At 44.3% G+C, this 144,179-nt stretch overlaps 4 protein-coding genes across 4 annotated transcripts; 1 reads left to right on the forward strand and 3 right to left on the reverse strand.

Moving 5' to 3' along the window:
* Positions 1–8,182: 8,182 nt before the first annotated feature.
* Positions 8,183–41,305, reverse strand: rpa1 (replication protein A1). The gene is made up of 17 exons (XM_080525375.1): positions 41,169–41,305; positions 40,753–40,800; positions 40,405–40,483; positions 38,053–38,161; positions 36,929–37,017; positions 36,754–36,825; positions 35,260–35,380; positions 34,738–34,840; positions 32,445–32,513; positions 31,704–31,896; positions 30,284–30,420; positions 29,517–29,665; positions 20,533–20,665; positions 16,418–16,594; positions 15,206–15,313; positions 14,763–14,849; positions 8,183–9,105 (listed from the first exon to the last, which is right to left on the reverse strand). The coding sequence occupies exons 1-17, from the start codon at positions 41,199–41,201 to the stop codon at positions 8,998–9,000; spliced, it is 1,815 nt and encodes a 604-aa protein (XP_080381501.1). The 5' UTR covers positions 41,202–41,305; the 3' UTR covers positions 8,183–8,997.
* Positions 41,306–42,180: 875 nt separating this feature from the next.
* Positions 42,181–45,691, reverse strand: serpinf2b (serpin peptidase inhibitor, clade F (alpha-2 antiplasmin, pigment epithelium derived factor), member 2b). The gene is made up of 8 exons (XM_080525532.1): positions 45,593–45,691; positions 45,012–45,083; positions 44,581–44,893; positions 44,182–44,325; positions 43,820–44,008; positions 43,327–43,469; positions 43,003–43,207; positions 42,181–42,855 (listed from the first exon to the last, which is right to left on the reverse strand). Exons 2-8 carry the CDS (start codon positions 45,066–45,068, stop codon positions 42,506–42,508), a joined length of 1,401 nt encoding a protein of 466 aa, XP_080381658.1. The 5' UTR covers positions 45,069–45,083; positions 45,593–45,691; the 3' UTR covers positions 42,181–42,505.
* A 1,947-nt stretch (positions 45,692–47,638) lies between these two features.
* Positions 47,639–59,383, reverse strand: wdr81 (WD repeat domain 81; the record flags this gene model as incomplete). Its single annotated transcript, XM_080525361.1, has 11 exons — positions 47,639–48,809; positions 49,663–49,845; positions 50,146–50,291; positions 50,577–51,440; positions 51,700–51,865; positions 52,195–52,360; positions 52,482–52,663; positions 53,244–53,443; positions 53,682–53,789; positions 55,263–58,840; positions 59,025–59,383. The coding sequence occupies 11 exons, from the start codon at positions 59,381–59,383 to the stop codon at positions 48,483–48,485; spliced, it is 6,279 nt and encodes a 2,092-aa protein (XP_080381487.1). The 3' UTR covers positions 47,639–48,482.
* Positions 59,384–63,902: 4,519 nt separating this feature from the next.
* slc13a5b (solute carrier family 13 member 5b) lies at positions 63,903–70,818 on the forward strand (the record flags this gene model as incomplete). The annotated part of the gene is made up of 12 exons (XM_080527715.1): positions 63,903–64,001; positions 64,894–65,022; positions 65,142–65,278; positions 65,498–65,727; positions 66,089–66,263; positions 66,824–66,946; positions 67,092–67,304; positions 67,577–67,683; positions 67,804–67,928; positions 68,504–68,665; positions 70,382–70,519; positions 70,693–70,818. 12 exons carry the CDS (start codon positions 63,903–63,905, stop codon positions 70,816–70,818), a joined length of 1,764 nt encoding a protein of 587 aa, XP_080383841.1.
* Between the last annotated feature and the right edge of the window lie 73,361 nt (positions 70,819–144,179).

The raw sequence follows: 144,179 nt of genomic DNA on the forward strand, positions 1-144,179 counted from the left end.
CTTTGATGTTCTCCCCTTTGTTTTTTTACTTTACGATGGATTGTGCATCTCAAAGATCTCCCCCTACTACACTATACAAAATTGCTCTCTGCCCCTGCTCCTGTACACTCTCTGTCGGAGATACAAACACAAACACACACACACACACACACACACACACACACACACGGGCACACACGCACACAGGTAAGAATGGCCAAACATGACCATCTAGTATGGGCCACACAAGACTGGAAGTGAACAACAGACAGCTGTTGGTTAGAGTTCTGGGTAAACATTTACCTCCAGTGCACAGAATTCCCACGAGTGCATTCCGTTCTGCACAGCAGCAGCACATGCAGACTCCCTTTCATACAATTGACTTCCATTTCAGGTGCACAACATTTGTTTGTTTTCTGACCCAGTTTAGAACAATCATGTTGAAAGCAACCATTTTTGATGGCTGACATCAATAACAACATCAGCAAACATTCCTCAACTTGATATGCGGAGACTATCAAGGCCATCTGGTCATTTTGTGGAAATTGCTGTGAGTCACATTATAATTGGGTGAAGAAGACATTGCCACTGCACTCTTGATGAATCATGATGAATATCTCGCCTTAAGTCTATCTGGCTTTATCTATCTGTTATGTGCCAACCGGTCATAGAGGAGGGGGGAAAAAAAGAGAGAGAGACAGACTGAGGAAGATTCATAGTGATTGGATCCGCAAAGAAAGTATGCCGCAAAGAAAATACCACTGTCTTAAAATGACAGACAGAGATGCAGCAAAGAAAATAACAACACAAACTCTCATGGCTGCCCAGATGTGTTCACTGGCATACAGAAAAGACAAGGCCTTATAATGTGGTGCCTGAGAGCAAACAAATACCCCCTATCTATAACCAAATCCAATTAAACTGGAAACAGGATAGAAGCCAGAGACACATTTGTATCTACAGAGACAATACTTCTACACCGCTTCTGATACAATGGATGATTACTTTATTTAATCACAAGAATTATTACGACTATCGGCTTTCCCATCTGCCAGATATTTGATTGTCAGAGCAATTTACTTTACTCAATTGAGAAGGCGTGCGGCAGAGATACTGCTGACAAACCATTTCTCCCTCTAAAAAACAAAGCCTTTGTCTTGACCAGTGGTTATGGTGCTTTATTTAGAAAGCTTGCATACGCAAAAAAAGCGGATTTTGGGATAAAAAATAAATTTAAAAAACTTGCCGTGAAAATGTGCGCTCCTCCACACACACTGGGACCCATGCGTACGTACAGAAACTGGAAAAATTAGCAACTGCGATGAAACTTGAGAAATGCTTTGAAATGGATACCATTGTGTAAAATACATTTAAATATTACCTCTCACATAATATTATATATGCGTCTCCACTCCCTGAGCGCACACAAAAAATATGTGCACACTGCACATATCTTAACTGTACACATAGTCGCCCTTGTCCTGTACATATCACACTGTACATATATTTTTACTGTACATATCATATTGATATTCATGCAAATATATACACTTTTTACATTCATATTCATTGCACGTAGCGCAAGGCTGGACATGAACAATTTGGGAATCATCCGCATTCACACTTCACAGTAATGAACTTCTTCATAAGGATAAAGTCCAATGATTGCAATGTTCATGACTTTCGCACAATGCATCTGGTTAGATGACGAACTGCGCAAAATTTAGAGTTGATTATGATTTATAAAGGGAAACCGGTGTGGGACTTGCGTGCGCACTGTTATAAATCTGAATGTTGGTGTACGTAAACGTTCTTGCTTGTACACAAGCTTTTTACGCCAGTTCTACACAAAGCTTTATAAATTAGGCCCCTGGTCCTTGAACTGGGCCTGAGTGATGCACTGCAGAGTCAGTCTCACACACACACACACGCACACACACACACACACACACACACACACACACACTCCCATGAATCATGAGAGATACACACACACAAGTCTCCCCATCCATTATAATTACAGCTGCCCCTACCCAGAGGGCCTCCTGCCCACCCGTCTCCTTGGTGTCAGGGCCGTAGACATTGATTGATTGATTGAAAACTTTATTAGAAGATTTGCAGAAGTAGGTACATGAAAGTACATATTACATACAAGGTCAACTAACAGGATAAAAACCCAAGAAAGCCACTGGCTTATTTCAATTGGGGTCCTTGATTTGAGGAGTCCACATGAGCCTGCTCGCTCTGCTCCCACAGCACAGCATGCAGGGCCAGTGGCGCAGGAGGTAGAGCTGGCGTCTAATGATCGCAAGGTCAGCAGATCGGCGGTTCGAACCCCGGCAGGCCACGTATCGCGGTGTCCTTGGGCAAGACACTGAAGCCCAAATTGCTCCCAACGAGCAGGCCGGTGCCTTGCATGGTAGCTTGTTGCCATTGGTGTGCGAATGTGTGTGTGAATGGGTGAATGAGAGGCCATTGTAAAGCACTTTGGAATAAGGCGCTATATAAGTCAGTCCATTTACCATTTACCAGGCCAAACTCAACAGGGCTTCATGGCCACAAGCTGAATCAGAGGAAAGGCTTCAGTAGGCTGAAGCAGAACTAATACAAACCACAAACTGATGTTTTACAAAGACACAAGGCCAAACCACTGCTAGCTTGCAGCTGACTCAGAATCACTCACAATCGTATGGTCTAAATGTCCTTGCAGTCCATTATTACATTTCTGCATTCAAGGGCCAAAATGATGTTGGACCCATTGCGCTATCATGTTTAAAATTGGTCTGAAAATTAGATTATTTTGATTGGGGGACTTCAGTGATCAAATTCCATATTATGTTGTATGCTGTAAGGACAGTCATGGCACATATTGTATTTCTCTAATGGACCAGTGTAATTGGCTCCGTAGAGAGTTAACTGTTTCTTACCCAGAATGTTCATCTCAGATAAACCATCCATCCCTAGAGTACTTTCAAATAACTGGGGTGAATTTGTCCGTCTTCCTGCGAATGGATCTCGTGCTATATCACACTGTATATCAGACACACATACATACACAGGCAGATGGAGAAAAATAAATACACCTACACTCTTGCTTCTACGATAAACAGTATCAAAAGGATATGGTCATTGAAAACCAGTTCTAAATAGACTGAGAGCAAAACTATGTTGTGAATTGCACATCACATTAGATTGTTTACAGATTATGAAAGTGTAGATTGTAAGCTTTCAAATGATGTGTCATACATTGAAACCTGAAAATAGTTGAAGATCTGTGAAAAAACTCTGTGAAGACTTTGAGCCTGATTAATGTTGGTACACCTCAAACCAAACACAGGAGAAAATCACTCAATCAAAACAGACGACCATTGCGATAGAACATCAGCATGCTAAAAACATATAAGTACACATAATTACACAGTTCTTGCTTTTGAATACGTCCTAAAATGTAAGTTTGTTTACAAGCTTCACAAAGTTCACTAACCCGGTAGCCTAGAAACAGGACAGCAGACAATACAGTGAATCCAATTAATAAATTCTAAGTATTTAGTGATCCTAAAACTGTTGTTTGTTATATTGAGTGGGCTCTTCAACATTTAAACTTTCATAATATGAAAAAAAAATACTTTTTTGGTAATTTGCACAAGTTGAGAATTGCCAGCATGCGGACCTTTTCACCAGACCGTGTCACATTTGCAGGCTTCAATTAACATGTAATTGCTTTGATCATGAAGCAGAGCATTTCGCACCTTTGGGAGAGGTATTCATAATTAAATTAAGTTAAATTAAAGATGTCAGAAAAAGGTGTGGTTGTTATGAAAATGCTTCCAGATTTTTTTCTGTGTGATTTTGAAACTGTAACAATGATATTATGTTAAAAACAGACAAGAAAAGTCAGGGAAGGAGGGAGTCATTGGGTTTCACAACAGTAGTTTTTCTATTATATAGTGTCAACCGCCCGTGGATCATCCATTGGGATTATTTTAACAAGTGTTAAGACTATTTTTCAGGAGAATCGTATGAAGGGAGATGTTGAATATTTGCCTCTTTCCCTCAATATAATGTTGCAGTGTGGCATGCTGTATGTGTAAAAACATTTGAGCTGTCAACCCTCAGCTACTTCTACACATGGACCCCCTCAGTGTGTGTAGCCATAAATGACCATGATGCTCTCTTCCAAGTGTTTGTACAATTTCTACATCTTTCTATGGACTACATCAAGAGAGTAAGGCCATGGCAGATTTTCTTTTCAAATTGCCAACATCTCAATTGCTAGAAACATTTTGTAGTTGATTTTAAAACAACTCTATTGTTATCATGCGTTAGATATGTCAGAGATCAAAGACGTACATGGTCCTACAATGTCATCTACAGATGTACACATACTTCAATGCATCTCACAGATTAAACAACACCGTGAGAAACAGAGAAACATCAAATGCATCATCAACATCTGATAGAAACAGAACAGCTTCAATATCTGTCTCATCAACATCAAAACAAACAGACGAGCGCCACCAACATGGCAGTCAAAGATTCCTCCAGAACATCAGTGCAGCACAGCCTGCGATACGCCCATCATACTGTTCTTAGCATGGCTGGGAGCTCTGTGCAAGTTATCTATAAAACTCAGCCTTGTCACAGTTAGGAGGGCAGAACGGTACATGCCTTCTAGATAATTGGAGCGGTTTCCCATAGCGGAGGCTTAAATAATCAGGTTAAAACTCTTCTGTACCAGAGTGATATATTAGAAGAGTGGTGCCGTAGAGTTCCATATAGCTTCCTCGTTAACTTCCAGATTTACCCAATATCAATTTTTTTATTGGACTAACAACCGGTCGCATCATGGCAACATGCTTCGTTGGTATAATATAAAGGAACTATTTGGCACTAATCCCACTAACTAATCCCATTCCTCATGCAACAATAACATCCTGCTCTATACTCTATCAGTCCTGCGACTGGTGTACATGTAGGCATGCTCCAGCTACCCAGCCAGGCATGGGCAGCCATGTTGTTGTCACAGAGGATGTCACTCCAGGATAGCGTCTTATCTTTCCTATTGAGACCTGCCGCTTCAACGGAACGACTAGTGTTGGCGTAGATGCAGCAGATGATACTGCTTACTGTTCAACCTATTATCTTCCTGTGATGAGGTTTGGGGGGAAAAAAAGAGATTGGTCACACACTTTGGTGTTTCTCCAGGTGCTCCAAAAAACAACAACTCAATACTACGAGAGAATAAACTGCAACATACTCTACAGGTTCTCTGTGGTTGTGGGTTTGTGTCCCACTGGAACCATATATAATACATAATGTTACTCACTGTAAGTCATATTGGATAAAAGCATATATACAGTATATATATATTTGACTCACATTTGCAAACCCAACTGATGACTTTGTCCATCTTACACAACTGTTCTGCTGTGTAGTGGCATCAGGGGGGTATTCCATCAACGTCGCTAAAGGAAAATCCAGGCTTATTTTTGATAAATCTCACAAGACTTGGATTTTTCGATAAATCCTGTGAGACTTCTTTTAATAAGACTGTTTTTTCCTTTAGAGATATTGATGGAGTACCCCCCAGATGTGGGTATAGCCTCTAGCCTTTTGCAAGCATGCCAGTGTGCTCTGATGTTTTGGTCCGACTGATTACTCCACCTACTGTAAATACTGCAATGCTAAAACTCTATTGTTAATGTAACAATGAGCAGGAGGATGATTAATACTCAGAGAGGTTTAATCCAAGGTGAGCCAGCCTATATGTTAACACGTGTCAAATCTATTCTAGGACTGCATACAGATCTCATTCTAAATCTAATTGGAACCGTGAGTGGCATACTGTATAATGAAAATTGGAAGGATAGATGGAGAAGGATTGAGAATAGGTGTGTGAGACCTGAGACTTGCTTTCACACCAAGATTAAAGATGTGTTAAATGATTACACACAGGATGCCAAGTATTAACAGGAAATGCAAATGCCAAAATAACGTGCTAGAGCTGACCCCCTCAAGATGGAATGGAAAACAGTGTTTTGTGCTTTTTTAATAGGAATTGTCCATGCCTTGTTCGATTCCACTACATCAGCAAGTTGAGCAGACTGGTATATATATATAGTTTTAAAATGAAGGTGCAGAATGTAGTTTTGTAGTTTTTATTGCTGTGCTCTTTGGTGACACTGGATTTTGGAAAACATATGCTATGTTTTCTAACAGTGGTAAACGTGTGCATAACCATAGAAACAAACACAATGTACAAATGGTATGTAAAGGCCAGTGCTCAACCCTGACACCAATAATTTCGAAAGTGCTTTGTTTGAAGCAAAACAACACTCACTGCTTAATTTATTATGGCCATTTATCCTTTTAATGCACACATCCACATACTAGACCTTTAATGCTAGAGTAATAGTCCCACCCTCTACCCTTGCTCCTGTATCACTGCATTAATTGTTTGGAGCTCAGCAACAATCACAGTCTCACCCTGTGTGCAGCCCAGAGGGCATTGTCATGGTTACACATGTGTGAGTGACAGGTTCAGACTCAGGGGGGTGGGGGGTGGGTCATGGGTAGGGCAGATCTGCTCACCTTTGACACTACTTACTTTAAAATCAATATGACAGGAGTGGTCTTAAAAACTTGGAGTATTGGGGGGAAAACCTACATAAAATAGGTAGAGGATGTCCCTTTGAGGTGTGGGGGGGAACAAAAACGTATCCATATAATGAATTGCAGTTAAAAAAAAAATACAAAGAAAAATGTAAGCCATACTATGAGCACACACAATTGGCCAGAGATGCAGTGTACAGTGGAAACACGATGGTTATCAGAAAGATGGGGAGGGCCAGCTTTACTGATGTTTTGCATTGGGGTCAAGACTGCAGAAGGGAATCTGTGATCTATCTGAGCGGGACCTCTGGAGATAGGGAGCATTGCTACTGCCAGCCAGCTCCTGAATAAATCCACTAAATATTCTGCAACAAAAGATATCCTGGCTTCAGGATATCCCACCTCTCTCTGGGATCTTCCACCTTTTTTACATTTAATAATTTATTGTATTTATAAAGCATTCACATGGTATGGGGGAGAACTCACCTCATCACTACCAATATCTTGCACCGACCCAGGTCATGCAGTGGCAGCCATAATGCACCAGAAAGCTCACCACAGCTGGGGTGATTAGGTGGCCATGAAGGAAAGGGAATTTCGCTAGGACAAAACATTAATGTAGAGCATTTTATTATAATATCTAACATGCCTACTCCTGTGATAAGTGCCATGAGATTTTAATCGACTGTCAGGACCTCCGTTTTAAAGCAATGTTCCACCATATTTATATCTTATACTTGTTTTGTATTTAGGATATTATGTAGTCAATCACCTCACATAGTTTTTATGTGCATATTTTTCTTCATTCATTATTTTTATGCTACCTTTAGCCAGTTTGTTTTGGACATTAAAAGCCCATGTATTTCTTAACATAACAGACTCAAAACACTTAAATCAAGGACATATTATTTGCACATTTGTCAGGAAAAAAGTAATGTAATGAGTATGGTTAAAACATGAGCATTTTATTTTGAAACTAAAATGGACTGAGGGCATTGGTGCATAGAGAGGCTAAGTGGTTGTCAAAATGGGGTCTGAACTTTCTTCCAGTTCAAGCCAAACATTTTTTTCAAATAGTTTATGTAAGTGTTTTGTAACATTTTCTGTAGGCTTACATTTTCTTGTAAAGTGTTTGGTCCATGCAAGCTTCTCAATTGTTTTGTCTCCATGTCAAACCTTTGAATAATGTATAAATTAACTTAGACAAGAGATGGCAAACGTGAAGACTAAACGAACACTAGCTAATCGGACAATAAACTTTAGATCTTGGACCAACTTGGACTGTAAGTTCAACAAACTCAAAATAACTACATTCTGACTGAAACTCTGGAGCTCTATTGATAGACCAAAGGGAAAAGCGCCACCTACTGGTCATTAGTTAGGTCCTGGTTGTCCAAACCTTTTCTGTAGTTGATTCTCCCAGAGGCCTGGTTAAGGTTGCTGCTGTATAGAGAGGCTACGCCTCAACAGTGCAATCAAACTTGTCAAACAATTACAATTGTACCACTTTATTCATCTCTGTGAACACCGAGCAGAACAATTTAATATTCACTGAAAACACACAACGCCATTGCTTTTCATCACAAACATCTTTATTTGTTTTTCAAAGTAGATGTAAAGAAAACATAGCATGTGCTGTCCCAAAATATTCAAAAGGTATAGAAAATAATGACAAAACCACATATCTACATAAATACAGAGCACTGCACATCATGTACCTCTGCCTGTGTGTGTGTGTGTGTGTGTGTGTGTGTGTGCGTGTGTGTCTGTCTAAGCAAGCGAGAGAGTGGGGGGAATAAATGGTCTTATCTGGGATGTGCAGGTCCAACCCAGGCATTCTAACGGTGCGTCAGAGAGTGAAAGAGGGAACGCTAGCTAGCTACCGTACAAGCCCTCTGTACAGCCAAGACCCCCCCCCCCCCCCACACACACACACACACACACACTCCCATTCGCAACACATGCATTAACAGCTGGCCAACTTTAAACAGACACAGTGATGATTTCCGTGGTTTAACTGACCCCGTGTTCCTGCCTCCATCCCGCTTCCAAAAGTCCCCTAGCCCCTGCACTCCGAGGCTAACGATTACTTTGTTGTAAGACACAACTAGAATACATTTAGCACAGGAAAGTTAAACCGATTAGGAGATCGGCATCTTATCTGAGGTAACAAGGACAAGACACACAACAAGGAAAAACATACAACTGATCAGAGTGACCGGTTGGGGTGTCTGGTGCACGGCTGGGGAAGGTAGTGAAGTGCTGAGAGGGATGAGCTGCACTCCTAGAAATGTACACTCCTAGAAATGTACACTCCTAGAAATGTACACTCCTATAAGGGAAAAATAAGGGCTCTTTCTGCTTGTTTCTTTTCTAAGTGTGGGCAAGGGATCAAGGCGGGCGTTCTTATTGGACAGTCTGCAGCTTCCTGATGTTCATGATGAGCCTCTTGCTGTACTCCTTGTGGTCCACAGGTTTGACCTCCATCACTGTCGCTTTGATCCGAGACTCGTCCTGTGAGGAGGGGGGACAGAGAACATATCAGATGCCACTTTCCAATCATTAACAATGCGGTCCTTTAATGCATGTTGTACAAGCCTGAGCCAGTCTAAAGAAGAAAAGAAGACCCAGGCGGGGTTGAAACCTTGTCCTTGAAACAGTGGCATTTTAAGAGCAGAAACCAGTGTGCATTTTTCTACGGCCATCTCAAGCCTAGCACCGGTGCTAGGTCTTTTTGGATCTGTGCATACCTTTTCACTAAGCTTTTAGAGAGACCTATATGAACAATACAACTACAAACCATACAGTATGTTGTTTTTGCACAATAAAAACAAATATGTCATACTGATAAATAGTTGTTCGCATCCCCTCAAAAATTAGCTTGAATCTGTATCGCAAGGAGAATACATCAATATTTTTTGGAGGACTAGAGAATTTCCAACCTTAGAAGGGGAAGTTCATCTGAAATCCATTTCCATGTGTATTTCTGGTCAACCCATAATGCATACAGTCTCAAACTGTCATTTTGCATGCAGCTTCATAATAGCTATTGAAATGCGAGGTCAAAGAATCCTAAAGAAATCTCATACCCTGTTGAAATAGTGCTCCTGCACTGTTCAACAAAAGGACCTCACTGAGGGCATTCAAAGCAAGATATCTTTTAGGTTTTAAAACACGATTTGTTTTGGTGAATATGTCTATTATTGAACAATGAAAACAACGAATCCAAATAAAATTCCACTTTAATATCTTCCGTAGCGGTATGAAAAGGCCATGGTTAATACAATGCATTTGAAAAACGGCAACAAAAGCCCGCTGGCATTTAAATGGATGCTAGCTACCTCCCGGCACAGCCGCTGCAGCTTTTAATGGCATCAACTCCTCCGCACCCGGTCTAGACGGGAGAAGGTCATTCAACGGGTCCATCATTCTCTCTAAACAGAGGTTACAGCCGCTTTGTCTCTATTAATCACTCAAGAACCAATGTAAGTGAGGATGTAAATCATGTTAACTTTTCTATAGACTCACACTTTTACAGCCTGTGACAATCACGCTCCCTCCCTCCCCTCCCTCCCTCCCACCCCTCCTCCTCTCGTCTCGTCTCGTCTCTCACTAAGAGGGAGTAAAAATCCTTCCAGCAGGCCTTATGTAACATGGGAGATTGAGGTTAGAATCAACAGCGTCATCATCAGACTCGATTGAAAATCCTCCGGCATGGGTCATAATGCTATGCTCAACATTCAAATTAACACAGATGTGGGGGGAAAAAACACTACTAAATATCTGAGGAGGAAAAGGGTGAATGAGTTGTGCATAGCCTATTTCCTGGGAGCAGCCTGCATGGATGTGATAATGGACTGATTCCTAGTCAGATGTGAAAGGGAGACAGAGGAGACGGTGGGGGGCGGAGCTGCAAATACACAAAACAATAATGCACTATATACAAGATTCTGTTTCATGATAGAGGGAGTGGGGGGGGGGGAGAGAGGAGGGCTGGGTTCACTCCTGGAGCCTATTCATAGCTTTCAGTCACGTGGTTTCTTCCCTAGCAACCACCAACCTGACGGGCAAAAAGTATCATAGCAACATCGCTCAAAATGGCGAGTGGACGCAATTTACCGGCTGCCTACTATTTAGACCACCTCACCCATGAAGAACTATCAAGATACACGACGGTGATAGGAGAGTAGGATTGACACCATTCAAATGGTTTTGAATTCCCTGGCTTCTCCTCTATCCGGACACGTTGGAATTATTTTCCTAACCCCCGGAGAATCAAAGTTATTAACCCGCAAAAGGTGCTTCCTTGACCGGCTTTGTCCGTGAATAACACCGGTTATGGAGGTGGTACAAACAGAAGACTATTATTGCTAAATTCACCATCAGTATACGGTAATTTTGAGCCCTTAACCACCTCGCTGACACCCCGAGAAGATATACTTTTAATATGAAACTCGATCAACCGGGAGTTCTACCGCTGCTGGACGAAACTCCCAACTCCCGCTGTTAGCGGGGCGAGGGAATATTTATATCCGGGAATTCGCTCCTTGCTGTGTCCACGGTGATAGGAGTGGAGGATCGACTCCATTCAAAAACTTTTGGATTCCCTGGCTTCTCCTCTTTCCGGACACGTTGGAATTATTTTCCTAACCCACGGGAAATCAAAGTTATTAACCCGCAAAAAGTGGGTTTTGCCCGTGGGGTTTGCCCGCAAAAAGTGCCTTTTGCCCGTCAGGTGGGCGTTTCCACTATGCTGTGACGTCACATGAAAGCTATGAATTGAGGTGAGGCCTGAGCTGCAGTGGTACGCCACCAAGAGATTTGGAGTCTCGCCTATTTTTTCCGTGCGACAATGATCTGTTGATAGTCATATTGACATCATACAAGCAACACTACAGTTTCAATGTCTATATCTGTAAATATGTAAAAACATTATTTTATTTAAATCAACACTTCTGCTATCTGTTTCAAATTAAAAGCTGCATTAAAATATCGTAGTCATAGCAGAAACCCCACCTACGCTATAATCATATTATATTAATAAGTTAAAAGAATATCAGGTGAAGGGCAGTATTTTTTACGTCTCGCTCTCTCTCTGCCAGTGTGGCCCAGGCGCAAGGGAAACAAACCAAACACACACCACAGGCGGAGTGCTGCTACAGCTGTGCTGCTGCGGCTGATCTGGTGCAACCCAGAGGAGTCGCCGCTCCAGGCTTTGCTCGGTACACTACCACAAGAGGTGGTGGTAGGCTGTAGCTAGGACTCCTCTCTCTCATGGTTTGGGGGAGAAATATATTAAAAAATGAATATATATATATTTTATTTAAATTTTTCCCTTTTACTACTAACTCTATTATCTTCACAGCTAAAAAGCTACTGATACAGTTGGGAGTTAGTGTGTACACACATCCCCCACCCACCCCTTCATCGTCATTCTCTAAACACAGGCAGATGGAACACTTGCAAACGCTTAGAACATGCTTCATTGGGTTGCTAAGGCATCCGCAGCCAGGGGTAGAATTACACCTACGGTATTATCACTAGGCTACAGCTGATATATTCCCCACCTTCAAGTCTCAGATGGTCAGTGTGGATGGGTAAGAACGGGAAGACCAGCCCCTTAATAAGACTGTACCCTCACATCACTCCACAGATGCTGATAGCAGGCGTTCTGGAGATCAGATGGGTTTTACCAGCCTGCGAGGGTGGATTGAAGATGTGACAAGGCTTTGAGGGTGGGAGGTGTGAGTGAGTGTGTGATCTTCTCATAGGCGTCATACTGCTTATCCCCGGTTTGTTCCACCCTTGCACGACCTGCCAAGCTTTTTTACAAAGAGCGCAGGTGAGCGAGCGAGCGCACACACGCGCACGCACACACACACACACGCGCGCGCGCGCCTGTTCCGCTCTGACCTTTCTTTAATAGTCTTGACCGTGTCAGCATCCCAAGCAGGGATAGTCAGAGCAGGATCCTGACTGGCCAAATCACAGATGAAAAGGGCAGAGGCCTTTTCATCCTTTATGTAGCGTCTCACAACCAGAGAGAGCAGCGGAGACGAAGGGTGGTCCGGAAACTGTCGCTCCTCATTCTCTACTGTCTAATGAGTGACTCGCACGCCAAAAACAACCTCCCTAGTTGCTTTGCTTTAGTCCCCAACCCCCTCCCTCTTAACCCCCATGCATGCACTCATATGCACACACAAACACATATAAGCGCACACTCACGCACACTACAGATACACACACACACACACACACAGCAGACCCACAACCGACTGTGACAGAGTTCATCAAGCGATTAGTGTTGGTCACATCTTGCCAGAAAGGCAGGATTTATGTGGGCAAAGCGAGGAGAATTGGGCTGCCGTTTGCTATGCAAATCCACAGCACATCTCTGCTTCTTCGTACTGGGCCGGGGATGGGGACGAAGGGCAGACTCGCATTTGAAAGCCTGAAATGGTTTTATGTTCAATGTGCCCTCTTCCCCAGTGTCAACCACTTGAGACGCACAAAACCAGGGACTACACAGGGGGCCAAAGGCTAGGAGGAGTGACTGTCACGATGAACACCAGTGATGTTGGACTGTAAGGTTAAACTGCCTAGTAAATGCATTCATTCGACTAATGAGTACGTTTGAGCATGATTCTCTTGGCCTCCGAAATTCTCAATAAGTGCAAATGTAACATCAGCAGGGAGCATATCACCGAGCACCATACCACTAGCTAACAACAATGTAACACTACAGTAGTCTACAAAGCTGGATGTTGTCTTTATCGCATCAGGCACAAGGTCACCCCCCACCAGATCTGCCGACAGTGACTTGGTTTCCCCAATTGCATTACGTGGGATAATTGCATTAAACAATATCCTATGAATGATGCAAGTGCTTCAGTGAATTAAAAATCCACGCTATCATTTCCGCAAACAAAATAAACATGAAACAGATGCTGTCAAACACTGCTCTGCCTCTCTTTGATGCCATAGAACTGGCTGTCATCATGAACTGTGGAAAAACACATCAGGCAGGGATGTAGTGGTAATAACAAATGAACAGTGGGTAAATGCTGGACAACGAACAAAATGACAAGCATAAACGCTAATGTTTAAATCAGCAAATGTTTTATATAACATGGGTCAATTCACCATGAAAATAAAATAAAAGTGTTATGTGTTTACCCTCCACTACAACTCTGATCAGGTAAAAAAAATAGGACTGAATTAGTTTCTTTTTGGAGTAAACTGGGCATGCACCAGAATGTACAGGTGACGTCTCTGGGTATGAGAGACAGTATCCAGGGAAATGCTTCCATCATGCTTCCATCAGGTGATGAGCTGCATGTCTTCTCTCTACAGTGACTGTGGGCGACTAGCAAGGCGTGCAGCAACCAATGGTTGTGTGCCATTGTCATGGGACTACGCAGCTGGATATCAGTTTGCCACATTCTGTAATGTGGGTTAAGCCGATACATTGAATACTTATCCAGGTGACAATTTGTCACGCATCTGCAAAGTAGTCGACGTGGAAAGCGCAGAGGAACCGCAGGCTACTCTCTACTGTGTGTTCAAGACGGATACAGCTCTGGCTGGGCGCCAGCTCTCCCGCTCACAGTCCCAGCCCAATCAATTATTTTATGCTGTGCCCTGAAAAACAAGGCTCTGTCTGTGTACTGTAGCCTCCAAGAGAGGTTGAGAGCGGCCACAACTAATCTATGTGGGCACCTTTCGCCCCTGAAAACAAGCAGTCCTCAAAAAGAAAACACGCTGGCTTCTCTGTGGTCTCGCTTTAGTCCCAGGAAGGTCCCAGGCTAAAACAAAAAATCAATTGACAGGACAGGACAACTCCAATATGAAGAGTAGATGTCAATGTAAAAGAACCTGTTTACATTGTCTGGAGTCTCACTCCAGAGCCCTTGAGGCACTTCTCTCCCTGAGGGCCAGATTCTCAAAGGGTGTCTTATCTGCACTATGGAGCAAACTGCACCTGGCAGGGAAGGGGGGTTTCTAAAGGAAATTAATCTATAGAATCATAGAAGAATCATTGAAATAAAGCTCATATGAAAACGTGTTCATGTTAAACACCAGTGCAGTTTACACCCTGTGTACATTGCTTAGTGAATATGGCCTTGAATGTTCCACCCCATGTTCAGATCAAAGATCTGTCCTATACTTACATTGTAGGTCTCAAGCTTGACTCTGCTGCGGAAGATAAACGTCTGGAAGTTAGCCTTCTGAAAGATTTCCTCAAAGGCAGTCTCGTTCTGTAAAAAATGAGGAAAATGGGATTCATTTAACTTAATGACAATGAACTTGGACATTCTCATTAATCGACTATTGTTTTAATCACGCTTTTCAGAGTACACATTTAGCCCAGTTTCCTCTAAACATTAATTTGGAGCTGAATAAATCATGCTTGTGATTATTCCTAAAAGTCCTTGGGGTTATAGAGATTTTTGTGGAGGAAGGACCACACAATAGCTGTATTTAATCCAAGCTCAGCTAGCATTGTACCCGCCAGGGCTTGGCACTGGTAGTGCCTGGGGTTCATCTCTTCCCCAGGCCCTTCCCCGAGGCCAAGCTTTGATCCGGTCAGGAAGGGAGGTGTTTGTGTGTTTACCGAGTCCTTGAGCTGCCCCAGGTAGGCGGCGTTCTGGCCCAGAATGGCCTCTGCGCTCTCCTGGAAACACGTTACCCACTGGTTGTCCCCGTGGTCTGCGATGTTGGCCTGCCAGAGGTAGCAGAGGGGCAGCACATGGCATGAGTCGGTGGGTAAAAGTCAAGGGCAGAGATCATGGTAAAGGACAGAGGAATAATTTGTTCACTGTTTTTATAGGCATGTATGCTGCCTAATCATTTATTAATATAATATATTAGGTTATATTGATCTATAAGACATTTATTTTCAGCAACAGAAAATGAGTGACAATGTCTCAGGATCATTAGAACATGATGCAAGACATTATAATGCAGTCATTCATACTCATAACACATCTTACAATGCATTATAAGTGTATGTTATAAGTGTTATGATTGTAGTGCTATTAGTATGCTTGTTCATGGGTTCGGTTTATAAAGTTTGAAGTGGCATTACAGCTGTAACGTTCAAATATATTGGTGAATGCATAGGTTTAGCCGACTCATTGTAAAAACCATTACATTCCTTTATATTTGGCAGGCAGAGAGCAATCCAATATGCGCACAGCCAAGGTGCACTTGCAATGCACACTGTGGTTGCGTTTTAACAGCTTATGTTACAGCTCTGTGAAGAATAGGCAATATGCTGACTGGTGAGAGGTGCAAAACAAAAGGAAAGCGGCTTATTTCAGATGTCTGGGTACAAGAGCTTGTTCACTTGGATTGCCGCTGACTAAATGAGTTTCAGTATTTTAATGCTGCTATTTTCAACAACAATCATAAATTGGCCGTTGAGAAGCCAAGACGTTTTGTTTTGCGCCTGCGTTTGTTCTTGGCACATGTCTGTAAGACAAGCAACAACATAAACAAGGTGGGGAAACAGAGTAATTAACTCAACATCATTCCAGTTCAAACACAACAAGACACATATAGAATCCATTTAGAAAGGGAACTAGACGTATTCATTGCTAGCGGACAGGCGTAAATAATGTTCCTCAAACATGGCTGTAGAGAGAGATGACAGAGAAGAGTTAAGGACTATGGACTACGGGGTGGGGGGGGGGGGTACCCAGGGGGTTAGGGGGTACCCAGTGACAGTGACTGAGGGAGGACTGTGTGTGTGTGCGAGTGTGTATGTGTGCGTGCGCATGTTGAAACACAGCCAGATCGGGGGGTTCAGACAGGCGCCACTCACAGAGACGATGAGGCGGTACTTGAAGTTGGGGAACTCCTTGTCACACTTCTCACAGCGGAACATGCCGTTCTGTTGGTCCACCACCTTCTTGTTGCAGTCCTGGGTGGGGCAGGCCTGGTACAGGCAGTTCTCCTTTTTGATGTACACTATAGTGGCGAGGCAACTGAAGTAGTCCGCCTACAAGAAGAAGAAAAAGTTGGTCTGTAAAAACAATATTATACAGCCCACGTCTAGTGTTCGCTCTGGTTTATAAATGCATACATTTGCTAAGATGTTTTTGCGAAACACCATACGGAATACGATACATTTGTGCAGTAGACAATGACAACATAAGTGTGATGGCATCGTGGGAAGGAGAATACCATCATATTAACATGCGGAAAAGATCACAAAGGGCATAAAATCGAATGGCTGCAGTGGATGCAAAGCATGCCAACTGGAATCTGCATATCTCTAACAAGAAATGAAAAGTAGCAAGGCTAAAGCAGCGGGGGGCCTCATCCTTTTTATGGGGGAATATGCTAAGTTTATAACCCCATGTTCATAAACAGCCTTTTTAGAATCATTCCTAACATTCGCGCTAAGCACCTGGTGAGAGATTCTCAGCGCATGTGAAATAAACAAATGCAGAAGAGCTTTGGGAGCAACATGAAGCGATGCGGTGTCAACCACACAAACAGAATTCATAGACCAGACAACCCGTCAGACCTTGGCATTTGGATGGGAATGTCCGTTCATTGAATTCTAATGACATGGTCTCCCCCTAAGGCAGAGTAGTCTCTCTGTACCCTCACTACCTCCGAGGCTTTGCTGCACGCAGTGGAAAGGTGTCACACCTGATTGTTTGGGACAGTCTCTGACTAGCCCCACCCTCCCTCCCTCCCTCTCCCCCTCTTTCCACTCTTTCTCCATTAGTCAGCTTCTACTCATCCCAGGTGCTACACGAGGCCGTGGTGACACTACCACAGAGCTGAGGATGAACACGAGTGGGAGCAACAAATTATCAAAAACAAGGGGTGCCCCATGACAGGCCACATAAAAGGCTAGTTTTTTTATCTCTCTCTTTAAAGGTTACAGAGTGAGAGCCTGTGGTGAGAGGCAGGTCCCAGGCTCCAGTTGAGTGTGAGTAGGGCAGCGACCTCAGAACCTGGGCAATGAAGCACGAACCTCCACGCCTCATCGCCACACGGAAAATCTAATTATGTAAACACAGGAGACACTCAAAGGCCAAAAGCGTCAGCAATTTGAATTTATCCAGGACAAAGCAAGCCAGACATGACTTTCTTATTCATAATACATCCTAACACAATTAAGACCTACAGTTGGATAAAAAAAGAGGATTTTAATAATCAGAATGTTCCCGATTCATATTCATGAGCTAAAACTGCCTCACTTACTAAAAACAGAGGACGGGAAGCAGAATGTTTTTTTGCCTGGGTGGTTCATTGAGAATTCCACATTAGGTGTTTTCTTCCCACTACAGTCCACCATCTAGACAGAAAAATTTGGCAAAACCATAACCTTTCAAAGGAAAATATATATATATTAATATTATTAATAAATAATAATAATAATAATAAACGTTTAGCGCTTTGCCGCAAAACCAGAAATGTATTGTTTTCTCTTCCCATATACTAACTGCTGACCACTCTGTTAGCAGGCTTACAGAATTAGACCCTAATTATTATGTTTCTGGATTTTAAGAGCCTTTGGGGAGTCATAAATGACAAACAGGAGAGAAAACGATCATCTTTTCCAGTGCATGGAGTATCCCTTTAAATGACTGTTTACTTGGTTAAATAAATACTTCCCACGCCGCAGCTTTTCCCAAATAGCACTAATGAATCAAGTTAATACCTCGACAATAGCATGTCAGTCACCGGGACGCCCTAACAGAGAGAGAAGACGGTTGATGGTGTTTTCTCTTTGTCTCTGTCCAAGGCCTTTACACGCAGGCGAGTGTCAAAACCAACAGGGGACCGGGTGGCCGTTTGCTGTCAAGAGGGCAGGCTGGCACGGTGGACATTTTTTAGATTGTGACACAGAGGCCGTGTGACAGGGACAATTAATTGCAGCCGACTTGCAAGAGGGACCTTGAGAGGGCTGACCCCTGTGACACTGTGTCTGGGAGCCTCTACAGGCAGGACAGGAGCAGGAGGACAGTCAGAGCTCAGCTGCCCTGTCAGCAGCAGCAGCAGCAGCAGCAGCCCTCGGCCCACTACAGGCTGCATCAGAGTACAGGCCTTTACAGCCCGGGGTCAAACCTCTACACCTCTACAGGCTGCATCAGAGTACAGGCCTTTACAGCCCGGGGTCAAACCTCTACACCTCTACAGGCTGCATCAGAGTACAGGCCTTTACAGCCCGGGGTCAAACCTCTACACCTCTACAGGCTGCATCAGAGTACAGGCCTTTACAGCCCGGGGTCAAACCTCTACACCTCTACAGGCTGCATCAGACTACAGGCCTTTACAGCCCGGGTCAAACCTCTACACCTCTACAGGCTGCATCAGAGTACAGGCCTTTACAGCCCGGGTCAAACCTCTACACCTCTACAGGCTGCATCAGAGTACAGGCCTTTACAGCCCGGGGTCAAACCTCTACACCTCTACAGGCTGCATCAGAGTACAGGCCTTTACAGCCCGGGTCAAACCTCTACACCTCTACGGGAACTAACGGCAGGAGAAGACTCCTTCAGCAGCATGGCCCCTAATAGATAGAGTCAAGGAGGACTCTTAGCCCGAGCATGGGAGCTAGTGAGACAGACATGGAAATGCTGGTGACATAGTGCAGAGTGCACATCAAGAGGAGTACGGAGAAGAAGAGGAGGAAGACACAGCTATGGTGATGTGACTCTAGCCCCCCTGCAGCAGTGCAGTCAGGGGGAGAGAGAGTGATTAGTGCAGCAGAACCAGGACGTGTGTGTGTGTGTGTGTGTGTGTGTGTGTGTGTGTGTAACGTGTGTGTGTGCGCACTTACACGCTCATTCAACGGAATGCAGACCCAGGGCTGGGCCAGTCACAGCTAAGCCACTGAGCCAATCACTACTGCAATTCCTCAACAGCCTCAAGTCCACACAAACAGCCAGGTGAGGGTTTAGGCACACTTGGGGAGGCTTCCTAGTCGAGGGTTGCGCTATTGTATTATTCATGTGAGCTGTATTTGGACCATGCGCCGTTTTCCATTTGTTACCTAAGGTATGGTATTTCATTCTGTGTGCTCTCCCCAGGCATGTCTGTCTGTACCCTGAAACCTCTCCGACTACCCTTCGCTTGTGTCCCATCCTCCTTCTCTCCCAATGCCTCTAGCAACCAAGACGTTCCCACCCTCCGTTATCGCTGTCATCTAATCTCCGTCAAGTCAATACTAAAGATTAGCCTAATATGAAAAAGTTATGGGATAAAATAGAATCATATTACACACAGGAGGAAATACAGAGATGATTTATAATGCCTTTCCATCCGGCAGTTCCATAAAAAGGTAAATAAAGCAGCTGAATTTACAAGAGCACATAATACTTTACTTATCTGGGTGTAATAATCACTTAATTATGAAGAGTCGGTATGAACGAGTCCCTCTTATCGCCATGATCGATATGAAAGATAAATGTGACTTCACCAGAAGCATATAAGCTAGGCAAGGAGAAGACACCCACAAGGCTGCTGATTAATGACCAGGAGCACATCGGGAGAGGAGGATTCAGCTTAAAAAAAACGGGGGGGGAAAAAACTCTGGGTTCCAGTCGCACACTCATTTAATATGAGTCAAACTGATTAGATAGATTCATCACCATTACTGTCAGTCCAGAGGATCCTTGGAAAGCAGGGCTGAAGTGACAAGGTTATGTTGCTGAGATTCTAGATGCTGCCATTGCTATAATATAGCCTACTGTGCTTTTTGATGCGTAGATTTGCTTACTTCAGCTTTCAAAGTGATTGCTTGCATTCAAGATTGTCTTTGGGGTTGTCCTTGAATTTCTTGCTTTGAATGAATCAAAGTGAACAATGTGCACTTAGCTATCGAAACAGGCCTGGGATGTTTGATGTGGGTTCGAGTGTACATAAAAGTGTGCGTGTGTCTGTGCATGCATATATGTACGTGGGTGTGTCTCAAACCTTTTCTCCGTGTCCCAAGTGCTCAGTTTTGATGTCAGCCAGATTCTTCCAGTTGGTGTTTGCTCCTCCTCCACCAGCTCCTCTCACTTCTGTCAGAGACTGCCCGTCCAGAGCATGGCCCTCCTTGTCATACCTACACACAGAGACACAGACACAGAACTGTCACTGCAGATTCCCATCAATCTCAATATACAGAATTGTTGGCTTTTATCATTCATTACAATAAAGCTGAGAAGAGAAAAACAATGTAAGACACAAATGATTAGACATTCCCTTTGAACCTCCTGCCTGTAGAAACATACTGTTAAAATCTCTATCCTGGACAACGTCGCCATCTGTGTTTGTCTGACAAAAGCAAGGCATTCTCAGCTGAGAAGAGAGGAGCCTGAGTGATGGCTGGAATGAATCTACAACAGAGGGACAGTTGAGATGGATAGGGTCAGCGTGGGATGGTGGAAACAGAAACCTATTTCCACTCAAGGAGAGAGGGAGGAAGAAGCAGGGAGAGGTGGTGAGAGCGAGACAGGGAGAGGGGGGGTGTAAGAACAAGAAAAACAAAAACCACTCAGGTTAGAATAGTGTGCGAGAGATCAATAGAGCTTACTAATCTATTGGCTTGAGGCACTGGGTGTGCGGTGTGAGTGTGTATGGAGTGAGGAGGGGGGTCGGGTGGAGTGGGTGTGTACAGGGAGCGAAGCCTTGCTCCTGGAGGCGTGACTAATTGAAAATATCCCCATTAACGGGCGAGTGTGTGGCCCGGGCAGTGTGGCCGCTGCCAATTTCCCCTCCCACTGAAAAATGTGTGCAATTCTTTCCTGTGTCACCTATTCCCTCATCTCATCCCACCAGGCCTCTGCTTTGGTGTTCTGCCTGGATGTACGCATGTCACCTGGACGCATGTACGCAGGTCGCCTGGACGCATGTACGCATGTCACCTGGACGCATGTACGCATGTCACCTGGACGCATGTACGCATGTCACCTGGACGCATGTACGCATGTCACCTGGACGCATGTACGCATGTCACCTGGACGCAGGTCACCTGGACGCATGTACGCAGGTCACCTGGACGCAGGTCGCCTGTACGCATGTCACCTGGACGCATGTACACAGGTCGCCTGGACACATGTCACCTGGACGCATGTACGCATGTCACCTGGACGCATGTACGCATGTCACCTGGACACATGTACGCATGTCACCTGGACACATGTACGCATGTCACCTGGACACATGTACGCATGTCACCTGGACACATGTACGCAGGTCGCCTGGACACATGTACGCAGGTCGCCTGGACGCATGTCACCTGGACACATGTACGCATGTCACCTGGACACATGTACGCAGGTCACCTGGACGCATGTACGCATGTCACCTGGACACATGTACGCATGTCACCTGGACACATGTACGCATGTCACCTGGACACATGTACGCAGGTCGCCTGGACACATGTACGCATGTCACCTGGACACATGTACGCAGGTCGCCTGGACACATGTACGCATGTCACCTGGACACATGTACGCAGGTCGCCTGGACGCATGTACGCATGTCGCCTGGACGCATGTACGCAGGGAGCCAGAAGAATGACAAACCTAATTATGAAATCAACAGAAATTACCTCTTTCTTTTGGTTTCTCTGATTAACATTTCATGAGGCTGATGTTTTTGCCAAGAAAAATAGGCCAGAGAGAGAGAGAGGGGGGGGGGGGAGAGAGAGAGAGAGATAGAGGAGGGAGAAATGGTATGCTTTCTTTCAGAGACTGTATACTTGTAGATAGCAAACAATCATTAATATAGGAGGAATTCTCAACACATTTGATTTGACTTGAGTTACAAATGACACACACAATGGAAAACAAGATGCTGATAGGTGCTCTACTGTCGCACAAAGTTACAAGAGAAAGGGAATTAATATAAGACACTTATTCAAACCTATATTTATATGGGCAACATTTGGGGCGGGGGGGGATTCAGTCAGAAAGGAGAGTAGGAACAAGCAATGGAATGGAGGGGATTTCAGTCAACTTGAAATAGGCTTGATGAAGAAGACAAAAGGTGGACAAATTGGAGCTGGCAGGAGATATGTAACAGTGGACTGACAGGCAGTGCAGGCTGAAGTGAAGTGAGGTTAACAGACTGTAAGAGAGGACTGGACCAGTGGGGGTAAGGGGAGGCAGATGTATGTGCATGGTATAGACTGTCGAGAGAGAGAGAGAGAGAGAGAGAGAGAGAGAGAGAGAGAGAGAGAGAGAGAGAGAGAGGCCATGGACAGGAGCAGAGACAAGAGGCATGTGACGGGAAGGGAAGAAGGAAAAAGTAAAAGAGCATCTAAGCATGACAGGAAACACTGTAAACAGTGTTCCCAGCCTTCAGCTAGTTTAAGGCTCTCATGCTGGGTGTCTGAGTGGCAGACACAGACAACATTCAACAAACATGATTAGCAGGGCATGATGAGTGTGGATTCACTCGCTTTGGAACTCAAGATAGGCCTCCATGATCGGTCACTTTGAATTGAAAGATTTGCTTGAAAATGGTACTGTATTTCAATATCCTAACAGTTGGTGAAATCACAAAATAAAAGGCTTTTCTTCTAACAAAGGGCAGATTAAGCAAGGAGGGGGACTAAGCTGGAAAACCACTACTGGCATAAGAGCAAGGCGCCTCAGCAGCATACAGTTATACCGTTAAGCTACTTTTCCAAAAACAATGATAATTTAAAGATGAATTGTTATGGAGGAGTACTGAGACTCCGTTGGAGTGGATTAGTGGGAATGGGAAAAGTGGACGTGGAGTGTAGAACAACGGAGCAGCAAACCCCGTTCCTGCATGGTGGGTAGAAGTGTGAAGTGTGAGGGAGTCAAGACCAGCGGAGGAGTGCAGTGAGAGGATGACTCACTGAGAAGGACTCAAGAAGAAGGCAGGAGAGAGCGGCAGTTGCCAAGTATGACTTAAGTGAGCAATGGCAGATGACTGAGGACGACAATGGGAGGAGCGGAGCGGAGGGGAGGGGAGGGTGTCACTGACAAGATGTGTGACTGACAAGAGAAGTGAGGGTCCAGTCAACGGTGTTAGAGTAGCAGGAAGATGGAAAAGTTCAATTCTTCCAAATAGCACCTGAGAGTATTGTTAGATAGAGGAAAAAAGCAGGAGAAGGCCTACAATAATGATTTATCCTCTTCATAGATATTATGGTATTGGCTTCTTAATTAGAGTATTTAAATAGTTACCGTGGCCTTTTTCCTCAACTGTTAGAGGAAAAAAGCAAGGTACAGTAGCCATGTAGATTCTCTAATTAAAGCCAATACAGATACATTATTATTGTAGGCCTTCTCCTGCGTTTTTTCCTGTATGTATTCAAGTCACAGAAAGCCCAAAAACACATGAGTGAGGAAACACTAATAATCTAGGAAAATTAAGCATTTCAATTATGCAGAAGTGAGGCTAAGACAGTGCTGAAAATGACTGCAGTGCCACAGGAATGACATTTGATGCTACTCAAAGACAAATCCATGTTTCTTTTTTCATGTACATTTCATCTCCCTATTATTATTTTTTCTTTTAATAAGGAACACAGATTTCATGGCAATCTGAGCAGACTATTTCAAAGACAGGAAAAAGAAAAGGAATCATAGAAAATCGTATAGCACGGCGGAGCCCAGAAACAGGTCTCAAGATAATTGGAGAGTGAGACATTCTTGTTTGAGGAAATTAAACCGTTTTTTTTTTCCCTCCATAAGATTAATTAGCCTGACATTAAAGGGAGAGCACACTCCTCTCAGCAGAGCTCACTGGGATCGACAGGAGTGGCACAAGACGCTCAGCATGGATTTGAGTCAACAGCTCACAGAGGATTCTTACTTATAGAAATTGTCAATTGTCATTGCGGGGGAAAGAAAAAGAGATCAAATTAAGACACCTACGCTTGGAAAAGAATCACTCCAAAGCCTGGCTTTCATAAGACTCACAGACATGCCTTGTTTAGTCCTAAAAGCTTTGGGGTTTTGCGTGACATAAAAGGCTCCATCCTGAGTCTAATTGATTGGCTTCTTCTTAATGTTTTACACAAGTCTGTCTATCAGAGTAGGACTACACATAGAAAAATAAGAGTCGGAATGCAGTGGAGGGTAAATGTACGTAAACATAAATTGGCCTTTTGTGAAAATGTGTAATTTCAGCATTGGCAATTAGGTAGTTTTCTACCACTATGTTCCGGTTCAATAGACAAGAGTGTGATGCTAAACTAAACTAAGCAGTAACGTCCCTTCAAATAAACATTGCACCACAGTATTTCAGTCCACACAACAGGCAAACATAATGGTGCTGCCTGCATGGGTTATAATGGCCACATGCAGAAGAAGAAGAAGTGTTGCATAGTGGGAGTTTCTCCACCATGAGCCTAACTCAGGCCGAGAGACTAATAAGCACAGGTCAGGCCTCATAGCATCTGTAACCTCTGAACTGTTAGGCTAATTGATGGCTGTCGGTGAACCTGTAGGCGCCCGCTGGCCCTTATGGACCTGCGTGGGCCAGCCCTGCTCCAGAAAACAGACCCAACACTTTAAAAGGGCTCGTTATCTCTGGCTGTCCATGTGAAAAGTGACTGGAGAGAATGTAGGAGTGTGTGTGGGGGGAGGGGGAGGGTGGGGGGGGAGTCTGACGGTTCAGCTCTCCCATCGCTAAGAAGAGGTATGGAGGGCAGTGAGTGGAACACCTGCACTGAAGCACGGAGCCAAAAACAGCAGAGGTTCACGACTCTCCCACTACAGCCCTGTCATTATTTTAAGTCATCTAGGTAATAAAGCGGTACAATATTCATACACAATATTTAAATACAAAATAACATGATTAGCCAACCTTTATCTGAGACTAGGTTACAAGAGCTAATGTTTATACAGTGCAGGGATAGAATGTATTCTGACAGGGCAGAACGCATGGGAGAGGCAGTGTTCTAATGTGTGTGAAGAATGCGATTAAGTGTGAGAAAATGTTGCTTAGAAGTGTCAAACCATACCACACAATGTTTGGGTAATAATGACTTCTTTGTAAGGACTAAAAGCTCATTCAAATGGCTCCAAGAATCCCCTGTTGTTCAGTCCATTAACATTACGAGGGCCAATGCATGTTTTCACATGGTGTGACTTTTTATAATTGAAACCGCTGCGAAAGCCACATATGGCAATTTCATATCCTTTCAGCTTAGTTGTACCGTGTTCAATCTACAAATAAAATGGATTAAAATGTAGGTTTATTGGTGGGTTTCTTTTACAAAAGAATATGTAAATGTGGTATTAATGATTATATCCTGACTAAACACAGATTTTTTTTTGTCTACTGCGGCCAAAGAAAACGCAATCTCTGGTAAGAACATTTCCAAGGAGCGGCAGCAAGATCCTACAGTATGACCGAACAATATTTCAAAGAGCATAGCTGGAGATAAAAGCTGTGATCAGAAATCACCACGGCCCAGACATCCACTGGAGCAGAAGATAGGAGCATACTTTGTTGACTTGCCACCCATGTCTCCCACCTGCTGAGTAGTCACATTTCAACGCTCCCATTATGCAGATCAAGTTCTTCTGATCCGCTCAAAATAATTACAAGCAAATTCTTCAGCGAGGAGCTGAGAAAGTGGATTCGGAGCACATATCCAAACGCAAAGAGACGTGCCAGAAAATAAATTGGAATTGTTATTTGGGCCTGTTTCCTTGTTCTCTGATATCGTATTTCCCCTAAAGAGTCGGGTTGATGCAAGGGTGTAAATAAATGAAGCGCCTTGGATACAAATCAATTGAATCGATCCCCTCCACTTCTGAAAGAGAGACATTTGCCTTCATGTCAGACTGGGGAGAGGAGCCCAGCCCATCCCAGCCCAGCGCAGACCTGTTGGCCAGTTGGGAGCATAGGAGACGTGGATCTATAAGACGGAGCGACATATCCATCATTGTGCCAGAGAAGCTGAGGTGAAGGTTAAGTAGGAGCAATGGCTGTCCCCCTTGGTCTGTGTGAACACTGACTCATCCATCCATCAAACCCCCCCCGTCCCATGTCCCCGCCCTCCCCCCACCCACAATCTATCTGATGGCGTTTCCTACCCTGCACTGACAGGGGGCTCGGCTTTGTTACAAACCGAAAAACTAAGGGCAGGGGGGCCCCCCCCAAAAAATCGAGCTTCATCACTAGATATGGGATGTGGGAAAAAAGTCGTAAGAGAGGCGTGTTTATTTTTGGACAGGGTACACACTGAAAAACATCATTTTCGATAATGAATAAAAAGGAATTGGCAAGAGAACGGACGCAAAGAAAAGATGAAAGCATGAGTCATAACTGTTTCTCTATTCCTTTGCAGATGCAGCCAATAGCGGGGTCTTGAAGGAATAGGAGAGGCCCTGTTCCACTGTGATAATCTGCCATCTTAGAACCTCTACATGAGGTTGTGCTACCATTACCAACACCACATTTCTCTTCCCTAGGTCCTCTTACAGCAACACTCGTTTGGCCTTTATGCCATGTCCGTGTTCCATAAAAACCTCCTTTGATACAGCCACCCCTTATGCATCTGTACATACCATACTGTACATAGCTACCATAACTGTACATAGCTTGTAACTGTATATACCTCTAACTGCCGTATTTGCCATACTGTATCTATCTTCATCATGTCTTTTTTTAATATCATGTTTTATATCACTATTTGCACTTCTGGTTAGATGCTGAACTGCATTTCGTTGCCTGGTACTTGTACTCTGCAATGGTAATAAAGTTGAACCTAATCTAAAATACAGTAAGGCCTCACTCACAAATATTCCAAGGTTGGTTCATATTGTAAATCACCATGAAAGAAAAAAAGATATAAATGTATGACCACAACTGCCACAATCAAACGTGCTCCCATCAACATAATTAAAGAGAATTAAGTGCAAGTCATTTTTCCTGGACAGAGCACACTGTAATTTATAGATCCTTTGAAAAGGAGGATTAGAGGGGGAAAAAACACATTTGCCGCAGATTAAGAATTCATATTTAATGCTTCATTGAAGTGCCCTCCCTAATTCCATCACAAATGGAGGTAGGCTAATCTTGATAATAAAAGCCAGAGCATGCACCCTCAGAGTTTGGGGATCGGATTTAACATTCAAATTCCTAAATCCTTTTGACTTGTCTTTTCTCAAATCTCATTGGTAGAACAGACAGAGGATGCAGTAGGTTCCCTTCAGGTCACAAAACCAAAGGTTTATAGTCGCTTAATGAAATCATATTTCTCAAAAATACCTTGTTCTTGTATTCCATACAATACCTGGGTTCAAATAGTATTTGAAAAACATTTTAAATATTCAGCTCTGATAAGCAACAACAACGAGTCGGCATACAGGGAGGAGGTTCAGCACCTGGCGGGGTGGTGCGCCGCCAACAACCTAGCCCTCAACACCAAGAGGTCCAAGGAACTCCTTGTGGATTACAGGAAGACCAGACACTGCAAACACACCCCCATCTACATCAATAGGATGTTCCTGGGTGTCCACATGTGGTCAAAAAGGCACAGCAGCCTTCTATACTTCCTGAGACTGAAGAAATCCCAGCTGTACCCTAGGGTTCTGGTCAATTTCAACTGGTGCAGCATTAAGAGCATCCTGACCAACTGCATAACAGTGCAGCAGTTCTGTCTCTGACCGGAAGGCCCTGTAACAGGCGGTGAAAACCGCCCAGTACATCACCGGTGCCCAACTCCATGCCATCAACGGCCGCAGCGTCTGCGGAGGTCACGAGGCATCATTTTAGACACCTCTCACCACAGTCACGGACTGTTTGCCCTCCTCCGGCATGGGAGGCTGTAGAGGAGTCTAGGATCCTGCACCAGCAGGCTTGCGAACAGCTTCTTTCCTGCAGCTGTCAAGCTGAACTCAAAATCCCGGCGGAAGCCTTACCAAAACAGCAGTGGTGCAAAACATCTAAGTTGAAGACCTGAGTGGGGGGCCCTATACCTATACCTCCCCCACCCTGCCCCCTCCATCTCCCAACAGGAGGAACATTGCACACACACATACAAACACACCTATACCACTCAGGACTTCAACTTAGCTTTTTCACCCCTGCTGTTTTGCACACTGTACATATATCCTAATTGTACATATTGTATTGATATCCATTGCCCTTGTTCTGTACATATCATACTGCACATATCTTAACTATACATATCTTTGCCCATGTCATATCACACTGTACATCTGTCCATACATTTATGGCTTTTGCTGGTTAGATTCCGAACTGCATTTTGTTGTCTTTCGTTGCTTCTCGGCCTTTTGACAGTGATCGCTCCTTTTGTAGGTGAAATTCTGCCTCTCAGTGGAGTTATTTCTACCTGCTGTTTAGGAGTATATTGTTCAGGGGGCGGCAGTAGCCTAGAGGTTAGAGGCCGTCTATCAATAGGAAGGTCGCTGGTTCAATCCCTGCCTCAGGAGGGAGCTGCATGTGAGCTGGTGACTGAAAGGTTGCTGGCATCATATCCAAGGTGCTACCACTGCCGTTGTGCCCTTGAGCAAGGCACTTAACGCTTAATTGCTCCAGGGGCGCTGACTATAGCTGACCCTGTGCCTAGAGCAAAACACATTTCCTTAAAATTAAAAAGTTAATTAAAAAGTGCAAACCCCCGCACACCAGGCAGGCTTAAGTAAAATACTTTTTGACCCAGGTCTGATACGTCTGGACGTACAGATAAAATAAAAAAACACAAAAAATTATAATAATCCAGAATTCAAGAGCAACATACTGTATAAAGGTGAGAAAACAGTGGAGGTTTGTGTGTTCAGGAGAGACTTGAAATCAACGTTCCAAATCTAAGTTTCTATTGGGGGTCAGTTAGGTGGGCCAACACCGCTGATGGAACAGGGTAGCAATCGCCCCTGGGTGACCTCAACCACCCCTGGGTGATGTCAGAACATGCAATGATGTCAAGACGATGTGAACAGGTCTTTACTTACCAGCCCCGGAGCTTGTAGGCCTCAGGGATGTCAGGGTTGATCATGATGGTGCTGCTGAACGAGGCGGAAAGGGACCGGCCTCCATAGTCAGACAGCTTGGCACCTTTGATGGCCAGTATAGGCTGGCCAGAGCCGTCAAACTTCTCTGCCTACAAACAGGAGGAACAAACCACTTAAAAAAACTAAAAAAGCTTTCTACCTGTAGGTGAACATTTCGAATGACCCTTTCTGGTTCCACGTAGAACCCTTCCCATAGAGGAGGAACATTCTGCAGGGCACCAAAAAGTGTTTTCGATTCGAGGTAGAACCGTTTTTTTAAGACCGTGTCTACAAAGGACATACTTTGTGAGCAAAATAGCTTTCAGAGGAAGGGAAAAATGGCTCATGCACTTTGTGTTTTGGAAATTGTTCTTTATAAATCTACAGTTGTACCTCTGCAAGTCCCCCAGGGTAAAGGGTATATCTGCCAAGCAAACAGAGAGGGAACACTGTGCTGCCTGTCAGAATGAAAAGAATGGTGGCAAACTAAGCACAGTCCCTCTGAGCCACGTGAAAAACCAACCTCAGGAGCGCAGTTCCTTCATCACTCCATGACAGGCTATTTACTCAGTGACTTCAACCACATCAGTTTCTATTAAACCACTGAGCCCACTCTTAAATCTCTACCCTCCTCAAACTGCAGTAATTTCCCAAACATAGGCGCACGTGCACACACACTCTTCTTCTTCTCCTCCTCCTCCTCCCCCCTTCTCTGCTCCAGTCCTCACCTCCTCTCCCCAAAGTGTGACGGAGACCAGTTTCCCGGACATGTCCATCAGGTTAAGCGTTCTCTTGGCCACCTCTCGGTTGGTCTTGGTGGTGAGACGCGTCACCTCGTCCACGTTCTTGCACACTCCGATCACATCTGGACAGGGAGAGACACATCATCAGCACAGCGGAGTACGGGGTGTATTCAGAGGACTAGGGGGGTGGAAGAGAGACGTGAAAACGTCCAGAATGTTGCAGATGGAAATGTAATTGCTAGAGCTGAACATGACTCCCATGGCTACTTAGACAGGATTCTTGTGCCCGTTTAACACAGCACATGTCTATCCGAACCAGCTAAACAGGCCTTAGGCCTTTCCATCCTGTCTCTCCCAGGTTGACAGGTTTATTGTTTACTGTGAAAAAGTTGTCTATACTGGGACGAACTAGTCCTTGAGGAGACCTTGTCCAACTACTAAATAAAGTCACAGATTTATACATATTCCCACATATACATGTTATTAATATTGATTATGTGCCTGGTAGCCATGGGTCACACACTCAAGGTCCCTTGGGTTTTCCACAGCAAATTGACTCTGGAAATTCAGTCCCTTATTACTCACGTCAAGTCAGGTGTGGGATCACTGCCCTGCGTCACACGCAAGTCACATGCATTAGTAATGTTTACGACGGCACCTCGGCAGGAGTGCCAAAAATACAAAACGGCAAACAATAAATGATGTTGTGAAAAACGTCATTTATCTTCAGTCAGTCCACATTCTTGGGAACCTGCCTCCATCAACATGGAATGATGCAGCACAGCCACTTATCCCTGGAGGGGGATGGGTGCTAATGAGTCGTATCAGTGACATTACTGTTATATCCCAGCTCCTTGCCACATTGATTCCTCCTATCCCGGCTTTGTTATAACTCATTTAACAGTGATTAAGAATACTTAAGCATCACGGATGACACCTGCTGGTCCCCAAGAAGAATGACTCGTACGGTCCCTTCAAGCTGTAGTCTCCATCACCATAATTACAACTAGAGCTCCTTATTATTAAAACATCCTGCTCCTTTTACCGGTGACAATGCTTTCTCTCTCTCTCTCTCCTCTGCTCAGCGGCTCCGCCATAGGGCCCAAAGTCAGTCTGCGCCACAGGCCATTATTACTGTCACCACCGTTATTAATACCACTTTTATCTCTGCTTTTATAATTACCTCAACCTCCCGAGCGAGCGCACACCGCCTGCATCCATCTCCACCACACTCCACCCTACCCCTCTAATCCACTCCAATGATATGTTATTATTACCCTAAGTCGGTTATTAATGATGGTTATCATCAGAACCTCCCCCAGTACCGCCCTGCATGCCTGACCGCTCCACCAACCACCACCCCCCTACCCGCCGCCTCTCCCACACCCCCCAACCCCTCCCTCACCGACGATGGCGTCCTTCTCTCTGGCCTCCAAGTCGCTGATGGAGATAAAGTCACACTGCAACATGGGTACATCTTGGCTGTCCTCGCAGGGGATGATGGAGGATTCTCCGTTGAGCGTCATCTCATAGTCGTTCTTCAGGGCGGAGTACTGCTTGTTGGCGATCTTAAGGGAGCCCTTGGAGATGTAGTAGACCTAGGGAGGCATAGCAACAGTGTTTTGTTTGTTTTGCTTTTGCTTCATTTTGTGCGTAGGCAAACAGAAAGTAACACAGAATTAATAGAAAATGAAACATTTTCTTAGATGAGGACAAAAAACCCTGTAGGGATGGTGAAAGAAAAGAGATAGGTTACAAAAGATATTGGGAGCATTTCAAATAACTGCTGATAACACACAAAGAGACTTTTTATACTTGATCAAACACACACCACATACCACACAACCACACACACACACACACACACCACACGCACACACTCACACACTCACACACTCGCACACACGCGCACACACGCGCACACACGCGCAGTATGCTCAACAAAGCCTGGCAGATGATCATAAGCAGCTTATATTGTCACAGTTTTGGGATGACTCGTACAAAATCTTTGTGATTTTCATTACAGTTATACAGTATTAAATTCAAAACCTTCTGCAAAGTAGTATGAGGAACAGTCAGTGGCTCAAAACAACCAAAGAGACAGACATTCGGTCAATGGGGGTCATTGATAGGAGGCATGTCTCACCTTGCCACTCTCAATAAGGTCGTAGAACTTGTCCACCTCCTGGTTAAAGCCTGTCACTCGGATCTCTCCCTGCATCAACGCAGAAAACACAGATTAGAGGATTACGGTGCAGACAAGCTCCACGGAATCAAATACAACGCTGGTCAAATACACCTTTTAATCTGAGGTGTGCACTTGTTCACAACCCAACGTGCACTTAAAACCTTTTCACTACCGCTGAAACATCTAAAAGGAGATGAGTGGAGGAGAAGAGTTGAGGAGAAAATGGCTGAGGAGTAGTAGGTGAGACTTGGGACACCCTACCCGTATCACATATTGGAATGACAATTACTGATGACTACGAACCTACCACAGACCTTTCAATCAGGCAATGTTGATTGAGGAGTGGGACAACGGCAGCATTTAGGAAGAACTTATTCATTTGAATACTGTCAGCATTCAAAAACTGAAATGCGTAAATTGGCAGTGTTGGACAAAACATTATTTTCTACTGATTAAGAAATTGAGGAATGAACATTTTTCATTAGCTGACCATTAATTCCACTGGCCACTCATCTAGCATCTGACCTATGGCCGATTATTATTAAGCCTACATACATTAGGCAGTTATCTTATTATTTTTCATTTCCGCCTACAGTCTGTAATAAAACATTATACTTACTACATTAAGCCATGGATTTGACACAATGTACTTAATTTAGAAGTGTGGAGGGTAACTCCACAGTACCTCTTTAACCTGAACCTCAGTCTGGAAAAGGTCCCATCAATGTGGAAAACATATTGCCTGGTACCGGTACCAAAGTAAAGGAACCCCAGTGTTCTGAATGACCATAGACCAGTAGCCTTGACATTCCAGAGGCCAGGAGCCCAAATACAGAGGACTAGTGGACAGTTTTGTTGAGGTTGAGTGTGAGCAGAACCATCTGCTACTCAACATCAGCAAGACAAAGGAGATGGTGGTGGACTTTAGGAGGACTAGGGCCCCCCTGGTTCCTGTTTCCATCCAGGGAGAGGAAGTGGAGGTGGTCGAGTACCTGGGGGTGCATGTAGACAACAAACTGAACTGGACTGGACTGGTAACACAGACGTCCTGTACAAGAGGGGCAAGTCCTTTGGCATGTGCAGGACTGATGAACACGTTTTACCAATCAGTGGTGGACAGTCAGTGCTGTATGCAGTGGTATGCTGAGGGGGCAGGATCAAGGAAGGTGACACCAAGAGGCTAAAAAAGCCTATTAGGAAAGCTGGTTCTGTCCTCGGTGTCACCCTGGACACAGTGGAGGAGATGGCCAATAGGAGGATGAGGACCAAATTCCTGGCCATCATGGACAATCCCTCCCATCCCCTACATGACACTGGCAGAGCAGAAAAGCTCCTTTAGTAACAGATTACTATTACAACCACATTGCACTAAGGAACGGCATAGGAGATTTTCTGATTTTCTGCCTGCTGCAATAAGACTGTACAACTCCTCCTCCGGCTAGCTCGATCGGGGTGATCAGAGTCAGGCTGGGGGATATTAAATCATACTGGACTGGTTGTTATTGGATATTATGTTTCAGATGTGTATTTATGTCTATTTTTATTTTTACTTCATTCTATTATTAAATAGTCACTTTATGTTGTTGTTGTTGTTGTTTGTTTGTGGTGTGAGCTGCTGTAATTACTTAATTTCCCCTCAGGGATCAATAAAGTACCTACCAACCTAGAAGAAAAAAGCTCTAGATAGCGTGCAATGGAGCGCAGAGTGGGGCACATTATCAGTGCTCGCAAATGTTCTCATTGTCTTTCTACTCAGGCTTCATAGACCGTACACATAACAACCCATACATCATCGATAAAGTAGATACATTATGGCCTTAGCCTTAAGGCCTAAACTATTGGGACACCATTCAAAATGGCAACACGACAATTGGTTTCTGGGTCAGGAAGAGAAAGTGGGAGTGGAAAGGAGATCTTTTTTTGCCGAACGGGATCCACATATCGTGCTGGGATCCACCCAGATGATTTTTTTTACTCCAGGTAGGGGAGTGCATTAGCAGGGCTTGAAGTGAGAAAAAATCCTGTGCCTGAAAGTATTTTTAAGGGGGGGGGGGGGGGGGGGGGGGCGCTCGGATGTCCGAAGGCATGCCCCCCATAGAAAATGTTGAACAAATCTAAATGCAGTAATCTTTACTGACAGTAAAATAGAATCAAGCCATGCATTAGTGTAGACTTCAGGGAAAGAGGAGGAGAATTGGGATGGGCATGTCCCTCAATTTCCTAGTAGAAGAGAACAGGAAAAGGTCCTCACACTCTCATCCACAATCTCCATGGAGAAGAGCTTGCCGTCCCCACGAGAGTTGCTCCAGGTTCGGATGCTGGCCTTGTTGGTGACACGGGCTCGGATGGTCCACCTGATGGAGAAGGAGCCATGTTTGTCAGCGATAATATATAGCCAATCTAATTAAGCATATTGAGATAGTGTGAGCTACACTGTATATTGTTCAGGCCTAACACACTGTTGTAATAACTGTTTTTTGCATGGGGCAGGGTCTCTCACTGGCTAATCAATTGGTGTGCAGTGTCACCAAAGGTTTGATAGGTTTGAAGAAGTGGTGTTCCAACCAGCATAAAGGCAGGTAAAGCACAGTCCCTTCATTACATATCATACAGACAGACTACTTCAAAAGACAGATCCTAGACTTTTAGTCATGTCGCTAGCTAGCAATGGCTAAATAGTATGACTTATTACACAAGCTAATACCTAATACCCAAAAGAAGCAACATGACTAATTGCCCAAGGTGATAGATAGAGGACAGAGCGAACACTTACTTAGACTGGTAGGGGTTGAGGCTAGCGATGGGGACCACTTTAGAGGAGCCCCCAGGTGTACTGGGCATGGAAGGCGCGGCCTTCTTCCCAAAGTCTCTGCTGGGACCTTTGTTCATCAACCCTGATCAAGGGAATGAAGAGAGAACTCGTTGATGCATGTATATAGAGCAGTGATAGAGTGGCTAATTCAAATGAAGACATGCATTATTCATCAGCGGATGGATTGCAAAAAAAACAATTTCTTTGGATTGCAACTCTTTGATTGCTGTAATTACCTAGCTTCATGAGGGTAGTTGGTTTCACATCACAAAAAAACTGGGATTTACTGCAGTGGATTTGGAGAAATAGAGGAGACAAGGCACCCTGACAAACTAAGTTGGAGATGTTTGAGATGGCTTTTCAGAGGGAGAGAAGATCCACATTTCACAGGCTCAAAGCCGGAGTGTAAAAATCACAAACTAAAGCAGCGCTGCTTCCCACAGGAGAGTGAGTGCAGGGTGCAGCCTGACGTTGAGCTTTTTCTGTTTGGACAAGCGCTGCACATTTGATTTGTGTGCCGTCGGTCTCAGACTACGGATTACAGTTCAAAGTGTCCACTTAAGTCCTCACACTTTACCAACCACTGCATTTCTAGTCATTAAGCCCCCTGATCGAGCAGCAGCACATGTACACTCAGAAATGAACAATAATTGTGCTGATGAGGAGGATGCTTACCACAACTTCAATTACCAGATTAGTGGGATGAATCACCTGGTATGACCCAGACTAGTAATGGCTGTACAAGCTTTCAAACCACTTCAGATTCTTTAATCATCTCTCAAGGTTCATACAATTACCTATAATAGTTTGGCAGCACCTCCCTTTAGTGGTTTTGAAACATTGAATATTTATAATCAAAAGTAAAATAGTCATAAAATTGTGAGACGAGGCAATTTAGCATTGGGTGCCAATTTCAGCACCAGCATAATATCCCCCCCCCCTCCCCCGCCCAAAGCCATTTGTTCATTTAAAAACTTGAATGTATAAATATACTTTTATTGTGTTAAAGATATCTGTAATATTACCAACTTAGTCTATGCATCCATAAACAAGTACGACAACCAGCACATCTTGACTATGGAAGACTTCAAAAGACTGAGATTTCGGTTCAGATTTTTTTGTCCTCCAAACATTTGGAAAAATAATGGAGAAAACATGTGCCAATGAGCACTATGGAAGATACACAAAATATCTGTAGCAGTGTCATGTTTTCAGCCTCTGAATATCTGAGTTTTCCCCATTGAAAACTACATGGTAGCCTACAAACCAACAGTGACATGTCAGCTTTGTTAAAATGCTGCCATCTACTGGAAACGGAATTGCATAAGCCCCACTGCATTGTTTTGTAAGCTTCCAAATCGCTGTCAACATTTGTAATCCAACTTCCATTATGTGAATTCAACTCATGTTAGCAAACAGTCTATTCAAAGGCTTAGAGGTGAGGAAGTTCTTTACCATCATTTCCGTGCTGGGGCTGCAGGGTGCGGGCGGAGGGAATGGGAGCTGACTGTGGGGCTTTACTTTGACCTGCAAGTGATGGTATAATGGTGTAGTAAGTAAGCAGTGTATCTCTCTCTCTCTCTCTCTCTCTCTCTCTCTCTCTCTCTCTCGCACTGAGTTGAAGCGTTACCTTCCGTGTAGGGAGTGGGTTCTCCAATCTTCCCATCCACTTCATCAGCAGTCTTCACCACCTCCATGTCCAGTATGACCACCACACGCCTGGACACATCAACATACTCTATCAATTCCATACCAAGACAAACATTTGAGTTTGATTTGAGTTCATTGTACCCTGAAATAGCAGAGTGTGTGTGTGTGTGTCTGTGTGTCTGTGTGTGTGCGTGTGTGTGTGTGTGTGTGTGCGCAGTAATAGCCCATATGTGACGGCATCTGGTGAAAGGGGGAACAAGTGGTCAACCAATCCAAATGTTCTGACTTTTATTCTGAAATGTTTAAATAAATTCTCACACTCGCTAGTCAAACCAAAATATTGCAATGCAATGGATTCGGTGAGTAATCCCCACTCCTATCTAGTTAGTGTAGAGTAGTGGGGATTACTCACCAAATCCATTGCATTGCAATATAAAATAACTAGGGATACCCCTATCGATCGGCGAGCAATCGGAATCGGCTGATATTCAGTAAAAATATGAGATCGGGAAAATCTGATAATGCTTTCTAGTCGCCGATCACGACAACCGTTCAAAGACGCAAACAACGTGAGCCAATTCATTCTTAGAATTCTCGCAGCCTTGTTGTTCTGGATTTTTTTTCCATTATCAACCTATCATTGCGCTTTAGAGTAAAACAAAGCACGCAACTGTCGCGTCTATCTTTTCATGGCAACTCTACATTGTGATTTACAAGGGATATTAACTAATATTAAGTAATATTATTACTTGGTTACATTTTGCAATTGATCCGCGGTACACATGCGTGCCGAACCGTGGGGGGCGATCCGTTACACCCCTAGACTATACCAGATGTTAATTAATAACACAAATCTTCATTAAAAATATTATTTTTTTTAAAGATCGGTATCGGCAGTGTATCGGCATATATTGCTCATAGATGATTGGTGAACGGTATCTGTGGCAAAAGACGGTATCGGGGAATCCCTAAAAATAACATTTGGTGGCTTGCCGACTTGTTCCCCATTTCACCAGCTGCCGTCACATATGACTTTCTGTTTTTTCTTTTTTCTTTTTACAGTGCCAGGGACTCTGCAGCAGAGAAAGTGAAAGGGCAGCGTACCGGCCATCCTTCAGGACATTGGTCACATTCCTCTTAAGCCGACAGACACAATTGGTGGCCAGCCGGTTGTCCTCAGCCATAGGGTTGAGCTGGGTGGAGAGCATGAAAGCTGCAGGGGGGACAGGAGGGATATCAGAAATGTAGCAATTTATTTTCTAATTAAAAACACATGTACCTACACCAGGGGAGGAAAAAAACAGAGGACAGGCTCATTGTAATGTATGTAATGGATTGAGGAATGGAATCAAATACACACATTTGATACCATTCTTAATTCCATTTCATAAATGCCTCCAACAGCGTCAACAAGTAAGCCATAGAGAAGAGCACTGCAGTTTTGTCTGGGTTAAGATTTAAAACCCCCCAAAAGTTTAACTTAATACATCTTTAAACGCACATTATTTATGGATGGTTTCACAACATTTCGCAACTTCCACCAAATTAAAAGGAAGAAATTGATACATGGGTTCTTTTCCCTTTTGATGATTTCCAAACTCTTCCTTTCACTGAATCCTGACTACCTCCTGCTGGTCTGCCCAAGGCAATTCAGAACATTAAACAACACATGGCTTACACCAAATTCCCAGATGATTGGGGTAGATATTAACCCACATACAGTATTTTCTGTGTGAGTAAACCTGAAAAACGTTCTTCCTTTGCCCTGTCTGCTTTGAAGTGCTTTGTATTCCTTTTCTTTTTACAGTGATGCATCAAAAGAACCCTGATGCTGAGTTTCTCATATAGCCTAGTTGCCTACTTTGCAATGTTTAGTGTCTGATTCCTGTACAGTGTTTCCCCTAGGTTTGCTGCCTTGGGGGGGGTGGCATTGGACCGTGGCATGGTCCCCCCCCAGGGGGTAAGACCCTGCGACATACCAGCGTCATGTCCAGGGGTGTACTTGTACATTAAGCCGCCTCACACTACGGAAACAGGAGATAGGCTCCTGCCCTATGGGCCATTAAGCTCCAGAACCATCGGTTCTCAAGGCTACTTACTTATGTGGTCTTGACTACCTGTCCACTTTATCCTCTCTCTCTCTCTCTCTCTCTCTCTCTCTCTCTCTCTCTCTCTCTCTCTCTCTCTCTCTTTCTCTCTTTCTCTCTTTCTCTTTCTCTTTCTCTTTCTCTCTCTTTCTCTCTCTCTCTCTCTCTCTCTCTCTCTCTCTCTCTCTCTCTCTCTCTCTCTCTCTCTCTCTCTCTCTCTCTCTCTCTCTCTCTCTCTCTCTCTCTCTCTCTCTCTCTCTCTCTCTCCCAAAAGGCAAACATAACAACCAGAGTATTTATAATCTAATAAGAGGTATACATTGCCTACTTTGCAATGTTTAGTGTCTGATTCCTTATATAAATTATAATTATAACATAATTATAATTTGATATTGGATTGCTGTGGGCAATGCAGTCAGATAATGTCATTTTGACTTTACTCTCACCTGAAAAAAAAATCGTATGTCCAACTATAACAAACAGACATTTCCAATGCTTCAATCCACTGTCCATGTACTGTAAATATGCCATTATGGTATTACCATGAAGCCCAATTCTACCAGAATAAGAAAGATTGTATGTTTACTTTAAGTAAAATAATAAAGTGCATCCAGTTAGCTCTTTAGCTGGCAAGTGTGCAAGGAGACTAGCTCATCTCATCACCTCTGAGCTAGCTAGCTAGCTTGCTAGGTCTTTTACACCATGGAACTATAATCAGACACTTTGTAGTCACAATAATAACGACCAATTTTAACCAACTTTCTCTGTCAGAACACTCAGCAATTATATTTGCTAACGTTTCAACTTGCTTACTTTCCATCTGCAGACATCCCACCTGGCAAAAATTCTCGCGTCGCGCGCACACACTCGTCTCGCACACACTTGCGCAAAAGCTTGTATTATTCTCCAGCACGGCACAGTGCGAAGCGAAGTGTGGAGAGATAGATCTGGCTATGTGAAGTGTGGAGAGATAGATCTGGCTATGTGAAGTGTGGAGAGATAGATCTGGCTATGTGAAGTGTGGAGAGATAGATCTGGCTATGTGAAGTGTGGAGAGATAGATCTGGCTATGTGAAGTGTGGAGAGATAGATCTGGCTATGCGAGACTACTGGCGGACTAACGTTACCAACGAGCCCATGGGCTTGCCACTCGCCAGATTCGGGTTGGGTGCTTGGGATATTTTAGCCTGCTTGTCAGATGTTTGGTGTCTATGTCCATAATAATTCCTCTTTCTTGGGGGGGCGGGGGGTTCCGTTGGCAATTGTAGGGGAAACACTGCTGTATTCTGTGGTACATTTGTGGGTACTTTCAATAGCCTATCATGTTTTTCAGAACCATTTACTGTATTTGAATATGCTGACTACTCACATGACATTGAGTGCAATCCATCACTCATCATCAAGCGAAAGCGGACTGGTCCATTTCCTCCATCAATCTTACGGATGTTCTGGGGGGAAAAAGATAAAATAATAAAGTTTAAGTAAATACAGAAGCTTTCCTTCCTAGCTGACAAATCTATGTTGTGGTCTTACACTGTATGACCATCCAAACTACATGTAGACATAGTTACTCATGGTTAAGTTCATTTTTTATATATTGGCTCCTAGTGTGTACCCAAACATGAACCAAACAATTCGTGTTGTACCATCCTTCAATTTACATAGCCAGCTGTTAGTATAACAACATTATTCTCCAGAAGCTATGCGCAATACTCACCACTAATTGAAGCACTGGGTTGTTTACATCAGTCCCTTTAGTTAGAGCCTGTGGACAGAAAAGTAGTAAGCTACATAAAGGATATATTTCTTCTGTATAAGAGTAGGTAGGCTAATTGTCATGAAATGTGTCAGTAGTATTCCACTAGCTTAGCTAGCATAAGCCAGGTTCAACAATCAGAGTTTTTACAATAAAAACATCTATAATGCAGACTGACTGCATTATGAAAGCTTTCAGCAAATAAACAATTCGGACAAATGTCTAAAGGAAAACGGTGAAAGAAATGCTTGGCTAGCAAGAAACCAGAAAAGGTTGAAACGCACGTTCACAAACATGGCAAACTACTGCTTCCTCTGATACACTTTAGCTGTATTCAGCTGGCGACCTAGCTAATGTTATTTTAAAAAAACACCTACCTCTATCGCTCCTTCTGACAGCTTGACAGTCATGTCTGTGTTGAATTGATATTTCGAGTGAAATTTGACGTTTTTAGGGAGGCAGCAGCGGACAACTTCACTTCTTTATGTCAGTGACAGCGTTTCCAGTGTTGTCTGTGGCGCCAACTGCAGCAGGAACCGCGCAAAGAGTTTGCCGCATTCCATTTCGGCTTCTATGCCCTACCGCATTCGACTCCTGTAGACACGAACTGAATAGGTGCAAGTAGATCTATAGTAATTCGCTGAAAATGTTCTTCTCATACGCTAGGAGGAAATGTACTTATATTGACTATTCAAAGTCAGGGCCGTGAATATGGATCTGTTTGTATGCAATCATTTCGATTTCAGATCGAGTGGCTAGGTTGTAGTGACCAATTTGGAATACATAACGTCAACGACGTCATTGTGTCACGTGCTACTGAGGCTTCCGGTTCCTTTTACAGATCGAGGAGGGGGGCGGGACTAAAATCGTGTTTGTGTGTGCAAGACATGTGACATGTATTTGACCTGTAACAGGTGAAAGAGTGTAAAAGTGAAAGAGGATAACACATGTCTTTTAAAAAAGCTGCTCTTTTCATTTAGTTGGCTAAATCCTAGTCTCACCATTCAAAAGGTGAGTCTGACTTCGCACCAACTGGGCTTGCTTGGCATTAAAATTGTATCCGACTACATTTTATTTATTTATGTACTATACTCAACTGAAAGTACACTGATTAGCCTTAGGCTGATGCAATTTAAATACTGGATTCATGTCAAATGTTATCGTTTTTACACTTTTCAGTAAATGTTGGGGCTAAAATGTATGTATAGGCTATGACTACTATAGGGCGCAATACATCCTATTCGCTTCAGTTCCTCTTTAATCTTGAGTTCTCTTGACAAAACATTGTAAATTGGCTACTGCAGTAACACATTATATATTCCCATTATTTCTCGCAGTCTAAAGATGCAATATTCTCAGAATACTTCTCAAGCAATGAAGGGGGAAAAAACATTTTGATATCACATTTCTTTAATCAAAAACTTTAGAAATATTTGTTTTTATTATTTGGAATAGACTTCAGGGGGTAAGTATAAGGAACCTCAGTTGGTTTACAAAATTAAACACAAATGCATTCATATTTTTAGGAAACCATATAGAGAAAATATAGCATGTTTTGGTCTTATCCATGTGAGCATTTTGGCTCAACATTACTCTGTTCAATTGGGCTGTTGTACATGTTGAGTTGCTTGTCTGGATGTCCTTGTCTCCCCATCAGACAGCAGTACAGTTCAAGGTCAGATCTCACTCTCCCCCAAAGTGACTGGGGTTCAGCTTACTTGGGAGGACCGCCAAAAGAGCTGTCATAAGACTTGTCAATGGCGAACCCTACTTTATCTGGGTTGTCAGACCCTCCACTCTGCAAGACAGGAGCTCCAGGGTTGGGGTTGGTTATGACACCGAGAAAGATTGGCACTTGTGTCTTATCATCCATAAGGACAAAGAAGAAGGGCTGGTTGAGACTAAAAGAGGGGTTGGACCGTGAGACGGACACACTGGAGGCTGCTGCGGCCTCGGCTCCCTCCTCGTTGATCTCCATGCTGGACTTGTGTTGCACACTAGACACCACCAGGGGGCCCTTTGCTATGCCAGCAAGGTTAGGACCAGCAAAAAGCTCCCCTAGACCTGCATGGGAGAGACAATGTCTTAAAAACATCTCAGGCTACTATACAATATTGAACATTGACTCTTGTGGATGCCTAACATAGGTCCTTTTGGAACCTTTTGGGGCCTAAAATGATATTTCCACACTTTGAACCCTGTCCCTCTTACCCATGTTGGTGAGAGCCTCCTGCAGCTCCTGACTATACTCCAGCTTGAATTTGGGTAGTTTGACTGACATAGCTCTCTCTCTGGGCAGGCGATTATAAAGATCTGAGATCTTCAGCTTGGCTGCCAGGGCTGATACATCCACCTTGCCGGACGTAGGCATCACCACCAGGAGGCTCATCCGCTTCTTGAATGGGAAACGAGCCACCTGCATAGGGAAGGAGGAGGAGGAGGCAAGATGAGAAGGTGAGGTGAGGTGATTGTGTCGTGTGTCTGTGTGTGTGGAGGGGGGGGAGAATACTTCCAAGGGGAGATGGAGAGATTCACCTGAGCCTCCAGGTCATTATCGATGAGGAGACTCAAGGGGTGTTTAGCCCCCTGCATCATGTCAACATTCACCATCTGATGGTCATCAATGTAAAAGACATCTCTGGAGGTGAAGCGTGGGTCGAAGCGAGCCTTCCACTCTCCTGTTGGGTACAAGGAAGGGTGATTATAGACTATTGTCTTGGGAAAATTTGCATTTAAACACAGACATCCATTATGCAGGACATAACCTTCTCCACAGGCTGGGCGGAAGTGTCTGGAAAAGAGATTATGTAGGACATGACAGAAAATAATGACTTGTACAAGTCTGGAAAGAGTGACTACACCTGACATAAGCAAAATATGTTTTTCAAATATTTGCTTGATTAACTTGCGGGGCGCAACCGAATAGTCAAAAAATTGCTAATTCTGTAGGTAAGGCAAACTAACAAATAGCAAAAAACAATTAAATGCATATTCCGGCCACGTTTGGACAACACTACAGTATACACACCTTTGAAGTGAACTGCATTGATGAGCATGAGGAGCAGATTGGGTGGTAGGCTTGATAGGAAATCCGTAATCTTTCCATTTGTGGCGTTTTCTACCCACGTGTTAACCTCTTTCAGCCCTTCCAAGATCACTGGCTCTGAGTCATATAATCGCTTAGATTCTTTAACAAACTCTGAATTTGGCTTAAACCCTGAAACAAACAACCAAACAGCTCTCAGGCACAAAATTCCAAAACACATTCCTTCCTGTATTAAATTGTAGTTTATTTTTCCATTTCCTTTATGTTCTATGAACTTCCTAATCCTCTCTTTCCACAACCAAGCTGAAAAACTCATTTTTTGTTTGTCATATGGTAGCACTGACCTTGGCGCAAGAAAATGCGTGTAGCCATTTCCAGGTCTTTGTTACGGAGCTGTGCTAGGAGGTTGTGCAGGGACTGGTGGTAGCAGGGCATTGTGTTAGCATGCAGATGATGCATCAGCAGCTCCTCCGTCGTATTCGCCGCTCCTGCGATAGTGACACATGCAACATGCTCACTCTCAATATCAACAACATACACTCTTAGAAAAAAGGCTTCCAGAAGGGTTCTTCAACTGTCCCTTTGTGGTAAGGATTCTTCATGGAACCCAAAAGAGCTCTTCAAAAGGGTTCTTCCCAAAGGGGCAGCAGAAGAACCACTTTTTCTAACTCTATTACTTTTCCTGCCCAGACCTTTTATATCATCACTCACAAAACTCAAACAAAGATGGAGATGTTCCCTACCCAGAGCCAGCTGGGAGAGAGCCAGGGATATGCTGAGGGGGGAGATGATCACATTGGGCTGCTCAGGTCCTGTCTTCAGGTTCTCTAAGAGCTGCATGCCCAACCTCAGGATGGAGCTGGCTAAGACTTCCCTGGACTTGCGGCCCAGACGCTGACAATCCCCCTCCTGCTCCTCCTCGGACGAACCACCATCTGCGGCAGCAGTGGCCGTGATGGACGGAGCGGCAGTTGCATTTGTGGTTTGGGGTTCTTGTGTGAGACTTGTGTTTGTAGGCTGCTGTGTACTTGGGGCACTAGTTGGACCATCTTCCTGCTAGGGTTGGAAAAACACAACTCTGCAGTTAAGCCAGTGTGATGACAATGTGACATTAGTTTACAACATTCAGTAAAAAAATAAATAATATGATTTATAATAAATGTTGTTTCTTTACAGTGAGTCCTTGTCTGCAGAGACAGATCAATAGGAGTGCAAGTAGATGAAGGTCCATGTTCTAACAGAAAGCCTGAAACAGAAAGGAATAAACTATGACCTACTGTATGTGGCAAACTCAGTCTTTCCCCAAGGAACAAGCAACAATATAAAAGACAACAGCAGCATTGTAACATAGTTAACAAAACATTCTCACCTCTGTACATTGGTCTATATAGTGTATGTTTTCTATTGAAGTCTATGGACTTGTCTCTCTTTAGTCTCCCTCTCTGTATGGCACCAAGATCGTTAATGTTGATTGAGAACACCTACAGGATTGCCTACTTTTATGCCTCACCATCAAAATCCTAACCCCAAGTTCCCCAAAGTAACAATTAAAATGGTCTGTCCAAACAAACTACTCTTAAATGTGCCTTGACATTTTAGGCTCTCAAGTGATACCTAATCAATTCAAATGTATGTGCTTCGAAAGGTTAGGAATTAGCTGTAGATATAGTGCATTGTGTCAAAGCTACACACACAGATCCCTATCTTGACATTTCACTTAATTATATCACGTCTAAAAGATATTCCAGTACTTACCGTGTCAAAATTAAGATGGGAGACCTGTTATCCTGCCTAAAAAAGAGAGAGACCACTGAATGTGCAATGGCCAAATTCTCCTTTGCAAACAATTGGCAGTTGCTCAGTGAGCAGTTAAATTTCAACTTTCATTGATCTGTGCTTCATATAAGCTTAGTCACTACTTAGTTTGTCAATGTAAATATTGAGTCTGATGCAGGGGTCAAATATGGAGCCTAACAGGCTGTTGAAAATCAGAATGGACTTGTGAAGCAGCAGTATCATGTTACTGAGTGATTGCATTAGATAATGTGTGTTCTATCAGTTTTTGTGTGGGTAAATAAATAAAATCACATGATTAATCACAGGAAGTAATGTGGGTGAAATCACAAGCTTCTCTGCCGTTTGGAGGCAATGTAAAAGTGTGTACTGCATAACAAAAAGGGAAAAGGAGAGCACAATTGATTCAACCCGTTGTTACTTTTCACTACTCAGCAGAAACGGTAGGCGGTATCTCTAAGTTCACATGACAGAAGCTTACAGGCATTTTTTCTACAAACATCAGAGAATTTTTCCAATAAGAACCGTGAGTGTTCCTCTCTTGTACCAGAGTCGATTCTGTCAGAAAGAAGCAGCTTCTGTTAAGGCTTAGGGCACTGGACAAATCAATCTAATTAATGTTGAAAGCTGACACAAACAACAAACGTTGTGTAGGTAATATTTTATTAAACCTGTTAATAAATAAAATAAGCACTTTTATTTGTGTGTCTCTCATTCATTGTTCCAATGGACAAAATGGATTGACTACTTCTGAAATCAAGGTGTTTCTTCATTCCTTTAGAAAACAAAGTCATTTTTGATCATTTAAAGCACATATACAAAAGTCACAAGAAACGTTCAAAATGTTGAATGAGACTATGAGAACATCAGTTTGTTACACAACAGGATGAATGAGTCAGGGGTTGACATTTCTCAACAAAAGCTACTTTTGGGACTGTGTTGAGGACATGATCATCGTCATGAAATGTTGTTGACTGTTAAGAAGATAAACAAAAAACAGCAGTGAAAACAGGGGGTATTCCATCAACGGCGCTAAAGGAAAATCTAGGCTTATTTTGATCTTGCGAAACTTATCAAAAATAAGCCTGGATTTTCCTTTAGCAACGTTGATGGAATACCCCCCAGGTGTCGATGTGAGAATCGTATTCAGGATAAACGTACATGTACTACTGCTATATAAACTGTTGGTTAACAGTAACAAATTCCTCTCAATGTGTGGCTGACATTATTAGGAGTTAGTTCAATCACAAAATCTATGATTAATGTATTTCTCTTGCATTTCTTTCTCGGCAACATAAACTGCCTGCCCAATGTGTGATTACATATAAGACATACTTATATTATACAAAGATAAATTGAGATTGACTGTTACTAAGCTACTGTGTTTTGAGGCCATGGTAATTTGAGTCCATAGTCCAACAAATGTATTTTCTGACTATTGGGTTTCATTTATTCTATTTCATTTATTTATTCTTATGTTTCTACAACCATGATTGTTTTGGAAACTATTCAAGAGGTATCTAAAAGAAAATATTATACTACTTATTCATTGTAAAACTATAGTCTTAAAGAGTTAAACTTCTGGGGTAAGCCCATTGTTGTGCTAGGGGATGCCCAACCCCCTCCTGGGGAGCTACTATCCTTCAGGTTTTCCCCACAACCCTAACCCCCAGCTAAGCTGTCTTGATGAGAAGCTAATTAGTAGAATCTCAGGCGTGCTAGTAAGGTAAGGGTTGGAGTAAAAACCAGCAGGATGGTGGCTCTCCAGGAGGGGAATTGGGGGCCCACCTGTGCTAAAGGAATTCACCTCTGTTTGACCTTGGCACTCAGAAGCAACAGGTCGACTAATCACTTCCATAACTTCACCCCCTCGTCATACCATATCCGGGTCTGCACTGAGAGGGTGTACTAACACTGGCAAATGAAAAGGTCTCTAGTAGTTTTATTGTTCATGATTAATAAACAATTTAAGCTGAGAAAACATTGTAATTGTTGAGAAAGACATAATATGGCAAATACATATATTTTAAAAAAAAAATGTTTACATCTACGAAAAACTGCATAGTTATTCAGTGCATCTGATGCATTGTGTGATCTAATGTCAGGGAAATAATGATAGGTTCGGAGGTGGGGTCGATTCTTTTTAAATTCAGTCAATTCAGGAAGTAAATTATAATTAAATATTTATTTGAAATTATTTCTCAATCAATGACTTCTCTCTGAATATTAGAGCCTTCTTATATATTTGTTTTTAAATCACTTCCTGAATTGACTGAATTCAAATACCGAACTGAACCCAACCCTGATAGGGTGTGACAATCTCAGAATGTCTTTTTTGGTGTTGGTATGCATCTACCGGTATTTGTGAAGTGTAAACACTACATCAGAACCTTGTTTGGGTTCCACCTTCCTGAGCAGTTCTTCTGATCCATTCTTTTAAAAAGAACAATTGACCTAGTCAAGGATAAGAATTTTCATCATATAGTATCTATAGATACATAAATGCAAAACAAATAAAAGATAATCAAGTTTTTGTTCGATTCTGGATTGAGTGATATAACAATCACAAACCCCCTTTATCTTCTATTTTGGTCATTGACTACAGCCAGAGGAGCAAAGTCCTCTCAGTTCACTGCTTGAATAACTACTGTGGTAGAGCTCAGCCCTCATTATAAAAAGGGAAGAACTTGCCTCTTAGCCTCATCAGCTGATCGAGCATCGATCCCATACAGGGAGGAGCTGAGGCAGGCAACAAGCACCACGGGCACCAGCCTGTAGGAATAGGACACTGTAAATAGTCAATAGCGAGGTGTATAGCTACGCCAATGGGTTAGCCTATTGGCGTTAGCCCTTATGCTAAAAGCCTGATGGCACCGTTCTCCGAGCCCAGGAGCAGGAGCCTCTTGGTGGGCAGCACGGCCAGGCTGGTGAGGGTCCCGCGGAAGTTCTCCGAGCTGAGCTTGGTGCTGCTGGCAGGGCTGTGTGAGATGTCCATCATGGAGTACACCCCTATCTTGTTAGCTACGGTGCCAGCTACTATCTCTGGCCCGTAAAGATCGAAGGCATGGATGGGGTCGGAGGGAGACTTGTATTGGTGGAGAGGCTTGTGTTCTAGATCCTTCCACACGGTCAGTGTGTGGTCAGTGGAGGAGCTGATGACCAGGTTGCCCTCAGCAGCCTGAAAAAACAGACATGAGACACATTCAGAGACCATAGCACTGGGGTGTAAAGTGCACACTCACAAACAGACACCCACGCCTATCACAGGTTACTGGTTGACAGAGGGCACTCTTCAGCCTTTCATATTCTCAACCTCAACATCTTTTGGTAAGAGTTTCCCGCCAAGAGAGCATGTCAGCCATATCGGTGTACTGACGAAGAAATCAATAGATATGAGTCTGGGTCATACCCGTATTGGAACGGCCGTGACCTTAGCAGTGTTCTAAAAGCAGATGCCAAGTGAGTCGACTCTATCTGGTTGGAGGACTCGCTTTGTGAGTGGGAGACGCGGTTCGATCCCCGCTAAAGGCTCCACCCCCCGTTCGCTACAATATGTATGGGCCAGTGGGAATCGATGACGTCTTTCTAATAAGTAACTCCTGTCCATATTTACCTGAACTTGTGCCTCTGGAGCCAGAGACACAATCCTTGACCCTGCCAATCGGGGGTTAAATAAAGTTTACTCAGCTCTAGTGCTTTGTTGACTGCTTCTGAACAAACCTACTGGGTACTGGCTATCTTTCATCCTTCCCTACTAAGGCTACATTCTGCTCTCTACCAATAATATGGAGTGAGTGTCAAAATAAAAGCACTTGGCTGTAAACACCTGCCTCAACAGTTGTTTACCACCTGACTGCTGAACAATTCCAAAACCCCACTCCTCCTGAAAACGAGTGCAGGACCGGCTAGAGTATGTTTGTTGTAAGTCGCTTTGGATAAAGGCGTCTGCGAATGCCAAAAATGTATGTGTATGTGTATGTGTAAATGTAACACACACACACACACAGACACACACACACACACACACACACCTTCATTTGCAGGATATCCCCCTCGTGAGCAGGCCAGCCCCTCAGGACCAGGCCAGTGCGTGCGTCGAGCAGCACGATGAACCCAGAGGAGAAGCCTGCGGCCACAGTGCGGCCTCCAGGGCTCACGGCCAGGTAGCGGATCAGCCCAGCGCTCACATTGTTATACGCCAGACGGAACTCATGCTGGGGACACAAGGGAAGAGTTGTCTAGGTCTCACTCTTCTCAAAATTGTGTCTCAAAACTCATGACAATTATCCAGGTAGGTTACGGAGAACACAACGTTGTCACCTCACACACAGAGCAAAATCAATTAGAGAGGAATTGAGAATAAAGCAATGGTAATCCCATCATTCTGATGAATAATAATACGACTGAAGAAAAAAAGAGAATGAAATAGTCACTGAAAAACACAGATGAATATGATATTAATGAGGTCTAGAATTAAGTGTATGGGATTGGTGTTTCCTGGGTGCCTTCTGTACCTGCAGGCCTGGTTTGCGTGGGTCTATAAAGCGGAGAACAGAGTCTGCACTGCCAAAGACCACACTGCAATGTGGGGCAGGCATGGTGGTCACAGCGGTGATGGGGTTCTTCCCATCCAGAGCCTCGTAGGACCTGATCTGCTTGCCTAGGTAGAGGGAGGAAGAGAGAGAGAGAGAGAGAGAGAGAGGTATTAACACATACCATTCATGATGAGATGCTTTTAATTTCACTGATGAGGCTTTAAACTGCATAATTCACTCACTCAACTTCACATCAGCCCTGATATGCTATTACGGCAGCTTTTCCCGCACACCTGCGGCACTAATCTTACTGGTCTAAAGTCTCTGGCTTTTGAGGCTCAAGTTAGTCAAGGCTCAGCTATGTCTGAATGGACCCTAATGGGTCATCTCCTACTGTCTTTCTCTCTCACCTGTGAACTGGTCCCATAGGTGCACCGTGCCGTCGCAGCTGACTACCTCCTGGAGCGCTTCCAGTTGGCCGACGTAGAACACCGACTTGCGGTGGTCCGTGTACGTCAGCCTAGGCTCCACCTCCTTGGTCCCGTCGCCGTGGTTATAGAGTGGCCACAGCTTCACCGTCTTGTCTTTGCTCCCGGACAGGAAGTAGTCCTCCCCGGCCAGTGGTGCCAGGCACTTGGCCGTGCCCGAGTGGCCCAGGAAGCTCTGCAGGCGGATCTGGTGGAAGTGGAAGTGGGGGTCCTGCTGGTTGATGCCGATCTCGTGCTGCCAGTAGGCCAGCCAGTTCCCCTGGAGCGAGCGCCCGCTGCGGGGCAGATCCTGCTTCAGAGCGCTGTCCTCCGGGGTGGGGCCCATCACCCAAGAGGAGGAGGAGAAGGAGGAGAAGGAGGGACCTGCGGAGGGAGTGGTGAAGGTGGACGCGGCCGCGATGACAGGGGGAGCGTGGCTAGGGTGAGCGCATCCCCAGGTGTCTAAAGAGGCCAAGTTGGGGCTGCCGCTGCCTGGCTCAGAGTCCCGGGCCACCTGGATGCGGTTTCCCACCAGATGACTGCCGAAGGTGCCAGACTCGGGCAGGGTGTCTGAGCCACCTAGGGGGGTGGAGGTGGTGGAGGGGGCAGGGAAGGGGCTTCTGCCCACATGTCGGCCCAGGCCTGGGGAGAGGCCCATGGAGGAGGAGGGTGGGGGCAGCTCTGCCCTGGGCACAACTGTGGTGGGGTTGGCATCCGGGCTGCCAGGGCTGATCCTCTCATGGTATGACTGGGCCAACCGCCACACCAGCTCATGGTTGGGAACCAGCTTACGGATCGCTGCATCACCTGGGAGAGGCCAAGAACACAACACACTGCTTTGGGAACCAATGAGGGCACCTATGAGCTGTTAACTTTAATAAAGTACCTATCTATCTATCTATCTAACACGCCAGTACAGCACAGCTCAGTTCAGCTCTATAGTGTGATTCAGGTAATACAGTGTAAATCTGTCTTATTTTTCAAGGCTGACTTCTGTGTGAGTGTGTGTGTGTGTGTGTGTGTGTGTGTGTGTGTGTGTGTATGTGTATATGTGAGTGTGTCTCACCTATGAGGCAATAGAAGGGGATGTATGAGGCGTGGGCCATCTCAGGGTTAAACACAGCCTGCAGCTCCTCCAGCACCCCCAACTCACACGTGATCTCTGTCCCCTCTGGTGTGCACACGTCCAGCAGGGTGTATTCTCCCACCTCCCTGCGGGGGGCACTCTCCACCTACACCAGAGGAAGACCGGTCAGTGGAGCTGTAGGGAGATTCAGGGTCGGGAGAGTGAGGACATCAACTAGGCATTTACATCAGTCTGGAAGGTTGCTCGGATTCCAGTTTCCAGTGGGTAAACAACGGACACCACCGAAAATGAGGAACGTGCAGCTGAATTCCTCTCATTTTCATAAAGAGTGGGTAAAAGCTATTCTTCCCCCCAAAAAAGGTGTGTAAACTCTGTTTTCGGTCCTTTTACCCTCAACTACATTGCTGAGTATAACCCCACCAAAAAAGTGACCGTGTCAAAGTTCATGTCTTTGTGTGTGTTTCAGTAGTTTACCTGTGTCTTTAGGCTGTGCAGTAGGGAGAAGACAGTGAAAAACCGGCGCAGGGTGTCAGTCATGTGCTGCTGCACCATTTCCCTGCCGATACGAAGGCAGATCAGCGCCATCAGGCTGAGCGTCTTCAGACACACGGCCGAGCGCGTCTGCACTCCACTGGGGAACCTGAACGAGGAGAGAGATACTTTTCGACCCACGTCTGACATACATACATATATTGTATATTGAAAAATCTAATGCTAATTCAAATACTGTGATGTGTGTGTGTGTGTGTGTCACCACCTACCCCATTCTGGGAGAGGTAAGCAGGTCCAGCAAGGGTAGCAGCACATCCTGGTTGATCTTCATCAGCATGTCCATGAGGGTGGTGTCTGACAGGAACACGATGATCTTCTGAGTGAGCACCACAGCCCCCAGCAGCCCTGCCTCCTTACGTGTGTTCAGACGACATGATGATGGCGGAGACACCTGGATCGGAAAACAGGGTACAGGATTGTAACACTGGGTAGAGGATTGTAACACTGGGTAGAGGATCGGAACACAGGGTAGAGGATTGGAACACAGGGTAGAGGATTGGAACAGAGGGTAGAGGATTGGAACACAGGGTAGAGGATTGGAACAGAGGGTAGAGGATTGGAACACAGGGTACAAGATTGGAACACAGGGTAGAAGATTGGAACAGAGGGTAGAAGATTGGAACAGAGGGTAGAGGATTGGAACACAGGGTAGAGGATTGGAACACAGGGTACAGGATTGGAACTCAAAAGCAAAACAGAACAGGAACGTAACATTTTCAAAAGGGATAGTTCTTGGTGTATCGACTGGACAGAAGATATGTGGTTCATCAAAGAAAACTGATTGAGGGAACTCGATTATTACTATCCCTATAAACATTCCTAACAAGTCAACTCCAGCAATCAATGTTACCTGTGAAATGTACTGAGAACGAAGACCTAGAGAAGACAACTAAAGCAAATACTGGATTAGTTCTTAAAGTCAGTGTTAGTAAATGAGATTGGAGCAGAGCAAATCTAAAGTACAATTTTACCAAGTAACCGATGTAGGGCAGGTATTGGTAGGTCAGCACTGGCTCTCCATAGAGGTGGGCAATGTAGATGAGACAGTCTAGAACTGGTCCTGCTGTCTGGTCTCCTACAACAGGCTTCTTCTCATACACACTCCCCATCCCCACACTCTCTAGACTGCTCTCCTCTGATGCAGGGGCCACAAACTGGTGCTTCTCAGGGCCTACGGGTAGGAGGGAGGGACAAAATACACACACACAGTGGGAGAAAACATTTAAAAATATAGGCACACTGAAATGAAATTGTAAGTGTGAATTGCTATGGCTGATATGTCCATATTTCCACCCCAATGATAATGGTGCTTGTGTGTTATGAACAATAACACAATTCTAAAAAGATTCCCCTCTGTGTAGGAATGTGTTGTTGTGACTCCTGTCTTGCTGGATCATTTAGGCACTCACCTATGTAGCAAGTGGTGAGCAGCCGGAGCAGATTTCTGGCCACATATCGAGACGTCACCGTGGGTCCCAGTTTTGCAGACAGCCATCTAACTGTCTTACAGACTGTGTCTATGTGGGAACATCCGTGGCAATATTATACAGCAGACAACATGGGATGGGACTGCAGATAGAAATTAGCTATGTAGATTTAAATGTATGTCGCTAAATACAGTCAGGTCCATATATATTTGGACTCTGACAGAATGTTTGTTATTTTAGCTGTTTACCAATACATATTCAAGTTACAGTTATGAATATGGGCTTAAAGTGCAGACTCTCAGCTTTAATTTGAGTGTTTAATATGTGGCCCCCTTTTTTTTCAAGGGTCCAAAAGTAATTGGACAATTGAATCGACAGCTGTTTCATGGACAGATCTGGGTTATTCCTTTGTTATTTCTTCATCAGTTAAGAAGGTAAAAGGTCTGAGTGGCATTTGAGTGGCAAAAGTGTGGCATTTGCATTTGGAAACTGTTGCTGTGAGTCACAACATACGGTCAAAGGATCTCTCAATGCAAGTGAAACAGGCCATCCTTTGGTTGCAAAAACAAACAAATAGCAAGAACATTAGAGGTGGCCAAATCAACAGTTCTCAGTACTGAAAAAAAGACCACAAAAAGGTCTGGACATCCACGGAAAACTACCGTGGTGGATGATCGCAGGATACGTGGTAAAGAAAAAACCCTTCACAACATCCAGCCATATGAATAGCAGTCTCCAGGGGTTAGGCATATCATTATCCAATTCTACCTAAGTCTCAAGAATAGAAACCAGATTAGACATCTTTTTGCCAAAAAACATCTAAACTAGCCAGCCAAGTTCTGGAACAGCATTCTTTCGACAGATGAAACTAAGGTCAACCTGTACCAGAATGATGGGGAGAAAAAAGCATGGAGAAGGCTTTGAACGGCTCATGAGCCGAAGCATACCACATCATCTGTAAAACACGGTGGAGGCAGTGTGATGACATGGGCATGCATGGCTTCCAATGCCACTGGGTCACTCATGTTTATTGATGATGTGACAGAAAACAGAAGCAGACGGATGAATTGACCCAAAACATACTGCGAAAGTAACCCAGGAGGTTTTTAAGGCAAAGAAATGTAATATTCTGCAATGGCCGAGTCAATCACCTGATCTCAACCCAAGAATGCATTCCTCTTGCTGAAGACAAAACTTAAGGCAATTCATTTACTTTAATTTATGATTATGTTAATTTGTCCGATTACATTTGAGCCCCTGAAAATTGGGGACTGTGTATACAAATGGTTCCAATTCCTAAACGTTTCATACAATATTTTTGTTCAACCCCTTGAATTAAAGCTGAAAGTCTGCTCTTCAATTGCATCTCGATTGTTTCATTTCAAATCCATTGTGGTAGCGTACACAGCCAAAATTATGGAAATTGTGTCACTGTCCAAATATTTCCGGACCTAACTGTACTTGTTGTGCATTGTTGGTCCCTGACAAATAAACACATAAAAAAGGGGGAAAAAGAAAGAGGATTGACATGAATGAGATATGTTGTTGAACTGTGAGTCTCACCTAGAAGAATCTTATGCTCTTTCTCCTCAGAGTCCTCCAAAGGGTCATGCTCCTCCTCCTCCTCCTCCTCCTCCTCCTCATCTCCCATCATTCTTTTCTCTGCCTCCCCCAGCGCCATCCCGTTCACAAACTCTCCCTCCAGGGTGGCCACTGTGGCCCCAGACTCTTCTGTGCACCCAGAGAGGGTGAGTTCTAGGCTGTGCGCCCCAACCCACCCCACCTCAGTCTCAGTTTCCTCTTCCTCTAGCTCCCCTCCCTCCTCTCCCTCACTGGCCTGTTTCAGGTCCTGACTACTGTCGGCTGACTTCAGACTGGCTCTGTCCCGTGACGAATCAGCGTCTCCGAGTGAGACTTCGCTAGTGCTGCTCTTGTCACTCAGCTTCCCCACACTGAGAGACTCCTGATCCTGCTCTTTGACTGCAGAGTTGTGGCTCTGGGGTTTCCCAGGCAGACCGCCCGTTGCTGCCCCTGCTCCATTGTTGCCGTAGAACCCGTTCTGGAAGTCCTCCCCTTCAGACAGAAAGACCTGATCATTGAGGCTGATGCCTGAGGAGTAGTCCACTAGACCTGGGTCTCCAGCCACCCCGACTCCGCCGCCCGCTCCACTACCCCCTCCCACCTTCCCACTCACAGACCCAGAGGACGGCCCCCCATCCCCGCACTGGTAGTCTTCCTCCTCCTCCTCCTCCTCTCCCAGGTCACATGCCCTGCCCCTCAGGGCTTTGCCGACCTCCCCTGCGCCTGAGCTACAGCCCTCAAATCCAGTGATGACCTGGAGCACATGGGGCAGGAGACTGGACAGGAAGGCCTGTAGGCCCAGTCTCACGATCAGTTGAAGAACAAAGCAGTCTGTGTAGAGGTAGAAGCGGCCTCGGAGGCAGCGAGGGTTCTCATACACACTGACCAGGGGCTTCAGGAGGTATTTGGCGGCGTTCCTCGGACCCAGCACCCTGGAGATGGGCTCAAACAGGTACCAGACGGCGTACACAGAGGTGGACTCCTCTAGCATGAGTGCTAGCACGAAGGGAAGGAGGATCTCCAGACCCTCGGCTGTGATGTGACCTTGTAACAGTGTCTCCAGCTGCTGCCACAGGTGGAACACCACATCACGGCCTTGCAGGCTGCAGGTGGTGTCCATCTTGTTATGGTAGGAGTAGATAAAACGGTGAAGAGCAGGAAAATAGGTGGGGAAGGGGAAGGGGGAGAGGACAGGGTTTAGTAACTGAAAGGGGTTTGGGGGAGGGAGACCTTCATAGATGGGGTCGTATTTAAAAATCAATGGACTAGGAGGAAAACATGATTTCTCTAAATTGGCTTTCGATGAGGAGTGTTGACGCAAATGTAGCAGCGTCTCCAGAGCGTGATGCAATGACAGGGGCACGTCACGGAAGCTAGAAGACCATAGCTTTATCACCGCCTGGAAACGCTCTCTCAGTGGAGTGCCAGGTTTCACACCTCGTAGTTTAGTCAAGTAGAATATCTCGGCGATTAGGACGCCTAGTGCCTGCATGTCCCTCTGGTAGAGCTCTGTGAGGGAGGGGAGTGACTCTACAGCAACGCTCGCTTCTCTACTCTCCTTCCTGGACTCTGAGGAGTGCCAGACTTGTGCATGCAGACTCTTCACAAGGAAGTTGTTCAGTTTCTCTAACTCCTCGAGGGGTTGTAAGGGGCTGAACCCTTCCGGCAGGGTGATCTTGAAGTCCTCTGTGTTGGTAGTACTTACACTCCCCTCCCCTCCCCTCCCTGTGTTTCTGACTCCTCTCTGTAACATGGCACTGCGTATGCCAGAACCCAGGGTACTGGTGGCATTACCTGCCCCCTCACTGGGAGACTGGGATACCACCATGGCTGGGTGCTCCCCTCCTGTCTTCCCTCCTGCTGTGCTGATGAGTGGTAGTGGGGCAGAGGAGGTGGTAGAGGTGGAGGCACCAGTGGATAGTGAGTCCAGAGCCTCCATGCCTTGTTCAAGCTCTTCATCTCTGTCCACCATGGTCCAGCCGAGAGTCTCGCACCCCGTCGCTTCAGGGACCAACCCATCCACAGCGTCTCTCATGGAGCTGAGCGGGGGGATTTGCAGAGAAGGCACGTTAAGAGACGCAGGGCCCAGGATAGGGGGTTCAGGCGGGGAGTACTGGTAAGGCGCAAGGCGGGGCGGGTGGGGCTGGTCAAAGAGTTGCACTACGCCATAGCTGGTGAGATGGGTGTGGTTGTCCACCAGGTGCAGGCACACATTTTTGGCCTTGACGGCTTCTTTACCTGACAGCTTGTAGCCGAACGTGAGGTCTATCCAGTGATGCAGCTGCTGGGACACCTCTCTACTCTCCAGCAGGCGTCTGTGCACCTCTACAAACTCCTTGCAGGAGGTGCACCACGGCGGAACGTCCAGGTCCGGCATGTCTGGGTGGATGGAGCGGAATATAGAAGGGTCTGTGAAGAACTCCGGAATGCACTCGTCCGGGGTCCAGCTCTGGATGCGTTCCATACTGGCGGGGTATTCGTTAGGTTCCCATTGGGACCTCACGTGGCTGCACAGCACTGACTTGGGAGTCTGGCGAGCCTTGTAGACGTAGTAGGTGATGTCCGACAACACGTCTGAGATGTGGTGGGGCACGTGGAGGTGGTCAGACTGCCCAGAACCACCAGGCCCGACAGACCCGCCCAGGTCTCCAACGACACCGCCTGCCCCGCCTCCGTTAGCCACTGCGGCTGCCAGTGCTTCTTTGGTCATCTCATAAGTAAAATCCAGCTGCTTGTCCCCTTTGTTCAACCTGAACTTGGACCTCCGGAGGTCTCTGAATTTCCCGAATGGTACAGTGAAATCCACTACCCAGGGTAGGACTGGATGGTAGTTTGGGTCCCCCTCCCGCCTTCCAGCTAGCCTGTTCAGCTCCATCAGGTAGCGAAAGTTGCTGACTCGGCCGTGGACCCAGTCAAGGACCAGGGCTTTAAGCTCCACAAAGCAATCCCTGCACAGCCTCTTACTGTCACCACTCATACCTGGACTCTCCCTCACCTGGATACCTCTTGGCACTTGCTCCCCAGTGACATAGTTCTCTCTGTCCCTGTCCTCCCCCAGGTCTTCATAATGGGCCAGGCTAAGTCTGAGACGGCTGCAGAGCCTCTCGTCCACAGCTATATCCTGGAGCGAGAGTTCTCCGCAAGACAGACCTGCGGCCTGACAGGCCTGTAACGCTATCATTAACTGGTAGAGGATGAACAGCACTTTGGCGTGGCTGTTGGCCAGCTTGGCTGGGCTGTAAGAGACAATGTCATGAAGTGAGTACTGGTTGTAGGGTAGAATGACATACAGCGTCTGTGCTGACTCCAGCAGGCACTCAGCGGGGAGTATGTTAGGACACAGATGGTCTGAGTGGTGTTTGGAGGAGGAGAATGGGATCTCTTTCTCCTTCTCTCTGGCAGGGGAGAGGGATGGTGACACGCGGTCTGTTGAGATGAACGTCGAGCAGAAGAGCCTCTGCAGCGCTTGGCGCACCGAGTCTATGGCTGCCACATGCACTTGCTCGGTGACCCCTGCATACGGCTGCACATGACTGTGATGAGCCTCACGCCACAGGTTCCTGTCAAATAACAAAACAAAACAACTATGAGCAACGTACTACTGAATGGTTTTATTGTAAGGTGACTAGAGAAAATATCAAAAATAATTATGATATTACTATACACTTACGGTACATTATGTTATGAATCCTCAGTCACCGTAAAAAAAGGTTCTACGCTAAAGTAACAAAGACTGTATAATACCTCATATTACGTTGCGATACCCCTTGCATTGCTTTCATGAAGGAGTCTTGGGAACCCCCCTCTCCTGGCCAGCCTGGGTCTCTGGCCAGCCTGTAGCTTAGCTTGCTTTTCCTCACGCCAAGGATACACACTCGGGTCCAACCAGGAGGCAGCTTCGCCAAGGACCGCTGGAGGTAAGTGCGAATCTCTGCTTCACTGATGCTCTCAGCGCGGGCACACCGGGTGACTCTCCTCTCCCTAAGGCCGATCACCCAGCGGGTCGGGACAAGAGCCACCAGCTCCTGAGGACGAGGCCCTGGACCCAGCTGTCGACGGTCCACCCCGAGGTCCCTCTCCACAGCGGACACTAGCCACTCCATAGTGACTCTGCAGGGCCTGGCAGGATCGACACACTGTCCAACTTCCTCCTCAAAACCAGACAAATAATTACGCCTCACTCACGCCTCCATGGAATAAGGAAGTGCTGACATCAGGTGTGTATTTGGTGTCTGTCTGTGAAGACATTGGAAACAGGATAAAAATAAAAAAAGGATGAGGTTTTAACATCCAGGTAATAGGATTGCAAGTGTACACAGTATTGTATTTAGGACAGCAATATCCGCCGCTCTTTTCAAAATGTATTGAATGAAAGCTGAGAGGTTGTAAAGTTATTGAATGCACATGACTAGGCTACTGTTTAGTTCACGAGCTTGACTTTTTTTTTCCAATGTTACTGTGTCTTGTTAGGCTAAACTCTGCTCACATGACATTACTGCCCCGCTCCAGTGACCTTCCAAGGAAATATAACTGCTTACTAATCAACTGTGAGTGTTGCCAAATAGTTCTCTTCCTCTTTAGTGCTGCAGAGGACTCATACTCTGGTTAGGCTGTGTAGAAAAAGTTAAGAGAAGGAAGTGGATTGTTTCCCCTCTTTCTATCCCTGAAACTAATCTGATGAAAAACGTTGCATGCCTGACAGCATGCATAAACGAACGTGTAATGAATTAAAGCATGCATGAAATGAAAATAGACAAACAAGACATAGCCTATCACATATGACAGACTGATAGATAGCTAGCTGCCTGAATACAGCTTCTGCGAGCTACAGTTTATCTAGTTAGTTGATTAGGTTTGGAAGCTATAGCTCCGCAATACAGATCATTTGGTTCGATAGTTACCATTCCCAAACCTCCTGAGATATGACAGAAACTGCAGGAATAATATAGCTAGAATCAGTGTTTTCTTGACAGCTAGCTAACAAAGCTAGTCCATCTAAATCGCTCTGTTTGAGCTCGACCTCACGTACCTGTGTGTGACAGCCTACACAATGTCAGGATCCATGCTGAATCCTCAATAAATGATTACATTTGAGTATAAGCACAGGAATGTGTACTGTTTATTATACAATATTCTGAAACTGAGTAAGAATCAGCCGCTTGTGTGTTGTTCTCTGCTAGAATCCATGTTGTTGAATCGGAAACTCACGTGACTCAACTATCCAGTCAGGGTTGCCAGATGGGGTGGGTTACCGCCAAATGGGCTACTTTTGATCACACTGGGCCCGAAAAAAGCATTTGGGCGTTTGGGCTGGATAAATAGCATTTAGGCGGTATAGTATCAAAATGTCAGTGCCTGAAAGTTACAAAATGCGTGAAGTTAAAACACACACCATAGTAGCTACATACAATGTGCAGGTTTTTATTATATTAAAAACATAATTGGCAACAGACAGACATACAGTTTAGGGGCCTGCCCAATAGTAAGTAGCGGTTTTCTGACAATAGGTTTTGGGCTGAATTTTGGTGAATTTAGCGGTTTTTAGACTGTTGTTAGGCTGGAAATTGCCAATCTCATCTGGCAACCCTGTACCCCGCACGCGCGCGCTCATGTGATTCCTCCAGGCGTCAGGACCACCGCACACGTCTGTCTAGTAATGTCTATGCTCTGCTTATAATAGGACTGTACTATTCTTTTCATTTTGCCTAATGCTTTTAATATAGGCCTACTTCACAAATCGGTCTGACGTGTAAAGCGTTATAGTTCTAGGAGAGGTCAATGTTCTGAACCGTTTGCTTCCTGAATAAAGATATCATCACTTTACAAATAGGTTATTTCCTTACTTCCAGTGACTTTCTAAGATTTTTTTGTTAAAAGATAGGCTTACAACAATTTAGCTGTGGCTCGGAAGTCCACAAGGTGGCAGTGTAATGCCCTTTATATTCACAGTTACATCAATTGCTGTGTTGGAGTTTTTCACAGGGTGCTTCAATTTAATTAATGTCATTTTTGACATCAAGTTTTATGAGGCTTCATGCATTTGCATGCGTTTTTTCCGACTGTAACTTTGTAACGTTATCATTTTTAATAACCACAATACTTAGCCTAATGTCTCAGACATTTAAGTTTTTTAGGATTCATTCTTCAACGGGTCCTTCTACAATAACAGCCAAACAACCCTTTTTTTCTAGTGTAAGAGTATCAGAATAATCACTTTAACAACCCTTGACTAAGCACAAACCGTTTAAAGTTATGACATTCAGGATCGGTTTCACAGACGAGGCTTAAACCTAGTCCTGGACTAAATCACACTTTCAATGTAAAATCTCCATTGAAGATGCTTTTTAGTCTACAATTAGGCTTGTCTGTGAAACCGGCCCTCAGTGTAATAACATGACTCGCTTGCCTTCAAAAGAAGGAGAAATGTGACGGCATGAAAGTTGTAACCGAGATGTCTGAAAACGGACAATTACCGACACAAATGAAGAGTTGGTCAGCCACCACCAGCAGCAAAGTATACTCATTACTGTCAACACACGCAATGAAAAGAACCAGCATCCGCACAGTCAAAACTGTACAAAAATCTATGTGTAATTGTGAGATGTGGGTTTTTCATAGACCTTCTATGAAAAGATGAAGGACTATGAAAGACCGAAAGCTCGCAATAAAACATAGATTTTTGCAGTTCATTCCATTTGATACTCTTCAGCCTCCGGCACCTCAGCGAAGTCTGATTATGATGAGCGGTGGTATTTTCACTGTCACACACGCACAATTTGGCTCATCATAGCCTACACATGTTCATTTATGCTGGTTCAGCTGCCATTCATCCCAACGACTCTCTGGCAAGAAGAGTAAAGAAAGTATAATAACACTATCTCATGATTAAGACTTTGAAACTGTAGCCTCCTCTGATTACACGAAACATGTGTTATGACTATGTTGCACTGCATTATGTTTAAATAAAGTGCATGTTTGTTGTCTTGTATGTTTCTGTCAATGGACACGATGTACAGTATAAGCAAATAAGTGGACTTACAGTAATAGTGGAATAGTGGAAATTATGCTGACCTGCTTGACACTGTTCTCTCTCTCTCTCTCTCTCTCTCTCTCTCTCTCTCTCTCTCTCTCTCTCTCTCTCTCTCTCTCTCTCTCTCTCTCTCTCTCTCTCTCTCTCTCTCTGGATCAGCATTACAGTGAGCGCTTGAGTCACTGTGGCTTTCTTACAGGTGTGTATGCAGTACCTGAAGGACACAAACATTAATTGATATATTCATTAACACTATGCACTATTCATAGTCATTGACCAGGAGTATACCTTTACATTTTTGTCATTAGCAGACACCTTTATCCAAAGCGACTTACAACAAAGTATACATGTAGCCAAATCAGTTCAACCCTAAATAAAAGGGAGAAAACAAATCAATAATAACATCAAAGTATACAGTATGTCAGGAGTTGTTTCTCAATTTCAATCAAATAAAGAGAGACGTTTCATTCCTTTGACTTTACAATCAAGTGTTGATTTCAATTTCCCTCCTGAAGCTTCATATAGCTCCATTAATACTTCCGTTAGCTCCGTGGCTTCAAAATAAAAGCGTTAAAACATGAATGAAATTGATGGGATCACAATATTTTCTGCTGAAATGAGCACAAATTACACAACAGAAAGTATATACAATTTTGAACTTTAAAATTGGCATACACAAACAGTGCAGATTTGGTACTTTGAGGTGTGTGGCTGCCGGACTAAATAGACAGAAACATTTGCAATGACATCGCTTCAAACTAACCTGATACTAGAAGTGCTCCAAAGTAGAGTGATGTATTGAAAGACCAGAGATGTATTGAAATCGTTGGGAAAAAAGTTTTGTACAGTCTAGTTTATAAATACAAACTCAAAGTACCAAATCTGCACTGTGTAGAGCACATAATGTACTATGAACTATTTTTCAAAGATGTCTATACATCTCTGTGTACATACATCTACTGATGCCTCTGGACACATCTTCAGTGATGTTCCTCTATCATCACTCTACATTTTTTTAACAATCAACAATGACCCATCGTCTACGAACTGTGACATGAAGATGAAATCATTTCAAATCAATCATTACACATAACACCTGACGCTTGAGTTGTTCCATTATCATAATATAGTAGCCTACTGTTTATAAATGAACGCGCTTGACTTCCCCAGAAGAACCAACATTCGTTATTATTATGTTTTAAGATACACATTAAAACTTTAAGCTATGCTTAACTGGACATGACCGGGTCATGGTCTGTCAAGTGTCTCTCTCTCTCTCTCTCTCTCTCTCTCTCTCTCTCTCTCTCTCTCTCTCTCTCTCCCTCTCCCTCTCCCTCTCTCCCTCTCTCTCTCTCCCTCTCCCTCTCTCTCTCTCTCTCTCTCTCTCTCTCTCTCTCTCTCTCTCTCTCTCTCTCTCTCTCTCTCTCTCTCTCTCTCTCTCTCTCTCTCTCCCCTCATTATGTTTCACGAGTCCCTCTCTTCTCTCTCCTATTATCTGCTGTGGGACTTCCCACTTCCCCTCTCCCCCCGCGATGTAAAAGGACTGTCCTTAGTGGACGAACTTTCTTTTCCTCCGTTTTCACTGAAGTCAAATGGCATTTCTGAAAAGGCTTCTATGTCTGAAGAATGAGATCATTCTGTTCGTTACCCCGTTTATTCTCCTCCCGCTGCCTTTAGTCATCGGAACCAAGGTAATTACATTTTTACAACAGTTAGGTCTAGTCTTTCATTTTTGGTGTACAGCATAGTTTTGAGTGCTCTGATCAGCAGCAAATTCATCTAATGTTTTACTATATGTTGTAGTTGAATAAACTATTTAGCCAATTTTGGGGATTTCATAATTGCGTCAGATGCAGTCCTTGCATTTACCTGTGTACAGGTTGAATTGTGTTGGTTGGTGTTCTGTTTCAGTTGGTCACTGAATTGGTTGGTTACTCTTCAAATTGCACCTGTTGATGCAGCCAACCTGCACAATGAATAGTCTGTCGCTCTGTTTTCCCTGCTCCATCAGTCAATCACAGGGGTGTTAGTATGTTAGGCATGTCCATTGTTTGCAGTTTCAGTGTGGAAGAATGAATATTTAACTATGTCATCACACCTAACTGTAGAGTGCTGATATGTGTAGTCTGGCAAGTGTTATAAATCCATGGCAATCAGGTGACATTGAGCAAAACACTGGTTGATCTTTAACTGCATCACTTCACATCACTTTGTCTCAGTCCAAACTCAAGATTACGTAATATGGACAGTTGATGTTTGAGACAGGTTCCACACTTTTCCTGAATATGCTAGATTTAATATGGCATTTTCTGTGGAATCACTCTAGTCCCTAACTATTGAGCAAATAAGTGGACTTACAGTAAAAGGGCTTGCTCAATAGTGGAAATTATGCTGACATGCTTGACACTGTTCTCTCTCTCTCTCTCTCTCTCTGGATGTGTGTGTGTGTGTGTGTGTGTGTGTGTGTGTGTGTGTGTGTGTGTGTGTGTGTGTGTGTGTGTGTGTGTGTGTGTGTGTGTGCGTGCGTGTGGGTGTGCGCGCGCGTGTGTGTGTGTGTGTGTGTGTGTGTGTGTGTGTGTACAGGAGGCAGGATGTGCCTATGTGATCGTGCTGATGGCCGTGTACTGGTGCACAGAGGCCCTACCCCTGGCTGTCACAGCTCTACTCCCAGTCATACTCTTCCCCATGTTTGGTATCATGGAGTCCAAAGACGTAAGAAAGCCTCTTCAATACAACACAATCAACACATGAATGACTGGCTGCATTACCATCTCATTATCAACAGATGACACATTACAGTGAGCGCTTGAGTCACTGTGGCTTTCTTACAGGTGTGTATGCAGTACCTGAAGGACACAAACATGTTGTTTGTTGGTGGCCTGTTGGTGGCAGTTGCAGTAGAGCACTGGAACCTACACAAGCGGATTGCACTGAGGGTGCTGCTCATCGTAGGAGTGCGCCCAGCTCTGTGAGTGAACCTCCACTGACCAACCACAACAATAGCCCCCACCATGTTTGGGACTTTGCATTCTAGAGAGATATATTATCTACAACTGATAGGTGCTATCAGTTCATCTTTACAACCACCGATGTTACAGTTACAAGGTTGTTGTTGTTGTGTTGTTTATAAATGTGTTGTTATGTCATTATAAATATGTTTTGGGGGGATATGTTCCTCTCCTCCTAGTCTGATGCTGGGCTTCATGGGTGTTACGGCCTTCCTCTCCATGTGGATCAGTAACACCGCCACGACGGCCATGATGGTGCCCATCGTGCAGGCGGTGCTGCAGCAGCTGAACACCCACAGCGACACAGAGATGCCCCAGATCCTCAGCACTGAAGAGGAGCAGGCCCAGCCGGTAGAGACAGAGAGCAAACTCCCAGCAGGACAGCCAGGGAAACAGGGGGAGGGGCCAGGTGAGCAGCGGAGTGGGGGAGGGAGGCATTGTCAGAGAGTGTGACAGCTGCCTCTGCACTGGTTGAAGCTCTGAGCATTGCAAAGGAATAACACTACCTGTAAGACAATAGGGGAAGGGGGGGAAATACATCTGAACAGTGCATTTGTGAGTGTTCTGAAAGTGATCATAAAGAAAAGCATTTGAGGAGAATGTAACCGTTTATAGTATACTCTATAAAACAAGTTCTATCTCGAACCAGAAGTGTTCCTCAAAGGGTTTTTCCAACAGGGACGGGAGAAGAAAGCATTTTTTCCTTACATCCAACTTATTGGCCCATATTGACCCCCTATCTAAATCTCCATTTGACTGTTTATGTCCAGTGGTGGTGACCTGTTTAGATGTGGCAGTAGAGGCAGCTCGGCTGGAGGAGGCAGCAGAGAGGACGAGGATGTGTAAGGGGATGACACTGTGTGTGTGCTACGCTGCCAGCATCGGTGGTACTGCTACCCTCACAGGGACTGGCCCCAACCTGGTGCTCACAGGCCAAATGAACCAGTGAGTACCACCTCAGCCCTGGATTGTCTTCAACAGGCTTGAGGTCATAGGATCTTAATTCAGGAAACTATGTGAGATTACAAAAACATCTCTCATTTTCAGTTTACTTAGAACACATTGAAAATGAGTGTCCTATTTGCAGTCAATTTATTGTAATTGAATGGGTGGCAATCTGGGATTGGTACCTTGTGAAACTGTCTTACCCTATCAGAATCCCAAATAAAAGCTTGTTTTAGTTGTTTAATGTAATTGTAAAAAACACTTTATAGCTTCAAAATATGGTTAAAACCCTAATTTTGAACTCATGCATGGTCAGTTCTTGCATCCATAATTCTGTTATGATTCTGAATTTGAGAGTGGTTCCATTAGCAGCTGTTTACCAAAGAAAGTGTTGGGATGACCACTTTGTTGTTTATTGAATCCCAGATTGCCCCTCTAAATGTACTTCCTGAATTGTTTGAGCTGAAACTCAGTCGATCCAAACCAATGCATCTTTTATATCATATCACAAAGCTTTGCCTTAGACACAGTATTTTACTTCATATTCGTGTTTCCCTCAGGCTCTTTCCTCAAAATGGAGACGTCATAAACTTTGCCTCCTGGTTCGGCTTTGCTTTCCCCAACATGATCCTCATGCTCACCCTGGCATGGCTCTGGCTACAGTTTCTTTTCATGGGATTCAAGTGAGTTTTTGAGGATGATAGCCTAAAAACCATTTAAATGTGGTTTTCTACTTTACATAGAGTAGCAGGTATAATACATTATAATGCATTCATAATATATATCCAGAAATAATCTCACAGCGTCTCTTGTTCCTTACCTCGGCAGCTTTAAGAAGACATGGGGTTGTGGAGCAGTGAAGACAGAGAAGGAGATTGCTGCATATAATGTGATCCGCGAGCAGCATCGCCAGCTGGGTCCCATGTTGTTTGGGGAGCTGAGCGTCCTGGGTCTCTTCACTCTGCTGGTGGTGCTGTGGTTCACCAGAGACCCTGGTTTCACCTCAGGCTGGGCCACACATGTCTTCAACTCTGACGCAGAGTAAGGCCTAATGGATTATAAGAGCAATACTGTACATACAATACATAGCACACTCTTAGATTCTTAGAAGTATTTGGGGCGATAGACCTTTTGTTCTACGAGTGCAATATCATTTAGACCACACACACACACACATATATATATATTCCATGTATTGTTAATGAGATAACATAAATAAAAATAGTTCACCTCAAGTGAATGAGGTGAAATGAGGTTCACCTCAAATGAATGCTTACAGATCGTCACCATGCTTATATCCCTCCACTACCCAGATATGTAACTGACGCTACAGTGGCAGTCTTCGTCGCTGTCCTTCTCTTCGTCCTGCCCTCCAAGGCACCCAGCTTCTGTTCCTGGATATCCCGTGGCTATGATATAGGTGAACCCTATTAGTAACCAGACCTGGGTTATGAATACAGTTCCACTTCATTTCACTTGAATAGAGACGCATATGTCGCTGTTTTCTACTTCACTATTACTATGATTTGACTCCACACAGAGCCAGCCCAGCACACAGCTGCCCCCACACCGCCCCTTCTCACCTGGAAGGTGGCTCAGAAGAAGCTGCCCTGGAGCATCGTGCTTCTCCTAGGAGGAGGATTCGCTCTGGCCAAGGGCAGCGAGGTGTGAGCCAGGGGGAATATGTGTATTGTACCTGTACTGTAGATGTCAACCCAATGAGTAGCCTTGGTTAACAGCTGTATAGCTGTAAATCATGGAATCATTGTAACTCGTCTGGCAGTATATGTGACAGCAGCTGGTGAAAGTCGGCAACCGATCATATGTTCAGACTTTTATTCTGAAAAATTTAAATTAATTTCAACGTTGTTGAAGATCAGTGACACACTCGCTAGTCAAGCCAAAATATTGCAATGCAATGGTCTATTTAAAAAAATAATCGGAATAAAAGTCAGAACATGTGGTCGGTTGCCGACTTGTTCTCGCTTTCACCAGCTGCTGTCACATATATCTGGTGCTGTCAAGGGCTTTAGGCATTACAGAGTTGACCCAAACCGTACTGTGCTGGCTCGGATCATTTCTTTTCCCATGGTCACAACAACTGAGATACAGTAGATGTGTATGAGGCCAGCACAGTACAGCTCAGCTCGGTTTGGTCCTGTAGTATAATTAGGGTATACTGTAAGAACAGCATGATTGTCTAATGGTATGGTATGATATTGTTGTATGTACCCTTGCAGGTATCAGGGCTGTCCAAGTGGATGGGTGATCAGATGACTCCTCTGCACACCATTCCTCCTTGGGCCATCGCTGTCATCCTGTGTCTTCTAATTGCCACCTTCACAGAGTGTACCAGCAACGTGGCCACTGCCACCCTCTTCCTGCCTGTCCTAGCCTCAATGGTAAGGTTCAAGACACAGCTACAGTAAACAACTAGAAGCAGGGTTACAATCAGTGCTCGAGTTGGGCAGGAACACACCTACAATTTTCCACTGCTTGAACACCGGCACATCTTATAGAATATCACATTAAAATAAGAACAATGGTACTGTTATGGAATGGGGTCCATTTAAAGCACGGGTCACAATTGGAAAAACGACACTTGACACAGTACATGCAGCACTTGTCAGTGTACTTGTATCTGGCCCCAACAGCGTATTGATGTGAAGCACTTCCCAGTGGAAACTGACTGAAAATGCTCCTCAATTGGAGTCCAGCATTGGAACTATTCCCAGGGGAAGCCGGCCTACTGTAGAATCCCTTGCTTGGTTGCCCTGGCTTCTAGTTACCCATTTGGGCTGAATGTGTTTGGTCCCCTTCCCTGGGCCCCTCCTCTCATTAGGCATCTTGCCAAACACACAAATTCAGCCCAGTGTCTTGTAGTGGTGCCCACTCCATCCACGCTGAAGAATGGTATCACTGTGCCCAGTAGTCAAGCAGTGTCAGGGCAGTGAACACCAAGACTGGGCCGGGCCAGAATGTGCCAAGCAGGGGTATTGTGAGAGGGATTTATTATGGGCAGAGCCAAGGGGGCACACAAGGGTGGCAGTACTCACATTTGGAAATGGGTACATTCAGACAAGAGTGGGGAGGACACATTGCCAGGGTTGGTGCTTGTGTGTCTGGCTATATGTCTCTGTCTGGGATGTCTTTCCAGCCTGTTATAATGAAGGAGCCCATCATATAATTAATGATAACATTATGAAAGAGCGTGACAGCATGAAGGAGACACTTGTTATTGACATGAAAAGTATTTTCAAACCACATAGTTGTGGACAAAATGGTGAGACTCAGCAATTTCGTACATGCCCAAATGGTACTGTATTGTAATCTCTTTCTGTTCTTACAATGTGGTTTTATGCCATGCTTGTTTCTTTTGTGGATCTTTTTAAATTCTTGTTTTCATGAGTCAAAACATCAGACCCAAAACATACCATCTTGAAGAATGACATCCTACTTACACCCACCTAATGAAGGTTCTGAGCCTAGAATTACGAACACTTTGAGTGAGTTGTGAGTCAGTGATTGCGGTGCAGATGTAGTTAAGATGTAATTTTGTGTCTTGTTGTTTATAGAATGAAGATATAATTTTTTGACAAGAATATCTGCTATCATTAAAAACTATTTTAACCAATCACTCCACTTTCACCACATACCACATTTTTCTCCCCTGTTAGCGTGTTCACAAAATGTTAATGGACTATTAGTGTGTGTCTACTTTGTATTCTGCATTTTGTTTGGAGTTCAGTGGGTTTATTAAGTGTTTTAAAAAAAAAAGTCTACTGTGACAATTTCAATCAATACTGTGATCCTAGCGTCCTCTTTAGAGACCTTCATATTTAGTAGACAGGTCAAGTTCCTGATATAAAAAATGACTAGGTTAAGTGGTCTCTGACTAATAGAGTTCATCACAAAAAGAATTTGCGATTTCCTCCTACTGTCATTAAGTCCTCATTCTAGTCTCAGAGACAGACAGTGAACGATGTCTGGCCTCCATTGTGCTCTAGCTAAATGGGAGTCTTGAATGCTGCAACTCGCCATTTCAGGGTGTGCAATACTGTCTCACACCATTGACTTAACCTCTGTTAATCATGGGGCCCTCTGTGTGTTTATTTCAGTCCCAATCCATTGGAATGAATCCCCTGTACGTCATGGTGCCCTGTACTCTCAGTGCCTCGTTCGCCTTCATGCTGCCCGTGGCTACACCACCTAATGCCATCGTCTTTTCTTATGGCTACCTCAAGGTTTCAGACATGGTGAGTTTACACACACTTACAGTAATAACCCTAATCCTAAACTTAAGTAGAGTGTATTACAAGACTAATTACACTACAATTATAATTAAACAGTGAGATCGGACCCAAAACACAAATACAAATGTCCATTTCCCTGTGATTATGGACAATAATATTCTCCTCTTCTCGCACAGGCCAGGGCGGGTATAGTCATGAACATTATAGGCATCCTCTGCATCACTCTGGCCATCAACAGCTGGGGCAGGGCTATGTTCAACCTGGACTCCTTCCCTACCTGGGCCAATGCCACAGCCAACTGATAGGCCAGGCCATGGGACATGCACACAGAGCCCCTGTCCTTCCCTTCCCATCCACAAGAGCCAGGCAGAGACCCCAAGGAGAGAAAGGCAGCACAGTGTGACTAGGCACACTAGTTGCGATTGGAATGTAAACGCCACCAGGCGTATTATCACCGTTGACACGGATGGATCATGCTGTGGAAAGACAGGATGGATGGATGGATGGATGGATGGATGGATAAGTAACACTAGAGAGATTAATGATGATGGGTGAAAAATACTGGTGGATGTATTTTCATTACTGCAATGTACTGTATGGTCTTAAACATTGCCCTACAAGACACAGTAAGGGATACCCCGCCTGCCAATTGTTTAGAAATGCCCAAGACAGTATTTATCCCCGTCAAAAGACCATTTTCTCCATTTCTTAAGTAGACCCCAGCCTACAGTACAGCCTCAACTTTATTAGTTTGTATTCATTCTAGCATTTTAGATCAGACATTTTAGTCTGGAAATACAGACATGTTTACAATACTGTGTAGTGGACATCTCAAGGTCCAGGGTTGCATTGATACACTTTTATTTGCACAATGTAGCAGAGACACCTGTGAACTACAGTATGTAGTACCAGATAATGTACATTATGTTCTCTTCTCTCCTTGCTAATCTAGCCTTTTAAGATTAAGTTCTGATAGTGCTAGTACTTTCACATTACATTGATTACTGAAACTTGGTGTTTTGTACTTACAACGTCACTTGAACTTTGAATAATGCAACTTGAAATCCCTTTTTGTGTAAACACATTGATTTGTGAACATACTATGGTTATTTAGTTCAATGTGTGTTATTATTTTAGGATTTATAACATGTAATATTAGTAATATAGGTTTAAATTTGAGTCTAGTCTAAGGCTGGATTTAGGCTAGATTCCAATTTAAGCCTACTGATTTTACAATTTTGAAATCCCAAGACATCAACACAGATTGAACCAAATAACCATAGTATGTCCAAATATTACATATAATAAATATAAATATTATTTATATTTATGAGTAATAGCTGGTTTATTTTTGTTTGGTGTTTACAACCGCACACTGTTATATACTATAATATACAATTGAAATACCAAAATGTCAATGAAATGTTTGTGCAGTGGCTTTATGGGCTCAGGCATCAATACCAGATCTCACTGATTTATTCAACTGTGATAAACTGATTGTGTGAAACAAGTGGAGAGGGAAATAAAAGTATCTATTAATCTTTAAGCCCACCAAATCCAAACTTATCTTGTGTTCATAAAGGTTGTGTTTCGTTATGCTCAATTTATTTATTTCTTACCAAGAATTTCTGCCTGTTACCATTCCTTGAGAAAACATGTTACCTTAACGTAGCTGGTCCTTAAAACTAACTTGCATGAGTTACAGAATGAAAGAAGAAACGGTTGGTTGTCTTGGCTAAGGAATCTACACAAATAACCCTTCAAGTAAGCTATACGAGAAATCCCTTCAAGTATAGGAATATATGTCTTGTTAAAATCCCACATGAAATGCAGGAAACACTGTGAAATTACACCACATTTCATCTTGGGATAAAGTACTGGCAAGAGCATGACCATGGCATTGTGCCCTTTTTATATATAGGAACAGACAGTCTGTTCTTAACAAATAGAGTGACTAACACTTTGACTCCCTCTCCATGACCTTGCCTTGAAACTATAGCCAGAATGTCAGTGCTTTCTCAGAGTTCTTTTGTCCATTGAAATTATGGCCTTCCATGCAGTTTTGGGAATGTGTTTTAAAAGTGATAGTTCACCCAAATTACAAAATGTGTGGTGTAATGTGTAGAGATAGTTCCTTACAAGCCTGAATGTCATCTATGGGCCATGAGACTAATCCACAATTCAGATTTCTTTGCATAGCAACTGTTAACTTTGGACACTGCTTGTAGAAAAGAAAAAAGCTTTCGGGGAGCTAACGTACATATTTTCACATCTCAGGCAAGGTTACTGATCACACAAGGCAACATTGATCCAATAAAGGCCACACTGATCCAATAAAAAACATATTGCACCCCCAGCATGGGCTGAATGACTACACCTGGATAGAGAGCTGTGTCACAATCCCCTTTATGAGTCAATGCATGAACCTGGCAGGGTCAGAATATGCTCTGTGTGAATACCTTTACTGTAACCCCCTGTTGTCAACAAGAGGCTGTTTCACAACCAGACATTTATAATCTGCAGGACAGTTCATAACAACTAACACTAACTTCACTTTGGACAAACTGAGAATCTCTCACCACCATGGAATGATCCTATGAGGATGACAGGTCTCACAGACAAGACAGCACACGTTTCACAGACACATAACATTTTTGAATAACTGTTGAATCTTTAAAAACACCATATTATGGCCATCGACAGCTTAAAAGATGCCAAAAGCCTACATTATTGCTGACATTGTGAAACCAGGAATTTTACAAAGGTAGAGGAAATTTAAAAAAAGGAAGAAAGAAAAGAAAGGATTATAACTTAAGCCATGCCCTTGACCATGGAGTCTTGGGAAATTCAAAAGTTAAACTCTTAACGAGTAGTTAACAGGCGGTTAGTGTGCAGCTCAGATCACTATGATCTTCGGTCCTAAGGGGGAACTAGCTTATGTAATTACAGTGCCCTTACTCTCCCTCTGCTGCCTCTCAAACACCCACTCATTATCCAATTGAAACAAGTAATTCTGTATCATAGCCTCTATTATTGGCTATATACGTATATATATTTTAGTGTTCGGTGAGAAAAGGGGTATGGTAGCTATTCTCTTTGCATAAAAATGATTCCAAAGAGAAGCGCTATGGTGAACTCACGAACATGCTTGCATTAACCATGTGTGTGCTACTGTGTGTATCAAATGTATGATACTGGGCAATTGCACACATTTACTAGTTATTCAATGGCACACACTCTTAAAATAATTAGGTTCCACCCAGAGCCAAAAATGGTTCTTCAGCCTTTCCAAAGAGACGGTTCTACATGGACTCTAAGCAAGGATGGAAATTAAACTAGCTTGTTAGGTTGAAGCTTCTATTTTGTCTTCTTAGTGCAAAAGAACGGATGTCATACCTGAGAAGTCTCAATGTTATGGGATTTGTAGCACAGTAATGTACAGTTGTACATTATGGGAATTAATAATTGTGAAATATATGAGATATGAATTGAAATATATGTCTGTAATAGGAACAATAGTTTTTGTTTAGCCATGGCATGTTTTGGGCATAGGCTAGTAGAATGTCATCCGGGCTAGTAGAAATTGCTACTAGCCTGCCTGCCTTAAGTTACATCCCTGGTTTTAGATAGAACCAAATAGGGTTTTCTACAGGGACGAGCCAAATAACCCTTCTGAACCCTTTTTTCCTAAGAGTGACATGATATTCAAGACTTCAGTCTCAGAAAGACTAACATAGATCTAAAAAAGGAATGGAAGAGGAGAGCTTTGTATCCACCTGTTGCATTAACCGAGTCATGGTGATTCAGACACAGAGAGAATTTCATACACCAGACTGACTTCTAAGCTTCCTTTGGCCCTCTTCTTAGGTACTGTATCAGTTACTAAAGGAAACAATATATAGCCTGTCTGATACAATCAACACTGAAGATTGTGTCTAGAGAATGGTTTCTACAGGCCAATTCAGTCTCTAATTAAGTAAGTGAGACACTCTTAAGTCATTGAATTGTCTCCGGTCAAAGCTAGACAAGACCCAAGCCAAATAAGAAGAGGACAAAGAGTCTTTGACTCAGCCACACTGAGTCGATGCTGACCAGAAAGACGCACCCATGACAAGCAATTACTTGTTGGTTTATAAAGCTGCTAAATTGTAATGAACAACATTCCCCTTAGTCAAAAAGTTAAAGTCTCATTATCAAATGTTTTGTCTCCATCATATTATTATAACCATTGCTTTGTAAACCTGAGAGTGAAGCAAAAGACATAGGTCCACTGTAGGGCAGGATGCAAACTGTAGCAGACAAAGTGTACAGCTCATTACCCTGTGTGTGTTTTAGACATTAAAACTGTTACCAAAACAACCACTACTACACCCTATATGGTACAGCCAGAGGAGAATCAATCACAGAAGTAGAGTATCTCTATGGGAAGAGACCCCTTTGAAATATATAGCTCTGAAAAAAATTAAGAGACCACTCCAAATATGTCTTAAATCAGCATCTCTATGTGTATGGCAGTCATTCCATCCCAGTGTCTGTTGAATTTCAACACAGACACACCTCATTCTACTTAGTGAGGTACTGATTAGATCAAATCATCAAATCAAATTTTATTTGTATAGCGCATTTCTTACAAGATGCAACTCAATGCGCTTCACACAATGAAAATGTTCAGTCAATCAGTCAATCAATCAATACTGACAGAGCCGCGAGCAGGCAAAAGTAAAAACCTGTATACTATGTAGCCAGGAAAAAATTCCCTTGCAGCCCTCTACCAATAGAGCGACTACTAGCCAGTTTGCCTACCAGTACCCAGCGGTCCCCAAGGGGAGGCCAAGGACCACCGGCACAAAGCAAGCAAGCAAGGGCAAAAACCTGTACACCATGTATCCAGGAAAAATTCCTTGCATATTATTGGCGTACACTCTGTCCATAAATTTAGTGTTATGTTTGCATCGTTCTGCATCCGGATGGTCACAGGTCCTGCCAAAAGAGAATCTTAGGCACAGTTATGATGCAACAACACAATAAAGACAATAAAGATGACAGCAATACAACCTGATGGTGGTCCTGGTACACCCTTGTACCGGTTCCAGTACTGCTCTAGGTGCTATTTGGAGCTGAGAGTGCCTCATCAGCACCCGGGTCCATTTTCCTGTCAACACAAATCTCAAAACACGAGTATGGTGTAATGGCCTAGTGATCCTAGTTCTATAATGTCCAATGTCTCCCGTAGTATCAAAAGGCGACATTGAATAAGTAGGTTTTGAGGTCACGCTTAAAAATGTCCTGAGTTTTAGACAACCTCAGGCCCTCAGGTAGGGTGTTCCACAATCTAGGAGCATATATGCTAAAAGCTGATCCTCCAAATCTCTTTGTCCTAGCCTCTGGCACTATTAAAAGTTCCGTGCCACTAGACCGTAGGGGTCTAGCTGGTGTGTATCTTATGAGCATGTCCACCATGTAATTGGGTGCATCACAGTGAAGTGATTTATAAACTAGTAAAAGGATCTTAAAGTCTATTCTATGACTGACAGGGAGCCAGTGTAGTGATCTCAAGACAGGTGTGATGTGCGCTCTTCGTTTGGTCCTAGTAAGGACACGAGCAGCAGCATTTTGAACCATTTGTAGTCTATTTATCATTTTTTTGGGGAGACCTGTCAGGAGAGCATTACAGTAATCTAGCCTACTAGTAACAAACGCATGCATTAATTTTTCAGTGTCTGCCTGGGAGAGAAATGATTGTACCTTAGTGATGTTTCTTAGATGGTAAAAGGATGTTTTAATAGTATTATTAATATGAGTTTCAAAATTTAGATCTGAGTCAATTATGACACCAAGATTCCTGGCCTGACACTTAGTGTTAAGAGCTAGTGTTTTCAAGTGTGCAGATAATTTCTCTCTCCCAGTTTTCTCGCCAATGATCAATACCTCTGTTTTTTCTTGATTGAGTTGGAGAAAGTTTTGTGTCATCCAAATATTAATATCGGCAATACAATCTATCAGGTGGTCAATCATCTTGTAGTCGTTGGGAGTTACTGAGATATAAAGCTGAGTGTCGTCAGCATAGCTGTGGTAGTTAACGCTATGCTTCTTGATAACAGAACTGAGGGGTAGCATGTATAGGCTAAAGAGCAACGGTCCTAAAATGGACCCCTGGGGAACTCCACAGGTTGTGCTATAATTTTTTGACTTATGGTCACCAAGGGCTACAAAGTAGTCTCGGTCAGCCAGGTAAGTCCTGAACCAGTTCAAGACCGGACCTGAGAGGCCAACCCAGTTTTCAAGTCTCTCAATAAGTATGGAATGGTCTACCGTCAGATGATCACCTGAACCGAGGAAAAGTATAAAAACCACTGCTGTGGTCATCACCATCCTCTTGCAATAGGACCAGCTGGATGGCAAAAGCAGTACTAGTAGTACCTCAAAAGTAATTGGAATCAAAAAATAACTGTTGACCATGCCAAAAGAGTAGGGTTCAATTCTGGCTTCAGTGGCAGCGGCTGAAGTTGTGCAAAGCTAGAAAAAGGCCCTTCATCAATGAGAAGCAAAGAAGAGCCAGACTGAGTTTTGCAAAAGAGCATAAAGATTATAGGACTGGAGTAAAGTGAGTCCAATTTTCAGCTTTGCCCAACACCTGGTAGTCTAATGGTTAGACGGAGACCTGGAGAGGCCTACAAGCCACAGTGTCTCGCACCCACTGTGGAATTTGGTGGAGGATCGGTGATGATCTGGGGGTGCTTCAGCAAGGCTGGAATCGTGCAGATTTGACAGACTAATGGCGCTTTTCCATTGACCGGCTCGGCTCGGCACGGCTCGCCTCGGCACGTATTTGAAAAGTTCCATATAGGAATCGTTCTCCACTATACAGGAACAACCCGGGACTGTAGGAGGAGTTACGTGTCATAAGATCCCCCCCGCTATACAGATCAGCGGGGGGGAAATGCGATAAGAATTATGTCAAAATGCAGCACTGTGGTGCACAGATCAGCCTTACAACATGTAACGCTTGATTGATTGATTGAAAACTTTATTAGAAGATTTGCAGAAGTAGGTACATGAAAGTACATATTACATACAAGGTCAACTAACAGGATAAAAACCCAAGAAAGCCACTGGCTTATTTCAATTGGGGTCCTTGATAAACGCTAAACTGTTACTTGCCACTTTCAGTTCTAGTAGACTAGTTTAGATCTCGCAACCAGGGAAATGCCGACATGTGTTAAAGCCCTGATTCTATTTTTATTTCTCCTGACACGTTGAGCACTGTGCTTTTTTTTGTTGGTGAACTTGTTATGTACGACAGTGTCATTGTTTGCAGCACTTTGTTGCCCTTTACGACGTCACGTTCTGTACGTCCGTTAGAGCTTTACGGCAGTGTGTGTGTGTTGTCAGAATGCATGGCACATGGCAAGTAAACGGAGCTCAGTAATTATACCCGTGTGGATCTACGTTTCTTAGCACAACACAAACATAATATTGGCGACGAAGATGGCTGAATTTACTTTGCCACCACCGGCACCTTTCTTGTCTCTGCCCGGCGAGCCTCCGATTCCGTGGGTAGGATGGCTGGATGACTTTACTGTCTACCTAGACGCCATGGACTTCACAGACATTTCCGACAAGCGGAAAATGTCGCTGCTCCGTCACTGTCTCGGTACGGAGGGTCAGAGGATATTCCGAGCCCTCGGCTGCGCTGAGACCTACGAGGAAGCTGTCGCTCTCCTCACTAATCACTTTGCCGGCAAACAACGGGTGCTTCTCCGGCGGTACAAGCTACGAAAACGGCTTCAACGCCCCGGTGAGTCTGTTCTGAGCTACGTGACCGATCTCAGGGATCTGGCACGACAATGCAACTACGGGGTGATTCACGATCAAATCGTACGGGATCAGCTTATTGAAGGGACATTGTGTGAGAAAATCAGGGAGAAATTACTTTTGGAGCCAGATGAGCTAACACTAGATGATGCTCTAGCTAAAGCCATGCAGGTAGAATCAGCGCTACAGTGTACTAGCATGCTGACTGCCAGCTCACGCTCCGACTCCGCCCCCACGGCCTCACTCACGCAACAGCTTCAGCCCGCCTACCAGGACAGCCAAGAGGACACAGATGCGTGGTTCCCAGTGCAGCAAGCTCGCAGACAGGGGAACACACGTAGCTCTGATAGCTGTAATAACTGTGGGGCTAGCTCACACAATGCACGGGCTCCTAACTGCCCAGCTCGAGGGCAGACATGCAGGAACTGTTTGAAGCCCAACCATTTTGCTAAAGTGTGCAGGTCTGCTCCTGCGGCTCATCCCCCACAGTCCAGACCCCGCTCAACTCGCAGCGACCATACTGAAATTAGAACTGTGTCTACAAACCATGTGAGCTTTAAAACAGTGCACAGTGCAGCTGGGTGAGGTCAGCCTTCCCTTGTTACTGGATACAGGCGCGGCTGCGGCTGCGTCTCTTCTCAATCTCAGCACCTACAACAAATTCTTTGCCCACCTGCCATTGCAGCAGCCCTCCACTCCTCTGTGCGGATATGATAGCTCTAAGATAGAGATTGTGGGCATCCTTCAGGTACCAGTGCACTATGGATCTAAGCACATGTCTGCATTCCCATTCCACATCGCTAAGCGGGGTGCCAATCTGCTGGGCCTCGACCTGTTCACGGGCCTGGGATTCACACTGCATGACGACAGTGGGTCAGCCATTCAACATGTCACCTCCACCTGGGAGCAGAAATGGCCAGCGCTGTTCGATGGACTGGGTTGCCTCACAGCCTTCACACACAGACCCCTGGTGAACACAGAGGTGTCACCAGTCATGCAGCCCCTGCGCCGGATCCCTCTCGCTCTGAGGGATGATGTCACAAAGGAACTCAACATGCTGCTGCAGGCAGGCATCATCGAGCCGGTCAACGCCGCCCCCTGGATTTCAAACCTGGTCATCGCTAAGAAAAAGTCAGGGGGGTTGAGAGTCTGTGTGGACCTGCGGTCTGTCAACAAGGCGGTGATTCCAGATAAATATCCCTTGCCTACCTCAGAGGAGCTGACCACCCACTTCTACGGCTCCACGGTTTTCACAAAGCTCGACCTGCGCCAGGGCTATCTCCAGGTACCCCTCCACCCAGCCAGCAGAGATTTGACAACCTTTGTATCGCACGCTGGGGTCTTCCGGTACACCCGAATGCCTTTCGGGCTTAGCTCCGCCCCCAGCTGCTTCCAGAAGGTCATGACCACCATCCTTGCTGGTATCCCTGGGGTCGCGGTGTTCTTGGATGACATCGTGGTCCATGCCCCAGATGTGCCAACACACAACGAGCGGCTTCACAGGGTGTTTGCAGCCCTCCTGGACAATAATCTGACCCTGAACACAGAGAAATGCTCCTTCGCCGCTACCGCCATCGACTTTGTGGGGTTTCGCCTCACAGCAAAGGGCATCACACCTCTCCTATCCAATGTCGACGCCATACACCGGATTCCGGAGCCCACCTCTGCTTCCCAAGTAGCCTCATTCCTGGGCATGACAGCTTATTACCTACGGTTCCTGCCCCACTACTCTCAGACCAAAGCTCCCCTTCGCCAACTGCTCAAGAAAGAGGAGCCATGGAAGTGGACTGCAGCATGTTCAAGGGCGTTCCACTCGCTGAAGATCCAGCTCACCACAACCCCCATCCTGGCCCACTTTGACCCGTCCAGCCCTACCCTCGTCACCTGTGACGCCTCAGCCGGGGCGGTGGGTGCCGTGCTCTCACAGGTTCAGGACGGCGTCGAGCGGCCAGTTGCCTTTGCCTCCAGGGCTCTTAGCCCCACCGAACAGAGGTATTCAGTCGGTGAACGCGAAGCTCTAGCCTGTGTCTGGGCATGTGAGAGGTGGCACCTCTATCTATACGGCCGGCGGTTCACCCTCCGTACAGACCACCAGGCCCTGACCACACTGCTGTCAGCCTCAGGCAGTGGGCACAGGCCTCTCCGTTTGCACAGGTGGGGGGAGCGGCTCAGGCAGTATGACTACCAGCTCAGGTTCACCCCGGGGAGGGACAACGTAGTGGCCGACCTCCTCTCTCGGTCTATCGAGGCCCCCACCCCAACTGTCTCTCCGGATGACGACACAGAGCCAGAGCTCATCCAGATGTTGCATGGGCCCCTGCAGACAGCAGTGTCACTAGAGGAGCTGCAGCGGGAATCGGAACAGGACCCTTTGCTATCCACCCTGCGCACCTACATACGCACCGGATGGCCATCACGGGTGCCGGAGGATCTGGCCCCGTTCGCCAGAGTACGGCACGAACTCTCATGCTGGGGGGACGTCTGTGTCTCCAGGGGCCTCTGCACTGTGATCCCAAGTGGCCTGCGTGCGCGTGTCATGTCCATGGCGCACGAAGGTCATTTGGGCATAGTGAGGGTCAAGCAACGATGCCGTGACCTGGTGTGGTGGCCAGGCATCGACCGTGACATCGAAACAATGGTCAAGGACTGTGCACCATGTCTGCTCAACGGGAAAAGTGGGTTGCCAGCCTCAACACCCCTGCAGCCTACCCCGTGGCCGCCCCGCCCATGGGAGCATCTCCAGCTTGATATCTGTGGAGAGATCCATGGCCGAGGGGTCCCGCACCACCAACGCTTTCTGGTGGTGGCATACGACCTCCACTCCAAATGGCCTGAAGTGGTCCCAGCAGGAACGGTCACAACACGGACCATTATTGACATCCTGGATGGCCTGTTTGCTAGATGGGGTCTGCCACTCACCATCACCACAGATAATGGGCCCCAGTTCATCTCAGCAGAGTTCTCGGACTTCCTCCGCACCAAGGGGATCAAGCACATCCGCACAGCATACTTCCACCCTCAGGCCAACGGGGGGGTGGAACGTTTCAACCAAAGCCTTAAAAATGGGATCCGAGCACATCTGTTCCAGGGGTGCACATTCCAGGCCGCACTCAACCAAACACTGTTGCACTACAGAGCTAGTCAGCATGCAACAACGCAGACCTCTCCAGCATCCCTCATGCTTGGCCGTGAGATGGACTTGCCACTGAACAGACTCAGGTCCCGGGATGCAGTGACACCTGCAGCAGGCAGCACCCGAGATGCTGCTCAAGCAGCAGTGGCCACACATCAGGGGGAGATGAAGCGACGCTTCGACAAGAAACGTGGAGTAAAGACCACCACCATCAAGGTGTCCGACTGGGTTCGGGCCCGTAGGCCCCAGCGACATAACAAGATGGCATCTTTCTGGTCTCAGCCCCTTCAGGTGACACGTCAGCTGGGGCCAGCCACGTTCCTGCTGAGCGACGGATCCCGCTGGCACGCCAGCCGACTGCGGACGGTGCCTGGTCCTCCTGGGCCTGCCATGGCCACACTGCTGCCAGCAGCCGGCGCAGCAGAGACAGATAGAACTGTCTCAAAGGCCTCGAGTCCTGTACTGCTAAGGGCAGCTAGGCCGCCCCAGGCTCCGCCGCAGCCACTGCCTATGTGGCCTCCACCCGCTCAGCCTCTACCTGCTGTTCCTCTTCCTCACCAGGACCACCTAACCCTGGCTTCCTCGCAGGGTCACAGCCCAGGGGGGAGGTCGATAGGCCACAGCGGGAACGGGCTCGCCCTGCACACCTCCAGGACTATGTCACTAAATTTCACACATAGGCCTTCAGGCCCTACTCCTGTTTGACTGTTACTTTAGTTGTTTGAGTTTTGGAAAGGGGGGGGAAATGTTATGTACGACAGTGTCATTGTTTGCAGAACTTTGTTGCCCTTTACGACGTCACGTTCTGTACGTCCGTTAGAGCTTTACGGCAGTGTGTGTGTGTTGTCAGAATGCATGGCACATGGCAAGTAAACGGAGCTCAGTAATTATACCCGTGTGAATCTACGTTTCTTAGCACAACACAAACATAATAGAACTACCGTAATAAGCCTAAAAAACTTCAACTGTTCAAAAAGTGCAACTTCTCTGCTTTCAGAAACTGTTAGAATTTTTTAGATTGGGCATATAGTTCATGAATTACGATAGTTTGAAGGAACGCTGTAAAATCCTGTCTTCGCCGACGCGAATCTATCGGCATTAGTCAAATACATGCTCACATCCAGTCATCCGCTCACTGCTCTCCATCAAAAATAGCACATCCATCAATAATATTACATAATAACAACTGCTCTGATTAGATTGCTTAGATTGTTTAATACATCAACGGGGGGAAAAGCGAGATGAACTCGCGAGTATCATGCTTCCTCCATTGAACGGAAAGTCCTATCTATTCCATTCAAAGTGTTTTAGCCTTCCCCCTTTCCACTGGTAATAAGGAATTGGCAAGAATAGATCGATATAAATAGATCAACATAATGCAGCACTATCATGCACAGATCAGCCTTAAAACATGTAACGTTAGATATATAACGGAGCGATGTATTTCTACGGAAAGGCTGACTGACGCGGGGCACAATCTCCGCGTTTGTTATAGATATGAGTGCTCCGGTGTCTTGCTGGTAGTCAAATATATGTATTTATATATACAGCATGGATGTTACGTGCCTGTTAGCTGCCGCTTTCAGTTCTAGTAGTTTAGATCTCGCAACCAGGGAAACGTGTTAAAGGGAGCAAGACGCGAATCTACCCGCATTTGACTCATGAGTGAACGGCGAAAATGGCTGGACGGCGCAGCTTGGGATTCCATTGAAGTTACAGGGAACTATGTGTGAAAGAGGCTTAAATGTTGAAATAACAGTAATACAATGTTCATTGATAAAATGACATAAGGGATGGAAAGGGGTTTTAGAAGGGGGATGATGAAGCGTGCTGGACTGAGGAACAGCATAGGCACAGGACATCGCCATAATAGCGATTTTTTTGTTATTCTTGAAAGTTCTATGATGCTTTGAAATTACATTAAACTAAGATAATACGATGGTTATCATACTTTTTCTAATCTTTATTAATAAGTTATTACAGAAACAGTAAGTGACATTTTCAGAGAGCGAAATCTGTTGTGGTATTTAAAAATGGCGGTTAGCGAAGAAATCTATGAACATGGGATGACGATTTCCATTGACCAATCAACGGTATGCAGCGTCACACGTCACACGCAGCCTGGCAAAAAAGTGAGAAGCATCCAGCTGCAGACTCACAGAACAGTTCCAGGACGCGAAGGAATGTGCAGTTCCAGGACGCGAAGCGCCACCCAGTGATATATTTGAGTATTGCAGCGGAGAACAGTTTCCAGTAGTGTGCTATACAAATACAATTTATTACTATTATTATTATTATTATTATATTATTAAAGTGTGCTATACAAATATAATTTATTATTATTATTATTATTATATTATCATTGAGACAACATTACTAAAGTACATGGTTAATAGCAGATGCTAGGAGTTCTATGGTACCTTGAGTTCTATGCTACCTTATTTGCAGAAAAATACTGTACAATACTGTACATAATGGGAGTGTTACATCTGTGATTTATGCAATACTAAACATGAAGCCTGAAAGACTCAGCATAGATTGTGTATTAGTTATACATAATTGTGACACCAACCACATGTACTTGATTCCCTCATAACCTAGGGTTAGATGGCAAAGTGTTAACACACAATTGTTACCTATGAGGAACTACAAACAGAACATATACACACAAAGTCAAACCAAGAAATGTGCTATCCAGTTACCCCTAAACGCTGACCTTTCCTCAGTACCAAATCTTAACTCAGTAATGCAATACTGACGGCATCCTCTCGTGTTCCCAGTAGACTTCATATCAATAGGGTTTAGCTTTGTCAACAATACAGGGCAGTTCTACAAACAAGCCAGAGGATATACATACTGTATATGAGTAAATTAACTATACTTCATAAAATGTATTTTTCTTTTCTTTTTGCTCACACAATATATTAACAATATAAAACTCATAAGTAGTCACTGCAGCCGTTATCACAAGCTGTGCTCTTCTGTGTTCACTTACTTTTCCCAAAACGGACTTGTAATCTAAGTTGCCTAAACCAGATTGTCTACTTTTAAAAGGTCAGAGGAGGGAACAGGTTTATTTGTTTATTTCTTTTATTGACAATCCGTGGCAGCTAGGAAGGAGGTAGGGTTGAATAGATAGAGGGATGGATGGAGAGGGATGGATGGAGGGGGGTGGATGGAGGGCGGACGAGGGCCCTGGAGGAACAGCTGGGGGACGGGCACGGTGCTCAGGTACTGACAGGCCTGCTGTCATTATCAGCTGGACTCCTTCCCCTGCAGGAGAGAGAGAGAGAGAGAGAGAGAGAGAGAGAGAGAGAGAAGTTGACAAGACCCTGGCCTGTACCGACGTTAACGGATCCTAACGCACCTGGACTGGTTCATTAAGATTGTGCTCAAGAGTCTGGAGGGGGTCAGGTTTATGTGACTGTGAGGACCAACCGTTTCTCTCTGTCTTACCAGCTGTAGAACGAGGTGGAGGAATGGCTCAACCTGTGTGTGTTATGGGGTACGACCCGGGGGGACCAAAGAGGCGGCACAGAGCGAGAATCCGTTAGCCCGTGGGCGTGTTTATTCACAGGATTTAGGGAGGGGGTATGCGGGAGAATGTGTGGTGTGCTGATAGTCTTGGAGTATGGGATATGTGGATACCTATGTGTAATGCGTAGTCAAGACTATGTGTGTGGTCTACCGTGGGTGCGGGGTGACGTAGGCGGGCAGGGTGTTGTCAGTATGTGCGTGCGCCTGGCAACAGTACAGTCCGAGACTCCAAAAGGGGATGTCCAAGGGAGGAGGCGAGGGTGGTACCGGGAGATCCGTCCGAGGGTGTCCAGGGGTTCGGGGGTGGCTCGAGGGGTTCTGAGGGTCCGTGGAGACGGGGCAGGGATCCGCGGGAATGTGAGAGCCGGGGCCGGGGAGACGCGAGGGAGGGTCCGTGGGAATCTTGGGAGAGAACACAAACGGGGTAAGGCAGGGTTTGGAAAGAAGGCAGGTTACTGGAAAAACACAAGGAGCAAGATAGTACCGTGAACATAAGGCTACGATCTGGCGATGAACTGCAGGTCTGGCAGGACCTCACTCTTTTCAGATTTCTCCTTGACCCACGCACCCGCTAACATTTTTACCACAGCAAAGCCGGCACCAAAAACCAACCCAAAAAATACCTTTCAATATCTTCCCTTTTGCTTCATTTCTTTGGCAATCTTCCGGTCAAATTCCTCCCTTTCACTGAAATAGTAGACATAAAAATCACAACTTTGTTGACAGAAACGTTGTCAACAGTTTAGAAAAAATAGTACATTAATAACAATAATTATACATAATTCTTAAGGTATTATGTAACAGTAAATAGGGCGATAAGAGTTCAGGGCATTCTGTAAAAAAAAAAATGTTTACATTCTCTACTCTCACCTCTGATGTACACATGGACCATCAAGGAAGAGCTGTTCAGCCTGCCGCAATGTCACATTTTTGAGGAGGGCAAGGCCATGAATGATAGCCTACCAAAAAAAAGTAAGTAATTTAATTTTTAAGATTTTTTATATCTGATCCAGTCTACCAATACAAAACACAAAGCCATTATATGGGTCCATACACAATGGCACTATTGCAGGCAACCTCTTTATATGTTTTGAAAGTGCAGGATCAGCAATGATTATCCCTACCTCCGGAAACAGAACATCCAGGATGAACTTCACTTCATCCGTGAATTGCACCAGACATGGTGTTCTGTGTAATATTTCTCCAAGATGGCCGAAGAGGGATTCCTGGTGTTCCTCGCTGCAGAGGTAGACAGGCACCTTAGGGGACTTCGCCTTCCCATTGAGTACATCCTGACAACAATTTTGTGGAAATTGGATCAGTGCATTGTGTGGTGGTTATGTGAATCAAAACAGGCATGAAATGTCACTTACATTCATACATTCATTCAAAAGATACAGTACAAGAAATGAATCATAGTTAAATGATGTAAGTTGATCATATTCCTAAAGACCCTAGGTGAAGCTTTACTTTGAGATCAAATATGAACATTTGCAAAATACCACCAAATGCCGTTCAGCCGCCTGTGATTGGACAATGAGGTCCACCAGTCTCTTCTCCTCTGCAGAGTGGTCAATGGCTGCCTGGAGATGGGTTGGAAGTTTTGTCGTGCTGGCCCTCCCGCTTGGGACTCTATAGACCGGGTTATGGTTACCCTTAAGCAACCCTCTGGCCTCATTGGTCCAAAAGGCAAACATCTGGCCATACCTTTCAAACAACAAAATAAATTTTAAGTATTGGATAGCAAAAGGCTATGGCCTTGATGCCTGGGCTTTTTCCAATATCTTTTTAATGATGTTTTACTGATAGAATGTGGGTGTTAACTTATGCATCCAACATATGCTCCATTAAGTTTCAGATGTTTTACATCTTCTGCCAGTGACCCTATACATTAAGTGTTACCAAAATGAATACACATATTGGTCAGGGCTGTCATACCCTTGTATTTTGAAACGCTCCAAGAGAAAGAGACACCACCAATTGCGGATCCAAGGCATGTCCGTCTGAAATAAATTACAGTGACGCAGATAATCTTTAGTCCATAATGTATTCCTTCTCTTCGAGATGAATAGTATGGTGCAACATAAACATTATTTTAACTAGCCTAATTGTTCTGTGGTTAAATGGTATTCTAACTTACCTCATGGAACTTACCTCATACAAGCTCGTGCTAAACACGTGCAAGCTCGTCCACGCTCGCTGCCTGCCGCAATACTCCAATTTATCACTGGGTGGCGCTTCGCGTCCTGGAACTGCACATTCCTTCGCGTCCTGGAACTGCGGATTCCTTCGCATCCTAGAACTGTTCTGTGAGTCTGCAGCTGGATACTACTGAAAAAGTACCTTTCGCTACCCATCCCGAACAAGAACTAAAAATGGCACGGGTACTAAAAATGGCACGGGTACTGTTGGCAGTGGAGAAAGGCTAAAGACCAGGGCCGACCCGGGTCGACCCGGGTTGGCCCTGTAGTAGAAAAGCGCCAAAAGGACCAGCCCTGAGTCTGACCCACACACCCAGCCCCCCCACCCCCACACAGGTATGACACCTCTTCTTCCCAGCTGGGAAAGACACTACCCCCCCACACACAATGGTCCCAGACAGCCCCCCCACCCACATCACACCTCTCACCATCCAGGAGAGGGACGTCAACAAACTGCTTAAAAAACTGAACCCCCGCAAAGCAGCATTGATGTTGGGCGAGAAGGACTGGCTCGCAGTCGGCATTCCAATTCATCTCAAAGGTGTTCGACGGGGTTGAGGTCAGAGCTCTGTGGGCAGACCAGTCAAGTTCTCCCAGACCAAACTCGGCAAACCATGTCATTATGGGCCTCACTTTGTGTATGGGGGCATTGTCATGCTGAAACTGGAAAGGGCCTTCCCCAAACTGTTGCCACAAAGTTGGAAGCATACAATTCTCTAGAATTGCTTTGTATGCTGTAGTATTATGATTTCCCTTCACTGGAACTAAGGTGCTTAGCCCAAACCATGAAAACAGCCCCAGACGATAATTGTGTCCACATACTTTTGTCTATAGTGTAGGCTACCTATAAATAGTAAAACCAGAGAAACTGATAATTTTGCAGTGGTCTCTTAATTTCTTCCAGAGCTGTATAACTGGTGAAATACAATATATAACTGCAGTGTTCATAGAGAAATGGCTCCATCCACTGGTGTAATAGCAGAATTGAGGCAACTGTCAACTGTATTGTCCTAAATATGCAACAAAGTAGCTCATACAGTAAGTGGTCTTCATAAAATCTTTTACATAATTTGCACACTGACCACAAATTAACAGAATATATGTGTCTGGAATTAGAAATAAGCTGAGCTACAGTATTTTTTTGTCATCAATTGCAATGCAATATTTGAATAGAATATCATAGATGAATGAGGACTGACAAGAAAAATATTTCCCCAACAACAAACATTTTTATTGATTGATTGATTGATTTTATTAACCCTTTAATGGTTAATTTAATGGGTTAACCCTTGAATGTTGAGTCTTTGTGGAATAATATTCATGTTCTCTGGTGTGTCCTAGTTCCTGTGCTGAATTCTGTGATGTAATCATAATAGACAATAGGCAGTTAGTCATTTCCCAATCAGGTGATTTAAAAATCTCAGAATGTACAGGTTCACGTCATAGGAGGGCAGGTAAGGTAAGTCAGTGGCTGTGTTCGGAATTGTATACTAGCATACTGCATACTAGCATACTCAATGAGTATATACTGCATACTGCCTACTAAATTCATAAAAAGTATGTGAAAACCAGCCGACCATTACAGTACGCATACTGCCTCCCAGAATGCATTTCGCAGGGAGCGGCGAATTTAAACCTCCATTTTAAACCTCCATTAGCTAAAATATGTAATTTTGGCTTTACAAGTGTTAACATGTCATTTTATGAAGTTTTAATATGTTTTCAGGCGAGAAAGTAACCACATATATTCCCAAAATGTGTCCAGTTTACCAAAATAACCCGTTTATATATCTGATCTGACGATTTTTTGCGTCTTCTGTTCACTAGCTGCGTTCGTAAATTCGCCCTGGAAATATGATCAGCACTCATGGAATGCCTCTTGTCCAATCAAATTACCTGGTCCCTTTATGACGTTGCACCCAGTGTGCGCTCATGCATTTCAAGTGGCATATTTGTAATCATGACGATGTAGTCATGTCTAAGAATGCATTTCACCATGTTAATGTTAATTATTGTTAATACATGTTAATTCCCAGTAGGCCTATAGTGAAAATACCACCGCTCATCCGTGATCAGACATAGCTGGGGTGCTGCAGCTGAAGAGTATCAAATAGAGTGCAAAAAAGCAGCATCTGCACACTCAAATATGTGCAAAAAAACGATGTTTATTGCAAGCTTTCGGTCCCCAGGCTATCGGACAATGTAAACAAAAGCTGTATGACAAGTTTGTATGACGCAGTTTGACGAGGCTGAAAGCGCACAGGGTTGCCAGATGGGATTGACAATTTACAGCCTAAACTTTCTATAACCTCAAAATCAAGTAGCCCATTCGGCGGTAACCCACCCCATCTGGCAACCCTGGACGCAACCCTGCAAGCCTGGACGCGAAATGCATTTTGGGAAACAGTACCCGAGCTAGTGTCCATCGTAACTGACTTCAATTTTCCCGGAAGTAATTGCTCACATACTAAATTTCTCGCATACTCAAATCTCGCATACTGTACAGTGTGAACGCACTACATACTCAAAATCTACGTCATATCTAACATGAGTAGTATGCTAGTATGCTATTCCGAACACAGCCGGCCCTAAGGTACCCAGCAAACACAGCCAAGTTGTTGCATCGTAGTGTTAACCTCCTCCTTTTGGTAGAAGCAACGTTGTTAGAAGGTAGCCAATGAAATGCTACTTTAATACTACTTCTAAGGGTCGCGACAACGTAACTGCGGAGCCTTTAGCCTTTAGCCCATCTGGTAGGGTGCCTTCCAACATTTTGCCACACTACAGCCGACTATTCAGAGAATGTTGTCCACAACCTCACCACAGCCTAACTTCAAGGTTCAACTGTGTTTGCTGGGTAGGCTATAGCCAATATTTTCTCCATGTAGTTGAGTAATAGAATTCGTTTGGAATTGTGGATTTATTTTGTCAGATTTTTTTTTAAATAAAAAAAACGAAAATTACGAAAGTTTTAAGTGTTGAAGATGTCACTCAATATAACAAACAACAGTTTTAGTAAACAACACATGTAGTCATCATCATCAGCATTGTGAATAATCCTGCTTTCCTACACACTGTAAATATGGGTTAGGGTTTGTTATGTTTGAGGTAAGAAGCACACAACACACTGTATCATAGCGTCACTGTGTTCTTTACTGAAGTATCAACAATAGACAAGAGCAACACATCACATGTACGCCGACAACACCATTCTTTACACGTCTGGCCCCTCTCTGAACACTGCCTTGACCGACCTCCAACAGAGCTTTAACAGCATCCAATATGCCTTCTCCAACCTCCATCTTCTCCTAAACACCAATAAAAAAATGCATGATCTTCAATCGGACCCTACCCCAAGCCTCCTGTCCCCAAAAAATCACCTCACTGGATGGGTCAGTACTAGAATGTGTCAATACATACAAATACATAGGTATCTGGCTTGATAGTTCACTCTCCTTCCAAACCCACATCAATAACCTACTCACCAAAGTCAGAACAAGACCTTCGCCACCTCCTCCCTTTCTGCCTCCTTTCCCTTCCCCCCCTCCGCCGATTGCGTCGGGGGGTGGAATGGAGTGCAGCAGAGTTTGCTGCGCACCTCGCGTATCTCCTTGTCGTCCCAGCTGATGCCGAAGCGGAGCCTCCGGACCATGAACCACACTCGGACCTGGTCGGGGTGCAGGGAGCAGCTCTCGGCGAGCACGGCCGTCTCCGTCAGGGTCAGGTAGGGGAACACGTTGAAGGCCTCCACCAGCTTCTCTGTGCCCTCCAGCTCCTGGGTCTGCTCTGAGCGCGCCCACAACAGCTGACCGTTCGAGACGAGAGGCAGACACACCATGTGGTTTTGGTTGAGGCTGAATTCGGCGGTGGGGGCGGAGGCGGAACTACACCCCCCGGATACTTCAGATGTGACCCCCTTGTGACGCTCAGCAGGCTCTGGAGGAGAGGAGAGAGTTTTATCAGGGGTGGAGGCCAGGCGTGGTCTTTGAGCAGCGGGAGGTCTGGGTGTAAAGACTAGGCCTGCTGTCTCAGTCTTGTCCGAGGGATGGACGACCCCTGGTGGATGGTGGTCCATCTTCCTGTGGCTGGTCATTACAGAACTCCTATGAGGGTGTAAAAGAGAACAAATAAATTATCTCTCATCAACACACAAATTGGGACTGTGTTTGGTATAATGCTGAGCACCCCCCCCCACCATCCTATAGTCATAATGCAGATAAATTAATTAACAAAATGTGTTAATCTGTTGCTGCAAGGGTTTGCGATGGCAATCAGGCTCCACAGCTGAACTAAAAACAACAACAACAACAACAACAAAAACATGCTAAATGGAATTAGACTATCTAGCCACTGTAGCTACCTAGCTAGTTATGATGATATATATGACTACCTAGCTAGTTATGATGATATATATGACTACCTAGCTAGTTATGATGATATATATGAGTTACTGTAGCTACCTAGCTAGTTATGATGATATATATGACTTACTGTAGCTACCTAGCTAGTTATGATGATATATATGACTCACTGTAGCTACCTAGCTAGTTATGATGATATATATTACTACCTAGCTAGTTGTTGACATGAGTGTGCTCTCCAGTCATCCCTATCCCAGTGTGAGTGGGGCATAATTGGTTGATTGACACCAGCTGTGTGACATGAATGATTGAGCCAGCTGATCCTATATATGTGACCATTCCCACAATAAACGTTGCTTCCTTGATAACATGAACCATGTCTGACAGTGTATGATTCCTCCGTTCAGTGTGCAGTCCGATCGTTATGGTCTTAGCCAATACGCAATAACCAACGTTTAACAGGTTATGGGCCCAGAGTGCTACCATGGCGAGACAATCGGAAAGAAGTTCGCGTTGGTCTCGACTAGCGTTTGACGGAGATGAGGAAAGGTACGAACTGTGGGAAACAAAGTTCATGGGCCATCTCCGGCTACAGAAACTGAAAGACACTCTCAGAACAGACCTTCCCTTAACAGCTTCGGCTCAGGAGTTGAGAGAAGATGAGGAGAAAAATGCAGAGATTTACGCAGAGCTCATTCAGTTTCTAGATGGCAAAAGTTTGTCGCTCATAATGCGAGACGCACCAGATGACGGACGAAAAGCCCTAGAGATATTGCGCAATTATTATGCGGGTTCAGGGAAGCCAAGGGTTATAAGTCTCTATACAGAGTTGACCACACTGCAAAAGTCTAACAGTGAAACAGTGACCGACTATATCATTCGTGCAGAAAGGGCAATAACTGCACTGAGGAATGCAGATGAGACTTTGAGTGATAGCCTACTTGTGGCTATGGTATTGAAAGGACTGCCCGAGTCATTTAAACCCTTTGCGATACATGTCACACAGAGTGACGAGACCATGCCTTTTTCTGTGTTTAAAACTAAGCTCAGGAGTTTTGAGGACACTGAGAAAATGCGCGTAACGGCGTCGGAGGACAATGTTATGCGAGCCCAAGCCCTGTCTGACCGGGGTGCCCAGAACGCCCAAAGCGCACGTAGCCAGAGCGCACAGCGAACAGACATTGTGTGCTACAAATGTGGCCAAAAGGGACATATCAAAAGGACCTGTCGACGCAAGGTGTGGTGTAACCACTGTAGGAGCTCCACACATCAAGGAGCCGCCTGCAGAAGGAGACCGGACCAGGACGACGCGCGAGGGGTGTCCGAGCAAGTGAGTGGTCATGACAACACTTACGCGTTTCTGGCTAAGGACAAGCCAGGACGCAGTGTTACGAGGGGCCTGATGGTGGACACCGGTGCGACTGCGCATATTATCACCGACCTGGCCAGGTTCAAGGTGTTCGATGACGGTTTCCAGGCCGAGACGCACTGCGCGGAGCTGGCGGACGGCACGAGGAGCAAAGGGGTCGCAGAGCGCAGAGGAGATGCGGAGGTGTGCTTGATGGACAGCCGGGGGAGGCGACTGACTACAACGCTGCAAGGGGCGCTGTACATCCCCTCATTCCCCCAGGACATCTTCTCGGTGAGAGCAGCCACAGACACTGGGGCAACTGTGATCTTCAGAACAGGAGAAAACATTCTACAGCACAGAGACGGTACTGCATTTCACATCCATGAGCATAATAGACTATATTATTTGCCCACAGTGGATGACCAATGTGATCAAAGTAAGAGCTGTTTTGATCTAAAGACATGGCATGAAATTCTAGGACATTGTAATTTTGAGGATGTTCTGAAACTCCAGAATGTTGTTGATGGTATGTCAATTAAGGGAAACATTGATAAGTCTAACCTGAACTGTGAAGTGTGCACTCGGGGAAAGTTTGTACAGAGCTTCAACAGGAAGCCTGATAGAAGGGCCAAAAATGCTCTAGAGTTGGTGCACACAGACCTAGCGGGTCCAATTGACCCAGTGTCCATAGATGGACATAGATTTGCACTTTCGTTCACAGATGACTATACTAGTACTGTGTTTTTCTACTTTCTTAAGCACAAGAGTGATACTGTACAGGCGACAGAGCAGTTCATAGCTGACAACGCCCCGTATGGTAGGATCAGACGTATCAGGTCAGATAATGGTACTGAATTTACAGGGAAAGAGTACCAAGGGCTACTGAGAAGAAATGGTATCAGACATGAGACATCATCTCCATATTCGCCACATCAGAATGGCACTGCAGAACGCCAGTTTAGGACTCTCTTTGACATGGCTCGATGCATGTTATTAGAGAGCAAGCTACCCAAGGTGTTATGGCCTTATGCAGTACAGACTGCATCTGTAGTGAGAAATAGGTGTTTTAACAATCGCACAAAACAGACACCTTACATGATGCTGACAGGGAGACGTCCCAATATGTCTAGGATGCAGAAGTTTGGAACGGTGTGTTATGCCTACAAACAGGATAAGAAAAAGCTAGACCCAAGGAGTGAGAAGGGCTTCTTTGTAGGGCATGACAAGAAAAGCCCAGCTTACCTGGTTTTCTATCCTGACAGTGGAAAGGTGAGGAAGCACAGACTGGTCAGATTTATGCCAAAGACGATGGGTGAGCAGCAGACACAGACTGAGATATCAATAGATGATGAGGACTGTGATGTGCCACAAAGGGCCAGCACGACTAAGCAAAGAGACGCGAGTCCAAAGACAGCTGAAGAGCATATTCCTGTGACCAGGCCCGAACAGGTGCAGACTAGGGAGAAACAGGAGTCTCCACGCTATCCTCCCAGGGAGAGGAAGAGACCAGATTATTTTGGGGACCGTGTCTATGAAGTAGGAAGTCAGGACCAGGCACAGGTAAACATTGATTACTGCTACAAAATGTTGTGTAACGTACCTTTGACCTACAGTGATGCAGTGAAGTCACCCAAGTCTAGAGAATGGGTCAGTGCTATGGACGACGAAATGCAATCATTGAGAGAGAATGGTACGTTTACTTTGACTAACTTACCCCAGGGTAAAGTTGCAGTGGGGGGTAGATGGGTGTATACAATCAAGAAAAATGCAGATGGTTCAGAAAAATACAAAGCACGCTATGTTGCAAAAGGCTACAGTCAGAGAAGGGGTGTTGACGATGAAGAGACCTTTTCTCCCACAGCCGATTTAACCAGTGTTCGAGTGTTGATGCAAAAAGCAGCACAGGAGAATTTGATTTTACATCAAATGGATGTCAAAACTGCCTATCTTCATGCACCGATAGATTGTGAGATATACATGGAACAGCCAGAGGGTTATGAGCAGACATCTGGCACAGAGACAGTGGTGTGTAAACTAGAGAAGTCACTGTATGGTCTAAAACAGTCTGGCCGAAATTGGAACCATTTATTACACGACTATCTAATGGTGAATGAGTTTGTGCAAAACCCTGCAGATCATTGTGTATATACTAAAGAAACGGAACATGAGAAAGTGATCATGATTATATGGGTCGATGATTTGGTTATTGCTGCCAGTAACGAGAATGCACTGAATGTTGTAAAAGAGATGCTCTCAAAGAAATTTCAGATGAAAGATATGGGCAAATTGACACATTTCCTGGGAATCGATTTTGAACAGTGTGATGGATGTGTAACAATGTCACAAAAGCAGTGTGTAAAGAACATGCTAGAGAGGTTTGACATGCAGAACTGTAAACCCAGATCGACGCCTTGTGAGCAGACACTCAATTACACTGAAGGAGCAGGATTAATGAGTGATGTCACTCGGTACAGAGAGGTCGTCGGTAGCCTCATCTACCTGACTATGTGTACTAGGCCAGATCTTTGTTTCATAGTGAGTAAACTGTCCCAGTATTTTACCAAACCAACCGAGGAGCATTGGGCCACTGCCAAACATGTATTGAGGTTCTTAAAGGGCACCAGTGATAAAGTGTTGTGTTACAAAAGGTGTAACTCTGATTTGAGATTACAGGCTTTCAGTGATGCTGACTGGGCAGCAGATGTCACAGACCGTCGTAGCACAACAGGTTACTGTGTTAGTCTACATGAGAATGGTCCATTGGTCTCATGGAAGACCAAAAAGCAACCAACGGTGGCGTTGTCCACATGTGAGGCGGAGTACATGGCATTAGCTGCAACCACCCAAGAGTGTTTACACCTGACTCAACTGTTGACACATATGGATGCATGCAAGTATGCACCACCCATTGTCCATGAGGACAATCAGGGAACGATTGCATTAGCTAAGAACCCAGTCCGCAGACAAAGATGCAAACACATAGATATAAAGTACCATTACATCAGGTCTACAGTACAGAATGGACAGATCTGTTTGCAATATTGTCCCACAGATCAAATGGTGGCTGATGTGTTTACCAAACCAGTAACTAAGGACAAATTGGTTAGGTTCACAAAGGTTATGTTTGGGAGAGAAACCACATCAGTGTGAGTAAGGACCAAGCGGTCAATTTTTGTTTTGGTTTTCTTGCTTTATTTTTTCAAAGTGTTATAAGAGAATACCAGTGAAAAACTGAAGACTGTTTGTAAATGATGATGATGATGATGATGTATATTCTTGTTTCACAGGAGAGGAACAATATCAGTGCCAGCTTTTGTTTGTTTGATTGATGGAATGACAGCCCCAAAGAGTGTTATGGAAATTGTAGGCTACTGATTGTTATTGATTTGGTTATTTTTCTCTCCATCTTGGTCAGGTGAGAGCAAGTGGGGGTGTTGACATGAGTGTGCTCTCCAGTCATCCCTATCCCAGTGTGAGTGGGGCATAATTGGTTGATTGACACCAGCTGTGTGACATGAATGATTGAGCCAGCTGATCCTATATATGTGACCATTCCCACAATAAACGTTGCTTCCTTGATAACATGAACCATGTCTGACAGCGTATGATTCCTCCGTTCAGTGTGTAGTCCGATCGTTATGGTCTTAGCCAATACGCAATAACCAACGTTTAACACTAGTTATGATGATATATATTACTACCTAGCTAGTTATGATGATATATATTACTACCTAGCTAGTTATGATGATATATATTACCTAGCTAGTTACACATTATTGTCTGGGGGCTGTTGTTATTGATAGAGTGTGAGAAGGCTGTTGACTAGCTAGACTGGTGAAGCTGGGGTGAAGTACCTGGTATGAGAGGTTGCCAGTACATAAAACAGGTATGTAAAGTCACCAAGAAGGTAAACGTTTTGAGAACCAGATGTATATAAATATTAAGTGTTAGTTGATAGTTTTGTAGGGGTATTGTTAACCACTGAGGGGTGTATTCTGTCGAACTTTGCATGTCCGCTAGCATTGAGGCTAGTAGCATGCTAATTTGCTTTGAGGGGGAGAGTGGTGATTCGCGCCAGTGTTAAGTGTTTCTTTTGTTTCGTTTTGGCTCCTGGGCTCATTGGGTTTAATTTGTGAATCAGTATATATGTATGTATGTATGTAATAAAAGTAAGCTCACTTCAGTTACTGTTGGTAAGTGTAGCCTAGTTTTGTTGATATATGACTTACCCGTGAACGGAGTAGCCTAAATGTAGTGGCTTGGCTAACACAAAGCTAGCTAATCGTTAGCCTCATAGCTAACGAATGTTAGCTGGCTAATAATGATGGAAAACGTTGCACAAGAGATGTGAATGTGTAAACTCACCTTACGACTTTACGTTGTCAAATTATCTACGAAGGTCTGATTTATAAACAACACTTCTTCACAACACTTCTTTTTCACTTCTTCGCACTTCGGACTGACGGCTGCTCCGCTGTTGCGAGCGCACATGTAACAGAGTAGAAAGGTCAAGTTCAATTATAGCTAAAATAGGTATAAACTGCGCCCTCTAGGGGTTTAATGACGTGGTATATCCGGGGTGTGTCCGTGACCCGGATGCTGTGTAAATATAGCTGGACAGTGCAATTGCACGGGACATAACGTGATCTCCCTCAGTTCATTCTTAACCACTGATGCGGTAAGGTCATGTTTTCTACAGGGTCTGAGATCGCATATAATTTAAGAGATTATTAATGTACCTATGTTTTATTTGAATGTTTAATGATCAAGATAGCTGTTTTGAGTTTCCCTGGTTATAGTATCTTAGTTTGGAACATGCCACAAGTTTAGTAATGTGAGTTTTAAGTTGTTAACATTGATGGCGCTAACGTGAATGTTCGTGTAACACCATTTTAGAATGTAGCTCGATGACCCTGCAAGTCCCGTGTCCAGAATTTGATGCACTGTTTTCTACAGGTAATATTATTATTGTTGTGTTATTATATGTCTGTTCTGTTAGTAGACCGTATTGTATGAGGTTGGGTCTTCCACCTCGCTAGTTTGCAACACGCTCGCGGCTTACCTAGCAGTCAGGTTGCAGCCATTGTTGCACGTGGTGCGCATGCGTATTCCAAGTGCGTGGTTTTTCCATGCATTTGGATGTTATGATTTCTTGTTATTGTTAAATGAATACCACTATATGATCACACAAGTGAAGATTTATGTAGTCTACACCTTTTGTATTTTTGTTTTATATTATTGTTATAATTTGTGTAGTGTGAGTGACTACTATATCTCCCTCAGTTCATTCTTAACCACTGATGCGAATGTAGCTCGATGACCCTGCAAGTCCCGTGTCCAGAATTTGATGCACTGTTTTCTACAGAATAAATGAACGTGAGCCATCCAGCTGAGAGTGATTCATGAAAAGATACACCCCGTCACACACACACACACACACATCAAAAAACCGCCAACTGAACTACGGCATCATTACTTGGACACACAACATGTGTTTTAGGCAAATGGCAAATGGCAAGAAAAATGAATAAATATTAGCATCTTGGGGGGGTATCCTGAATCTAGCTACCCCCCCAATTCGCACACCCAAACCCCCCCATCCCGTCCCCCCTCCCCACCCCCATCAAAGAAAACCCAGAACACTCTCTCATCCAGCAAGAACACGGTCATCCAGCAAGAGATAAGCACCTCTGCTATTCCTACACGGAATACTGCTAGACAAAACAATTACAACTATCCCTCAGCACATCCTGTACGTAAATCAAGGCTAATAACTGTTACCCGTGAGACAACTGTGTATTCAAACTGTGATGCAAAGTTCATGCAGCTGAAATTAGCTCTTTTTAATGTCAGAGCTTTGAAAAAGAAATCATTCTTGATTAATGACCTGATAGTGATAACCAAGAATAATGTCACGGGGTGACATTTGCATGCGGAACCTTTTTCGTCTGTGTTTTGTTTCCCTTCGGTCGGGCGCACCGTTGGTGTTGTGGTCACTGCCCCTCCTGTGCACCCCTGGTGCTGGTTGATGGTGATTGGGGACTGGGAGTGGCACTCTTTCCCTTTTCTCTATTTAAGGTGCCAGCAAGCAGAGGAGGGGAGCGCAGTTCGAGAACGAGTGGCCAGACGGGAGTACAGAGACACCGAGTGCCGATAGGACGATCACTAGACAAACCCCTGCTGGATACCAGAGGGACCCGCGTGGAATCGAGAGAACGCCTGACTGGGGATAAGGGAGGGTGTGGCACAAAGCACCCTTCTCAGAGTTAAGTGGACTTTACGCCTTACCTCATCATCTGTCGCGGCCTGTGGGCCACTGTAGTCCCGCTGTTGTTGACGGGAACGTCCGGACTATTCGCTCGCCTCCTATACAGACATAGTGTTCTAGGTTAGCCTCTCCAGTGTTTCTTGTGAACTTTATTTTGCTTTTGCTTGGTGTGTCTATTCTTTTGAGTAGTGTTGTTTATGACGAGCTAGTGGCAAGCTCCTTATTTGTGTGGTTTTCTTTGATCATTTAGTTTTAAGTATTGTTTTGAGTTGTATTATTTTGGAGATCGAGGGCTAACCCTAGCGTAGCTGGGAGTTAGTGGAGGGGCGCACCGTGAGAGTGACTGTCGTCTATATACCACCTGTTGAGTCCCTCTCCCCCCTGTCCTCAGCGAGACCATTGGCGCCACGCCGGGATAGAGACGTGCCGGACCTTGACCGACGGGATACGGCCGGGAGTTAACCCTGGGGGGGAGCCCGAGGCGAGACTCCATCGGATTACCCCATCCCATTGGACTCTGTTGTTTTTAAAGACTCTATTTTTAATTAGCTTTTGTAATTCCTTTTAATAAAGATTCATTGTGGACTGTTCCTGGTCTCTGGGTGTTGTCTGGGTAACCTTGGTTGGCTCCTCAACAGTATCCTCTTAGAAGGCAGGGGTGTTGGAAAGCTTTAGGGCTGCCCCTGCCCCGTTACAATAAGCTAGATTGTATATTTTTAGTCGAGACATGGTTAACCAATACCGAAGGTTTAGGGACCATAATAGAAACCTGCCCCCCAAACTATAATTATCAGCAGTCAATTAGACAAAACAAGAAAGGAGGAGGCATTGCAGCTATTTAGAAACTTAAAAACCAAAAAGATGCTGAAAAACTGATTCATGCCTTTGTCAAGCCGGCTCGATTACTGTAACACACTTTTTACTGGCCTTCCTAAAAAAAACGACTGCAAGACTTCAGCTCATTCAAAACTCTGCAGCTCGACTTCTAACTAGAACCAAGAGGAGAGAACACATTACTCCGGTCTTAGCTACTCTGCACTGGCTGCCAGTAACATGTAGGGTTGATTTTAAGGTCCTCCTCCTTATATACAAAGCCCTTAATGGGCGAGGCCCAAAGTACATTGCTAATTCCCTTGCCAATTATGCACCCTCAAGAACACTAAGATCATCTATCGCAGGTTTATTAGAGGTTCCCAGCAACAGTCAGAAGAAGATCGGGAGTGCAGCCTTTGCCAACTATGCCCCAAAGCTTTGGAACACATTACTGTACCTTTAGAGATCAGGGAAGCCAGCTCACTAAATATTTTTTAAAAGAAAGCTAAAAACGCACTTCTTCAATATAGCCTTCAACTAGCTTATCTGCACCTGCCCACTGCTCATTTGCCAGCTATTGCACTTTAAATATTTTACTGTCCTGGATACTAGATTTCAGGGGTAACCAGGCCCGCCGAGATCCAAGTTAGGCTTAAGGAAGGGACAGTAGGTCCTGGATACAGTAGACGACATCAATGACCTATTTTAAAACATATTTTTAACTCTCCAAAACAATGTGTGACTTTGCAAGGCAGGATAGGGTGAAACAGAAGAAAACAAATAATAATAATAATAATAATAATAATGCATTTTATTTATAAAAGCACTTTACATATAAAATCTCAGAGTGCTTACAACACAGTAGATAAAGCAATAAAAACATTCAATTAAAAGGCTAAAAAAAGGCTCTATTACAAAGGTGTGTTTTAAGGCCCCGTTTAAAAGCATCCACAGACTGTGGTGCCCTTAGGTGGTCAGGGAGAGCATTCCACAGCCTGGGAGCAGCCGAGCAGAAGGCCCGATCTCCCATCGTGCGGAGGGGGGGGGGCATCAAATCATACTCTCGCCTAGGGCACCTGAATGTCTAGGGGCGGCCCTGCCCTATGTCATGGTGATTACCGTAGTATGCCCTATGTCTTGTGCTGAGGAACCGAAGCTTAATTTTACTCTGTTGCATTTGCACTCTGTTGCTACTGTTTATATCCATTATATTTCTTAGGTTTTCTGAAATGACATGCTCACAATCTAATCATCTTACCATCTTAATAATAATAATAATAATAATAAATTAAATGTATATAGCGCTTTTCCGGGGCTCAAAGACGCTGTACTCAATGTACAGCTGTACTCACCCTCTCTCCTTCTCTCATATGTAAATATGTACTCAATGTACAGCTGTACTCACCCTCTCTCCTTCTCTCATATGTAAATGTGTAAGTGATGTGTACATAAATAATGAATAAATGTGTTTAATTGATATGCCCTTTTGTGTTTTCATGTGTATATAATGCAGACAGGGATGTTCAAAGTATTTCACTTTGAACCAGGTATCAAGCAAGTGGTTGCCTAGTGGTGATTTTAGGATTGACTGTGTACCCTTGTCTAAATGTAAGGGGTATGGTTTGTGGACGGTGGGGGGGAGAGGATGGCCCGGGCCCCGGTGGCGCGCGGGGGGGAAATATCCCTTATTTTCAAATCCCAATGTTGACAGGTATGACTTTAATACTACTTCTAAGGGTCGCGACAACGTAACTGCGGAGCCTTAACCTTTAGCCCATCTGGTAGGGTGCCTTCCAACATTTTGCCACACTTCAGCCGACTATTCAGAGAATGTTGTCCACAACCTCACCACAGCCTAACTTCAAGGTTCAACTGTGTTTGCTGGGTAGGCTATAGCCAATATTTTCTCCATGTAGTTGAGTAATAGAATTCGTTTGGAATTGTGGATTTATTTTGTCTGATTTTTTTTTAAATAAAAAAACGAAAATTACGAAAGTTTTAAGTGTTGAAGATGTCACTCAATATAACAAACAACAGTTTTAGTAAACAACACATCATCATCATCATCAGCGGAAGAGTCTGACAACGAGATTAATTGCAGGCAAACCATACGAATACGGCGGATTCCCTACACACTGCATTGTGAATAATCCTGCTTTCCTACACACTGTAAATATGGGTTAGGGTTTGTTATGGTTGAGGTAAGAAGCACACAACACACTGTATCATAGCGTCACTGTGTTCTTTACTGAAGTATTGTGGTATTCTGTAGTAAGAAAGTAGTTAGGAAAGAATGAGACCGGGAGACACGCAGCTGCTGTTCACTTCGCACGTTTATTCAACTCCTCTTCTTCACATCCGTAAGTGCATACATCACTTCCGTAACTGCATACATCACTTCCGTAACTGCATACATCTCTTCCGTAACTGCATACATCACTTCCGTAACTGCATACATCACTAGCATACTAGCGCCCACTGGCGGTATAAACAAGACACAACATTTCCCCCTTTCTTAAAGGAATTACAGTACTCAAAGAATACAATATTCTGTAGACTGGTGTCAGTACAATTGAAATAAAATGAAAACTAAGGAAATGAAAATGAATGAATCAGCAGAATGAATAACAACAATAAACAGTTTCTGACAGTGAAACATGAAATGAACATTCACTTTTGTCATTGCATTGTAGGACCTTTTTGTACTAAGTTAGAACCGTGTTCTATCCTACCCTTTTAGTACGTTCTCTACGGCACAAAGTCTACCAGCCACCTAGGTGGGTTTCTGACTCTAAGGTTCCTTCTTGGACCTGGTTCATTAAACACATTCTCTGTCTCGGGCACCATGAACTCCTCTAGCTCAATCTCCTTTTCACCACTGGTGCCAGACAGAGCCTCCTTGGGGAAGCGTGTAAGCTTGGATGCATTCCATTTTCGACCATCACTGAGCAGGTATGTATTCTGTCCTGCTTTACTAACTACTGTCAGCGGTTCTGTGAATCTTGATGATCCCTTTTTTACATGCTCCGGTCTGCGGACACGTACGGTGTCATTCACTTGGAACATGGGCACTTTCGCTCCCCTCATTCTGTCTGTGTACTCCTTACTCTCCTGTTGCTTGCGTCTTCACTGTCTCCTGCACTTTCTCATGTGACTTAATTTGTTGTGAGACAGGGAGGACATTTAGTTTTGTACGCATCTTTCTGTTCCTCAGCAACTCAAAGGGAGTAGCTCCTGTAGTAGCATGCGGCGTAGCGCGATAGTTCAGTAAGAACTCTGTTACTGCATGTTTCCATGGCTTGTGCATTCTCTCAGCCGTCTGAATACACTCTTTGAGAACTCGATTAAATCTCTCAATAGCCCCGTTGGCTCTTGGATAATAAACACTGGAACGCAGGTGCTTTATCTCTCTCTCTCCCAGAAAGCTTGCAAAAGCATGGGAGGTAAACTGACATCCGTTGTCAGAGACCAGGAAGGAAGGGTTACCTTCACGACTAAACACTGTAGTCAAGAAGCTAATAACCGCCTCTGTAGTTACAGTAGAGACAAACGCCACCTCTGGCCACTTACTGTAATAGTCTGTGAGTGTAATAGCATAACGGCAGTCCCATGTCGCACAGTCAAAGGGACCAACAATGTCAATGGCCACCTTCTCCCATGGTCCACCTGGCAGTTCCACTGGGGTAAGTGGTGCAGGCGCAGTTTTGGCTGTTTTGTCATTGTATTGACAGGGTACACATGAGCCTACTAATGTCTGGACACATCTGTCCATTTGCGGCCACCAATATAGCTCTCGTAGTCTCTGTTTAGTACGCACTATTCCCTGATGCGCTTCATGAGCTAAATTTACAACTTTAGACCGTAGTGTAGTAGGAACCACCACACGGTCGGGGCCTCTCATGACAAGTAGTTCATCCACAGCCAGTTCATCTCTCACTCTAAAATATGGAGCAAGTTCCTTTGTCACATTCTTACTGCATTTTGGCCAACCTTTCTGTATCTGCTGTCTCAGTTGAGTCAGTTCAGGACAGGCCTCACAGGCAGCAGTGAACTCGGTCACAGATATGGCATGTGAGGAACCTGTGAACACAGTAGCCACCATGTCTGGCTCCTCCTCCACCTCTCCTGTCGAAGGCAGAGGGAGTCTGGACAAGCAGTCAGCAGTCACATTACGTTTCCCTGGATGGTAAGTGACAGCATAAGTAAAGCATAGTAGACGTGCAGACCATCTCGCTATTCTCAGACCTGCGCGACCCGTACCCCTGGAAGTGAGTAGGGTTGTCAACGCTTGGTGGTCTGTGCGTAGGACAAAACGATGTCCCCACAGGTAGGTTCTCCACCTTTCCACCGCCCAAACGCATGCCAGCGCCTCACGCTCGACGGTAGAGTACTTTCTCTCTGCAGGAGAAAGTGTCCTGGACGCAAAAGCTATGGTTCTCTCTGTATTGTCTGGGTGAATCTGGCTCATTACAGCCCCCAATCCATAGTTAGAAGCATCGGTAGTGACATAAGTAGGTAACTCAGGATCATATAATGCTAAGGTAGGACTCTCAGTAATCAGTCTCTTAACCTCAGTAAAACTGGACTCTGCATCCGCTGTCCATTCAAACTTAGTGTCAGTAGATTCCCTGAGTGTAGCACGTAGCGGTTCCACCACAGTAGAGAAGTCAGGTATGAATTTACTATACCACGATGCAAGTCCTAGGAAGGACCGCAGGGAGGATGTGTCGTGCGGGGCAGGCGCGTTCGCCACAGCACTGACCCCGTCTTGGTCAGGATGAAGACCATCTTTGGACACAGTGTGGCCCAGGAAGCGCAGAGCTTTCTGGTTGAACTTACACTTGTGCATGTTCAGTTTAAGTCCCACTTCATTTAGAGCATGTAGCACTCTCCGTAGGCTGACATCGTGATCCTGCTGTGTGATGCCGTAGCAAATCACATCATCCAGGTAGGCCTGTACGCCTGGCAGGCCTGTCAGTACAGTCGACATCATTTTCTGAAAAGCTGAAGGAGCAGAAGCGAGGCCAAATGGCACTCGGCAGAAACGAAAGAGACCCTCATGCGTGATAAACGCAGTTAAATCACGGCTATCTGGATGCAATGGCAACTGGTGATAAGCAGAGGCTAAGTCTATAGTAGAAAAGACTGTGGCTCCACGGAGCTCAGCGAACATTTCATCCATGTGCGGTAAGGGATGACAGTCACTGATGATTGCCTTATTAGGTTCTCTGAGGTCAAAACACAGGCGAGGCTTTCCTCCCCCCTTTCTCTGGGTCACAACTATAGGGGAAACCCATGGAGATGCGTCTATACGTTCTATAACGCCTTTTTCCTGTAGATCTGCGAGCTCATCGGTCACAGCCTGCCTCACTGAGAACGGAAGCCTCCTCAGTTTCTGCTGTACTGGCACAGCATCTGGTTTAACCTGTATTTTGTGCATAAACCCTTTTGCACACCCTAACTCCTGTACTAGAACCTCTGGTTCGGTCTGTGGAGTGGTACTCTGTACAGTAGGTGCTCGGAGCACAGTAGGAGAGCTAGCAGAGCTAACAGTAATACTTTTGTTACCCTCAATGCACATCTGCAATGCTACAAATAAATCTAGTCCCAGCAATGCATTTCCTGATTCAACCACTATCAATGAACCTGTAACTGAATGTCCATTATGAACAACTGTAGCATGCATGCAACCTTTAACAGGAATTTTCTCTCTGGAGTATGTAAGCAGATTCACTGTAGGCTCAGCAAGGACACATGTATGGAAAAGTGTCTGGTAAGTACTCTCTGGAATAATAGAAACAGATGAGCCTGTATCCACTATCAGCTCAACATCATGGGAATGATAATTTGCATCAACTCGTACAGTACACATAATTTTATCATTCACGACGGCCCCCTGCATGTAAAGCACAGTAACGTCATTCACCATTACCTCACGCACCTCTTTTTGAGCCGATCTACACACCTTGGAAAAATGTCCAACTTTTCCGCATGTATTGCAAGTCACCTTAACCGCCGGGCATGTAGGCTTGTTAGCTAAGTGTCCTGTGGATCCGCATCGGAAGCAGGCGCGCTGATTCCCAGTTGTAGCTGGCTGGCTGTAGACCGTGGCAGGTGCAGTCGTCGTCGGAGCTTTGTTCTTGCCCTTGTCGAACCTCCTCCTCGTCGGCTGTTTCTCGATGGCTCTCACCGAAGCTGTAGCTCCAGAGAGAACGTTGGAGTTCCGTAGTCCAGCCTCGATTTGTAAGGCCATTGAAGTAGCTTTGTCCAGAGACAAGTCCGATTCAAGCAAAAGTCTGTCTCGTATGCGTGTATTAGCAACACGCTCAATCAGTTGATCACAAATCATTTGTTCCTCCATGGCACCAAATTCACAAGCTGCAGCTAGCTCGCGTAATGAAGCAAGGAACTGATTAACCGTCTCGTCAGGACCCTGAGCTCTCTGTCGAAATTTGTGACGTTCAGCAATCACATTCACCTTAGGAACAAAGTACTTTTTCAGTCCATCCACGGCAGAAGTGTAGGTAACACCCGTATCCTTTAGAGTGTAGAACACTCTTTGTCCTTCGGTCCCAAGTGCATGGAGAAGAACCGCGCGCTTTCTTTCCTCCGGCCATTTTTCTCCGGTAGCCTCAATTACGAGCATGTAATTTTCAAACATTCTCAACCAAGTAGGAAAAGAAATAGCAGGTTCGCCTGGCACAGGCATGAACGGTGTAGGTAAGGGTACGGAAATAGCCATCCTCGTCGCCAAAAATGTGGTATTCTGTAGTAAGAAAGTAGTTAGGAAAGAATGAGACCGGGAGACACGCAGCTGCTGTTCACTTCGCACGTTTATTCAACTCCTCTTCTTCACATCCGTAAGTGCATACATCACTTCCGTAACTGCATACATCACTTCCGTAACTGCATACATCACTTCCGTAACTGCATACATCACTTCCGTAACTGCATACATCACTAGCATACTAGCGCCCACTGGCGGTATAAACAAGACACAACAAGTATCAACAATAGACAAGAGCAACACATCACATGTACGCCGACGACACCATTCTTTACACGTCTGGCCCCTCTCTGAACACTGCCCTGACCGACCTCCAACAGAGCTTTAACAGCATCCAATAATATTATGCCTTCTCCAACCTCCATCTTCTCCTAAACACCAATAAAACTAAATGCATGATCTTCAATCGGACCCTACCCCAAGCCTCCTGTCCCCAAAAAATCACCTCACTGGATGGGTCAGTACTAGCATGTGTCAATGCATACAAATACCTAGGTATCTGGCTTGATAGTTCACTCTCCTTCCAAACCCACATCAATAACCTACTCACCAAAGTCAGAACAATAATTGGTTTCCTGTACCGCAATAAAGCTTCCTTCACCCACTCTGCAAAACACACTTTGGTAAAAATGACCATCCTGCCAATTCTGGACTATGGAGATATCATTTACAGGATTGCCCCCAAAAACCTTCTCAATAAACTGGACGTCATCCATCACACTGCCATCCGCTTTGTCACCGGTGCCCCTTTCAATACACATCACTGCAACCTGTACTCCCAAGTCAACTGGCCATCACTCCACACCAGGCGACTGACCCACTGGTATCAGTTAATCTATAAATCCATCATCGGCAAATCCCCCCCCCCTACCTCTGCCTACTGAACTTCTCATCCAGCACACGCAATCTCCGCTCCAACAAATATATCACTCTGGTCCCCCCCAAAGTCCGCACCTCCTTTGGCCGTCATTCTTTTCAGTTTGCTGCCCCCACTGACTGGATTGTGTTGCAGTTGACACTAAAACTCACCACTCTAATCGCGTTACCCACTTTTAAACACTCACTTTTAGATGTTGTCTCGGATCACTGCACCTGCTTTTAAGTTAACTTCCCCCTGGTCCCTGCTGTCTTTTACATATTGTGTTGTGATATATAGATGTTTTTGATACATGTGTATGGTATTCTCCAGAGATCTCCAGAGACCCATCCCACCCTGGGTACGAACACTTTGCTCGGCTGCCCTCGAACAGGCGGTTCAGGACCATGTTCGCAAGGACAAACAGACTGAAGCTCAGCTTCTACCCCAGGGCCATTCAGGCCCTGAACACAGCAAAGACCTAGGTTCTGGGCCCTGGACAGTCTGGACGGATTGATGGTAGCTGCTGGATTGAAATCAGGTGTAGTGCTGAGGCACAAATGTGTACATTTCAAGCCTGCAAACTGCGACACTTTAAATGAATGTGCAATAACACTATGTGCAATATGACAACCCTAGGGTACATAAGGTTCAGAGAATAGGACATGTTAGAATAGGTATAGCATAGCATAGAGTACAGCACAGTGTTTTATTTGTATAGTATAGTATAGTGGATAGTGTACATAGCCTTTATTTATGTAAACCAGCTCCTTTCCCTTCTTGTTTTTTTAGGTTTTTTTTCCTAGCACCAGGGGAGCCCCCCCTCCCAAATGTCGTTGTTTGGTACCTGTACTATATCAATGACAATAAAGACCATTCATTCATTCATGTTTTATATTGTATATATTGGGTTGTGTTCTATATCTATCGTCTATCTGTACAGTATAATATAGTGGATAGTGTACATAGCCTTTATTTATGTAAACCAGCTCCTTCCCTTCTTGTGAAGTTTTTTTTTTCTTTCCTAACACCAGGGGAGCCACCCCTCCTAAATTTCGTTGTTTGGTACCTGTACTGTAGCAATGACAATAAAGACCATTCATTCATTCATTCATTCATATCGTGTATATACTGTGTTGTGTTTTGTGTATAGACTTGCCTCTGTTCTGCCAATTGGCCAGATCGTCATTGTAAATGAGAATTGGTTCTCAATGGACTTATCTGGTTAAATAAAGGTTAAATAAAAAATAAAATAAAAATAAAAATAAATCACAGATAGACACATCAATTAGGCTACACATCACAATCACAGTAATCGATCATACATTAATCACCGTAGTCACAAGCAATCAACCCAGAGTATCCCCAATTAACCCTATGTGTGGACACAACAGGGTTAGCCCAGTCTTTTAAAAATATATATTATTATTTATTAATAATACCGTATTACATTCGTAATACATCATAGGCAGAGTAGGTGCAAGGAACGTAGGTGCAATTTCAACACCATAATCAACATCGATATTGCGCAGTTGACGTTTATGAGTTGTTGATACAGTCCTAAGCATACTACAATAATACTATCATATCATATCTAACCGAATACAGACGAGAAAGAGGCGAGTGAATTGTCAGGAAAACAGTCGCTGTGTGACATTGATTGGTGGGAGCCGGGGCGAGTTGTATTCGTTATACAATATATATATCATATCATGTAAACCAAAGGCTAACTAACTCAGACCAAAACAAAATATAGGCTTATAACTTGTTGATAAGTTGACAAATCAGCACACATAAATATAGAACGAATTTGAGGCTGACCAACGTCTGATCACCATGTTGCAACATTTTAAAGTTTGAAAGTCTAACCGTAGGTTTAACAGGGACATAATAGCCTATGCACAGAATATATACTATCATAATCAGGACAGGAAAGAAAACATAGGCAATATTTATTTATGAGGAAGACAGGCGTAGCAGATATTTGTGGTTGCAGAGAGGGGGTTGAATTGCATCATTTGCATTTATATGTTAAAGCACTTTGAGCTGCAACGTTTGCAGGAAAAGTGCTATACAAAAAAGGGTTATTATTATGATTATGATTATAATAATGATAATAATAATTATTATTATTATTGTTATTATTATCATGCAAACATATCTGTTTGAGCGCGCCCTCCGAAGTTTGACCGCACACGTACAAAATACACCATGACGTCATAATAACCCTATAGAATGGTTTGGTGTGACAACGGTACCATGGCGTCATAATAAACCTATAATAACATGGTTTGGTGTGACAACGTGTTGTGTCCTGTTTATACCGCCAGTGGGCGCTAGTGTGATAGTGATGTATGCAGTTACGGAAGTGATGTATGCACTTACGGATGTGAAGAAGAGGGAGTTGAATAAACGTGCTAAGTGAAGAGCAGCTGCGTGTCTCCTGGTCTGATTCTTTCCTAACTACTTTCTACTACAGAATACCACATTTTTGGCGACGAGGATGGCTATTTCCGTACCCTTACCTACACCGTTCATGCCTGTGCCAGGCGAACCTGCTATTTCTTTTCCTACATGGTTGAGAATGTTTGAAAATTACATGCTCGTAATTGATGCTACCGGAGAAAAATGGCCGGAGGAAAGAAAGCGCGCGATTCTTCTCCATGCACTTGGGACCGAAGGACAAAGACTGTTCTACACTCTAAAGGATACGGGTGTTACCTACACTTCTGCCGTGGATGGACTGAAAAAGTACTTTGTTCCTAAGGTGAATGTGATTGCTGAACGTCACAAATTTCGACAGAGAGCTCAGGGTCCTGACGAGACGGTTAATCAGTTCCTTGCTTCATTACGCGAGCTAGCTGCAGCTTGTGAATTTGGTGCCATGGAGGAACAAATGATTTGTGATCAACTGATTGAGCGTGTTGCTAATACACGCATACGAGACAGACTTTTGCTTGAATCGGACTTGTCTCTGGACAAAGCTACTTCAATGGCCTTACAAATCGAGGCTGGACTACGGAACTCCAACGTTCTCTCTGGAGCTACAGCTTCGGTGAGAGCCATCGAGAAACAGCCGACGAGGAGGAGGTTCGACAAGGGCAAGAAGAAAGCTCCGACGACGACTGCACCTGCCACGGTCTACAGCCAGCCAGCTACAACTGGGAATCAGCGCGCCTGCTTCCGATGCGGATCCACAGGACACTTAGCTAACAAGCCTACATGCCCGGCGGTTAAGGTGACTTGCAATACATGCGGAAAAGTTGGACATTTTTCCAAGGTGTGTAGATCGGCTCAAAAAGAGGTGCGTGAGGTAGTGGTGAATGACGTTACTGTGCTTTACATGCAGGGGGCCGTCGTGAATGATAAAATTATGTGTACTGTACGAGTTGATGCAAATTATCATTCCCATGATGTTGAGCTGATAGTGGATACAGGCTCATCTGTTTCTATTATTCCAGAGAGTACTTACCAGACACTTTTCCATACATGTGTCCTTGCTGAGCCTACAGTGAATCTGCTTACTTACTCCAGAGAGAAAATTCCTGTTAAAGGTTGCATGCATGCTACAGTTGTTCATAATGGACATTCAGTTACAGGTTCATTGATAGTGGTTGAATCAGGAAATGCATTGCTGGGACTAGATTTATTTGTAGCATTGCAGATGTGCATTGAGGGCAACAAAATTATTACTGTTAGCTCGGCTAGCTCTCCTACTGTGCTCCGAGCACCTACTGTACAGAGTACCTCTCCACAGACCGAACCAGAGGTTCTAGTACAGGAGTTAGGGTGTGCAAAAGGTTTTATGCACAAAATACAGGTTAAACCAAATGCTGTGCCAGTACAGCAGAAATTGAGGAGGCTTCCGTTCTCAGTGAGGCAGGCTGTGACCGATGAGCTCGCAGATCTACAGGAAAAAGGCGTTATAGAACGTATAGACGCATCTCCATGGGTTTCCCCTATAGTTGTGACCCAGAGAAAGGGGGGAGGAAAGCCTCGCCTGTGTGTTGACCTCAGAGAACCTAATAAGGCAATCATCAGTGACTGTCATCCCTTACCGCACATGGATGAACTGTTCGCTGAGCTCCGTGGAGCCACAGTCTTTTCTACTATAGACTTAGCCTCTGCTTATCACCAGTTGCCATTGCATCCAGATAGCCGTGATTTAACTGCGTTTATCACGCATGAGGGTCTCTTTCGTTTCTGCCGAGTGCCATTTGGCCTCGCTTCTGCTCCTTCAGCTTTTCAGAAAATGATGTCGATTGTACTGACAGGCCTGCCAGGCGTACAGGCCTACCTGGATGATGTGATTTGCTACGGCATCACACAGCAGGATCACGATGTCAGCCTACGGAGAGTGCTACATGCTCTAAATGAAGTGGGACTTAAACTGAACATGCACAAGTGTAAGTTCAACCAGAAAGCTCTGCGCTTCCTGGGCCACACTGTGTCCAAAGATGGTCTTCATCCTGACCAAGACGGGGTCAGTGCTGTGGCGAACGCGCCTGCCCCGCACGACACATCCTCCCTGCGGTCCTTCCTAGGACTTGCATCGTGGTATAGTAAATTCATACCTGACTTCTCTACTGTGGTGGAACCGCTACGTGCTACACTCAGGGAATCTACTGACACTAAGTTTGAATGGACAGCGGATGCAGAGTCCAGTTTTACTGAGGTTAAGAGACTGATTACTGAGAGTCCTACCTTAGCATTATATGATCCTGAGTTACCTACTTATGTCACTACCGATGCTTCTAACTATGGATTGGGGGCTGTAATGAGCCAGATTCACCCAGACAATACAGAGAGAACCATAGCTTTTGCGTCCAGGACACTTTCTCCTGCAGAGAGAAAGTACTCTACCGTCGAGCGTGAGGCGCTGGCATGCGTTTGGGCGGTGGAAAGGTGGAGAACCTACCTGTGGGGACATCGTTTTGTCCTACGCACAGACCACCAAGCGTTGACAACCCTACTCACTTCCAGGGGTACGGGTCGCGCAGGTCTGAGAATAGCGAGATGGTCTGCACGTCTACTATGCTTTACTTATGATGTCACTTACCATCCAGGGAAACGTAATGTGACTGCTGACTGTTTGTCCAGACTCCCTCTGCCTTCGACAGGAGAGGTGGAGGAGGAGCCAGACATGGTGGCTACTGTGTTCACAGGTTCCTCACATGCCATATCTGTGACCGAGTTCACTGCTGCCTGTGAGGCCTGTCCTGAACTGACTCAACTGAGACAGCAGATACAGAAAGGTTGGCCAAAATGCAGTAAGAATGTGACAAAGGAACTTGCTCCATATTTTAGAGTGAGAGATGAACTGGCTGTGGATGAACTACTTGTCATGAGAGGCCCCGACCGTGTGGTTGTTCCTATTACACTACGGTCTAAAGTGGTAAACTTAGCTCATGAAGCGCATCAGGGAATAGTGCGTACTAAACAGAGACTACGAGAGCTATATTGGTGGCCGCAAATGGACAGATGTGTCCAGACATTAGTAGGCTCATGTGTACCCTGTCAATACAATGACAAAACAGCCAAAACTGCGCCTGCACCACTTACCCCAGTGGAACTGCCAGGTGGACCATGGGAGAAGGTGGCCATTGACATTGTTGGTCCCTTTGACTGTGCGACATGGGACTGCCGTTATGCTATTACACTCACAGACTATTACAGTAAGTGGCCAGAGGTGGCGTTTGTCTCTACTGTAACTACAGAGGCGGTTATTAGCTTCTTGACTACAGTGTTTAGTCGTGAAGGTAACCCTTCCTTCCTGGTCTCTGACAACGGATGTCAGTTTACCTCCCATGCTTTTGCAAGCTTTCTGGGAGAGAGAGAGATAAAGCACCTGCGTTCCAGTGTTTATTATCCAAGAGCCAACGGGGCTATTGAGAGATTTAATCGAGTTCTCAAAGAGTGTATTCAGACGGCTGAGAGAATGCACAAGCCATGGAAACATGCAGTAACAGAGTTCTTACTGAACTATCGCGCTACGCCGCATGCTACTACAGGAGCTACTCCCTTTGAGTTGCTGAGGAACAGAAAGATGCGTACAAAACTAAATGTCCTCCCTGTCTCACAACAAATTAAGTCACATGAGAAAGTGCAGGAGACAGTGAGACGCAAGCAACAGGAGAGTAAGGAGTACACAGACAGAATGAGGGGAGCGAAAGTGCCCATGTTCCAAGTGAATGACACCGTACGTGTCCGCAGACCGGAGCATGTAAAAAAGGGATCATCAAGATTCACAGAACCGCTGACAGTAGTTAGTAAAGCAGGACAGAATACATACCTGCTCAGTGATGGTCGAAAATGGAATGCATCCAAGCTTACACGCTTCCCCAAGGATGCTCTGTCTGGCACCAGTGGTGAAAAGGAGATTGAGCTAGAGGAGTTCATGGTGCCCGAGACAGAGAATGTGTTTAATGAACCAGGTCCAAGAAGGAACCTTAGAGTCAGAAACCCACCTAGGTGGCTGGTAGACTTTGTGCCGTAGAGAACGTACTAAAAGGGTAGGATAGAACACGGTTCTAACTTAGTAAAAAAAGGTCCTACAATGCAATGACAAAAGTGAAAGTTCATTTCATGTTTCACTGTCATAAACTGTTTATTGTTGTTATTCATGCTGCTGATTCATTCATTTTCATTTCCTTAGTTTTCATTTTATTTCAATTGTACTGACACCAGTCTACAGAATATGGCATTCTTTGAGTACTGTAATTCCTTTAAGAAAGGGGGAAATGTTGTGTCCTGTTTATACCGCCAGTGGGCGCTAGTGTGATAGTGATGTATGCAGTTACGGAAGTGATGTATGCACTTACGGATGTGAAGAAGAGGGAGTTGAATAAACGTGCTAAGTGAAGAGCAGCTGCGTGTCTCCTGGTCTGATTCTTTCCTAACTACTTTCTACTACAGAATACCACACAACGGTACATATATACATACTTTGGTATATAACGGTACATGATAGACAGATTGTACGCGGGGATGCGAATGAGAATATATACCATTTCTTCTACAGTTTTTTTCTACACATAAGGATGAATAGAAAAATGAGGAGTTCTTCGTTTCCACGAAGCCCCCTTTCGGTATGTTAGCTTTGTCTTAAGAGAAGAAATCGGACCTTGATGGTCTTTTAATGGCCACACACGGCAGTTTTACACTCTGATCACACACAGTCTTCTCTTTCCATTTAATAATAATAATAATAATATCTTATATCTAATAATGTTATTCATGTTAATATTATTAATATATAATGTATATTTTAATGTTAGTTGATGAATCTATATATTTGTATATATTTGCATATTTACTTAAACCGTATAGTATTTTTTATATTATTTAGTTATTTTGTTTATCTTTGTGGACTGTATGGCTTATTCTTGTTTTATTATGTAGTTTATATTATTGCTATTGTGTTTTATTGATTACTATTGTTTTATTATTATTTTTATGCTGTGTGGATATTTTAAAGCACTTCGAGTTGCAAAGTTTGCAGGAAAAGTGCTTTTTAAATAAATATTATTATTATTATTATTATTATTATTATTATTATTATTATTATTATTATTATTATTATTATTATTATTATAATGCCAATGCTATGACACTAAGGGACCCAGCAAACACAGCCAAGTTGTTGCCTGTGTGTTAACCTCCTGTGAGGTTGTTGTTAGAAGGTAGCCAATGAAATGCTACTTTAATACTACTTCTAAGGGTCGCGACAACGTAACTGCGGAGCCTTTAGCCTTTAGCCCATCTGGTAGGGTGCCTTCCAACATTTTGCCACACTACAGCCGACTATTCAGAGAATGTTGTCCACAACCTCACCACAGCCTAACTTCAAGGTTCAACTGTGTTTGCTGGGTATAGCCAATATTTTCTCCATGTAGTTGAGTAATAGAATTCGTTTGGAATTGTGGATTTATTTTGTCAGATTTTTTTTTAAAGAAAAAAACGAAAAATGCTATGTGACTCATCTGGTGTTGGGTTTGTGTGCTACGTTGTAGGAGCAGGCCGAGCAGGCCAAGAGCTTAGTGCATGAAGGAAGGAATCAGATGCAGCAGGCTTTTGTGAAGTTGAGGACACTGAGAAAGGCGGTGAGAAACAAGCACAATGAAAATATATTGTTAGATGGCTACAGGGCATGTTTGAAACATTTTTGTAAGGCTGTGTTTGGAATGGTATACTAGCATACTACTCATACTAGATTTTAGTATGCCAGAGTGTTCACACTGTACAGTATGCGAGATCTGACTAGCTAAAATGTTTATGAGTAGTATATTTTAAAAATCTGTAAATCTTTTTACAACTTGTTTAGCTATTAAGTTCTGACTATGTCGAAGTAGTATCTACGGGTATCTACGGTAACTAAGGTAACGTCACATCAGATACATACATCACATTTTGGGAATATATATGGTTACTTTCTCTCCTGAAAACATATTAAAACTTCATAAAATGACATGTTAACACTTGTAGAGCCAAAATTACAGCTTTTAGCCAATATTTTTTTAAATAGAGGATTTAAAATCCCCGCTCCTGGACCGGCGAAATGCATTCTGGGATGCAGTATGCATACTGCAGTGTAAACGGTTGGCTGGTATTGGCATACATATTATGAATTTAGTGTGCAGTATGCAGTATATACTCATTGAGTATGCTAGTATGCAGTATGCTAGTATGCCATTTCGAACACAGCCTAAGCCTTAGTGCTTTTCTTTCCACAGAGAATTGACTCTTGCCTTCACCTCCCCCAGGAGGCCCCAGTGGGACGTCACTCACCGCCTGGCCCTCTTCCCCTGATGAATGACATGCCATCTCCTCCCGGTGTAGTCTTCCCTCCTATACAGGTCCGATTGCGCCACCATGCTCTTTGTGGCAATACAACACCCATAGGTGGAAGTCACATGGGCTCCCGTCACATGGGCTCCCTAACCCTCATGTCTGGCTTCCCAGCCGGCCGGCCTTCCCCCCCTCCACGCCCGTTGCCTAAGCGCCCCGACCCTTGCCTTCCAGATCCGGGTAATCTTCCTCCGTCCATGAGCCTGAACTGGCCCAAGCCCCGTTCTTACTCTCCAGACCATCCATCGTTCATCCCAGGCCGTGCTCAGTCTTCTTTGACAAACACAAAGATAGACACAAAGTCTTGGGTTGCAAAACAGAAAATCCAAGATGCAATTGCATTTGGAAGTGATAAAGATAATGCTCCTTCCAGCCGTAACAAACTGGAATGTCTCGAAGCAGAGCTAAAAAGGGCAGTGTTTCTCTTGAAAAGTTTATAGGAAGAAGAGAGGATACTGGAAGAAGACCAGAAGGTCAAAGAGGAGGACCACATAAAGGTTGTAAAGAGAGAAAACCTTTTCAATCAAAAAGAAGCAACATTAATGAAAGAAGAGGAGAAAAGGAAAGAAAAAGAGAAAAAGAAGAGCCTTGAGCAAGAAAAGAAAGAGATTGAAAAGGAGGAGAAACGTCGACAGAAGGAGGAGAAACTGAAATCAGAGGAGGCAAAAAAGCAAGCGAAAGTGAAGTTGGAGGAAGAAAAAAAGCAACAGAAAGAGAATAAGAAAGAGAAGAAAAAGAAAGAGAAGGAAGAGAAGATTAGACTAGAGGAGGAAAAAAAGAACGCAAAAGAGAGAATAAAGAAACTTGAAAATGAGAATAAGGAGAAGGAAAAGGAAAATAAAAGGTTTGCAGAAGAAGAGAAAAGGAGACTAAAGGCTGAAAAGAAGGACAAGAAAAAGAAAGAGAAGGAACAAAAGATTGAGGAATATATAAAACAGTATCAGGAGAGGAAAGAGGAGAAGAAGCAAGAGAAAGAGAAATGGGAGGAACAGAAAAAAATTGCTAAAATTTAACTTGCGATGCAAAAAATAAAGGAGGCAGATATGAAAATAAAAGACTGGGAGGAGCAACAGAGAAAGAGAGAAAATGAGAAGGAGAGGGAGGAAAAGAAATGTGCATTAGAGGAAAAGGAGGCAGAAGAGAGAAATGAGAAGCAGGACAGACCAAAAACAACGTCAAAGGAGCTAATCAGAGAGAAGATGGCAGAGAGATTTGAAAGGGGAAGACTCAAAGCCAAAGAGGAAATGGAGGCAGAAGAGAGAAATGAGAAGGAGAAGGACGAAAAGAAACGTGCATTAGAGGAAAAGGAGGCAGAAGAGAGAAATGAGAAGCAGGACAGACCAAAAACAACGTCAAATGAGCTAATCAGAGAGAAGATGGCAGAGAGATTTGAAAGGGGAAGACTCAAAGCCAAAGAGGAAAAGGAGGCAGAAGAGAAATGAGAAGGAGAAGGACGAAAAGAAACGTGCATTAGAGGAAAACGAGGCAGAAGAGAGAAATGAGAAGCAGGACAGACCAAAACAAACGGCAAAGGAGCTAATCAGAGAGAAGATGGCAGAGACCTTTGAAAGGGCAAGACTCAAAGCCAAAGAGGAGAAAGAGGAGAGTTCTACCACTTCGGCTTGTTTTGGAGTCACTCGTTTTGGAGTCACTCGTTTTGGAGCCACAAGCCGTAGTGGTTCCCCGGGGGAAATGGGACAACCCTTCACGACTAATACGTCATCCGTAGTGTAATGAATGGATTAATTCATAGTCAGGACGGCGCATGCGCCTTAGAGAGAGTTTGTGATATACCAGTAGGTGACTGACAGGTGTCGAGAGAACCGAAGTAAACTGGTTATACCTTTGTTGAACCCAGACTCAAGTGTCTTATTATTCTATGTCCAAGTGACATTACACGTAGTATCGTAGAAAAGCATTGACGCTCGCAATTCATTCACAACTTGAATGAACTTGAACGCTATCAATCGATCAAACAAGTCATCAAATAAAAAAGAACAATGCTTCATTATCAGACCATGACAGAATAAGCTCTAACCTGTATGAAACCTGTGCTCCTACCCTGCCAGTCTGCACTGATTTAGGACAACAGTGCAACAACTTCGAGGCTGAACTTTAGTTACATTTACGGCGTCATATGCCATCAAAGGGAAACATGGAAAAATGCATGACTTACTGATATGATGCGTTTTTGTGTGACTATGCCAAAATGTTGTGTGCCTATCAAATATTGCAATACTCATTGTTTAACCTTAAACATATTTTATGTGTGCCCACTCTCAGTAAACAACATATTTAGGAGCAGGCACATACCATATCAAGTAACAGTAAGACCAGTTTAACTCTAAGGACATAGGAGCCTTACTGCAGTGGTCAGCAGGGTAGAGCAGCATGAACACAGAATAGCCATGTATGGGAACTAATGTCACTATTGTAAGTTACGAGGTAAAAGCTATTTCCTCTCTGAGAACTGTATATAAGCTGTAACAAACATCAGTACTTTGCTTGGCATCTCTTTATGCCACAGCCAGGCTCGGCACCAGCCATGTCGTAGCCATGCTTGAAACTTGGACTTAACAGAGCATGCTGCCTTGGAAACATCTGTACAAGAGAATTCAACCCAGATCTGCCTAATACAATGATTACGATTCAACCTTCTCTCTGAGTCATCAATATATAATTTCCGGCCACGTGACCAAGAAAGATCTCTATATCAAATGGCGTCACGAACATTATATCAAATGGCTTCTAACGAACAGGATGCTAGATTCAGCGAAACAGGTAAGGCACAATGTAATTATTTGCTTAACCTGAATTGCTGTTCTAGAACGAATCTCAATTTTTTTCAAAAAGGAGATGTATTGATATGGGAAAGTACTAAATTAAAATAATAGTTTGAATAGAAGGCGCTGTATAGTCAAAGACGGTGGTCAAAACACTGAGAGTTAGGATTTATTGAGATTCTGAACTTTGTAAGGAACAAAGCAGAAGTCTATTATGTTTATCTGTAAGGTACAGAAATATATTTATTGTGTATTAAGTTAGGGACAAGACCTTAAATACGTGATTGAAAGCACAGCACTTTGAGGAAAACTAAGTTTGAAAAGATTTGGCCATAATATTTAAAAGACTCTAAGAGAAGTTTCAATCAACATAATTGATTACTAAAACCGCATGTCTATTAACATCATGGGAAGCAAACTACTATGTATGGCATGCAGAATGTTATCATTAAGAATGAAATGAATAACAACCGTATTTCTGAACCAAGCATCGCAACAGGGCGAGAGTGTTAAAACTCTGACCCTATGTGGTATTCTGTAGTAAGAAGTACCGTATTTTCCGGACTATAAGTCGCGGTTTTTTTCATACTTTGGCTGGTCCTGCGACTTATAGTCAGGTGCGACTTATATATCAATAATTCATAATCTCTGACTGACATGAACTGACATACGGTAATCTCTGACTGACATGAACCAAGGAGTAACTTCCGCTAGCGCCTCATACACGATAGAATAGCCATTATACTTGACAATGTGGACATTAAACACGACAATGTGGACATTAAACATGATGTTATGGACCTTATACACAATGTTATGGACGTTATAAACGATATTAAAGTCATTTATTCCTTCCAGAGACTGTTCTATGTTGCTAAGTTACCCCCGCGAGGCTATTTTGCTACTTCCGCTAGCGCCACATACGCGATAGAATAGCCATTATACTCGACAATGTGGACATTACACACGACAATGTGGACATTAAACATGATATTATGGACCTTATACACGATATTATGAACGTTATACACGATATTAAAGTCATTTATTACCTTTCAGAGGCTGTTCAATGTTGCATTGTTTGTAGGCCGCCCTTCATCCTAACTACTTCCGTTTTTCACCAAGCTATCTTTGTCATGGCCTTATACACGATAAATAGTCGTTACACTCGACAATGTGGACATTAAGCACTATATTATGAACGTTATACACGCTATTATGAACGTTATACACGATATTAAAGTCATTTATTACCTTTCAGAGGCTGTTCCATCCTGTTTGCTTGCTCCTGCGACGCCATTTTGCTAACCTTCGTTAGCAACGCGCTAGCTAGCCCTGGCTTTACACTCGATAATTTAAGTATTTCTAACCTTTCAGAAGAAGTTTTAACGTGAATTATGTCCTTCCTGGGCTTACAAATCCTCTCATGTCTCTTCACAGTGCCAGACTAGAGTCAAGCTCAACAGGGTCTTCTTTCCCCGCTGATTCCGCCAAGCCCGTTACCTTGAACCATGCGACTTATAGTCCAGTGCGACTTATATGTGGTTTTTTCCTCTTCATGGCCCATTTTTGGCCTGCTGCGACTTATACTCGGGTGCGACTTATAGTCCGGAAAATACGGTAGTTAGTAAAAGAATGAGACCGGGAGACACGCTGCTGCTGTTCAATTCGCCATTTATTCAACTCCTCTTCTTCACATCCGGAAGTGCATACATCACTTCCGTCACTGCATACATCACTTGTATACTAGCGCCCACTGGCGGTATAAACAGGACACAACATTTCCCCCTTTCTTAAAGGAATTACAGTCAGTACAATTGAAATAAAATGAAAACTAAGGAAATGAAAATGAATGAATCAGCAGAATGAATAACAACAATAAACAGTTTATGACAGTGAAACATGAAATGAACATTCACTTTTGTCATTGCATTGTAGGACCTTTTTGTACTAAGTTAGAACCGTGTTCTATCCTACCCTTTTAGTACGTTCTCTACGGCACAAAGTCTACCAGCCACCTAGGTGGGTTTCTGACTCTCAGGTTCCTTCTTGGACCTGGTTCATTAAACACATTCTCTGTCTCGGGCACCATGAACTCCTCTAGCTCAATCTCCTTTTCACCACTGGTGCCAGACAGAGCATCCTTGGGGAAGCGTGTAAGCTTGGATGCATTCCATTTTCGACCATCACTGAGCAGGTATGTATTCTGTCCTGCTTTACTAACTACTGTCAGCGGTTCTGTGAATCTTGATGATCCCTTTTTTACATGCTCCGGTCTGCGGACACGTACGGTGTCATTCACTTGGAACATGGGCACTTTCGCTCCCCTCATTCTGTCTGTGTACTCCTTACTCTCCTGTTGCTTGCGTCTCACTGTCTCCTGCACTTTCTCATGTGACTTAATTTGTTGTGAGACAGGGAGGACATTTAGTTTTGTACGCATCTTTCTGTTCCTCAGCAACTCAAAGGGAGTAGCTCCTGTAGTAGCATGCGGCGTAGCGCGATAGTTCAGTAAGAACTCTGTTACTGCATGTTTCCATGGCTTGTGCATTCTCTCAGCCGTCTGAATACACTCTTTGAGAACTCGATTAAATCTCTCAATAGCCCCGTTGGCTCTTGGATAATAAACACTGGAACGCAGGTGCTTTATCTCTCTCTCTCCCAGAAAGCTTGCAAAAGCATGGGAGGTAAACTGACATCCGTTGTCAGAGACCAGGAAGGAAGGGTTACCTTCACGACTAAACACTGTAGTCAAGAAGCTAATAACCGCCTCTGTAGTTACAGTAGAGACAAACGCCACCTCTGGCCACTTACTGTAATAGTCTGTGAGTGTAATAGCATAACGGCAGTCCCATGTCGCACAGTCAAAGGGACCAACAATGTCAATGGCCACCTTCTCCCATGGTCCACCTGGCAGTTCCACTGGGTAAGTGGTGCAGGCGCAGTTTTGGCTGTTTTGTCATTGTATTGACAGGGTACACATGAGCCTACTAATGTCTGGACACATCTGTCCATTTGCGGCCACCAATATAGCTCTCGTAGTCTCTGTTTAGTACGCACTATTCCCTGATGCGCTTCATGAGCTAAATTTACAACTTTAGACCGTAGTGTAGTAGGAACCACCACACGGTCGGGGCCTCTCATGACAAGTAGTTCATCCACAGCCAGTTCATCTCTCACTCTAAAATATGGAGCAAGTTCCTTTGTCACATTCTTACTGCATTTTGGCCAACCTTTCTGTATCTGCTGTCTCAGTTGAGTCAGTTCAGGACAGGCCTCACAGGCAGCAGTGAACTCGGTCACAGATATGGCATGTGAGGAACCTGTGAACACAGTAGCCACCATGTCTGGCTCCTCCTCCACCTCTCCTGTCGAAGGCAGAGGGAGTCTGGACAAGCAGTCAGCAGTCACATTACGTTTCCCTGGATGGTAAGTGACATCATAAGTAAAGCATAGTAGACGTGCAGACCATCTCGCTATTCTCAGACCTGCGCGACCCGTACCCCTGGAAGTGAGTAGGGTTGTCAACGCTTGGTGGTCTGTGCGTAGGACAAAACGATGTCCCCACAGGTAGGTTCTCCACCTTTCCACCGCCCAAACGCATGCCAGCGCCTCACGCTCGACGGTAGAGTACTTTCTCTCTGCAGGAGAAAGTGTCCTGGACGCAAAAGCTATGGTTCTCTCTGTATTGTCTGGGTGAATCTGGCTCATTACAGCCCCCAATCCATAGTTAGAAGCATCGGTAGTGACATAAGTAGGTAACTCAGGATCATATAATGCTAAGGTAGGACTCTCAGTAATCAGTCTCTTAACCTCAGTAAAACTGGACTCTGCATCCGCTGTCCATTCAAACTTAGTGTCAGTAGATTCCCTGAGTGTAGCACGTAGCGGTTCCACCACAGTAGAGAAGTCAGGTATGAATTTACTATACCACGATGCAAGTCCTAAGAAGGACCGCAGGGAGGATGTGTCGTGCGGGGCAGGCGCGTTCGCCACAGCACTGACCCCGTCTTGGTCAGGATGAAGACCATCTTTGGACACAGTGTGGCCCAGGAAGCGCAGAGCTTTCTGGTTGAACTTACACTTGTGCATGTTCAGTTTAAGTCCCACTTCATTTAGAGCATGTAGCACTCTCCGTAGGCTGACATCGTGATCCTGCTGTGTGATGCCGTAGCAAATCACATCATCCAGGTAGGCCTGTACGCCTGGCAGGCCTGTCAGTACAGTCGACATCATTTTCTGAAAAGCTGAAGGAGCAGAAGCGAGGCCAAATGGCACTCGGCAGAAACGAAAGAGACCCTCATGCGTGATAAACGCAGTTAAATCACGGCTATCTGGATGCAATGGCAACTGGTGATAAGCAGAGGCTAAGTCTATAGTAGAAAAGACTGTGGCTCCACGGAGCTCAGCGAACAGTTCATCCATGTGCGGTAAGGGATGACAGTCACTGATGATTGCCTTATTAGGTTCTCTGAGGTCAACACACAGGCGAGGCTTTCCTCCCCCCTTTCTCTGGGTCACAACTATAGGGGAAACCCATGGAGATGCGTCTATACGTTCTATAACGCCTTTTTCCTGTAGATCTGCGAGCTCATCGGTCACAGCCTGCCTCACTGAGAACGGAAGCCTCCTCAGTTTCTGCTGTACTGGCATAGCATCTGGTTTAACCTGTATTTTGTGCATAAAACCTTTTGCACACCCTAACTCCTGTACTAGAACCTCTGGTTCGGTCTGTGGAGTGGTACTCTGTACAGTAGGTGCTCGGAGCACAGTAGGAGAGCTAGCAGGGCTAACAGTAATAATTTTGTTACCCTCAATGCACATCTGCAATGCTACAAATAAATCTAGTCCCAGCAATGCATTTCCTGATTCAACCACTATCAATGAACCTGTAACTGAATGTCCATTATGAACAACTGTAGCATGCATGCAACCTTTAACAGGAATTTTCTCTCTGGAGTAAGTAATCAGATTCACTGTAGGCTCAGCAAGGACACATGTATGGAAAAGTGTCTGGTAAGTACTCTCTGGAATAATAGAAACAGATGAGCCTGTATCCACTATCAGCTCAACATCATGGGAATGATAATTTGCATCAACTCGTACAGTACACATAATTTTATCATTCACGACGGCCCCCTGCATGTAAAGCACAGTAACGTCATTCACCACTACCTCACGCACCTCTTTTTGAGCCGATCTACACACCTTGGAAAAATGTCCAACTTTTCCGCATGTATTGCAAGTGACCTTAACCGCTGGGCATGTAGGCTTGTTAGCTAAGTGTCCTGTGGATCCGCATCGGAAGCAGGCGCGCTGATTCCCAGTTGTAGCTGGCTGGCTGTAGACCGTGGCAGGTGCAGTCGTCGTCGGATCTTTCTTCTTGCCCTTGTCGAACCTCCTCCTCGTCGGCTGTTTCTCGATGGCTCTCACCGAAGCTGTAGCTCCAGAGAGAACGTTGGAGTTCCGTAGTCCAGCCTCGATTTGTAAGGCCATTGAAGTAGCTTTGTCCAGAGACAAATCCGATTCAAGCAAAAGTCTGTCTCGTATGCGTGTATTAGCAACACGCTCAATCAGTTGATCACGAATCATTTGTTCCTCCATGTCACCAAATTCACAAGCTGCAGCTAGCTCGCGTAATGAAGCAAGGAACTGATTAACCGTCTCGTCAGGACCCTGAGCTCTCTGTCGAAATTTGTGACGTTCAGCAATCACATTCACCTTAGGAACAAAGTACTTTTTCAGTCCATCCACGGCAGAAGTGTAGGTAACACCCGTATCCTTTAGAGTGTAGAACAGTCTTTGTCCTTCAGTCCCAAGTGCATGTAGAAGAATCGCGCGCTTTCTTTCCTCCGGCCATTGTTCTCCGGTAGCATCAATTACTAGCATGTAATTTTCAAACATTCTCAACCAAGAAGGAAAAGAAATAGCAGGTTCGCCTGGCACAGGCATGAACGGTGTAGGTAAGGGTACGGAAATAGCCATCCTCGTCGCCAAAAATGTGGTATTCTGTAGTAAGAAGTAGTTAGTAAAAGAATGAGACCGGGAGACACGCTGCTGCTGTTCAATTCGCCATTTATTCAACTCCTCTTCTTCACATCCGGAAGTGCATACATCACTTCCGTCACTGCATACATCACTTGTATACTAGCGCCCACTGGCGGTATAAACAGGACACAACACCCTAGGCTATTAATAGAACGGAGACTGCTCCTGTAACCAAACACACACACACACACACACACACACACACACACACACACACACATCGAGCTACAACATACAACAAATAGACAAATTTGTCTCATATTGAAATTATCATGCAAATCTGTGTTGATTCAGCAGACATATAACATTTTGATTGATTTAGTGAACAGAGAAATACGCATTAAGACTCTAAGACTGTGAAACATCAAAGGAGGACATTTCTGATGGAGAAAACACAATTCAGCAAGAAAGACCTGGAATGTATTCTGACAATGCCTGTCGATTCTATTTCCTGACAGAATCAAGGAAATCAAGAGACATTGAGCGAAGGACTCAGAGACCGAGATGCTGTTAAGATCTGGTCTAAGTTAACCATTGCAGAAGTGGGGAGAGAATGTTGCAGATGCTGAAGGAAGCGATTGCCGGATGAAACAAGAGAAATGAGACAAACTAATGACATTTCAATGTGACAAACAATGGAAATGTTAATTCTTATGATTTAAGACAGAGACATGATGATGACAAGAGAGACTTACACATACTTTTATGTAGTCGTAATTGTTCAATTGTACTGACGCACGCAACTAACAGTGTCATCAGCAGTAAACAGCTGAATTCAACAGCATGAACTTACAAACTTTCTTCTAGGAATTCTAAGGGACGGGAACAACAGTCCAGATAACCCAATTAACAAACTTATGCTTAACATCTGTATTTTTGTTTCCAACTGTTTCTGAGCAGGTTAATTCCACAATCAATTGATGGAGAGCCTAAGATTTTATAGACTTAAGTCAAGAAAAGGAGGGGTGTAGTGTAATGATAATGCTAAAATTGTCTTAAGTTAATAAAACCTATTAACGCTGTGAACAGAGGCAAGAACACGTGCAAGACTGATGACCATCAAAGAATCAAATAGCACTCCTTGTTACCAGAAACACAAGGCCGTTCCTTTGATTGAAGATCTACTTCCAGACATTGTTATTTTGACATATAATGTACTTTGTATGATGGAACCGATGCCTAATTTATTTCTGATGTGGTCATTCATTGACTTTGTTAAGAACTCCACATGTTTTTCAATAGAAATAATTTACCAGTCAAATTAATCTTACATCATGGGGGAAAAAAAAGAGTGAGCTGATATGATGCGTTTTTGTGTGACTATGCCAAAATGTTGTGTGCCTATCAAATATTGCAATACTCATTGTTTAACCTTAAACATATTTTATGTGTGCCCACTCTCAGTAAACAACATATTTAGGAGCAGGCACATACCATATCAAGTAACAGTAAGACCAGTTTAACTCTAAGGACATAGGAGCCTTACTGCAGTGGTCAGCAGGGTAGAGCAGCATGAACACAGAATAGCCATGTATGGGAACTAATGTCACTATTGTAAGTTACGAGGTAAAAGCTATTTCCTCTCTGAGAACTGTATATAAGCTGTAACAAACATCAGTACTTTGCTTGGCATCTCTTTATGCCACAGCCAGGCTCGGCACCAGCCATGTCGTAGCCATGCTTGAAACTTGGACTTAACAGAGCATGCTGCCTTGGAAACATCTGTACAAGAGAATTCAACCCAGATCTGCCTAATACAATGATTACGATTCAACCTTCTCTCTGAGTCATCAATATATAATTTCCGGCCACGTGACCAAGAAAGATCTCTATATCAAATGGCGTCACGAACATTATATCACTTACAGATGTAATTTTATGACGTTACGAAATCCGATGTGACAGGAACGCTGGAGAAACAGCCGCTGTCCACTGCATTAGTTAACTACATGTCCTTGATGAGTCTCCCGCTCACTGCCCTCCATCAAAAATGGCACATATATAGTACTAATACATATAATAGTACATAATAACAACTGCTCGACTATAATTTTGTCCTTCAAACTTTGCTTTCGTCAAAGAATGCTCCCTTTGCAGCAATTACAGAATTGCAGACCTTTGGCATTCTAGCGGTTAATTTGTTGAGGTAATCTGAAGAAATTTCACCCCACGCTTCCTGAAGCACCTCCCTTGATGGACACTTCTTGCGTACCATACAGTCAAGCTGCTCCCACAACAGCTCAATGGGGTTGAGATCTGGTGACTCCGCTGGCCACTCCATTACAGACAGAATACCAGCTGCCTGCTTCTTCCCTAAATAGTTCTTGCATAATTTGGAGGTGTGCTTTGGGTCATTGTCCTGTTGTAGGAGGAAATTGGCTCCAATCAAGTGCTGTCCACAGGGTATGGCATGGCGTTGCAAAATTTTGTTATAGCCTTCCTTATTCAAAATCCCTTTTACCATGTACAAAAGCAGCCCCAGACCATCACATTACCTCCACCATGCTTGACAGATGGCGTCAGGCACTCTTCCAGCATCTTTTCACTTGTTCTGCGTCTCACAAATGTTCTTCTGTGTGATCAAAACACCTCAAACTTCGATTTGTCTGTCCATATCACTTTTTTCCAATCTTCCTCTGTCCAATGTCTGTGTTCTTTTGCCCATATTAATCTTTTCCTTTTATTGGCCAGTCTCAGATATGGCTTTTTCTTTGCCACTCTGCCTAGAAGGAAGAGAAGGACCCCAGCCCCCATCACCATCAAGGGGGTGGAAGTCGAGAGGGTGGACTCCTACAGGTACCTGGGAGTACAAATTAATAACAAACTGGACTGGACTGACAACACCGAGGCTCTTCTCAGGAAAGGGCAATGCAGACTGTTTTTCCTGAGAAGGCTGAGGTCTTTCGGTGTCTGCAACAAGCTGCTGCAAATGTTTTATCAGTCGGTGGTTGCCAGCGTTCTGTTCTTCGCCGTGGCCTGCTGGGGTGGAAACATCTGTGCCAGGGATGCTGCGAAGCTAAACAAACTGGTGAAGAAGGCCAGCTCTGTGGTGGGGACCGGGCTGGACAGCCTAGAGGTGGTGGCAGAACAGAGGATGGGGAAAAAACTGGCGGCCATGCTGGCCAATCCCTCCCACCCGATGTACTGCGAGCTGGCAGGGATGAGGAGCAAGTTCAGCCACAGATTTGTTCTCCCCCGTCAAAGTACAAAAAGATTTGGACAGTCCTTTATTCCAGCTGCACTCCGACTCTACAACCAGGCCCTGCAGGGTGGGGGAGACCTGGAGATGGAACTTTTGGAACTTTTTACTTATTGAGCCTGCACTGTTTTATGTTTTTTATTGAATGTTTTTCTGTTTTCTGTACTGAATGTTTTCTGCCCTAACTGAGCTGTTTGACAACAAAATTTCCCCATTGGGGACAATAAAGGTTTTCAATCAAGAAGGCCAGCATCCCGGAGTCGCCTCTTCACTGTAGACGTTGACACTGGCGTTTTGCGGGTACCATTTAATGAAGCTGCCAGTTCAGGACCTGTGAGTCTATTTCTCAAACTAGAGACTCTAATGTACTTGTTTTCTTACTCAGTTGTGCACCGGGGCCTCCCACTTCTCTTTCTACTCTGGTTAGAGCCTGTTTGTGCTGTTCTCTGAAGGGACTAGTACACACCGTTGTAGGAAATGTTCCGTTTCTTGGCAATTTCTCACATGGAATAGCCTTCATTTCTAAGAACAAGAATAGACTGTCAAGTTTCATATGAAAGTTCTCTTTTTCTGGCCATTTTGAGAGTATAATCGAACCCACAAATGTGATGCTCCATTAGAACGCTGGAGTGACGGTTGCTGGAAATGGGCCTCTACACACCTATGTAGATATTCCATTAAAAACCAGATGTTTGCAGCTAGAATAGTCATTTTCCACATTAACAATGTATAGAGTGTTTAATTAAGTGTGATTAATTTAATGTTATCTTTATTGAAAAAAACTGTGCTTTTCTTTCAAAAATAAGGAAATTTCTAAGTGACCCCAAACTTTTGAACGGTAGTGTACATTAGACTTATATAGAGCTTTTCTAGACACTCAAAGACGCTTTACAAACTGAAAAGATCGAGTAGTAATAATAAAAAGAAACAAAAGGTAAATAGAAGTATAGGGGCCTAATTGAGGTAGTGCGTTCTAGAGGGACGGGGCTGTGGCTGAAAAGGCCCTATCACCCCAGGTCTGGAGCTTGGTCCTGGTGGTCTTGAGGGTGGTTTGGTCATCAGACCTGAGGCAACGGGAGCGGGTGTGGAGGGGCACGAGGTCGGCAAGGTAGGAAGGGGCCAGATTGTTGATGGCTTTGTAAGTGGTGAGTAGGATTTTGAATTGGATCCTGTATTTTACCGGGAGCCAGTGTAGGTTTTGGAGGACAGGGGTGATGTGATCACAGCAGCAAGTGGAGGTGAGCAGACGGGCAGCAGAGTTCTGGACGTATTGGAATTTGTTTAGGATGTTATTGTTGTTAAACCGTAGGGGATGCTCTGGTCGAGGGGGAGGCACAGGACTCCAGGATTCCCCCCGTCTGATGTACACGTGGCAACCCGTATCTCAGCATGTCTCGCTGACATTTCAACTTGGATGGCTGACCACCATCTCAAGCTCAATCTTAACAAGACCGAGCTCCTCTTCATCCCCGGGAAAGCCTGCCCTCTCCAAGACTTCTCCATCACAGTGGAGAACTCTACTGTAACCCCCTCCCTGACAGCCAAGAACCTTGGAGTGATCCTGGATAACCGACTATCCTGTGCGGAGAACATTGCAGCAACGGCTCGCTCCTGCAGATTCTTCCTCTACAACATCAGAAGGATACGACCATTCCTTACCAGAGAGGCAGCGCAACTCTTGACCCAGGCACTGGTCATCTCCCGCCTGGACTACTGCAATGTACTCCTGGCTGGGCTCCCCGCTTCAGCCATTAGACCTCTGCAGCTCATCCAGAATGCTGCTGCCCGGCTGGTATTCAACCTCCCCAAATACTCGCATGTCACCCCTCTCCTTCGCACCCTGCACTGGCTCCCGATAGCAGCTCGCATCAGATTCAAGACCCTGGTGCTTGCATACCAGGCAGCTAAAGGGACAGCCCCTGCCTACCTGAAGGAAATGGTAACCCCCCAAACCCCTGCCCGCTCACTCCGCTCCTCCACCTCGGCAGGCCGACTGGCCCCACCTCCTCTACACAGCAGTCGGGCTGCCCGATCACGTCTCTTCACAACACTGGCTCCCCGTTGGTGGAATGAGCTCCCCACGGCTGTCAGAACGGCAGAGTCACTACCCATCTTCCGTCGTAGACTGAAGACCCATCTCTTCAGGTTACATCTTAACTGCTCCTCCTGAGACATTTTCTGACCCTCACCACTACTTCTCCTAAAGACACCCGCTTTCCCCTCTACTGTGTCCCTAAGAACTTCTATTGCCCCCCTTCGGTTGTTTCTCAGTTTCTCCAGTAAAAAAAAAAAAATTTTAGTAGAAGGCGATAGGGAGAAGGTTTTTCCTTCTATCAGTGGCCCCGGGCCCGAGCTAGATTACTCTTCCTGCAACGAATGGTGGATTGCTGATTCACATGCTTAGTATTCAAATGTATTGATTGTAAGTCGCTTTGGAATAAGGCGTCTGCTCATAGACGGATCATGAAAAAATGGGCCCCTGGCCCTGGACGTGTAGAAAGCTTTATTTGTGTTGCTATCGCTCCTGGTAGCGCATTTCTATGCGCCTGGTTATAGAACGTCGTGATGGAACAGGATATGCTGGCTCGACTATTTGCATCAGCGCACGAAATCCTCTACCCTCGACAAAACTGAGCGGCAGAATATCTGTTTCAATTAATTTACAGATGGCCATCGTTATTTTCTCTTCTCGTTGTGCATCACACCTCCCGCGTATAAGATGAGACATGATGGAGGGCTGAGAAGGTAGCGAAGGAGCAATCAGGGTCGGGTGTACGGTTTGCAGGTGGTATTTCATCGGGGTCGTTGTCGTGTTGTATTTATAGGTCACTGCGCAGTGTTTGCAATGAACACGGTCGCCTTTCAGATCAAAATGCTCCCACACCAAGCTTCGTTTCGCTCGCTTCGCCATTTTCCGAGCTTGCTCTGCTAACCTTTTTTTACAACTGTGTAATAAACTTGAACTTTTTTACAAGACGCTCTCAGTGCCTCTTTGTTGAGGGGAACCTGGAATTACTGGAGGTTACACTAACGTACGGGAACTTGTTGCATCATGCCGTACTGCGTTGCGAAATTCAATGCGAAGGCAAATGCAAAGTTAATTTCTCACACATAACGTGGACAAACTAATTTCCATTATTATTATTATTATTATTATTATTATTATATATCTTTTATATATATATATATAATCCAATTTATTAATGATTACCGAGCAAACTATTTTGTGATCGACCAAGATCCTTATCGATCAATTATCGAGCGTCGATCATTGATGCCCACCCCTACTTGACAGTAAACAGAGCTCAGTTTGTATACCTTTGTGGATCTACATGTATTAGCATAACACAAACATAATAGTGGGCCCCTATAAAATTGTTCAAAATAGTATTTTGATTTTGATTTTCACCTAAGGAACATTGCCAAACTCCGTCCTGCACTCACTCTGGCAGATGCAGAGAAGCTCATCCACGCCTTTGTCTCCTCCAGACTGGACTACTGCAACGCACTCCTCATCGGGATTCCTAGCAGCTGCCTCCAGAAACTTCAATACATCCAGAACAGCGCTGCTAGGATCCTGATGAGGGTGCGCAAATATGATCACATCACCCCCATCCTCAAATCACTTCACTGGCTCCCCGTCTCCCTCAGAATTGAATTCAAGGTCTCCCTCCTCACCCACCAGTGCATCCATGGAACTGCCCCCCCCTACCTCAAGGAACTCCTCCATACCCCTCAGACCTCCTCACGCACCCTCCGTTCTACTGGCACCAACCTCCTCAAGACCCCCAGGACCAAGCTCCGCACGATGGGAGATCGGGCCTTCTGCTCGGCTGCTCCCAGGCTGTGGAATGCTCTCCCTGACCACTTAAGGGCACCACAGTCTGTGGATGCTTTTAAACGGGGCCTTAAAACCCACCTTTTTAATAGAGCCTTTTTTTAGCCTTTTAATTGAATGTTTTTATTGCTTTATCTACTGTGTTGTAAGCACTCTGAGATTTTATATGTAAAGTGCTCTTATAAATAAAATGCATTATTATTATTATTATTATTATATTCAAAAGTATATTCAAAATTGTTTTTTTACGTTCATATAATCAATCTCATTTGTCCCAGTTACAGTAGGACATTTTCTACCGGCATCCCTGCGACAAGAAATGCAAAGGGCCCCCTGATCTCTGGGGCCCCTGGGCCTGGGCCCGGTAGGCCCGTTCAGTAATATGTCTTTGCGTCTGCTAAATGCCAAAAATGTAAATGTAAATGTCATGAAGGTCGTGGATGAGAGTTGCAGCAGCGGAAAAGGACAGGGAGGGTCGGATGCAGGCAATGTGGGGGAAAAGCTGATTTAGTGACCTGGTTGGCATGGGGAAGGAACGAGAGGGTGGGGTCAAAGATGATGCCGAGGTTGCGGACGTGGTTGGAGGGGGTTACAGTGAAGCCATCGATGTTGAATGAGAATGTCTGGCTGGAACGGGTGAGGGACTTTGGGCCGATGATGAGGATTTTCGATTTATTGCAGTTGAGTTTCAGAAAATGTTATTGTATCCATGATTTTATGTCGTTGAGCCAGGTAGTGAGAGTGGAGTGGGTGTTAGTGGAGATGGTTTTGGAGGAGAGGTAGAGTTGGGTGTCATCAGCATAGCAGTGGAAGCGGAGGCTATGGCGGCGGAGGACCTGTCCAAGGGGAAGGATGTACAGCATGGGTCACCAACAGGCGGTCCGCGGGCCGAATGCGGCCCACCAAAGCTTCCCATCGGGCCCGTGGAATATTTATGTTTTTTAAAATATTAATGAATTCAGAAAATGTGAGGAGGGAAATACCGTTTAGAACATATAGGGCGCGTTCGTAAATTCGTCGGAGCGCACACTGGATTCAACGTCGTCATGGAACCAAGTAATTTGATTGGACTAGAGGCAGTCACGTGGACCTCTGATTCTCTCAGAGCGAATTTACGAACGCGGCCATATAGTAAGGGAAACATATGAAAATCTGCGAAGTAAATCGTTACCCAAAAAATTCTTCACCAATGTGTTTCTAAAGGTGTGTAATAACATGTACTAAAAGGTTGAAATTCAACTCCTGTGGGAAACCTCATAAAAAAACTGCTCAAAGTTGGGGTACCGATAACCGATTTTCGAAAATTCGAAAATGCTTAAATTGGACTTGAGTAACTTTTGAGGGGTCAAACTGAGTTGATTGCAAGCATTTAATTGTCACCAAGACCACTTCCTGGTAGAGAAACTGCCACGCCCCTTACCATTTACATATACATTTATTTAAATTAGCTGCATAATACTCAGAGCAAATACTGATCCACCATAGGTCAAATGCTTCAGGAGTCAATGTCTGAGTCTTCTTCAACAACATCATGAATACCATTCTTGCATGTAATGCCTTTACAAACTCCACATGCTAAGATGCACTTGACAGCATTTTTCTTGCAGCTGCATCGCCGGTTGCTGCAATCTTCATTACAATTGCAGCTTGTGAACTGGAGTAGCTCGTCGGGAGCCATGGGGTCTACGGTTGGAACTGGCTCATAACCATGAACACCTAATGTCCATCCATAGTCACTGGGGTCCAGAGACATGCTCTGTAGAAGGATCCAGTCCCGGGTCTGTAGGTAGGCACGGAGAGAATGCTGTGCAGCTGCACCCTCTGTTGGAGGTAGAGTTTCTGGTTTGATCAGCCCAGCCGCTGCCTTTCCCGAGAACATGTTGCATCGAATTGCACCCAGAGTAGTACCTGGCCCATGGTGAATGTACTGGAAGATCCTAGTACCAGCCTGAATCACTGCATCCTTGGTAGCGTGTATGTCAAGGAAGATGTCCATATGTTCGTCGATGTCCCCTGCACAAAACCTGTAAAAGAATGCACTTCAAGGTTTGTTTCAGATATTTCAATATACAAATATTTCATTATGATATAATATTATTATTATTACCTGTCAAACAGAGTTGTTTTCCCATGGCCAGCGATAGCAGAAACCGTATCACACCCAGTGAAGGCGTGACAAAAGAGCAGGTAGCGTCTCTTTCTATCTGAGAGAGCTTCTCGGATCCTCTTGACATCATAAGAGCCCTTCGATGTGGTTAAGAAGAGTGGGTGGTTGGTGCTTGAGCTATGGTGCACCAGCATTGCCAGCACGTCTGCGTCTTCTGCCCGCAACTGAAAATAGAAGAAGATATGCAATGCATGTTCAACTATGTGAAAATATATAAAAATAGTCAAAACTCTTCTTTTAAAGTAGTCATAGCTAATGCAAGTAAAATACCTACACAAATGTTACTGACCTCAACAAAGCCATCTGTAGCAGCAGCCAATGCCTCTCTCACAATCGAAGTGTCAGCATCATTGTCACTCTGCTCCACGGTGATGTGAATTTTTCTGAATGTTGAAGAGAGGAGGTGAATGAGCTCACTCTTGTTATGAGTGTTGTCCAAGAACTTCGCTCTTGGTGTCCAGTGTATCATATCCGGTCGAATCTGGAGGTCACAGCATGACTTCTTGGTACGTCGGATGTGGTCATGATCTTTTGGCGATCTGTTATAGCCATCAAAGACCACAATGATCCTTTGAGAGTTACGGCCAAGACACTGCACGTAGCTTAGGTAACTGTTGCCAATCTCCTGCCAAGTCTGACCTTGTTCCCACGTCACCATGTAGAGAAGCCATCCGCCATCAACCACCAAAGTGGAGCAGGGTTGGTTAGTGAGTTCAAGTGGATCAGTTAACTCCTTCAGACTAGTCTTGGAAAAGCCTGCCTTGTTCGCCTTGTTCATTTTCTGATCTTTGTTACTGAAAAGGGACAATGGGAAGGGAGTCAGCTCATACTCCAAGCTTGTCTCAACTGTCATATCCCGTTGGGCAAAAATGATCAGTCGGTTGAACAACTTGAGTGAGTCAAGGTGAATCTTCTTCTCGTTGATCTTGGGAATCTTTCTGAGTGATGACAGGGCTTGTACCTTTGACTTCACCTCCATGGTCGATGTCACTGACTGTCCATCCAGCTTAATCTGCATCTCTCTCCCTACTTCAGCTGCTCTCTCAGCATTGACTGGGTCATCTCCTGTGCTTGTGAATCCTGTAGAGAAAGATACAAGCATCTCCTTGTCTCGATCATGGTCGAATGGGTTGTTCTCCTCAAACCATTGGAGGGCAAGTTCAACTGCTTCAGCATCTCGCTTCATCTGTGTTTTGGCAAGGTCTCTGTGGGGTGGAGCATGTTCCTTGACATCTTCCTCCATGCACTGGTTGACATTGGAGAAGTGACTGAGGGTGAGCACCCAGCACTTGTGGCCAGAATCACTGTTTCTCATCCTCCCTTTGCTCAGTCCACCTTCTGATTTGGCTGCCTTCATTAATGTCTGCTCAATACAGATGTCACACCAGGTGCCAGACCAATCATGGCTGGAGTAACGGACAACATGGTTTCCATGGGCAGTGAAACTTTCTATGGTCTCTTTGTAAGCAGGCAACGTTTCAAGTTCCTTCATAAGTTGACACTACAGCCGTGCACCTTTGGCATATTGATGGCCCGCAGCTGCAAAGATGTCCAGCATCCTGGTAGCAATGCAGGACAGGTGCCCCTTGTGGTCTGCAAGCCGCTCACTTCGGATGAAGGTCTTGATCACATCTACCATGTGGTGGTACTGCACCCAGAGTGTAGGCGTTCTTCCTCCTTCAGCGAGTCTTTTGAAGTTTTCTTCAAACCTATGTTCAAACAGTGCCACTACTGGATCTGTGTGTCGGGCTCCCATCTTACCATCAGCCACCTTCTCCATTAAGGTCCTCATTTCACCAAGCTCCTCCTCAGTGAAGGCATGTTTCATGATGTGCTGATAGATGGCTGCATCAATGAGGAGGTGGGCACGGATTGCCTTGTCAAAACACCCCCCATCCAGGATGTGCTCTTGGTGACAAATACATGCTTGCAATCAACCCAGAATCATGAAAAATGCCTAGTTTGACCCCTCAAAAGTTACTCAAGTCCAATTGAAGCATTTTCGAATTTTCGAAAATCGGTTATCGGTACCCCAACTTTGAGCAGTTTTTTTAAGAGGTTTCCCACAGGAGTTGAATTTCAACCTTTTAGGACATGTTATTACACACCTTTAGAAACACATTGGTGAAGACATTTCTTGGTAACGATTTACTTCGCAGATTGGTCAAATATCTGGTAAAATGCCCTTACTAATAGCATAGATTCATATCGTTCTTCCAATGCAGGACGATTCAGACCTAACTCATTCACAAAGCTGCAACCTTGCATCTAAATAGCAGTAGCAAAGCTGAAACTAATTCCCGTCTTTTAAATGGAATTTGGCAGACGTAGCGCCTATTCGCATGCAAGAATGGGGACACACTCATAGATCTCATTTAACATTTAGTGTTTTTTTTTTCTTCTCACATACTCATTTAACATTTCGTTTTTTTCTCACATGCTCTTGTTTAACATTTCGTGTTATAGGCTCTTTTTACACATGCACATTATAGTGACTTAAATAACAAATAACTTCAGTCAAAACATGAATGAGGTAAATGGCTTGTTATGATTGTAGAACCCAGACAGCCCGGAGAGATGCACGAGTTGCCCTCTCGTTCAGATAACGTTCTGCTAATAATTCCACTGGCATGTCCATATCCAGCTTTTAAGTTGCTTTTAAGTCCATTTTTCTGTGACGGGTCTCAGGGTATGACTTCTCAGGGTATGATTCTCTGAAAGCTGCATGCCTTGTATAATTGTAACGGCGAAGATTGTATTGTTTTTCAATAGCTTCAGTGCAGATGAGGCATACAGGCAGGGCTGCCAAGTTTCACCAAAAGTTTGGAGTGAGATTTTTTAGCGGTGGAGCGACCCAAAACTGTACACGTTTTGGCAGCGGCGGCCCCTCTCTCCCACCCAATTATTTGTACTAGTTTCCTGCAATTTTACATGTTGTTCATAATAAACCAGCACAAGAAATTAAAATAATTTACATTTTATAAAAGAAGACAAAAATTCAGACAATATATCATATTTATGAATGTTAATAAACAAATACAGTAGCCTACAGACTCTAAAAGAAAATTGGGCTCCATCAACAGGACTCATGGTCAGCAGCAGAAAGACCCTCGGTCATCATCTTATATACAGTGCATTGCTCATACCGGTAGATGGCTATCATGTTATACAGTACACATTTTTTTGAGGGACCCCCAATTGTTGTATTTGTATTGTAAATTGTAATTATTATTATTATTATTATTATTATTATTAATGGATTTAAGGTTTTTACTTTTGCCTGCTTGCGGCTCTGTCAGTATTGATTGATTGATTGATTGATTGACTGAGAATGTTCATTATGTGAAGCGCATTGAGTTGCATCTTGTAAGAAATGCGCTATACAAATACAATTTTATTTGAATTTTATTTTTTTTTTATTTTTTTCTCCTCTCTTTTCTGAGTCCTTTTCTTTCTTTTTTCAAACACGGTGTGCTAACCCAAACCCTTTAGTAGGGAACTTCTCCTCTCTTTTCTGAGTCTTTTTCTTTCTTTTTTCAAACACGGTGTAAATGTGCTAACCCAAACCCTAACCCTAACCCTAACCCTAACCCTAACCCTAACCACTTAAAGTAGGGAACTATGGATTTCTTCTTCTCCTCTTCCTTTTCTGACTCTTCCCTCATGACCTCCAACTGCAGCTTCAGCTCCGTGCTCTGGACCTCCTCCTGCTGCAGCTTGGTCTGGGAGAGGGAGAGCTGCTGACGACAGGTGACCAGGTCGATGGTGACCATCTTCTGCACCTCGACCTGCGCCCTGCTTCTCTCCTCAGCCTCAGCGGTGCGCTGCTCCATCTGCACCTGATGGGAGTTTAGGGCGAAAGCTCTCTCCTTCTCCTCCAGCTTCTTGGCGTCAGCTAGGGCCTGCAGATGGGCGGCTGTGAGGGAGGCCTTCTCCTTCCCCCACTGGTCTTTGTCCTCCTGGAGCTTGGTGCGGGCCTCGTCCCTGCTCTTCTCCAGGTCCAGGAGTGCAGCGAGGGCCTGGTACCTCTCCTTCTCCAGGTTGGAGTTGGCGTGGAGGAGGCTCTTCTTCTCCTGCTCCATATCATGGAGCTTTTGGTGAAGGTCGCTCTCCTTCACCTGTACCTCCTTCACCTCCTCCCTGCAAAGCTCCAGAGCCTCCTCAGCTGCTGCCTTGGCCACCAGGGCCTCACTCTCCAGGACCCTGATCTTGTCCTCTGCCTCCCTGGTGGCGTTGGCGAGGGTCGCCCTGACCTCGGCCAGGCTCCCCTCCCTTTCTCCCTGTGTAGCGAGGGCCTGGCGCCTCTCCTTCTCCAGGTTGGAGTTTTCGTGGAGGAGGCTCTTCTTCTCCTGCTCCATATCATGGAGCTTTTGGTGAAGGTCGCTCTCCTTCACCTGTACCTCCTTCACCTCCTCCCTGCAAAGCTCCAGAGCCTCCTCAGCTGCTGCCTTGGCCACCAGGGCCTCACTCTCCAGGACCCTGATCGTGTCCTCTGCCTCCCTGGTGGTGTTGGCGAGGGTCGCCCTGACCTCAGCCAGGCTCCCCTCAGTCTCTTGGAGCCCGCTCTCCTCCTTCACCTCCTCCCTGCAACGCACCAGAGCCTCCTCAGCTGCTGCCTTGTCGCTCTCCAGGACCCTGATCTTGTCCACTGCCTCCCTGGTGGTGTTGGCGAGGGTCGCCCTGACCTCGGCCAGGCTCTCCTCAGTCTTTTGCTGGGCAGTGAGGGCCTGGCGCCTATCCTTCTTGTGGTCACGGAGGAGGCCTGTGGACCTGTGGACCTGTGGCGCTGCTCTCTGGGCCTGGGGCGCTGCTCTCTGTGGTGCTGCTCTCTGGGGCACTGCTCCCTGGGCCTGGCAGGCTACTTTCTGAGCCCAGGCTGCTCTCCGAGCCAGGTCGGCTGCTTTCTGAACCAAGGCTGCTCTATGGTCCTGGGGTGCTGTCTGGGCCAGGCGGGCTGCTCTCTGGGCCCGGCGGGCTGCTGTCTGAGCCCAGGCTGCTCTCTGTTCCTGGAAGGCTTCTCTCTGGACATCATTCCACATGTGTTCATTCATAGTTTTGATGCCTTCAGTGAGAATCTACAATATAAATAGTCATGAAAATAAAGGAAACACATTGAATGAGAAGGTGTGTCCAAACGTTTGGCCTGTACTGTATATATATATATATATATATATATATATATATATATATATATATATATATATATATATATATATACACACACAGTACAGGCCAAACGTATATATACAGTACAGGCCAATATATATATATATATATATATATATATATATATATATATATATATATATATATAAGAAATAGAACATATAGAACCTATAGAATAAAGTACATCGTTTGTAAAAATAAAAAAAAATGCAATTATTAATCGAACTAAACAACGCCATCTAGTGGTAATAGAAAAATACAACAGACCTCTCACACTAGCAGTTCAACACGAGGTATTACATTTTTTTTTATCTCACCTGCAGGAATGTGTTCAGTACAACAAATAACATTGGTAGCAGCTACTGATAGTCTATGAAACATAAGTAAATGTACTTATACATTTTTGGTTAGACTTACCACAGCATAATCTTGAACAACTGAACAATTTATAAATCACTTCATAGATGTTCTACTACCAGTAGATGTCGCTGTTTGAACACATTCCTGAGACTAACATTCACATTTTTAGCAGGAATTTCACCATCACCAAACTAGTTCGCCTATTTATAACCTGTTACATAATCATTATCCAAAGATATCGTACTCACGTAACCTCTTCAGTGTCTCTGTACCAACTGCTAAAACCATCTGTTGTTCTACTCTCACCTTCTAGAATATCACCTGGCAACCCCATTATGACATCATCACTCTGTCAGGACCTTCCTGCACCCAATGCACCCTTGGAACCCTCCAATGATGTCACTCTGACATGTAGCCTAATGTTACCATGACAACCCAGCAAAATGTAAACGCAATTTATAATTTTCTGGGTTGTCAAAATGACATGGTTATTATTGCTAAAAGATGGAGGAAGTGTCATAACTGCAACAAGTTCCTCAAATTCATTGTAATAATAATATCTACTTCATATCTAAGCACTTAGAGGACCCTACCTCCTATGTCTGACTCCTATTTGTTGATTTCAGTTCTGCTTTTAACACGATACAGCCGCACCTTTTAATTGAGAAGTTAAATGGGCTTAATGTCCCCCCCCTCATTATAAAATGGTATCACTCCTTTTTAACTAACCGCACACAGCGGGTCAGTGTTAATGGCACTCTTTCGGAACCCAGAACCATAAGCACTGGCGCTCCACAGGGTGTAGTCAGTTCCCCTGTGCTCTTTACTTTATACACAAACGAGTGCAGAAGCACCTACCGTAGCAATCGCATCATAAAATGTTCGGATGACACTGCCATCCTTGCTTTAATTAAAAAGGACAGTGACCTAATTGACTATTATTCTGAAATCCAGAGGTTTGTTAAATGGTGTGATGTTAACTGCCTGGTTTTAAATGTTAAGAAGACTGAGGAGATGGTGTTCGACCCCAGAGGTGTTGGGTCATCCACAAACAATCCATCTCTCAGGTCGCCTCTTACAAGTATCTTGGGGTTTTCATTGACAACTCACTCACCTGGAGCACTCATGTAGACAGCCTTTGTAGCAGATTACAACAACGACTACACTTCCTACGCCGCCTTAGAGTTCATGGTGTTGACCAAAAATGTATGCTACTCTTCTACCAGTCTGTCTTAGAGAGTCTCATCAGATACGGCATTACATCTTGGTTTGGTAACCTATCTGTACAACTAAGGTCCAAACTGGTCCGACTGATACAGACTGCATGGAAGATCATAGGGGTGAAAGACCACTCATCCCTGCAGTCTATTTTTGAACAGGCTACTCTCAGACAGGCTAATAGAATTCTCATGAATCCCTCCCATGTCCTACATGCAGAGTATGAACTGCTGCCCTCTGGGAGGAGGTTCAGAGTCCCCCACGCTAGATTAAATAGATTTTTAAAATCTTTTATTCCCGTTTCTGTTAAACTTTTAAACTGCACCAGATGAATGTGAACATATCTTGCTTATCGTTTTATTTCCACTCTTGTTTTAATCAGGACTGCCTTCTGTTTGTGTGTTAACATTCTGTATTGTCTGTTGCTCTTTGTTGGCTGCTGTGGGGTGCAAGCCCAATACAAATTTCCCAGTGATGGGACAATAAAGTGACTTTTGACTTGACTTGACTTGATAATAATAATAATAATAATAATAATAATAATAATAATAATAATAATAATAATAATAATAATAATAATAATAATAATACATTAGACTTAAATAGCCCTTTTCTAGACACTCAAAGACGCTTATGTAGTACAACTACAGTAGGCTTTACATACATAAACATTTTCAGTGTTGAAAAAATACTATTAGAGGCCAACAAGAGTATTCAAGTAATCCACTCATGTGTAACCAAACAATTATACAAACTTCTCCTTATCCTACCTAGTCAGCCCAAAGTAAAACTAAATGTTGCGTATGGGCCATATCAGATAATAAATAACCTGAAAACATAGCTATCCATTTGAACCTTATCAGCCACCTAAGTTAAGGAAAGTCTCATGAGAAACTCATGTTTACCAATTATTTGGTCTTGGGAATGTTAATTTACACCGACAGAACAACTTGAATATTCTCTGTTTAGTGTCAAAATAGATAGAATTGTATTTTTCCCCAAAAAACATCCAATCAATGGCTTGGTCACAGATGTTATATATATATATAATATATAAGGAAGACAAGTTGATGCAGTACTTACCAAGGTGCCATCTTTCTGCAACTGCCTGTCTTCCAGAATGTTGGCACACCCAAGACTCTAACTCCACTATGATCACCCATTATGACATCACAGCCAGCCAGCATAATGTAGGGTTACTTTTTTGTTTGTTAATATTTGTAAACTCCCAAAAAGATAGTTTTGACTGATCTACTGAACATCTACATGATTCATGTAGTAATAAATTAAACCAATAGAGTGAGACAGGATATGTTCATGCAAGGTGCCTTTCAGGAAGTAGTGGAGATCGTGCACCTAGCCTTATAGGAGATCGGAATAGCCGCTTACTGGGACAAGATGATTGAAGTCTGACTGGTCTAGAGTTTTAGTAGATTTAACCACTAGAGGGCACAATTGTATGACATTTTGAGGAAAACACATTTTTTTCATTGCACCACAAATCTGAATGGACCAATGGTCTAGGTGTCCAAATGTCACGTTGCTAACGTTTTTATAAACAAAAAAGATATAAAAGATATAAAATATTAATATATATATATTTAATTAATTAATATATTTAATTAATGAAAAAATAGAATATATATATTATAATATTGAAAAAATGAAAAATATCAATCGTTATTATTTTGTGGGTGTTGAAATATATAGAGCTGATAGGCAATAGAGAGGTACGGTTGTTATTTACAAAAAATAAAATGCATTTTAAAACATATATAGAACCAACATCTGCTGAACATAACTTAACATAACATAACATAACATAACATAACACCCCACAAACTTTTAATTGAATTTTGCTTGTACTATCCCTTTACAGAAGCATACTATATCAGGAAAGGGATGGACTGAAATATCATAGTCAGCGCTACGGTGTGAATAAACGTTTACAATTTTGAGCCACCTGTTTGGCAAAACTATATGAACGTCCTGCGTGGATCAACTAGTGTGTTATGGAGTAGAATGCGATATTTCTTGGCCAATGCCAAATGATTACATTTAACCTTTTAGAGGGCAATGCAAAGCTATTAACTTGTGGCTTTATTTCCAACCTTTTCAGATACATGATGTGCCAGGGGCATAGGCTTCGATAGCCGAATTGAGACTAATTCTACGGTACTCATGCACCATGTAACCAATAAGCAATACAGGATTTCAGTAATATGTTCACATAATTCTGAAATTCATGCTAAATGTAAAAAATAAAATTCTAGTCAGTTGCATTTTCTCTGTATAAATACGTAGGCGATGCTATCTATAATTGCTATATTTATAATTGCATGCCATTTGACTACAAGCCCACATTGTTTAAATTCTATTGAATGGAATGTTCAGAGTAAAAATGGGCTAAACAAAATATGTGTATATATTGCTTAATAATACGAGAGAGAGAGAGAGAGAGAGAGAGAGAGAGAGAGAGAGAGAGAGAGAGAGAGAGAGAGAGAGAGAGATTAACGAGACTAATGAAGGCATGAATGAATTGATGAATGAATTCATGGCTGGGTGGCTGGTTGGTTGGATGCACAACTCGGAGATGTCACTGGCCGGCCTGTATGTTGTGATAATTATTATAATTTTTAAAAATGTTTTTATTGCAGTGAACAAAATAATGATGTGAAATACAGGTTTTGCGTTACTAAATGTTGGCAGATGAATGTGTACTTGTCAGTCCATTCCTCATTAAAGCTGCGTTTTTCCACATCAATTTTACGCTTCAGGTTCTTTGAGAGTGACATTTTGCTTGATTGATAACTGAAAATGATTACAATGAAGTGAAGCCAAAATATCTTGATCGCCCCCTGGTGGCTGGCTGCAGTATAGGTGTCAGGAGTCTGTTAACACTGATAATAAATCAA

This window comes from Nansenia antarctica (genome assembly GCF_963989245.1).
Source record: "Nansenia antarctica genome assembly, chromosome: 3".
Lineage (NCBI taxonomy): Eukaryota > Metazoa > Chordata > Actinopteri > Argentiniformes > Microstomatidae > Nansenia > Nansenia antarctica.

Coding starts and splice junctions, on each gene's coding strand:
- serpinf2b (XM_080525532.1), bottom strand. CDS start 45,068: ATGGACCTTCATCTACTTGCACTCCTATTGATCTGTCTCTGCAGACAA. Junction 44,326..44,580: donor TCTCTCCCAGCTGGCTCTGG/GTAGGGAACATC, acceptor TCACTATCGCAG/GAGCGGCGAATACGACGGAG. Junction 43,470..43,819: donor CAATGCAGTTCACTTCAAAG/GTGTGTATACTG, acceptor TGTACCCAACAG/GAGAGTGGAAGGCTCGCTTC.
- rpa1 (XM_080525375.1), bottom strand. CDS start 41,201: ATGACTGTCAAGCTGTCAGAAGGAGCGATAGAG. Junction 35,381..36,753: donor GCCCCAGCACGGAAATGATG/GTAAAGAACTTC, acceptor TCCCTTGATCAG/GGTTGATGAACAAAGGTCCC. Junction 20,666..29,516: donor GCCTACAAGCTCCGGGGCTG/GTAAGTAAAGAC, acceptor CTCTGTGTGTAG/GTATGACAAGGAGGGCCATG.